The sequence below is a fragment of the Lissotriton helveticus genome, chromosome 10 (genome assembly GCF_964261635.1).
Source record: "Lissotriton helveticus chromosome 10, aLisHel1.1, whole genome shotgun sequence".
Lineage (NCBI taxonomy): Eukaryota > Metazoa > Chordata > Amphibia > Caudata > Salamandridae > Lissotriton > Lissotriton helveticus.
The window spans coordinates 1,072,185,844-1,072,330,022 of record NC_136071.1 but is presented as its reverse complement, the minus strand read 5'-3'; the positions used below and the strand labels follow the sequence as shown (position 1 = coordinate 1,072,330,022).

At 43.7% G+C, this 144,179-nt stretch overlaps 1 protein-coding gene across 1 annotated transcript; it reads left to right on the top strand.

Annotated features, from left to right (window-relative positions):
- Positions 1-30,411: 30,411 nt before the first annotated feature.
- LOC144785611 (uncharacterized) lies at positions 30,412-141,872 on the top strand. The gene is made up of 5 exons (XM_078664423.1): positions 30,412-30,733; positions 83,208-83,303; positions 101,622-101,726; positions 116,734-116,829; positions 141,603-141,872. The coding sequence occupies exons 1-5, from the start codon at positions 30,505-30,507 to the stop codon at positions 141,710-141,712; spliced, it is 636 nt and encodes a 211-aa protein (XP_078520549.1). The 5' UTR covers positions 30,412-30,504; the 3' UTR covers positions 141,713-141,872.
- The last annotated feature ends 2,307 nt before the right edge of the window (positions 141,873-144,179 follow it).

Genomic DNA, 144,179 nt, shown 5'->3' with positions numbered 1-144,179 from the left:
TTTTATGATAAGGGGAAGAAGTGGAGAGAACTGGACATTGGGGATTGGGTGCTAATTCTTCTTCCCACGTCCACCCATAAACTGCGCAAAGAGTGGCAAGGACCATACCCCATTGTACGAAAGATAGGGAGAACCACCTATGCGCTTCAGATAACCCCTTCACGGACTCAAATCTATCATATAAACATATTGAAGAAATGGTTAGGCCCCCCCCCCCGACCACCTGCAGCTGTGTCCATAGCCGTGTCTGCTCCTCATACCATAGATCAAGCCGTGGTAAACCCAGACCTATCAGAGACACAAAAGAAGGAGATCGTGGATGGGATGTCCAAACATTCTTCCATATTCTCCGACCAACCTGGTAGAACGACAATGGCTGTACATCACATACCCACTCAGGCTGGGGTCGTGGTCAAACAGAGACCATATAGGGTACCGGAGGCCAGAAGGCTCCTGTTACAATCAGAAGTGAAGAAAATGCTCGAAGCCGGGATAATAGTGCCTTCCAAAAGCAATTGGTCGTCCCCAGTGGTGTTGGTGCCAAAACCCGATGGAAGCACTCGTTTCTGTATTGACTTCCGGGGGGTCAACAGGGTGTCAAAACAAGATGGTTACCCGCTGCCAAGGGTTGATGAAATGATCGAGCGCCTTGGTGAGGCCCAGTATATAACAACTATCGACCTCACCAAGGGCTACTGGCAAGTGCCTTTGTCCCCTCAAGACCAGGAAAAAACAGCCTTCATAACACCAGACGGGTTGTTCCACTTCACGGTGTTACCCTTCGGGTTACACGGAGCACCTGCTACTTTTCAGAGACTTATGGACACTGTTTTGGCTCCCTATACCCAATTTGCAGCTGCATATCTGGACGACATAGTCATACACAGCCCAGATTGGAATACCCATTTGCAACACCTCGAACTTATACTAGCTGCCCTGGAGAAAGCAGGGTTGCACATCAATTCAAGAAAATCAAGGATTGCATTCACACGTGTCAAGTATTTGGGGTATGTCCTGGGTAGTGGGCAACTATACCCCCAGGAGGAAAAGGTCCGAGCAATACAGACACAAACATTTCCGACGACCCGGAGGGATCTACGGGCATTTCTGGGATTGGTCGGGTACTACCGCCGCTTCATTCCTGGTTTTGCCTCCCTATCAGCCCCCCTAACGGATATGCTGAAGAAAACAGCGACTTCGGTACACTTCAAACACCCTTCTCCTCAAGCCACTACTGCTTTTCAACTCTTAAAGGATGTCCTTTCTTCGGCCCCTGTATTGGCAACCCCGGACTTTACCAAGCCTTTCTGTTTACAGACGGATGCCTCGGGGGTGGGTTTAGGCGCTGTCTTATCTCAGCCTGATGAGGAGGGCCGGGAGAAACCCATCCTGTATCTTAGCAGGAAATTGTTCCCCCGTGAAACTGTGTATCCCACGATTGAGAAGGAGTGCCTGGCCGTTAAGTGGAGCATCGAGAAACTCCGTTATTATCTGGAGGGCCGTCGCTTCACATTAATCACTGACCATGCCCCCTTGACATGGCTGTCCCTGAACAAAGGACGGAACGATCGTATTATGCGATGGTTCCTCGCCCTGCAACCCTACGATTTCGTAGTGTGCCATAGAAAGGGCGCTGAGCACTCCAATGCTGATTACTTGTCGCGCTACCCTCTTTTCCCCGATCAGGAAAAGCTTGGGGGGGAGGTTTGTCAGAGGGTCGGTGACTGCCGTCCAATAACGGACTTTTCATCTCCAATGCAGGACTGGGCTGGCCCCTTTAATTCTTGTCTCGCCTACGAGGCTGCCTGCCCCGCCCCTGTGACGGGGGCCACGGTGCTCCAATCGGTGACGACTTCTCGTCATAGAAGGGCGGACCAGGAAGACGCGGAGGAGCTGCTGTGGAGGACGACTACAGCCACGGACGTGAGAGAGGACGACGCAGGTGTTGCCAAGGGAGAGGACGACGAAAGCCCTGAGGCGGCGCCGAGAAGAAGGTCGGAGAACCTGCACAACCACGAGGAACCGGAGTACAACCCTGAGGAGGGACCAACGCGAGGAAGGGAGCCGGAGAAGCCAGGAGGCCACCGACACCGCCTACCGCCCAGCCACGCGCAGGAGGACGCGTGGCTATCACAGGTGCGTGACCGCTTGCGTAACCTGCTCAGCTTCAAGCGGGGAGGGACCGGGTAGGAAGGAGTCGGGTAGACCGTAGGTGTCCTGTGAAACACTGCACGCTCGGGTCGCTCAGAGCCTGGGTGGTGGTCTCTTTATACGCACAAAAAGTACTCCCTCACTACCCATCCCTGATTCCTATGTTTGTAAGAGCTGTGCACTAACAGCCACGTTTCTTTCTTTTGAGCTTTTGGGTGAGCTGGACAACGGACGTCGATCCCGGGGAGGAGAGAAAGAGATACCGAAGAACGGAGTAGTCGGGAGGAACTGCTATCTCCCCTGTTCTCATGTGTTTGCCTGTAGAGACCTGTTGAACGCTTGTATAGCAATTAAACCCCTTGCCCAGAAACCAGCCTTGGCTCTGTCGGTTCTTGTACCAAAAGGTTACAGTACGTTTTATAACAAACGAGGTATGAATTAATGGGTCTCTTAGAAGACCAACAACTTGGTCGTAATCAGAGAACATCACGGGTAAAATGTGTGCATTACTGTTTTTTTGCAGAGAGCACCAGCAAAATTAACCTAAAGGTAGGATTATTTGCAATGCAACCGGCAGTAACAACACTGACCAGAAGACCTGAACATTAATGCAATATCGAATTGCTTTTTATCTTACCATATTATAGGTCTTCGTATAAGCAACCGCCTAATAAAGGTAGGCTGAGCTATTTTCATTCTCATTTTTATTTCTCATACGGTAACCAGTTAATATGAAGCACTAAATACTCTGCATTCATGATTTTTATTGCAGAATCGGTCTGTACTTACAGCTTCCTTAGGTAAGAGATAAATAACGACAGCATTTATAACTCACCTAGGAACCATAAAATACACATATAACATTTAGAAATTCTTCCACTTCAGAGGGATTCTTCGTAGACATCACTCACAATAAGGTATGCATAATTATTACGAGGAAAATCATAAACAAGGAGCTACTGTGGGCACACGTATTAATGTACATATTATTATTTTTCTTGTCTTGTAGTTTTGCCCCTGAGGAAGGTACTCAGTACCGAAATGCATCGGGCGTGTGAAATATTAATGCTGATTGATTTTGAAATGTAACATTGAATATAATGCAACTACAATTGTAAATGAAAATGCAATTTACAATGTTGATATAACTTTGAAGAAGTAATGGTTCATAGATTATAGAATGAACTGTGATCAAAATTAAGAAAAATAAACAGAATGAACTTTGATGCCATTGAGAATTTATTAATATTCATAAACAGAGCAGGTGTAGGAAAGCACCGAGTGAAAAGTGCATGATTGGACTAACCTTTTGGCTAGTCAAAACCCCACTCATCTAGTGGGACACACCCTAGACCTTATTCTTTCTAATTCGCAACATATTGAATATATAGACACATGACCACTTACCTGGTCAGACCATTCAGTAGTTAATTTCCATTTGAGGACTCCTTTCATCTCACCCTCTCCCACACCCTATATTGATAGATGGTATAGACCCTGGCATAAATTGGAAGCACAACATCTTGCCTCTTCGTTTTTGGCATGGGACGCTGATACTGAGAATCTCAATGTTAATCAACAACTACAACATTTTAACAACATTATTTCATGCGTTTTGGATAAAGTGGTACCATTAAAACCAACTACTCATCCACCAAAAAGTTCTAATGACACTACTGAATGGTATTCTCCGGACTTACGCACGGAAAAGAGTGGATGTAAAAAACTGGAGCGGACCTGGCGTCTTACTCATTTAGAGCAAGATAGAAGTAGATATAAATGTGCCCTAGCAGTGTATCACAATAATATCAAAATAGCACGAAAAACACATATTACCTTAAAATTGGAGAAGGCCGGTTTTAATTCTAGGGAACTATTTAAAATCGTAAAGGCCTACTCTAGCCCAATGGCATGTGATACAGCGGAATCCCCTACACAGTCCCTATTTAATGAGGTGGCAGAACATTTTACTCTCAAAATTGACTCCATCTATAAGAAAATTATTGCAGCTAGTAACTCTGCTCTATCTTCCACGGTCTGTCCTTTGGACACTTATGTCACATCTGCTCAACTCCACACTTTCCCTCAGCTCCAGATGAAGGAAGTTAGTCTTCTCATAGAATCTATGAAATCTGGCTCACCCATGGACATCATTCCTGCCAGGATTTCTGCTAAATTTGCAGAACAATTAGCTCCTTCAATCTGCTCTATTCTAAACTGCTCCCTTACAGAAGGTCGTCTTCCTGCGGCATGGAAGGATGCGCAAATTAGACCAATACGAAAGGACACCAAGATCCCGACCTCAGATATTAATAACTATCGACCTATCTCTCTGTTGCCTCTACAGTCAAAACTCATCGAGAAACATATTAATACACATCTGTCTAACTACTTGGAAACGCAGCAATTGCTAGACATTTCTCAATCAGGATTTTGGGCCAAACATATCACAGAGGCCGCTCTCATAGAAGTTACTGACAATATACGTATGGCTGCTGACAAGGGACAAGCGGCACTTCTGGTGCTGCTTGACCTGTCAGCAGCGTTTGATACCATTTCACATCACATTCTTTTAGAAAGACTTCAAGATATAGGTCTCCAGGGGCAAGCTTTGAGTTGGATTACCAACTTCCTCACTGATAGAACTCAAATAGTTACTATGGCATCTTTTAAATCAGATACGACCATAGTAAGTAAGGGAGTTCCGCAGGGATCTTGCTTAAGTCCCACCCTTTTCAATGTATATGTCACCCCCTTGGCCAGGCTTATGAGATCTTTGGGATTTATTCCAATCTCATATGCTGATGATACCCAGCTCCTGCTAACATTTGATAAAAATACACCTAATGTTGATCGACTTTTCGCGGAGGGCATGAAAACTAATGCTGCCTGGATGCATAATAACTATTTACAACTTAATGGAGACAAATCAGAGATCATGTTGTTTGGAGGAGCTACCACTCTTTGGTCACCTACCTGGTGGCCAGAAGAGTTGGGGAGTGCCCCCACTCCTAAAGAGGTGGTTAAAAACCTGGGGGTCAGGATCGACCGTAGACTTACACATAACACACATGCTAACGTCATTGCAGGTTCCTGCTACTTTATCCTGGGCCTCCTGAGGAGGATTTTTCCTCTCTTGCCCTCTTCTACCAAAAAACCCCTAATACAGGCCCTGATATTGAGCAGACTTGATTAGTGCAATGCTCTGTTGTTTTCGGCCAATGAGAGTGCCATTAACAAACTTCAAGTGGTGCAGAATACCGCTGCTCGACTTACAAGCAACGTCCCATTTAGAACATCCTCCGGACCTCTTCTCAAACAGCTTCATTGGCTTCCCATAAAGAAAAGGCTAAAATTCAAAATAGGCTGCATTATTTATAAGGCCTGTAATGGCAAGGGCCCCAAGTATCTCTCTAACAAACTCTCTCTATACAGTAACACGCAATCTCAGGTCCAGCAGTGAGCTGTTCCTAGAATTAAAAAAGCTCGTAGTGGTGGCAAATCTTTTTCCTATCTTGCCCCCAGATTTTGGAATGGTTTGCCTTCTTCGCTACGCTTGGGACAGAATTTGGCTCAATTTAGAAAAATGTTAAAAACCCACCTTTTCTAAAAAAAAGTCCCTGAATTATGATGCTTTTCCATCCGAAGCGCAGAGATACCCTCATGGGTCATTCAGCGCTATATAAATAAATAAATAGAAATAGAAATATCCATCCTCAACAGTGTTAAAGGAGTATTTTTGGGTAGATTCAGGAGTTGTCGTAGGAAGGTATTCCCTGTTATGGATAAGGCATTAGAGGGAGAAAACCCCCAAAGTTCCGCCCCATAAAGTGAAGCTCCCCTAGCCTGTATTTTATAGATTTCTGCCGGTGGGCCTACCACTTTTTGGGTACAATTTTTTAATACTTTTAGGATGCCCACAATTGACTGTGTAAGTTGTAGGTTAGATTTGCTTACTTGGGTCCTCCAATCCATCTTGTCATTAAGGGTAAGACCCAAATAATCAAAGGTGGATACCCTTTCTAGGGGCCTTCCTTCAATTTGTGGCTGTGGACAGTTAATGGTATTTACATTGAATACCATATATTTCGTTTTTTTGGAAATTTATCTCCAGATTCCTATTCCTCTAGAATTTACTGAGCTTCACCAATACCCGCTGCATACCCATTGGTGTCTGGAATAGTAGAAGCGCATCATCTGCGAACATTAACGCTGGCATTTTTTTGTTCGCCAACCTTGGTGAGTCTATATCTTTTGTCGCCAGGAGAGTCTCAATTAGTCCGTTTAAAAAGAGGGAGAATAGGGTTGGCGCGAGTACGCAGCCCTGTCTCACCCCTTTCTCTACTGTAAAGGAAGCTGTTAGTTCCCCTTTCTTTCCAAATCTAATTCTCACATACATATCCAGGTGCAAGCGTTTCAGCGTGTGGCATAGATACAGAGGTGCACCCATATCCTGGAGGATATCCCATAGCTGATCGCGCTGCACCATATCGTATGCAGATTTAAGATCCACAAAAGTTAGGTATAGGCTGCCACCCTCCAAGGTCATGGTTTTCCATTGGATCAGTTGCAGTCTGAAGATCTGCTCAATTGTTGCGGTCTTACTTCTGAAACCAGCTTGTAAAGGTGTTAAAATATTATTTTTGTCAATTCAAGACTGCAAGCGACCCAAGAGAACATTAGCAAATAGCTTTTGGGTCACATCGATTAAGCTTATTGGGCGATAATTAGCCGGGTTTAACAGGGAGCCCTTCTTGTAAATCGGGATAATCTCTGCACCTGCCCAAGTTGAAGGTAAATCCATCCCTTGAAGGATGGCATTAAATAACACCGAAAGATAGGGTGCCCACACAGAGCCTTCGTTTTTAAATAAATCACCTGGGATTTTATCCAGCCCTGGTGCTTTTACGGGGAGCATCTTACCCAATGCTGTGGTGGCCTCCTTTACAATACAAGGGGTCGCTCTAATATCCAAGGAGATGGCATTAGGTATTGCACCCTTAACTAGTACGACTTGATCCTCAGGTCTGGAGTATAATGTTTTAAAATGCAATCTCCAGACTTCCTCCCCCGGGTTTGGTTCGAATGCCGAGTTGCCTTTGGACTTCCCAGTTCTCACTAGATGCCAAAATCTTCTCATATCTCTGTTATCGAGAGCCAATTTTATAGCTTCCCATTTTTTGTACTCCCATGATGCTTTAGCTTCTCCTATAATTTTTTTGTATACAGCCCATGATTCTTTAATACATTGAGTGTCCTTATCTTTCACTGCTGACACCAATGCACACTTGACATCCCTACACACTTTATTATACCAGGAGTGCCTATTCTTAGAGTTTGAACACATTTTTATCTCTCCATTATAGAAATGCCTGGCCAGTTTAGAGAAGATTTCTTGATGATTCTTTCCTAGTTCCTGTAGATAATCTGAGCCTTGGTCATTTGTTGACATTTGGAAGGCAAGTTCCAAATAGGGGATAATTTGTTGATATAAGGTGGCCACTTTTTCGGGTGGTTGTACAAATGTTCCCCACCAAATTCTTCTACCACTTTCAGATACTACCAGGTCTGGGACAGATTGAATGGGAAGATACTGGTGTTGCTCAAGTTTTGGCAAACTTATTTCTAACACCAGTGGATTGTGGTCGCTTTCACAGCAAGAATTAACCACAAAATCAACAGTTCTATGCCATAATTTCACATCTAATAGTATATGATCAATAAAGATGTATGGCCAAACTTATTAAAGGTAGTATTGCCCGGGCTGTTGGAGGGAAACCTACCATTGCATGCCCTTAGCAGATTTGTAAGAATAAGTGAATTCATCTGCAGGACTAAAGGAGTCCAGCCTCTTGCCTGGTAAACGTTACATTCAGGAATTGACCAGATCGAATCCTCCTCGCTGGTAATATTATCGCTCAGACCGTTTAACGGTTCGAAGTGACAATTAAAATCACCCCCCGATAATTATATGCGATGACTCGGGCAGTGTGTGTAAGAATATTGCAAGGCAAGGTGAGCCCCTGCTTCACTGGTAGTGAATATACATTAATAATGAAAATTCTCAGTTTGTTAAAACAAGTAAAAAGGATACACATAATATCTGGGGATAGTGTATGTATGACTTTAATATTGCAGCCTAAATGTAGACCAACCCAAATACTGAGGTCCCCAGAGGGTCTCCCCCTGGGCCCCTGAAGAGCTGGTATAGAGTATGTAACATACCCCACTCTGTAAAGGTCCACCCTAGACCAAGTTTCCTGTAAAAGGCATAGCTTGTGGGTGTCTATGTAGGCTCCCCAACCTGGGAGATCCATTTTTGAATAGAGCCCTGCTATATTTCAGGACAAGATCTTAGTATTCTGTACTAGAAACCCGCCTTGGTAGGATGCCTGGTGAGGGATTTGCTCGTATCCCCATGCCTCATCCTGTGTGATACAATCTGGGTTACCTAAAAAATTAGCGAATAGTCCGGGGGTGGCTTCCAAGGTGGTAATCTCTGGACTATTTCCATAACATTGATCAGTGATATCAAAACTTACTGGGGGGCAAGGATTTCTGGCCAAATTCTGTGCCAGACTCGGATTTTCATTCTTAGGTACTAGTCAGTCTACCAGATCCAGGGGACTAAATCGGTTACTTACTGGAATATTAAATTGTTCCCTATTGCCCCAATCTTGCCCCATGGGTGGCAAAACCCTACTCTTGGCACGCAATTCCCATTTTTTATAGACACTACCCACTCTGTCAAGAAGAGGGCTCTGGGGATAAAAGTAACCCAATGGGACTGTCTGGATGCCACTGGTCGATATTGTTGGACCCCATTTGAGAATGTTTTCGACCACCCTTCTGTCTCTGAAGTTGATCAGGACACAATCCCCTGGGATATCTTTTTGACCCTGCCCAAGCCAACTAACCCTTCGAGTAAATAGAATTTCAGTATGTACTGTATGGGGAAGTGGTCTATTTTTGCTCAGCCAGTGAATAATTTTGTTTTTTAACTCAGGATATCTTTCCTCACGGCCTGCTTCCAGTGGTGGAACTTCGGCAAGAATCACCACATAGGGTGTTGAGGCAGGGGGCAGATTGATGCGTGGATGAATGGATGCTGTCGATCTTGGTTTCGAGAGGATTTGGTTCCTGTCAGTGTTTACGTTTGCTACTGATGACTGCGGGTCTTCTGTTATGGCTGTAATAGACCCCACAGCCCCAGATTTATGTGCAATAGTAAGGGAATGGAGATGGGGCGCCTTGCAATGAGAGCTAGTTGATGGCTGACTCGGGTGGAAGGGTCCGCTATTCCAGGTGGACTGATTTGCCCTTGATGCATTATTCAGGTCTTTAGGTGGGGATTCTGTACAGAAGGTGGCAAAGTAACCTGCGATTTAGTGGTGTCAATAATATTCAAAGGGGCATTTATTTTTGTTCCCCATGCATCTATAGAGGTCTTTAGTTTGGCTATGCTTTTCATTGCATCTCTAATTTCAGTTTTAATAAGCTGTTCAAAGTATAATTTGAGTTCCAATATTATTGGCGGAACCCAACCCGGGGGCTCATGGGATTTATCGGGACTATCATCCAAGTCTCTGACTCTTGAAGTGTTATTTGTCGCGGGGAACATCGTTTACAACAAAACTTTTACCACGCACTACCATTACAATGCAGGAATTACCACGAAAGTCGTTACGACTTTCGCTGGAGGGCGCTGTTGGATAGGGAATATTTTTATTTTAATTTTCTATCCAACACCTTCCCTACTATCCACGGGGACTGGAGTTGGAATAGAAAATTAAACTATTCCACTATCCAGCGCCCCCAACGCAAGTCGTTGTAATGACTTGCGTTGTAATACCTGCGTTGTAAAGGCATGCGTGGTAAAAGCATGCGTTGAAACATCATACATCCTTTGTCGCTGGCCCTAAATGTTGCTCTACGCGTTTGCGCCCTTGGAGGCACCTGTTTTCCGCTGGGCCACTTTCCTTTTCACCTTCCCACCCATACCCAGCCTACCTATTCTTATTGGGGCTTTGTTGACTTGGGCAGGAGGTAATTCTAGTGAAGTGGAGAGAACTGGTGAGTTGGACATAGACGGAGCGCCAGTCTCCATAAGTTGTGGAGTACTTGAAATCCTCGGTGTTAAAGAGAGACGCCTCTCTGTACGTTCTATTTCATTAGTGACCTGTTGAAGCATTCTATCAATCGCAGTTAACTGGGTAGTGGGGGGTTTGAATAGAAAATGTCTGTCTGGTGTTGGGCCTTGTATGAAGGGGGAAAGTTTTCCCCATGATTCTTTCCTAACTTAACCAAACAGAGCCAGCAACTAACAATTAAAGATTGTAGCTTTCAGTTTAACTTGTATGCAATAAAATAGTTGCTCACTGTTACCCACCAAAGTCTCGACCCAGATTGGTAAAGCTCAGCAGGAACGAATAGACATACACTAGTACTCACGAAAGTACAGGTGAAAGGGAGGTGGCCCAGCCCAGTCTCGATCTGTCTCAGATGGGCTCAGTCGGGCCTGCCCTTGGCCCGGGCGTCCCGCGCCGCCGGCGTTGAGGCAGCGCTTTATAGGGCGATCACCACGCCTCCCCTTGCAGCAGCTGGAGCCAATGCACTAAATTAGGGGCCGGTGCACCCTGGGACAGCGAGTCCCACCAGGGCATGCTGGTCAGGGGCTGGAGACCGCGACGATCTGAAATACAGCCCAGTGCACCGCTGTTGAGGGAAACAAAGTCGCCAGCAGAGTGTCCAGGTAAAGCTCCCCTAGAAGATTTCATGCAATGCAGCGCACAACTTTCTGAACTGCGTGAAAGGGAGAGGACAGGAATACGCTATATCTCTCGAGATATGTTTTTTTTTCTGTCTTCTGCTTGTGCTGCCGCACAATCTGCTGCCTAGCGCCAATCCAGGCATCCTTGTGCCATAGTGAAATGGTGCCTGCATTACATGCAGGATTGTTTTTGTGCAGGAATGGACATTTTCCGGGACAAATGCACTCCTTAAAGGCATGTTCCACTTTAAGTGTTCAGCAGAATGGAGCACACTTGGAAAGAGGAAACATCGAGGAGAAATAAAGATATTTCTCCTCTTTGCACCTCTGGTGGGAAGGCTTACAATGCTGATGCATTCTCAGGTCTACAAGTGTTGGCAAATCTGGGAATGCTTCAAAATACATGGGTAGATGCATCAAAACACCCATGTCCCACCCATGTAACGCCCACACCACGCAGAGTAAAACAATGCAGAGAATTGCACTGCCTCGTGTTATTCACAGTTTACCAAACCATGCTGGGTGAGACAAGGTGGCATTGCGTGGCTTGATAAATCACATTACAGGTTTTGGGTCACCTTGCGTGGCTCAAGGGCCACACAAAACCTTAATAAAAATGGGCCCAAGTATATTTTCCCTGGTTGTCCTTCCTTTTCATTCTCTTAGCCTCTCAGCAGCAAGTATTGCAGCCCATGAACATACCCATCAAATGCTGTCAGTATAAAACCTGTTACTTTTTTCTCCCCACAAAGGTAGCCAAATAGATGTAAAGAACAAGACAAAAGCAGTACAATTATATAGAATGTATGTAATCGTGGGAGTAGGAACGAACGCTACACCAAGTAGTGGGGTCAAAGATGGTTTTATTTTTATAGGTCTCAGGGGTTTTGACATAAACTTCCTCCGGTTCCGTAGGGTCAATCTCTCCCGGGCAAAAGCACTTTGGTCCGTGGCGGTGGTCTTCTCCCTTCTCTTGAGGTGGTTGGTGGGGGTGGGGGGGTCGTCACTCTCAATACCGCCGACTCCGTACCATGCAAGAGACCAACAAAGAGGGAAGCCGTTAGAACAATGTCCTCAATGGGAGGTGCACCAAAAGGGGTCCGGGTGATGTGAGGGCAAACCCAGTGCAACGTGCTCTATCAGTGTACAGTGCTCAGTGAACAAAAACAACAGGGAAGGTTTGAGGTGAGGTACTGGGGAGGTAAAAGGAAAAGGTAGGGAAGGAAAATACAGGGCAAAGACAAACCGGGATTTATACACTATTTACACTATTTACACTCGAGCATTCCGGCTCCCCACCCAGGCTGCCCAACGCCGCCGTACCTGTGACAGCCACACTCCTCCCTCGGAAGTTTGGCACGGCGGTTCACGGGGTCGTTGGCCTCCTGGCTTTCCTCTGTTCTCAGACCCTCCGTCTTCTCCTCGATATTCCTTCGGGTTGCCTCGGTCCTCGTCTCCTCCGCTTCCTCCGCTCTCCTCCGTACAGCTTGCTTCCGCCTTTCTCTCCTCCGGGGTGATCACACACCCCGTGTACATCACTTCCCGTCTTTTGTCCAATCCAGTCTCTCTGACGTTTTCCGGGGGCGGTTCTTCCTCCTCTGAAACGAACGCCCACTTAAAGGAGATGTTACTGTTTTCCTCGTCGTCCGGACCGTCCTTCCACGATTCAGTCTGTAAAGAAGGAGGCGGTGTATGGTCAGCAGGGCAAGGACTCCACCATTCACGAGGGGTATGCATCCCTACCGTGTTACACTAATAATTGTGCAAATATAGTATTTTCTGAATCTCAGTGTCATCGTCTGACATATTAAATCTTTAGCACTAGTGCCCCTAGGTCATAACAATCTAAATGGACATATTGCAGTTCATACCCTGTACAGTTTGCATGTACTTAGGCCCATATTGAACAAATTTAGCACTTCTTAGCGGTCTAAATCTCTATGTTGGGCCACTGAGCAATACAAAATTGCCTTTTGGTATGTTCGAAAGGCATATGCAGCATTGCAAAATGTGATTTCTAAGCAGTAGAAATTGCATTTTGCGTTTTGCAAAATAGGAAATTGCTAATAGGGATTTACTATTTGCGATTTGGTAACCGCATGTACTTAGCATTACCTAAATGCAACTCATCGCAAAATAGCAATTTAGGAAATCTACTTACAATCGATTCGGATCTGATGGTAACCAGGTGCAAACATCAAAAAGGCACCCAAAATGCATCAGGATCATTCACAATTGCAGCTTTGTGCAGGAGTTGTTTGCCACCTTTAAATGTAATGTATTTAGTGGATTCATTAAACTGCTTGTTCACGAGAAAAAAAACAAGACTTGAAAGTTCCATGTGCCAGTGTGCTGGAGAGATCAGTATTAATATGTTGTCATATAGCAGGCCAACTTGCCTTTTGTAGGCTCATTTTTGATTGACTGCTTGTAAATGGATGTTGGGTTCTGCGTCCCGCTTGCCCCAACGACATAGAGGAAGAGTGGACAGTGCCTTATATGCCCGAACCTCTGCTTTGTTTCCAGCCCACATGTCTGAGTGAAGAGGTGTTCTATACGGCAGAGGATGACCCTGCTTCCACCTGCTATGGGCCCTTTAAGTCGCTGCTTCCTGACGGTGATGTGTGGATGAATCATGCACCCCTGGGCGGTTCAAGGTCGGATCAGGAAGAGGGAAGCCTGCGTCACGTTGGGGAGACGAGGAGCATTACGACAGAGCGGAAAGCTGAATGCTGTAATTCGAGTGGAGGAAGCGGTGTGGAGCCCTTCAGAACAGGAGGAAACACAGACCGAGGTCTGGGAAGTCCGGAGTCCAGCATTGAGACACCGACACAAATGCCAGGAGGCCAACGATCCCATAAGCCTCCCAGCCACGTTCCAGGAGGAGCATGGCTAGCGCAGATGCGTGCCCAGTCCTGAGGAGCAGGAGGAGGGTAGAGGAACGGAACTGTTCCTTCAAAGGGGGAACACATTGATGAATACACCCGTGCACCCATAGCGGCTCTCGGCTGTTCAATCTTCTTTTTGTGTACTTAAACATGGGTGGAGGTTCCACCTATACAGGTGACCTGCCTGTCTGCATGTCGGGTGTGCTTTACCCACTCCCTCTCTACATAGTCAAACTTGACGCTGATATACCTTATATCTTTTCTTTTTTTATGGTTCTACGCTTTGGTTGCCTGGATTGGAGAAGAATGCCAGGAGGAGCGGATGTTCACTGAAGGATAAAAGGAGAACTTTTACGCTTTGTTTTGTGACTTACAATAAAAATTACAAATAAGGAAAGCAAAAAGACAATACTCAGTCTCATACTTCCTATACCTCGTGACATATGGTGGAGAATGCAGGCAACCCTCCATTGGTAAGCCAAAGAAGGAGACACTAATACATCATCTAGTGGTTGGACAGAAGAAGCTGGAGTGGGCCATAGACCAGCAGATGACTTCAGCCCAGGCAGATTGAGACATATTTAAAGACCTCCTTAAGTCCCAGGTAGATGCGATACAGACGTCACTGAAGACCAGGTGCAGATCACTTCTCATCTTCAGGGAACCCAGCCTGCAGCTCCAGTACACCCGAACATAGCCGAATATGAGTCTTTGACCAGAAATTGGTTACTAATCAAATCACTAAAACACTAACCCTCCTCGCCCCTACCCTGTGTCCTGTGCTAAACACAATTTGAGTATTAAATACAGGTGGCACCGAATTCAATTTATACAACTATTTACCAGCCCTAATTTTGTCAGGTAAATTATGGCGGAATTTACGCAGTGAATATGCTTCACAGCCCAGGAGGGGAGAATTTGATATTGCTGAATTATTCCCTATTGTGACTTTCAGAATTCTGCACCATTCAGTATTCTATAGGCAAACACCACTGTGAATACTATACCTCCAACCAGCTGGCCAAATACAGCTCCAATACCGGTTAACATTTCATCAGCAACTCTAGAGGTTTTTCTTTCAGGAACATGAAAATTTAAAGAAGGTGCATCTACCACAAGATTTTTAGTCTCATCAAAAGCATAATACATGTATAAAGTCCAATTAAATTTGAGTCCTTTTTTAAGAACAGATTTTAAAGGTTGCACAGCCAAATCATACCCAGGGACAAAAACAAGCATAGTACTCTCAAAGCCTTCAAAACAGACAGAAAATTCTAATTGTGAGTCGTGGTGCTATTGAATAGCTTCAATAGGCTTCAATATTGCAAACATTTTTGTATACAGCTCTTAGCAGAAATAGAGTGACCCAGATAGTCTACTTGTTGAAGAAGGAGTTTACATTTTTTAGAGTGAACAGTCGTCCTTTTTTCATTTAAACTTTGTAAATCCCTATCAAGAACCAATAAATGTTCCTCCCTCTGTTAAGTGAAAATCTTTGCATCATCTTAGAATACCTGAACATTGTCTAACTAAGCAAACATAGGGGTCGATTCTGATTCGGGAAACTAATCCATACGACGATTCAAATTCGTAGCCGTTTCCGTACAAATCATACAAATTCGTCCGAATTCCGTAGTACGATCCGTAGGAAACAAATACGTCTGAATCTTTGCGAACTGTACGAAAACCAAGGTAAAATCTGTACGACACAGGACCCTCACGGTGAACCATACGAATCGTAAACATGCTGTACGACCCAACAAGTACGATCCGGACCAGGGACCGAGAACGCGATTCGTACGGAAAACATCGTATGAGCAATTTGTACAGAGAGCCACACATTCACATACGCACCGTACCCCTGCAATCATGGGGGTACGCACCGTACCCCTATGTACTGTACACCTACGCACGTACCCCTATGCACCGTACCCCGATGCACCGTACCCAGATGCACTGTACCCCTACGCACCGTACCCCTGCAATCATGGGGTGTACTCGCATACCCGGAGGGGTCTATTTCGCACGCGTTTTGAGTCGAAATCTGCTTTTACGGATGTTTTATACTCCTGTAGAAAATGAGTCGTACGGAGTGTTGTTGTAAGGAATCGTACTTGCTGGGTCGGAAAAAGCTGCTTCGATCTGTACGGACGTCACGTACTGCGTGTTCCGAATGTGATTTGTATGTATTTTTGAGTCATATGGTCTTTCGTATGATTGGTACGGAGATCTGCTTTGGGTTCGGACGTTGAAGGTGTACGATTCGTACGGGAAAAATGCTCCGTACGGCTATTCGTAGGGGATTTTACCGAATCGGAATCGACCCCATAATGTTCATTATTTTATTAAGCACTATGATTGTTGATGCCATGGCACACAGCAGCCTCAAATGCTGTTTGGCACTTGTAGGAAAGTGGGTTTCTGTTGCAGTAATCCCCCCACTTTTTGTCTGATAACTGATGCACTTTTCCTTGGTGTTCCCTGGGTCCCTGCCAGTCAGGTTCCCAGGGCCTGTGTTACTTCCCCAAAAACAAACCCAATTGGCATCCCTGGCCACATGTCAGCCCCTGGTAAATGGTACCCTAGGTACCCAGGGCACTGTGACCAGAGAAGACCCCGAAGGGCTGCAGCACTTATTGTGTCACCCTTAGGGGCCCTGTACTCTGACACACACACACACACACTGTCTTTGCAGGCTGAGTGTCTTGGTGCAGAACTAAACAGAGAGTCAACATGGCACACATCCCTGTATGCCATGCCAACAACACACTGCCCTGGCATACATCAGTCACCCATCTAGCTGGTTGCCCTATGCCAGTGCTGTGGGTACAAGGGCATGAGCCCTGTACCCCTACAGTACCCAGGTCCATTGCTGGGCACTGCAAGTGCAGTGCTGCCATTAAGAGTATATGGTGCAGGGAAGTCGTCAACACGAACTCCACAGTACCATAATGACTACACTGAAGACTGAGAAGTTTGGTATCAAACTTCTCAGCACATTAAACCCACACTGATGCCAGTGTGGGATTTAATGTAAAATGCACGCCAGAGGGCAACTAAGAGTTGCCCCTGAAGCTAACATACAACCTGTGTCCTGACTGAGAGGTTGCCTAGGCTGCCACCCAGCAGACATATTGGTGGACCCCTGGGTAGAGAGCCCTCTGCTTTCTTGGACCTGCAACAACGCCCATCCTGGGACGAGGTGCTAGGTCTCCTCCCCCAGGATGGGCAGGGGGAGCTTCAAAGGCATGCTGCCTTTGTGAGCTTCCCCAGGTCACTTGCTGTACTCAGCAACTGGCCCCCACCGTTTCTGACCCCCACTCTGGTGGGGAGACAGGCAGGAAAAACGCAGGAAGGAAAGGGGGTGTGCCAGCCTCTGCCAACCTCACCCCTCATGTGGGGGAGGCGAGGTAAAGCACTACTCCAGGCTCTCGCCATTTTGAGAATGGGGAGCCCTACCCAATCAGAGCTAGGCTTCTGCTTCCCTGCCACTGGAGAATGGCAGGATAGGGGGTGTACTCACCCCAGGACAGAGACCCATTGGTCCCTGCCCTTGCCCTACCTGTAACGCCCCTAAATTTAGTATTTAGGGGCACCCTGCACCTTCCTTCCTCCGATCCCACCGCTGCCACAAATGTAAGAAAGTGGCTCTGTATATACTGGACCAAAGTAAGGTACAGTGTGCACAGAGTCCACAGGCCCCAGAGGTATGACAGAGGCTAAAGTTAGATATAACTTTACTCTCTAAAGTGGTAGCTTGGTCGAGCAGTAAGGCAGTTTCAGAGGACAGTGTAAAGCATTTGTTGTACACACTCAGTCAGCAAATGGTCTCACAACCAGGGACCCATCCAACCGTGACCAACTGAGGGTAAGATTTCCCAACACCAAAAGACACCCCTGCACCCGGCGCCCCGCGGCCCCCTGTGCCCAACTCCTGGGTGTCTACCTATCCTCCAAGATCCCAACTTACCTTTCTAAGTGGTGGTTGCACCTGTAGAAGGTCCCTGAGCCTGCAGCCTTTGTTCAACTTCCAGTTATCCCATTGAAATACATTGCGTGCCCGAAGGTCCAAAAGCACCCTGCACCCAGCCGCCTGAGTGCCACTGGGATTGCAGCACCTATCCTACTCTACTTCCACACTTGCCCTGAGTAAGTGACCAAGAGCTCAGCTCCCACAGCCGCGTGGTCTGCCACCAACCAAAGGCCCCCTATCCTCCGTAGGATAACATTGGGCCTACTCACTCTGCACCCGGCTGCCCCTGTGCTGCTGAGGGTGTAACAACTGTAATTACCTGATCCTGGGAGACCCCTGAGTCTACTCCCAGAACTTTAACTCTGCCAGCCAAGTACTTACCCAAAGACTGATAACTTGATTTTCTACATAGGGTAACATTGATTGAGTTTCACTCAGAATTTCTTCTAAGTGTCGAGTTTTGCAACTTTAAAATATTCACTAAAAATCAGGCGATCAATAAAAACAAAAGTACTCACCTGTTATCAGGAGAGATCCCAGTGATGTATCTTTGAGCCCAGCACTGAACCTGAAAAGTAATTATAACCGTGATTTGCTGTTAACTCATTTTTCCTCCATAGGAATACATTGCCTGGTTTTTGCCAGAATTTCTTCTAATTGTCAATTTTCAAAACTTACAAATATTCCTTAAAAATCGCCTGTATAAGAAAAACAATTTCTTTATACAGTTTACAGGAAATGCACCAGGGCTGAATCCAGGATCCAGAACTGAGTAAGAAAAACATTTGTAAAGTGATTGTTTTGCATTTACTTAAAACTTCCCATTGAGCTCAATGTTATTTTGTGTTTAACTCGTGTTGCATATTGCAACAACTGTAACTATTGCATTCCAAACTCTATTGCTATTTGAAAGAATTCATTTGCAACATCCAATTCTGAGAAAGTATTTATGATACCTACTGTGGTTCTAAAATAAAGTAACTATGTATTTTTATATACAAAACAATTGGCCTAGAGTTCAGTTCTTGAGTGTGTGAGACCATTTGCTGACTGAGTGTGTACAACCAATGCTTTACACCGTCCTCTGATACTGCCTTACTGCTCAACCAAGTCCAAGTTACCACTGTAGAAAGTAAGGTTATATTTAACTTTAGCCTCTGGGGACTGTGGACCCTGTGCACACTCTACCTTACTTTGGTCCAGTATATACAGAGCCACTTTCTTACAGCACTATGAGGTGTGACAGGGTAAAGAGGTCTGGAGAACATTTGCTCAAAGCAATCTGGTGATAAGCAGAATATAAATCACAGTAAACAAATATCTAGCTTCACTAATGGTTGTAATAATTTCTTTTATGCAAGGTAATGGATGACAAAACACAAAGATATTTTGGTTCAATGAATATAGGTCCACACACAACCATAAGTCAACTGACCATTTGCATATCAAAACAAGAGGAAAATACCCACACACATAAATTAGTCAGTTGTATAAACCCCTCTGAGCAAAGTTTGCCAAGCAACATTGTCAGGTATTTTTGGACACTGAGTGGTATAGGTCTAACTTTGTGAATAATTGGAATAGCATTGTGGATTAATTTAATAGAGTTTTCAAAGCCCTTTTTAGGACCATAAACTCAAATACATCTTCATTGGTATCTAATGTAAAGATTGGCATTTCATCAAGGACAATGGGATTTTCATGACCTGGTTGCAGAAAAATGTTTATCTTTGCTAAGTCCTTCCACGCTACAATATCCCATATCTTGTTGGGAACATAAACCTTTGTTCATATTTTTTTTCCCCAAACATTAGAAGTGAGCATTAAAATACCAAAGCACATCAATGTTTTGATCACCAAAGACTGTAGAATTGATATAAACTTTCTTTAACATAACATAACTTGCCCAATATTAATACGTGGATGAGTTTGCTTAGTTGGTATTAGGTGCTCCTGAGTCTGCCTTAACCATCTAAGGTTTGCCATCAGTCTTGGTCTGACATAAAGGGCCTTTGAAACATCACTCTTAGTATCAATAGTCAACAACACATTACTAAACTTACTTGTACCTTCTTTCACATCTACATTATTGATTTTTACCTTGTACCCTGGTGATCTACAAGATGCTTGTCAATATAGTAATCTCCTATAGTTGTTGCATTGTTAACTAATGCTGGCCACAAGGCATTATTACCTAAGTTATTCACCTATACCCACCTAAAACCGCTTTCTTGACCTTACCTTATGTTACTGAATTTAGTATTCTCAGCCTAGACTGAACTTGCATCATAAATGCAAGCTACAGGTAATAATCACTCTTGACTGGACAAAACTTGGAAAGAAATAATCTATCTTTCTATACTTTTGCAACATTTATAACGTCAGGCATAGTTTGGTTTCTGCAGGTGAGTAGGCTCTTCTTCTGCATTTTCTTTGAAAAACCATTAAAAACAAATTGGCCTCATATATGTTTCAATGCTATTTTCAAATTCACATGTTGAACCGAACATGCATAATGCAGCAATTAACTCCTCCACTTATTCACCAATGCTTTGTTTACGCTTGTAGAAATTATGTTTTCCAGTAAGACATTATATTCCTCCGACTACTGCCTCCACATCCTCTACTTAGCCTCTGCATTAACATCCCAATCAGTATTTTCAGCATTAGGCGCTGTTACCAAAGGGAAATAACCAAAGTCTCTATGGCCAGCGATCCCTAGATGATTGAATAGAAGAGCCATTTCACCTCTCCATAAACATCCCTTTAATTATTTTCAGCATTAGGTGCTGTTTCAAGAGGTAGAGTATTGAAATGTCTCTGGATAGTGATGCCTAGATGAGTGAACAGAATTTTCTTTGGTACATCATATCCAGTTGCATAAACGTCTGTCAAATAATTTTCAAAACAATGTAGTCATTGTTTCCACTTAATTTCTGGTTTCTCAGTGTTAGAAATGGGGGTCTCTAGTTGGCAATGTTTTTCACCGTTGTCCGAGTAGGGTCCCTTCTTCCTAGTCAGGGTAAGGGGGATACACTTCTAAAATAACCCCTGCTCACCCCCGTGGCAGCTTGGCATAAGCAGAGACTCTTATCTCAGAGGCAGTGTGTGAAGCATTTGTGTACACATACCGTAGTATAGTGAAAACACTACAATTGGACACCACACTAGTTAAGAAAAATAAGTAATCTTTATCTAAACCAAACAAGACCAAAACAACACAAATCCACAATACAGTAATCAAAATATAACTTAGAAAAGGTAGAAACAGTTCTGTCCATAGCAAACTATAGATGCAACACTTTCAACACAAAGTACCTTTATGCATCAAAAGCATAAACAAAAACAGCCACAGGGAAGGTGATGCATCAGTTCCTTATGTGTAGGAAAGTGATGTGTCACTTATAGCCCCGGGCGGGTAACTCCGCTCCACCAGCGGACTTTATGCTTACACCACACTCCGTTGCGAATGCGGAGTTTAGGCAAAACTCAGACTCCGTGGCAGAGTGGAGTTAGCCGTCCCCTCCACTCTCGCTAAATAATTAGAATTTTAAAAGAAGGCACTTACCTACTGCGGCTACCTCCTCCATGTCATAGCTGCTCTCCTTCCTCAACCTCGTCATCTGTTACTATTGGAAACCCCTACGTTGTACGCCTTGCGCGTGCGCAAGATGTACAACATAGGGGTTTCCAATAGACAAGAAAGGTGAGGACTAGGAAGGAGATCTGCTATGGCGAGGAGGGGGCAGCCACAGCATGTAAGTGCCTTTAAAAAAATATATAATTAATTAGAGAGGGGGAGGGGCGGAGTTCAGCTGAGTTTTTTTCCAACTCTGTGGAATTCTGCATAGAGGCACTACGCCAGCTCCGCCCGGGCATTGTCAGTTATTTACTCCAGGGGAGGTGATGCGTCAGTTCCTTACAGCCTCGCAGAGGAGGTGATGCATCGGTTCCTTACTGAAGAGGAGGCGATGTGTTGGTTTCTTACTGTGCACGGAGGTGATGCATTGGTTTCTTACTACGTCCCCAGCTTTGATGTCGACTTGGCGCCCCGGTGCAATGCGTGAGGATCAGGGATGCGTCTGTTCTTGATGCGGCAATGGCGCTGCATTAGTTTCTCCAGCCGCGGTCTCATGATGCCTTGGTTGTTGCAAATGCACAGCAGGGCCTGCATCGCAATCGGTGCAGTGATCTCGGACTTCGTAGATCGATGCATTCGATGCGGCGTGCAGCGATATCTCCTGCCGCGGGCAGAAGCTGTGTTGGTTTCTTCCACAATGCATTGGAAAGAGGTGCAGAAGCGCGTTGTGACTCTCGTCGTTGCGTTACTTTTCCCGCTCTCAACAGCAGGAACAACCTCCAGAGGCCCAGAACATTAACAGCCACCTCTTGGTAAGTCAGAACTCCCAGCAAGGAAGATCAGGGAAGTTGGGGGTGAAGTCTTTGCATCCCAGAGACTTCAAAGCAGGAAGCAAGTTCTACTTCAAGCCCTTGGAGATCTTCCTCAAGCAGGGGACACAACACACAGCAAAGCCCTTATCCTTTTCTGGGCAGACATAGCCACTGCAGGCCAATCCCAGACAGCACACAGCAGAGAGGCAGTACTTCACCTTCAGTTTCTCCAGCTCTTCACCATGGCAAATGTTCCTGTTGAATTCCAGAAGTAATCTAAAATTCTGGGGTTTGTGCCCCACTTTTTATAGCACAAATGCATTTGTTCTCTGGTGGCAGGTAAGCTCTTTACCCAACCAAAAGCAGTTCTGTCCTCTCTAGGGCAGCTTCCTGGCAGGAGGTGGAGACAGCATTGTCCAAGACAGACCATGCTTTTTCAGATGTGAAAGAAATCTCCTCCACCTACTCCTCATGCAGTCCTAGTCTATTTAGCCCAGCTCTCACTCACCCTGGAAAGGCAGGACACACCTCACCACCCCCCACAAGTGGCTGTCTGAACAGAATGCACATCCCCAACCCCTGTAACTCCAAAGCCAGACAGTCAATACACAAACCTAGCAGAGGCACACAGGATGGCTAAGCAAGAAAATAGCTACTTTCTAAAAGTGGTATTTTCCAATACAGAATGTAAAAATCATTCTCACTAAAAGATGCATCTTTATGTTATGAGTTCGGGCATACCAAACTTTACCTTCCTATCTTGTCCCAATGGAAAATTATATTCATAAAGTGTTATAAATGAACTCCCATTCTATCCTATTGAACAGATAGCCTTTCAATAGTGTAAAATAAAATACACTGTATTTCACTATCAGGACATGTCACACACATCAGTACGTCCTACCGTTCACATACTCTGCACTCTGCCCACAGGGGTACTTTGGGCCTACTTTAGGGGTGACTCACATGTAAGAAAAGGGAAGGTTAGCGCCTGGCAAGTGGGTGCACTTGCCAGGTCGACAGCTTTAGAAACTGCACGCAGACACTGCAGTGGCAGGTCTGAGACTCCTTTTGAGGGCAGCTTGTGTGGATGGCACAACCAGTGCTGCAGGCCCACTAGCAGCAATTGATTAACAGGCCCTGGGCACACACAATGCACTGTACTAGGGACTTAGTAGTAAGTCAAATAAGCCAATGATGGACACACCAATCCATATTCACAATTTTCAGAGGTGGCATATGCACTTTAGCACTGATCAGCAGTTGAAAAGTGTCTAGAGTCATAAAACCAACAAAAACTGGTCAGAAACAGGAGGCTAAAAAGCAAAAAGTCGGGGGATAAACCCGCTGGAAAAGCCAGATCCAACACCTGTCATAAGGGGTTAATTTGACATGTTAAATTGAAGTGTAAACTGCCACATCCAGCCCACAATGAAAGGCCTTCAGTCATGATTTTAAAGTCAATGAAGTGGATGGCACAAAATGGTGCTGCAGTGCCCACCAGTGACATTTACCTGACAAACCCTGGGCACATGTTGTACTATATACTAGGGAATAATAGGTAAGTTAAATATCCCAATTTAGGGTATGGGGATATAAACAAAAACAGAGGCGAGGTAGTGGTGGATACAGGGTCGTACCTCAAAACAGCTGGATAAATGGGCTTGCAGAGTTGATGTTGCAAAATAACCTACACACAGATAAGTAAGATTGGTGCCACTCAGGGTAAGATACTCCACTACCTATGGTATCAATGACACAAAAAACACAAGTGACTTGTGAAGCGTTTGCAAAGAGACTCTGGCACTCACAATATTTCACATTAAATTGAATAAAATAAGTTGTCCATCCAAAGAAAAGCACAAGTATGAGGAGAGATTCCTCCTATTGCAGGAAACAAAGAAGATACAGTCAACTAATCATTTATTAACTTATTTAATAATACAAAAAATGTGCAAGTACTAGCAAATGACAATTTGTAAATACACTCATGAAGATTTTATTACTATGTGAGTAGTAGTCCAGTCCTTGTTGTGAAGAACACAGGAAACAGCCAACATGCATTTCATCACCACCGTGACTTTCTTAAGGCTCCACATTGTCAAAATTTATGCAGGGAATTTGGACGGCTCAATGGACACAGTTGAAGAGATCCCATTAAATCAAAATTCAAAGTTTAGTCCTGAGAATGTCTAATTTTCTTCGATCTCTGTTTCTGCAGATTATTTCAAAGGACCTATCCTCATAGAGGATTGTATGTATGGACTATGTTAGAATGGGTATGGGGGTATATTCACCACGCGGACAGGGGGAACACAAGCACTTTATCAGTCTTGGGCAGGGGTAAGGTGCACAAGGTTTTACAGTCAGCAAAAGCAGTTAAAAAAACTAGGTGGTACACCACACAAAAGATGGCCATTTCCTACAACACCCTTCTGGCAACATACACCCAGTCTAAGCTGTTTTTTGGCGAGAAAATCAGTGTTCTTTTCCTTGCAAACATGTTTACCCTTGTGTTGAGCTGGGTCTTTCTGGCTTGATATTCTTGGATGTCACATTTGCTGCAGTTCCTCTGAATGTCAGTCCTGATGGGCACCTCCTATTATTCCATGATAAGTACTCACTTATAAAGACTGCAACAAGGACGAATCAGGAGGAACTAAGTCCCAGATTACTGACCAGCAATCTCCATTACTCTGCTATGTCACAGTCTTGCAGCCCTTGTGCCTCATCATTGAGAACGCATTCCATTCGGCTATAGGTGAAATATCATAACTTGTTATGGTATAGGAGGATCTACGGGTCAAATTATGTTTTATTGGTTATTTTAAAAGTCTCCTAAGGAGTGATTTTTCTGTTGCTTGCTGGAGGTCTGTCAGATGGCAGTCTTAATATAATATGTAAGACTAGGGATGCAATGGTGTAAAATAAAGTGATGCAGCCCCCACTGCCGAGTGTGAAGTGGGGCTCATAGTCTACTGGATATCATATTCATTGATCTTAGGAAATATGGGCTCCCTGTAGGGTGGTCCCCCTGCTCCATAGGGCTGCAAGGGGCTGCAAAGGCCTGCGTTGCGCCTCTGTGCAGATGAGTTTGTAATGAGATCATTCTTCAGTACTATAGTCACAGAAATGGAGTGGTAGCTTGACATTGTTGTAATTTCACCAAAATACCTAGTGTAGCCGCAGTAACTTCATGCACCAATTGACCGTCACTCACAACACAGGACTGAGCACATGCCCCACATTTAGACCCTCAATAGATTCATTTTTGCTGCTGAGGGCCAGGGAAAGGAATACATTATATCTGGTGCAGGTATAATGTGGCGCAGAGGTTTACAAAGTGAAGCATCTACCTAGATGCGTCACTTTGTAAATATGACGCAACATGGCACATTTTTTACACTGCTGGTGCGTCACAGAAAGTGATGCACCGGCGGTGTAAAAGTGACGCAAGGTCTCATAAATAAGGCCCCAGGTGTAGCCCCAGTGACTTCATGCACCAATTGACCATCACTCCAAACACAGGACTGAGCACATGTGCCACATTTAGACCCTCAATAGCCTCCTTTTTGCTGCTGAGGGCCAGGGAAAGGGGGAGGAATGGAAACTAGCATCTAAAGAGTTTTTTTAGAAGGCTGATGTCCCAAGTTTTCAAAGGCAAAAAGAAACATGTGCTGTGAAGAAAACATAGCATAAATTCCTCTGCTACAAACAGAAAATTATTTCTCAGATGGATATGGCACCAAAACGCATACATGTATTATCTTAGTGCTCGCTTAAGAGTTTGGCGGAGAGGGAACTCTGTTAATATGGCAAAGAAGAGCACTCTCCACCAAACTGAAGATCCACCTGCCTCATTCAGTATGTGGGCGGTAGAGGCCACTCTCTTTGTTGCTATCATACTCCTCCAATGGCCCAACAGGGTAATTGCCATCGAAGGTTTCACCATTTGTCCAGCCACCCAATTTTGAATGGGAGGACAAATGGCAAGATTCCCTGTCCTTCATCACCAGGCAAAACCTTGAGTTAAGGGGCAGTAAAACTGCAAAATCACCCCTGCGCCATGGGAGAAATCTCCGATGTTGTGAGGGTCATTGTTTTTTTCAAAAACAAAACCCTACTTAGGGATTTTGCTTTTGAAAATAAAATAAAAAAGTTGATCCCTAGACAAACTTCTTCCCCTTGTTGATGGAGCCATCCATCAACCTACTGTGACAGCAGTTCGTTTAAATGCAAGAGATGTTTACTGGACCGGCAGGCATCTCTAAATGGTGCTCCCTCGGGGCAATAGAGTACTTTACTCCCTCGCCCTGATTAAGTTAATTGCTAAATCAGGCCCTTAGTTACAAGACTTTTAAAAGGCACTGGAGTGTACATAACTTACACCTCCATTTAAAAAACACTACAGGTGAATAATGCGTGGTGTGAAAAGGTGAACATTTTTTTTATTGTTTCAGTTAATTAAAACCACAACAATACATTTTAAAAGAATCGACTGTGTTTAAAATTTCTTAATATATAAGTGCAATCTCTGTTGATATGTTCTAAAACATTCTCAGTCTAATACCGAGTTTGTTATTTAAAATAGAATAAAATGTAATTAAAATACAGTCTGTCTAACTTAGTTCAGAAGTTCTTGTTTTTTTTCTCTTTTAAGTTCCGGAGAGCTCTCTCCCCGAGCTACCACAGTTGTGTTATCCTTTTGTGGACAGGGTGCCAGGGTGTGCTTTAGCGATTGGGAGTGGGCTGCAAGGAACTTTAGTAGTAGGCAGTTCAATCGCGTGTCTACTGGGTTCAAGGTTGCCATAATTGCAGATCTGCACGTTCTTATGCCCCGCTCGTTCATAGACTTTTTTAAAAGAGAGCTTCGAGCTTGAGCTAGATTCGGGCAGATACAGACAAGATGAATGAAGTCCTCGTTACTCCTCCAGCATAGTCTACAGATTTTGGGTCCGTCGTGCACCCAGATTGGTTGGTCCATAGTCGATGGAAATTTCCCCAAACGAAGTCCCATCAATTTCTGTTTTCTGTGAGCTGGGAATGTGATTGTTAGATATGGGGCTGCCACAAGTTTTTTGTAGTTTGATATGACCATCCATGCGTGTTTTCTGGTACTAAACGTGGCTTTATCGAGTAAGAGGGAGTGGAATTTTGTCGACTTGTTTATAGCATGTTTGAACGCCGGGTAAGGCAGGTTGAGTTCCCAAAGTTTTCTTGTTCCAGTCTCAGTTATGGCCTTTTCAAGATACTGATTGTATTGGGACTTAAAATCAGATCTTATTTCTTCCCATAGTGCATGGTGCAATTCCGAGGCTGACGTGTTCTGTTTCAGTGTATACCAGTACTTAATTCTTACGTACTTTCTTCCCAGTGTCTCGTTTATTATTCCAAATTCTAACCTCGTCTGAGCTGGTGAGGCTCCCTGGTGTATTTGGAAGGTGGATTTGAAGATGGCTGTCTGCATTTTGTTAAGCAGATCCGCGTCTTTCCCATGCAATCCTACACTGCCATATGACAGGGTTGGAAGAACTTTTGCTTTTATTGTTGCCAGTAGAGGTTTATATGATGGCCCTGTGAGCTTTTTAGCCAAAGATCTGAAAGCAAATGAGAGTGAGTTTGATCTCTGAGTGATGTACAACATTTGCTGCTGGTGGCTTTGTCGATTATCAAAGTAGAAGCCCAAGTACTTGAAGTTGGACACGGCCTCTAGCTTTGTTCCCTCCAAGTAACTGGCTGTCCGCCGCCTGGTGATGAGCATTGTTTTTGTTTTTGTTGTGTTTATCTCCGGGTTGTTGTTTGTTATGAATTCTGCCAGCCCTGCTAATTACCTTTGGATGCCAATCTTCGTTAGGTTCAACAGTACCACGTCGTCCGCATAGGATAGATGAGTTAGCGGAAAGGAGCCAAGTTTAGGTGGATGGGATGGGATCTTATTCAGACTTGATGTTAGGTCTGCCATAAAAAGGTTAAAAAGATGGGGGGCTAGGACACAGCCCTGCTTTAGACCTTTGCTGGTATTAATTTTCCTTGAGAGCCGTGTTGCATTCCCCAATTTAACTTCCATCCAAGTGTTGGATTAAAGGAGTAAGATCCCTCTCAGGATTTTATCCGGGATGTTCCAACTGCGCAATTTCCTCCATAAGATGTTCCGATCTACACTATCGAATGCTGTCTTTAGGTCAATGAAACATAGGTGAAGGGGCTGTTTTCTTCGAAGATATTTATCCGCTTGCACTGAGAGAGACATAATATTTGTCAGTGTCCCAGTTCCTTTCCTGAAGCCTGTTTGGTTCAACGGTATTCTCTTTGTGTCGTCGGACCAATTTATTAGATCTTCCAGGACGAGGGATGCAAAGTAATTCGCCTCCACATCTAGGAGGGCGATCAGTCTGTAATTAGCTGGGGATGTTCTGTCTCCTCCTTTAAAGATTGGTGAGATTATAGAGCCCTGCCAACTTGACGGTATTTCGTTTTCAGTTGTTATCTCTTCAAATAATTTATTGGAGGGATCCCATTCGGCCCTGGAGCTCCGTTGCCACGTGACTTCCTTATGATTCTTCTTATGTCCTCTTCGCTATACCGTGCTTGTTTGACCTTATTTGTTGCGTCCTTCTTCTCCCGTGGGCTAACCACGTAACGTGAAGCCTGGTTACAAAGAGATCCCCGTCTGGTGATGGATTTTCTCTGCGTTCATAATAAATATGCTGATATGAATGATCACTTTTTGAGGTGTATTCTCTTGAAAATTGCTGGACGAATGGCAATAGAGGAAGAGAGACTGCTGTGTAATCGAGCCTTGAGGCCGTCAAGGTTCCTAGATGGGTGTACTGCGGCGGATTGTCACCTTTGATTCTTCCGTTAAGGAACCGCAGCCCTAGGAATTCCAGGCTAGTTACCAGTTTTTGACCAATTGGATCGAATCGCTCTGTTTGCAGCTGAGTTTGAGGCTTGACATTCCAAAATTAATTGTCAGCTGCTATAATCTCATCATCCTCAGGCGTATAGATTTGATTTGAATTAAAATCACCTGTTACGATGATTTCCCAGGGTGGATTATTGTTTCGAGTATCCCTGATTATGGATACTAGCTGATCCAATGCGGCTTGTTTCTCTTTCACCTTTGGAGGTGCATAGAAGTAAACCAGTGTCGGAGTTGGCCTGCCTAGCATAGATAGTTTTATTAATTGCATGTTTGGCCCATAAGGGGCTATTTGTTCTGAGTTAATCTTGATGTCCGACGCGATATAAACTGATAAACCCCCTTTTGGTCGACCATAGAGGAAATTTTTCCTTTCTGGTATATTGAAGTGAGTGTATCCAACAAGAGGTAGCTCCTCCAATGCCCATGTTTCTTGGAGGGCAATGATGTCGCATGCTGTCCAATTGTGGGGGGGGGGGGGCAAGCCTTCTTCCATCCATTTCCTGGCTCCGGCTATATTCCAGGACAATAGGTCGAGGATTTCCTGGGTACTATTCTTTTGGGGTTTTTTGGAAGGTCAATTATTTTTCTGTTTGTTTAATGTGTCTGTTAGCCTGCGCCAGTAGGCAGCGTCATCCTTGGAGTTTATTTGGTTACCTGTTGTAGTTAGGGGATAGATTGTCGGTGAAGGGCTGTTCCCTCTAGCGTTCCGTAGTACTGAAATTGCCTGCTCCTTTTTTTCTATCCGATTTTCTTTTTTCCCTTTTGTCGCCGGACGAGCTTCAAGAGGGCCTGGGTAGAGTGGTTTTACCGGCCTGGAAAGTCTTATGCCCCATGAATCGAACCATGCCCCATGAATCGAATCATGCGTGGTGTGTTTAAACAATTGCCTGACTTGGAACGCATTGTATTGAGAAATCTGCGTCTGTCGAAAGCTCTGCGAAACCATGCTTATGGCTTAGTGGGTGCTATATAAGTGGTGGATAACAGTAACAATAAAGACATCCACCCCAGCGATGTGATTTCCTCTCACATCATTACAATTATTTTGCTCACATGGCTGGCAATAGGACGCCCATATCTTATTACGATTTTTTGCTTTAGATGCTGTTTTTGCCACAGTGGCTCAGTTAATACACTTCTGCGGTAGTATTTTCTAATCCACAGTGCTGTTTTCTTTGTTTCGAGGAAGGGAAGGAAAGAATGCATTTTCCCTATGCAAACTACAGCGCACAATGGGCAATCCCTGCTGCTGCCGATTGGTGCTTGAGAGAGAAGGGAAGCCCGTGCTGCGAGCCACTTGGAGGCAGGGGAGGAAGCGGGGCAGAGCGAGAGACCGCAGCACTTCCCGTCCTCAAGCGAAGAGGTGACAGGACAGGCGGACGGAACAGCCGGACCGAAGGACAGCATGTCACCCCGGGGACAGTCCGCGTGGTGGGCGAGCCTGGCGCTGCTGATCGGGGCGCTGTGCAGCGGGGCCTGCGCGGCCCGGTCCAAGGCATCCCGAGGGGTCGCGGTCCCCTTCGTCTTTGACCCCGAGGCCGTGTGTAACCCCCCCTGCCAGCACGTGGGGCTGTGCATCAGGAACAACACCTGCTTCTGCTCCAAGGGATACGAGGGCGAGCTCTGCCAGTATGGTAATTAGAATTATATCTGCTCAGACTATCATCCGCGAATAGTCATAGCAGCGCAAACCTGTTGCCGCTACTGCAGCGCGTTAATATGCCGGATGCTAAGAACGATTCTTCCAGGCGCTGCGCAATGCTGAATTAACTGCCAGTGCTATTAACTTTATAAATTCAGCACGTCCCATTCTCTACATAATTTTTGTGCAGATAAACACGCACGTTTTGTGTATTATTTCTTAGAATTTTGCTATTCTGCTTGTTTGGAGGATATTTTCACCAAGTATTTCAGAAACTGATTTTTTTTCCACCAAGTATTTCAGAAATGGAATTAAGATAGTTTAAAGACACAACAACAAGGACGAATTTAGACAGGTTGTGCCGGGCTAATTTTGGACCTGGAGATACCCTATTTATAATATTTGCAACCCAGAGTAAAAGATACGAGTGCACGTTTACGCTCAAGCTGTGGTAAATAGAATTATTGTGTAAATGTTGTAAGTGAAATTAGTAAACTGTGTAGAATTGAATTCAATTTACACGGGAGAGTGAGTATGAGGGAAAAGGACCTTTTAACTGTAAAGTGTGTGGGTGGCGAGGGGGATTGGTGGAAGGTGGGGGCGAGCGCTAAAAGGAGCTGGAATGCACGATATTCTTGCAGCTGTCGAATAGGGATGCCCTGTTAAAGGAGGGATCCAAAAGTGTTGGATTTGTTGACCAGGGGCTGCTTCGAAATACAAAGACACTTTCACGGGCGAGTGCGCGTCGGAGACAAAGAACAAACCCGTTTGAAAGTGAGTCACTGAGCAGTGTTGGATTTGGGGGGAAGGCGCATTAGCACCAAACTTTTTTTGTGTGCACATTTTAACATTTTTGCAATTCATGAGGCGGATAAAAGCATGTCTTTAAAAAAAATGAAAAAAACTTTAATCCTTATCATGGAAGGGGTTAGTTGTTCTAAGAAACTCGATCGTTCCTTTCCACATGGCTCCATATCACTGGGGATAGCAACTTTCGATTCCTATACTTTCCTACTACATTCCTTTGTTACCTTGCCCTTTGAAGTTCAATTGGAGTTAAAAACGACAATTCCCAGAATGCATTGTCTGTTGAATAAATACACAGGACTGGAAATATTCAGTTCACAGTAATAGCGATCTTTTAACGCCTGCCACAACTTTACTTAACAATTGTTTGATTTACATTTTAAGAGTAAATCGAAACAGCTCTGAAAGTTTAACAGCTGAACATTTTATGATAGCCCCAACCAATGTATGAAGAGCAATTCCATCTCTTCGATGGAGTCTAACAAAAGTAATTTTGTATTTTTTTTCAAGGCAACGGACCTTTGGGAGAATAGCATGGGTTACAATCTACTGAAAATGGGCACTACTATTTATAACACTACTGACGTTGCTGCGCTATGTACAGAATACTATCACTGCTAGTACTACTACTAATAATGCTAATAATATTACATATTATTTTTTTAGCCCTCCAAAAACATACCTGTTAACGTTTATGACCTGTGAAGAAGGAGGGAAGCGTCTGTGACCAACATCATATAAAAAAACATGGCACTTTTTTTTTAAGCAATTTTATTAACTTAGGTTTCTATTTAAAAACACTGATCTATCCACAAAATGAAAAGATTTCATCTATCATAAACATCAAATTAATCTGACCGGTTTGTCTACAGCACACCCTCGAAATCCTCAATATTTAGTGCCTTACCATGAGTACGGCGGGTCCGCCCGCAGTATTGTGAGTGTGGTGATCGGACCACCACAAGACCACTGGTTCCGCCGGGATCAAGGATGGGCTGGCCGTCTGCCGGCACTGCTGAGCATATTACAAGTTGCCTTTTCACAGCCCTTTTCATTGCAGTGAGCCCGCCATGAAAAGGGTGGCAGAGAGGCAACTAAGGGGGCTCTCTGACGGATCTGGTCCTGGAGTTGCATGCGCAGTAGCACATGTATTATCCCCCTGTAATTGCACCGCAATTCCTGCATGGTATGCCATGCATTTCACACCTGGCAGGAATGTGCAGTTGGTGCTGTCATGGCTGTGGGCTGCATGTTAGGCCCTCCTATGTGCCTAGTAGCCGACCCTGTGAGACCGCTGCAGCACGGCCCGCCTAACCTGGATTCAAATCTGAATCTGGCGGGAGGGTGCACTATGGCCTTGGTGGTCCTCCTGTGGACGGAGCAGTGGTGGTGCTGCTGGAGGACCACCACAGTCATAATAAAGAGGTTATTACATAATCATTTTTTATAAACAATTTATATCCAGTCCACTCAATTGTAAATTAACTTTTTACCAAGAAGTGTTCTCATTATTACTTCCACATCTGATTATACGTTATGGTAGAACCTGTATTGTTGCATATACCCTTTCCCTTTTTTATAAACTTTCCTTATTGTATTTACCCATATAGTGAAAGAATATGGCTCTTTGTTTTCCCAAAAAGTGGTGATGACTGTCCTTGCTATTAAACATATGATGTACCACCTTTTTTTAGCTTGGGTTTTAATCCCAGATGTGAAGTACATCCCAACAAAATAACAATTGCATCTGGAAATATTTGATATTTGATATTTGATATTTGTGTGTATTTGTAAAGCGCGAGCGTTCGCTCCCAAGGGAGCATCTTGGCGCTGAGCAAGCTGCAGGGAATAAGATGAAGGCTGATATAATGAGCAGAGAGGGATTCAATGGGAGGATATTAAATTTCAATATTTAAACATTTCAGTGGCATATCTTATCACAGAAACCATCTAGATTTGGACATAACCAAAACACATGCATCCAATCACCAGTTCCTGAACATCTTAGACAATCTTTACATATGTTGGGATTTAGCTTATGCAATGACTTTGGGGAATAGTATGCCAACCACTAAGTGCATGTTTGCATTCTTTTTGTAGTCTGCCCCTCTTAAGGCTGTTATATTATGCTCTAGTGCCTCCCTTGAAATAGCTGGGCCGACAATGAGTGATGTTTTTTGAAGCCACCTTTTAAAGATTTGTTCTTGTAGGTTAATTGAGATATTCTTATAAGTTTGAATTTACTTAGCCCATTATACTATTCCTGATGGGTATATATGTTTCTTAAAGATATGTACCAGTAGTTATTTGGGGCTTTCTATGTTAGCAATGATGGATTACGCAGACATTTGGCCATGTATTTGTCTATGTCCACCACATGATACATGAAACCTTTTCCCATGTATTTATTGTACCCGCTATTACCCAGTTCCCAATTTTCTCCATACCAACCCCCACCCCACAGCGTTTAAGCTCCAGTGGTGTCATTTCCAAGTGTATATATGTCAAGTGTGATTCAGCATGTATACTGGGTATCTTTAGGTACTGGAGCAATTGTTTATGCAATGCATGATACATGACCTGGAGGCTAAATTGCAGACCTGCCTATTAAAACAAAAATGTCACCATGTGATGAGAGGGTGGGGCCTTGGACGGGGGCGGGGCTTCGTGATGAGAAGTACCTAAGAGGTACTTTAGCCCCTGTTCCACTAACAAACCCCATCCTCCCCCAAAAATGCTTGTAGAGGCTGGTGCTGGTGTCCTGGGGTATCTTTTAAAACCTTAATGGATATTGGCAGTTCAAAGTATCTAGCAATGAGTTTGAAATCCAATGTTTACAACAGCTTTGAGCTCGTTTCCCCTGCCACTGTGTGGTACAGTCACCTCACCAGATGGCCGTGTAAAGGGAGCTGCTATTGTGTGCCACACAGTTACACCCGATGAGTTGGCAGGTCTGAAATTTTACCAATTTAGGGTTCTGAATCTATCAACCTTTGGAGCATTATACGCCAGGGTTCTATTTGTTTGAAGAAGAAATTATTGAATATGTTATCTCCCAGGGAGCTGTAAAAGTAAGGTAGAATTATTAGGTATGCTGCCTGATAATAATTATCAGGTCTGACCAGGAGAGATTCCCTTCTTCTTTATGTAGTTGCCGTATCTTTAGACTAACTTGGGAAATATGGTGTTGCCATAGGAAACTCAGTATTATTGAATCTATTGCTTTAAAAAACTATTGCATGTTACACACGGTATAGAAGAGAATAAAAATACTGATTTCATTAAGATATTCATCTTATTGATTGTGATTTTACCAATTATCGACACTGGGAGGTTATTCCATATTACCAGTAGCCTTTGTATCTTTGCTTTGGCAGGCTTAATGTTTATTTGAAATAGCTAGTCCAGATTTTCAATGACATGAATTCCAAGATATTTTTTAAGTGATTTGTTATAGTGTATTGATAAAACTTTTGGCACCATCTGGAGGAGGTATTAAACAGTAGAATGACAGTTTTGGCCTCATTCATTTTATACCAGCTCACTGCTGAGTATTCTGCCATTAATTGGAATACTGCCTCAACTGAGCATTGTATAGGGGGTTGGTATATAAAACCCTATAATTTGCATATAATTTCAGTTTAGGGGCACCCGGGAATATGTATCTTATTGCTGGAGCCAATCTTATTGCTATTGCTAGGAGTTCAATATAGATTGGAAAACGTAGGAGGGCATAAGGCAACTGTGTCGTGTCCCTCAGGTGAGGTTAATTGATTGTGTTACCTTCCATTTACTCAGAAACACAAAATAGGTACGTTGGGAATTTCAGAAAATGATAAATTTGGTCATTATATTTACATCCTAGGGCAAGCCTATAAACAAGCTTATCTGGATGAGGAAGCCTCACACGCAATTTTCGGAAAGCTTAATTATCGGCAATCTCATCTCACCCTGGTAAAATGGTACTACCAGGGCGGACTCAACTCCAGTTGTAAGGGAGTTGTTAATAAAGTGAAAGACTGGATAAACTGTAATCCAGATGTTTCTAAAATACCTTGGTGTAAACCTAATTAAATTCCTTTATTAATAGGTACATCAGGTATGGGTAAAATGAATAGATGTGGGATGTTTTTGGGTACAATGCCCTAAACATACCTTAATTAGCTGGCATGCTTCTGCCCTCACTGGTAGTTTAGGAAAATGCGGGCACCGTTACAGAACAAATATACTTGCCATGCGTAGGGAACTAAGATTTTTATATAAAAAGAACTATAGCAAGTTTCTGAACTTTAAAGCAAACGATAATCAATTGATCAAATAAATAAAGAGAGTGGAACATTGACCCTTGGATATCAAGTATCTCTTTACATCTTCATTGACCTTGATCCATCGCCATAAGCTTCAATATCTTCATTAAGTACACATTACTGTATATACATAGACGGTGTTCCTGATGAAGGCAGCAATGCCGAAACGCGCGTAGTTTTCAACCCTGCCGCTTGCCATCATCATATCATCAACTCTCAGATATATCAATACTGACATCATTGTATAATTGTATTTGAAAGGAGCTGTAACTGTGTATATATAATGAACCTAATACTTATGAAAAAGAATATAACTCAACGCCAAAAAAATGTGTGATATGGATGATCAATTAATTTATGAATTTGTTTTCTTTTTCTACATAAAAATATAAAATTAGTAAACTGAAAATATTTTCTACATCTGTAGTGATTAATTTGTATGAGTTTTAAGTAGTTAACCTAAATTTCACACCTATAAAATTGATTATCGTTTGCTTTAAAATTCAGAAACTTGCTATAGTTCTTTTTATATAAAAATCTGCCCTCACTGGTTCCTGAAGTCAGGTCAGGCCAGGATTTAGGCCCAGATCTCTGTAATAGGGGTGATTGTTTGACATTGTTCAGCATTCCATCCGTCGTTTGTTCTTTTTGGGACGGGTATGCACAGACGTGGGCCCCGTGCTCACCATGCCACCGGAGTCAAGCTACCCTGGCTGATGAGGGGTGATACTCCAAAACCGGTCCTAGGATACTTGTTTCCAGTCTGGGGAGGACCTATCCTGGCAGTTTGGGCTGGACTGTTTCGATGGGGAGCAGGGTTAAGACTGATTTGCATAGGGCTGTGCCCAAACTGGAATGATATAATGAGCACAAAAACTATGGATTTATGCCCAGATCTCTGCACTGGGGTGAGTGTATAACATTGTTCAGCATTCCGTCCATCATTTGTTCTTTTTACATTTGTCGCCATAAGTGGGAAGGGTATGTCTAGATGTGAGTCCCATGCTCACCATGCCACCAAAGTCAAACTATCCTGGCTGATGAGGGGTGATACACCGAACTGGTCGTAGGATGCTTGTTTCCAGTCCAGGGAGGGCTTGGCCTGGAAGTTTGGTCTGGACTATTCCCATGGGGAGTAGGGCCACGACTGATTTGCATATGGTTTAGTCCAAACTGGAATGGCATGGCGAGCAAAAAAACAATGGATTTAGGCATAGATATCTGTAATGACGGCAAGTGTTTGACATTTTTCAGGATTGTGTCCATAGTTTTTAGGTCTCGCCTACACTGCACGCATGCGCTGCAGAGGCAAAAAGACCATTTGCAATCGCTTTGGCTTTTCAGTCAAAAACGTGCACTTATTCCATTGCCTTCAATGGCAACGCGTGTACGTGTGGAGATTCCCTTGCGGGAGCTCAAGGCACCATATGGAAGCAATTATCGGTCCTGGTGCTGCTCGCTCTCCCAAGTGAAACGCTTTTGCTTGCCACCTCATCTCGCCCCTCCCCCTGCTGCCTCCTTTTAGCGCGAGGAACGCGATTGATTTCATATCTGCCAAGGTGGTGCCCCACTGCCACTTTCCGTGTCCTGTATCTCTGACCCCTGTGATCTTTGTCTCTCTATCGTTAGCCGAATCGCGTCACCAAATTGATGATCACCCCCAGTTGCGGTCACTTCTCAATTATACCTTTCATGATTCTCACGGGTGTGGAGTGGAAGTCACAGTCCCCTAATCTCGCACTCAGTCAGAGCAGTTCCTCGTCGCAACCTTGTGCTCCCTGGCCCCAGTCGCCAGACTGACTGCCCGCCACACGTGCGTGGATCAAAAGTTGCGTTGCTGCTGTCTACTGGTGCGACAGGGTGGTCGCTCCCTCGCAGAAGCCCACTTCTAGCGGGGTCGCGCCACCGACATGTCCACCCTATGACCTGTAGTGTGATGGTCCTCAGCTGTGCCACTCCACTTCCTCTTTGCAGAGTTACTCTCTCCTCTACTGAGTCCTTTCAGGCGAGTTTCATAGCACCACGGTTGGGACAGGACCGAGTCTCGGTACTTAATCTCTTCCTCCTCACTGTCCTGTTCTTGAGTTCCCTCCTGACTCCTGCTCGTTAGTGGGGCCAGTATGCAGTTGGTAGCGGGCCTGGTAAGTCTACTGCAGGCTTCATTCACTGCAGCAGAATGGTGGGATCGACCTTCCAATGTTCTGGGAGGCACGATGGCGGCCTCAAACCCTGTGAAAGAATGACGCTGGTTGGACATCTGGCGGTGCCTTAAATGGCCCGAACTGTGTATGCCATAAGTTCTTTTGATTGCCGCTGCTTGACACTACAGTGCACTTTTATATTTATATATTGATTCTTGCAGGTATAAAGGCTATTAGAGAACAGTTTCCAACATATTCCCGGCCATCTGGAAGGACGCAGCTATTCTCCCTTTGATAAAGAAGACTAATCTGAATATAAATATAACAAACAATTATCGTTCAATTGCTAAGCTACCTTTTCCGGGGAAAATATCTGAAAAAATAATGAACAATCAACTTACACAGTTCATTCAAGAAAAGGAACTACTTGACCCCTCTCAATTTGGATTCCGTTCAGGGCATTGTATGGAAACGGCACTAATCATGGCTACCGAGGAGATCAGAGCAGCAATGGACCAGGGAGGTGTGGCTGTTCTGATTCTCCTCAATTTGTCGGCTGCCATCGATACTGTGCACCATAACACACTGCTCCAGCGTCTGGGAAAAATAGGAGTAGAGAACTCAGTTCTCTCTTTAATAGCATAATTAAAAAAATAGGAACCAGACTGTGACCCTTGGTTCAGTTTCAAGCTGCCCCATACGTACTACCGTGCGGGGTTCCTCATGGGTCATCGTTAAGCCCATCTTTGTTTAACATATATGTGTCCGAATTGGCCCCTTTGGTCCAAAAATTCGGCTTTCTTCTGACATCATACGCCAATGACATTCACATTGTAGTAGAGGTGCATAAAGATCAAGCTCCACCTGCTTCACAATTACAGAATTGTATGAGGAAAGTTAGTCATCGGATGGGTGGGCATTGCCTTAAATTGAACTCGGATAAAACCGAGGTAGTTATCTTCCGCAACCTCCGAGCCACATGGGATGACTTATGGTGGGCGGTGGATATCGGAGAACTCCCGAAGCCGGTAGAAAAGGCAAAGAACCTCGGGGTGTTAATCAATAACAAATTTACCTTTTCTAAGCAAACTAATGCAGCAGTGTCAGCTGCTTTCTATCTGATAAGAAAACTGAGGAAAATTATACCCTTCATCCCTTCAGACCTTAGGAGGACGGTTGTAACAATGTTAGTGCTATTGAAATTAGATTACTGCAATGGCCTTTATCCTGGGTTACAGAAGCAACATTTGAATAAACTGCAAATGGTACAGAATGCCGCTGTTAAGCTCTTGCTGGATGTACTAAAATATCAATCTGTTTCAGATGACATGCGGAAACTCCACTGGTTACCAGTAACTCAGCGCATCAAGTTTAAAGTACTTTGCCGTGCTTACAAGGCACTCAACAATATTGGGCCAGAGCCACATAAAGGTTTGTTAGCATGGTACCACCCAGGTAGATGTTTAAGGTCTACTAACGCCAGGTTGATGCTGGTACCTAAAATTTGTACGCCAAATTGGGGAGGCCGAAGTATAAGCTATTGTACAGCTAAACTCTGGAACACTCTCCGACTTGATATACGAGCGGCCAACTCCCTCATTACCTTTAGAAAAAGTCTGAAAACCTGGTTGTTTAACTAAGTGCATTGAATCTATGCTCTTTCTTCTCCTTCTGTCATGGCTACTTGGGTCCAGCGCAAAAGACACCTTCGGGTATTCGTTAAAAATCATATTAACATAACATAACATAACATAACATAACATATGCAAGTAATTTATGGGACAGTTATTAGTGTATAAAAACTGAATTGTTTATTTATACTTAACAATTAAGTGTTTATTACTCTAATTCAGCGAAAACCATTTGATCAACCAAATAAGGAAAGTTTGCATTAAAGCCTGCTATAATTAGAATGTATGCCCCACAGTTTATACATGCCGGGTGCATATACAAATGAAGTATTTTACTAGAATTGAAACTTGTGATCTGCATATTGTCCAAGAATCTCTGCAACACACACATGAACCCATCAAGCTATCGGACATGTAATGCATGTCTTACACATGCACAGATGTTAACCCATGGGGAGCGAAATTGGCCTAACGGCTAGGGCTGTCTACCTCGACTCTGGGGAACCGGGTTCGAGTCTCAGCAATGACACTAAACATCCTGTGATTCTTGGCAAATCACTTAATCTCCCCGTGTCCATGAAAAACAAGCATTTGCAATGCAATAGTTCTCTTAGTTGTGAGAGTTTGAGCTATTGGCATTGTAAATGGCAATGCCTTTTATTTACGTGTTGGTTTTTAAAACATAAATAAAAGGCGTTGTCATTTACAAAGCCAATAGCTTATCATCTGGCAACGGTGAGACCTATTGCATTGCAAATGTGTGTTTCTTTTTGTATTTGAAGCCAGGTCAGGAGCATTTGTCAGGGCTGCAAAAAGGAGGAAAGCTATTCTATGTTCACTCATTCAGGATAAGGAGAGGAATTTCCCTACCTTTTCACTGTCACTGAGTTAACAAAGTATTTGGGCAACTACTAACTCCATGGTCTGGCTAGTAGGTGATGACCCCTGTAATCAGACATTTGTCTAGGTGTTCTCGAGGTAAATTACATATGCAGCCCAATAATTTACCTGGCGAACCCATTGGTGGCTGGCAGGGAACAGGGGTGAGGGGAATATATGTTAAAAAAATGTACCTTACCTTTGAAACGGCCGTCGTCTCGCTGCTTCTCTTCTAGGCGACGTCCAAACTAGGAAGCAGCCAGGCTCTCCATAGTTAATCACAACGCAGAAATGCAGTGTTGTGATTGGTTCCCCATAGCCAATCACAATGCTACAATGCAGCGTTATGATTGGTCTGAGCGTTGTGGTTTAGCTGGGGGCCGTTGCATGTTCCTCACCAGGCTGTGCATTACAGCCTGGTGGGGAAAATGCAAAGCGTGCATGACTGTTTGGCCAGGCCAAGAAGGCCAGCCAAGCAGTCATGCACACTTTGAGTGTGCAAACCACTCCTCCCACTGTGACCCCAGCCCCGCCCTGCCCCCAATCAAGCCTTGTAGCCAAGAAAAAGAAAATTATTTTTTTCTGCTCTGTGAACAGCGAAGCAACGCACCTCCGCCTTAGCGGGGGAACCACCCCTGGGTGAACCATTTGACAAATGTGCTGCATCCATTTGTTTCTGTTTGCCTCCGACATGGCGTACTTGTTAGTAAACACAGAGTAACTCTTGATACCTATACCTGAAGGATCTATTATATTATCAGTCATGAGGGTTTGTAAAGCTTCTCTGCCCGTTCCCTGGCCCTTTAGTATTTTCTCTGCCATTGATTTCCCCTCCATTTGCATTTCAACTATGCCTATACTACTTCCAGCTCTTGTCCAGTTTGATTGACCAGACATCAGTTATAAGCTCCTTAAGCTAGTATTTATGCTCAATGGCCAGTATACTAGTGTGTCTAAATCGCCCTTTGCCGTATCTGTTTGGCAGGCCACGGTCTCTGGTTCACAGAGCAGGACACTGCTTCCTTTTGCGTCTGATTTATGTTGTAGACTGCTCCCTGCTGTCTGCATTTGCGTTCTATTATCAGCCCCTGTAGGCCTGAGAGGGTTGTGCGCATTAAGGGGCTGATTTACAAGCCCCTTGCGCCACTTTTGTGCCACTTTTAACATGCGAAAAGTGACGCAAAAATGGTGCAAGGGGCTTGTAAATCGTCGCTCCTTACTGTATTGTCAAACCCAATATCTATTTCAGAGAATGCTACCTTCTTGAGTGATGGTGATAATTTAGTCATTTTCCTATTTTTTTGGGATAGTCAGGGCTTCTGGCTATAGTCAGACTGACTTTTGTTTTCCGCGCTAGAGGATGGCAGAGCCAGAGCCGTCACTGCTAAACTAATTGTTCATGAGCTCAGACAACCTTCTGTTGTGGGTCTCATGTTAAGTACTAAAATACAGGAATTGCCTACCCCCATCCTCGTCCTCAACTGAGGTCGCCAACACGACTTCCCATCTTCCTTAGCTGCTCATGGCTTCAAGGTGGAGTTGGTGAGGGATGGCAGCAGTTCCTCGAGCCTCTGAGTCTCTGATCGGGTTCAGGTCCTTTTCCAACAAGCAGACACTTCATTCAGCAAGGGTGTCTTTCGCGTCACTGTTTTTGATCCTTTATACTGATCCTTCCTCATAGCTCGATTCTAGCACCCTCCACCGATGTGTGGCTCTTGTGCAGTTCCCAAACGTCCTCTAGGGCCCACCTTCTGTTCTGAGGGGGTGTGGGACCTCCCTGGAAACGCATCAGGTGGGCGCATCCCTCATCACACAATCCAAGCGAGATTTCCGAAAAATCCTCATGTCCTTTTCAATGCGTTTTCTGATCCCAACTAGCTCAGCCTGAGTTATTGGAAATGTCTACTCCCTGACCCTCTAAGTTATATTATGTTATTTTATTTATAGAACACACATTGCTAAACATAAATAGCAACCTAAAAACGACACAACTGAACCCTATCAAAGTGAGAAATAAGTAACAAGAAGACCATTCTAACCTATTGGTCAAAAATCTAGATTTTTCTAAAACAAAAAAGCAAATTAGATTTTGCATGCACATCAATAGGTCTGAAAGCTCCACGAATAAATGTCTATGTGCATATCTACCAAGCCTCTCCATATTGAGTGTCATATCTTCCACCGGTCTTGCTTTTTTGGTTAGCATCTTTTTGCACATTGGAATATATAGGGTCAAACTGGCAGAAGGATGGGGTGAAAACGAAAATACATTACCCGGTGATGTCAGTTAAAAATTCAGGAATGATTGACATTGTCCTATGTGAAATGCAGCATCTTGACAGCTTTGTACTTGACAATAACTGTGTTTTTTTCCCTTTATCATAAGGGCAAATTCCAAATCATGGTTGCTATCTTGTATATCCTTCTGTGATTTTATTCCAAAAAGAAACATCTTCAGAAAGACCTAGTGCCTATACGCGGGCATAAAAAGTGTACAGAGCACTATGCAGGAATGAATAATATCGGATTGCTTGAAGTGGGTGTCCAGTGCATATGTTAGCGGAGAAGAAGGCCATAAGGGTGACTTTCAAATTATGGTATGCTATCTTGTATACCTTTTTGTGATATTATTCCAAAAATAAACATCTTCAGAAAGACCTAGTGCCTATATGCGAGCATAACCTGTACAGAATACTATGCGGTAAGGAATAGTATGGGGTTGCTAGAAGCGGGTGTCCGGTGCATACGTTAGCGGCGTAGAAGGCAAGGACATGAAAATTAAGATAATACCAGCAAAAGCTCTATGTTAATTGTTCACAAACATCTTGTAACACACTTTCCACTCTCAGTTCAGTACCCATTTCAACCTCAAAGCGTATTGTCTTATGTGATCAAGATATTGTAAGGGGAATTTTACTCAGTTTCCCAGTTTTTAGACCTGGATGATGTAGATTAAGATGTATTAATGTGGATAAAAGGAGAGTAAGAAATGGTAACAGCCTATCCTAACTCCACTCACACTGAAGGATGTCAACAGTGTATGAGCATTTTGTTAATTTACACACAAGTATTACAAAGTCCCTCCATCACACCTGAGTGGCAAAGGGTTGTTTGTGCTTGTACAACAAACTATGATGATACTCATGTCGGCATGGCTATTCTATGCAATGTGAACCACACATCTGTAAGTCACCTTTGGAGTCCTGGCTCAGCATATTATGCTTAGGTGAGGGGGGAATAAGTGATGGGGAATAATATTTATGACCCTATATTATTGATGAATCAATAACTTTTGACAGCAGAACAACACTACCAACCTTTGGAAAAGCGAAATTAGTCGGTGGGAGACGCAGATCTAAGCATTGTCTCACTCCTGAACCTTTATGTGTGATGTGCGGCCTCTGGTGTTTTGTCTAGTCTATGTCACTGCTTCCTGGTTCCCTGGCAGTTTCCCATTATGCTACCCTCACAGTAAGGGTCGCGGCAGATCGAGGTGTACAGTACCACACCAGAAAACTTGCCATACTCAGTGAGCCACACCTTTGCTGAAGCCTAATGGATAGTACCCAAGCATCACTATTTCATCTGATTCGCTCTCCTGTGCATGGATGAGGGTTAAAAGAAGTCATGTACAGCAGTGTTTCGTAAACTGTGGGTTGGCCATGACCCGAGTTTTGATGTGTCACAAAAGTCCAACTGATACAGAAAGATGCCTTTAAATTCTGTATTTATCTTGCCACATTTGCTAAGCTTGGAAGACAGAGGTCAATAGTCAGGTTATGTCTTCTGACAAATTACTGCTTGTTTTTTAAAAAAAAAAACTCCTCTCACCTTACAGTCAGAGAAAGAAAAGTAGAGTAAATGATGTGGCAATCTTGCTGGGGTACATGGAGTGTGAAAGGAAAGGCTATAGGATGTCATTTTTGTAACACACATCAAAATGTAAATACATGTAAATAAACTGCGCACATTCAGCAGTTATTAAGGCACAAATGACACACTTTTTTGTAATTCTGAAGTGTGATGGAAACTAAGATTTGAATAGGATCTAAACAAATCAAGACTCTTCCCTTGATCATGCAAAATTGATAACTATTCACTGAAACTCAGGACCTTATTTATGAGGCCTTGCAACACTTTTGCGCAGCTGTTGCATCACTTTTTGTGACGCACCGGCAGCGGAAAAAATGCATCATGTTGCACCCTATTTACAAAGTGACACATCTAACCAGATGCGTCACTTTGTAAAGCCCGGTGCTAAATTATACCTGCGTCAGGTATAATGTATGCATGGTGGGCATTCCCCCGCAAAAAGTGTCTCACTACGACGCCACTGCGTCAGAATCTTATGCCTGGCTCACAGACACAGGCAAATTTAACATGGGACTTGCCCATGTGTAATGACCCATTGCTGGAGCTGCGTCACTTTGTGACACACTCCAGCAATGCATCATGGCTGCGCCTACAGATATGTCAAAAATACTGATATATTGGTAACTCCTTGCGACATGGAGCACCGTACATGGAATATGGCACATGCATTGTGTCACAAGGAGGGCGCAATTAAAACTGTTGTATCGCTGTTTTCACGTAGCGATGCAACAATTTTCATAAACAGGCCCCTTAATGTACAAAGGCTGAAGAACAGACCAGTCTGACAGCTGCCAAGGAAAAAATCGGGGCTTGGCTTGGAGAAATCGGCAACATCAGCATACGAGAGCACCTTTCATTTATATAATGCAATAAAACCACTACACAAACAGCAGAAGGAGGGAAGGGACTGGATAACTGTGAAAACGTTCAAGGGAGGACATAGAAACTCGAGAAGAACCACTACCCCATAACTCAATCTACTGTACACAAAAGAGATCGATTCATGAAGGAGTATGCAACCTAATTCATCAAGCCGAAATCGGCTCGCAAAGGGCCAGATTCTGAGAATCTGGCCCTTTGCGAGCGCTATTTTTGCATTTGGGATTCATCATCCCAAATGCAAAAATCGGTAATAGCTATTTCGCTATTTTGCGAAGAATTACATTTAAGGAATCTCTATTTGAGATTCCTTAAATGCAATTCATCATCCATTTAAAAATTGCGAATTCGCAATTTCGGCCCACTATTTACCGCGAGGTCAAACCTCGTGGTAAATAGCGAAAACTTAGAAAAATGCTTTTAAAAGCATTTTTCTAAGTTGCATGTTGCACACACACATGTCCTTTGGACATGTGTGTGCGCAACACCTGTTTCAATTTGCATTTAAGGGGTGCTACAGGGTGTCCTTTGGACACCCCTGGCACCCTTTAAATCGCTATCTTATTTGCGATTAGCTAATTGCTAATCGCAAATAAGGAATATTCCCCATTCATTCCTATGGGCCTTTTGGCCCATAGGAATGAATGGGGAGTTATTCCCTATTTGCGATTAGCAATTTGCTAATCGCAAATAAGGAATGTGTAGGAATCGCATTTCTTTATGCAATTCCTACATGAATCCCGTTTTGCAAGTCCTTAATAGCGATTCGTTATGAATCGCTATTAGGGGCTCGCAAAACGGGTGATTGATGAATCAGGCTGCAAATCTTTCTCGCTCAATATAAAGAAATTGGCAATGAAGGAAAACAAATATGTGCAAAGGAAAAACACCCCTGCATGGATACATTCCACAATTGTTAGAGTTAAGCAAAATATAGATCTCACATTTCTAGGTGGCGCACTGAGAGCAGCACAGTTTTGATCACAATGCACTGGGGGGAGTAATCTCTCCAATTCCCTGGAATGCTACGGAAAAACAAGCAATTGATTTTGGTACAATGAACTGTTTCAAAACACACAGTTAAATACGGAAGTATGTCTAAGTAGCAAACTAAATGAATATTTCATTTATTTTCCATCATTCAAAGCTTTTGGGGACTTGGCTGTTTTCTTCACATCACCTGAAAAAGATTTATGGGATGATCCAAACAAAAAGGAGAGCATAGATCAGGAAAACAATGTGTATTAATTTCTCTATGTATATTTTTATATTTGTACTATTTTTCCTCTACTTTAGTAAAGGCCAATCCATTTTTCTGGCAATGGTGTGAAAATAGAAACAATATATACATAGGCCTTTCTGATTGAGTCCTCGATCCCAACATGCAAAACCGAGTTCAGACTTGTATACATTTTTTTTTACATTTTTTACAATATTAAATGCAAAATAACTATCCTATTACAATACATTGTTGTTCCTCCAGCTATCGGCTAATATGCTTCTTGGCATCAAGAAACTTTCAAAACATGTCAACTAGTACACATAAACACAACATCAATCATTACAATTCTCATTCACATTAGGTCACTATTAATCATCATTTATATATGAGGTTGCTATATTTGACATAGTCTCTTCAGTGTTGTTTTGACCCTTTTGTCTATTAATCGCAGCCTTCTTTAGGACAAAAACATTTTTTCAGACTAAAACCCAGATTTTATCTGGGAATTCTTTGGAGATCAAGATTCTATATTCAAATCGACTATCTCTGGAGAGAACTTTCTTACAGTGAGCTCGACTACCAGAAATGTCTCTACCTGTGCCTAATTATATACTTCTTTTCTTTCCTTTTCTTCTGCGGAATTGCTCTAGTGAGTTTTCCAACTGTTTAGCCGTCTTTCATTATAATGGCAGGGTCTTTTGCCACTAGCATAGAGTTTAGTATATTTTATCAGATAAAAACAGTCACTCTTAATTGTTTCTTGATTATAGTTTATATTCTCAACTGTAGTTCAAAAATCATATATATCAACCTTTCTTGTTTAATCCAAGTGAAGTAGATCTAAATGACCATTTAATTAGCACATATTTCCATTAGCTTGACCTTCACTGATATTGTATTTAAGGACTAAGAGGATGATGTATAGTTTGGTGGGGAGGGTACTCCATCTCAACTACAACAGAGTACCCTGTCCACCAAAATGACGGTCTATCCACCTGATTTATAGATAGGCGGACCGTAACAATATCCGTGATGGACATTTCTCCAATATTGTGGGAACCATTCGTTTTTGTATTTAAAAAAAAAAAAAAGTCCTGCTTTGGGTTTTTATTTTTCAAAATACGAAAACATTTTAAAAGTTTGCCGGATGGTACTGTCATATTGACATTACTATACCTCAAACTTTTAATACATTGATAGGAACCACTGTGACGGTGGTTGTTCCTGCCAATGTTAAGAGAAGTTCTCTGAGCCGGCAGACACCACTAAATGTGGAGTACAGTTACTTTGTCAGGGTGACTGAATATTTTGCTCTGTTAACTGGCGGATTAAATAATGCACTCCGAAGTATAACTCAAGTCTTAAGATGCTGATTTATAGAGGGTACTCAGTTGCAAATGCTAAGGAGTTCTCTCTCTCTGCTAAATTGAAGGTCCGCCCGCCTAATTTAGAGACAACGGACCTTCAGTATGTCAGCGACAGAGACTGTTCCATCATTTGACTGATACTTCAGGTGCAATAAGGGAGAGAGTTTTTCAATTTGAAAAATACATTCCAAGTGGAGTGAAAAAGGATAGCCCTGGGTGGCATGCAGAAGTTCGTCCTTTTCCACCAAGGGTGAGGTTCCCTAAATTCTTCCAAGTTCAACAGCATAGCTTTACATATTATTATTCTATCTCGGTGAACATGTCCATTGTATACCTAGCATGAAATGCTGAAAAGGTTACATTGTCAGTTATGAGACACATTTTCTTTACCTTCCTTGAGGCTAATGAACAATGGATGGCTTGTAAAATGTGTACCGCCCTGCCCCGTATGCTTTTGTATCCAGCCCTATGTTTTGCCTCCAGCAACCTATTTTTTTTAATTATTTTCATTTTGGTTGTTCACAAAACAGTAAACATGACATTCAGTGCATATCATCTTCGTCATCAGCGAATTCCCCAAACAGCCTCTCTCTACCATATATTCAGTACGTTGAACATCATTGTGTACACCAAGTCTCCAAGCCAAATTAATTTATGCATTGAATACTTTCACACTAGGTGACCTAATCAGAGGGCATTAATGTACCCAATGTACAAAAAATTACTAATCTTTTGACCCTGGTCAGAGTCAGAGTCTGAGTTATCATATGTATCGAACTCATCTAATAGCTGCCTCCAGGCCTCTATTGCTTCTGGAGCACTCTCATCCGTGTGGGATATATATATATGGTGCTCTTCCATAGTCCCCCACTCCAACACATCCTAGACCCAGAGAACTTCACTCGGAACACCATCCAGCTCATGGCGACTCTGCGTTTTGCCTAGAGCAATGTGAATTGCAAAGTTGTGTAGGACATTTTACATTTACTGGGTCACTTTACCATCTCCAGTAAGCGCACTGCAAGGAATCTCAATGTTAGTGAATTCCCCCACCCTGGGGATGACATCCTCAATGGTACAATGCCATGCCAAATAGAAAAAGGTGGTATTTTCCTCCCGCAGAGAGCACATTTTGCTGCCCTGGTAGATTCTATGAAACCCTGCAGGCATCAAATATGTACGTTGTGAACCACTGAAGAGCAGTAGTTTGAATCTGTGATTACATGGCACCAGGTCTGCCCCCCCTCAACACCCTGTCCCCATTTTTGTCCACTGCATGTGCAACCATCAGCCCAAAGTAGCAAAAACTCGTCCCATCCCAGCAAATTCCGAGCTTGGGTAAATGTTCTGGTGCTATTGTGGTCAACCTCCTCCTTGGGAAGAGTAAAGTCTTGGTGTCCTTGTACAATAATTGAATCCAATCCAGAAACTCTGGGTCAAAACCGATGCCCTGGAGCACTGCCATGAGATTTATTTTTGTTTTATTTAAGGTTTTGTAGAGCGCGTAGTAACCCGTGAGCATCCCAGCGCTAGAACCTAGAAAGTCGGGCGGGTATGATAGTCAGGGAAGACGGAAAGATCAGGGAAAGAGCAGAGTTTTCAATGATTTTCTGAAATGGAGGAGGTTAGATTCCATTCTCAGTGTCCTGGGGAGGGAATTCCATTGATTTGCCGTGTTCACAGAAAATCGACGTCCCCCAGAGCGGGCTTTTTTCACTCTGTGGACTGTGATAAAATTCTCGTGGTCCGACCGAAGAGATCTGGGGGCTTTGTAAGGAGTAATGAAGTTTTTGAGGATAGGGGGGCCTTTGTTATGAAGGAGTTTATGTGCCAGGCAGATAGCTCCAGTTGACAGTGTTACAAGCCTTCTCACGGTCAATCGACACTAGCGCCATATCTTGGTCCCTCCCAGTGGTCTCGTGTAGCACATATGTTAACCGCCAGAGATTATGTACCATGCTTCGAGCCACTATTCTCTGCAAGCGTTTGACCAACAACTTACAGAGAACCTTAATGTTAAGTTAATTCTAGTCAGTGGGCAGTATGAGGAGGGATCCTCCAGAGCTCCCCCTGGCTTCAGTATTAGACAAATGATACCCTCATGCATAGTAGGAGTGAGGGTCTCAACCCTCTGAGTCTCCAAAGGGACGTGGAGTAAACCTGTAGGAACTCTGCTGTGAAGCCATCGCCCCAGGGGCCTTCTACGTATTCAACTCCCGCAAGGCGAGCCTGTGCTCCTCTAGGTAAGCCTCCTCTAAGTTGTTCACTTCATCCTGTGGGAGATGAGGTAGATCCAGTCCTGCAAGGAATGCCTCTGCCAGCTCCGGCTGATCCTCGGCCCAGCCTGATATTCACCCTGAAAATGGTCTACTAAGAAGTTGAGAACCTCACAACGCTTTGTCAGGCATTGTCCGTTTGATGCCTGTACATACAATATTGGTGGGATCTAACATTCTCACTTCAGTATCCAGGCCAATAACCTCCCGGATTTGTCATTCTCCCAGGGAAGATGCCTCTGGTAGGCAGTAAGTATGTGACGGTCAAAAGTCTCCCATTTCTTTTCTAAGGAGCGTTGGACATCTAAATTTGACCTTGCGTCTCTGCCGAGTCTGCCTCACCCCCTGAAGCTCAGCTAATTGTGGCTCATCGGTGCCAATGTCTGCCATCAGCTGCCGGTGCATGCTGCATGTGGTTCCTATAGAAACCCCCAGGACCACCGCTTTAAGAGAATCCCATTCATTAGTCCTGGAAGTAGTAGTGCCCCAGTTGCCTTCCAGATACTCCTGAATGGCAGTTGCTAATTTCTCTCCACTAGCTAGGTCGGTCAGGAACTCCGAGGGCATGCACCATTTCCTTGTCGTCCTTGTCCTTCCCCCCAATGGAAACATTGCAGCACTGGTGTATGGTCTGTTAGAAATCTCCTCAAGTGCTATACCGACTGATTCATCTCCGATTCAATCCCCACCACCAACAGTTAGTCTAAGCGGCTGTATGTGTTGTGTGGCAGTGAATGGCATGTAAATTCTGCCGATCGTGGGTGAAGTGTATGCCAGCTATCTACTAGGGGTAACATATTTGCGGCAGTCTATGGAAAGTGCTTCGGCACACCGTCTATGACTGTCCTGCCCTCCGTGATCAAGCATGTTTAGGACCAACACGGTCCGGAGGCGGCTGTGGAATTGGGAATGAGACTTGTTGGAGTGTTTGACTTAGATTCCGATCTCATCCTTGCTAATATCAAGGGAGATGCAGTAAAATTTCAGGTGTCTAATGCTTTGCGCAATGTCCCCAAAGCCGATAAACCCCGGCAGTTACTGAAAATCATTGCAGAGGCTTGTAAGACCATTGGCCACAATAGTTTGGGTGTTAAGCCTTTTGCTAAAACAGCAGCTCAACTGCAAACTCAGACGGCTAAGTCTAATAAAGACGACTGTCCAATTTTTCCTAAACAGAATTGGAAAAATAAAAAACAGGGGAAGCAGCAACAGAAACAAGGGTTGTGTCCTTTATCACCAATAACAGTGTCTACTGAGCGCATGTATGATTTGCGCGACCGCAAGAGTATTAAGTCACCTGATCGATTTCAGGTTCCTGATCAAATTTCTCCTCATTCTTTGGACGAGAACGCGGCAGAGGCCGGGGTGCCCCACAAGGACGTGAACAGCCCCGCCAGACAGATGGTAAAGGCAAGCAGGACAGCGTTTAACATCAACACCCTCAGTTTTAGAAAAGAAGGTTGCAACTTTAACCTCAAGACATGCCATGGATAGTGAGAACACAGCTTCGGAACCGGACATGGGTGCTAATGCTGCTCGACAGCACAGCGGAGGTTACAGTAGTACGGCAAGCACTGCATCCACATCTGAAGGGGACAGCAACTGACACGTACATCACTGTAGAAACAGCTGACACTAGAGTGGCTCCCCCTAACAGACTATATGAGATAGTCCTTTTAATTGAAGGTGACATACAGCGTAAAATAAAAGGGATTTTTGGGGAAACTCTGACCTCTACTTATGACATTTTGTTAGCGGAGGCAGACAGGCCCCCACCTTTTGTTTGGCCACTCTGAGAGGGGAGGAGGTAATAGTTTTGCACACTCAGTGCCGAAGGAGCAGGCGCAGAATTTTGCGGAAGAGTGGGCTAAGGTGCTTGCACCGCCTTTGCTCCGTACTCAATGTGGATGGGACAAACTTTCACCCAGACATGAGATTCCATTGCGGTCTATGCAACAGCCTCAACCCCAATATCCCATGCGGCGTGAAGCAAAAGCTTCCGTTGCAGAAATCCTTGAATAATTGGAATATCATGGTGGGATTGATTGTCACCCTTGAATAATCCTCCTTTTACTGTGATCAAGCCTGATGTGTCATACCGCCTAGTATTGGATTACCGGCATTTGTTTTGTTATATGTTATGTAATAGAAGAATTTATATCGCACACTTATACTCTGGAGTGTCCTGGCGTGCAAATAGGCATTGGCAGGAAGGTGCAAAGATGTTAAGGCAGCTGATTAAACAGAAAAGTTTTAAGTTGTTTTTTAAAAATACGAAACTACTGGATACGCTGGAGATCTGCCGGAAGAGAATTCTACGCCATAGCTGCTTTGACATATAGAGACTGGCCACCAATCCGCGACCTGCGAAACCTCGGGACCACCAGCCGACATTGGAAGGCTGAGCGCAGAGGTCGTCTGGGAGTATAGAACGTGAAACGTGTAGAATGGACCTGACCTATGAAGGGCCTAGTACGACATGGTCAATGCTTTAAAATGCACTGACTGGGGCACAGGGAGCCAGTTTAGGTCGCGCAAATGCGGGAGAACGCTAGAACTCCTCGATATATTAAACAGGAGTCTGGCCACAGCATTCTGTATGGTTTGGAGTTTTTAAAAAGATAACCCGGTATGCCAATGTAGAGAGCATTGGCATAGTCAAGGCGGGAGAGGATAAGCGCCCGGCAACCATTTCCTTGGCAGAACGTGGGAGCAGGGGGAGGAATCTTCTCAAAGCTTTAAGGGTACCAAAACAAACTCCCGTAAGTTTTTTGATTTGGTCAGGAAACCGGAGATCTTCCCCAAACCATATCCCTAGGTTCTTCGCTAGCCCACCCTCTGAGTTTGGGCGCGGAAAGTTAGGGGGCCAAAGAGTCTCTCTGAAGGCAGGGGGAAACTGGCCATACAGGAGCACCTCTGACTTATCTTCATTGTACTTAAGTGGAGCATGTGCAAGCCGGGAGAATACCGACGAAAGACACTTTTGAGCAATGTCAGTTCGCAGGTCGGAGTCCTTCCAAGTGAATAGAAGCTGAGTGTCATCAGCATAGGCCATTATTTTTGTGCCCAGCTCCTTGGCTAAGAAAATCAAGGGTGCCAAATAAATATTGAAGAGCAGGGGCTAAGTGTAGAGCCCTGCGGGACCCCAGTGGAAAGTTTCCTGGTTGATGATGAAAAAGGTGGCATCAAGACCTGCTGGGTGCGGTCTTCAAGAAAATACTTTATCCAGTCCCAGGCTAGATCCGCAATACCAACGGCAGACAGTCGGGTGAGAAGTTGCTGGTGGGGCACCTTATCGAAGGCGGCAGTGACGTCCAATGAAATCAGAGCTGCCCTGCCACCCACATCCGAGCACTCCCTAATTTCCTCAGTCATCTCAACCAGCACTGTCTCCGTACTATAGGAAGCCCTAAACCCTGACTGCACAGGATGGAGAGCACCTGAGGACTCGACAAAAGCCTCTAGTTGCCGAAAAGCCACCTTTTCGCAGACCTTAGCCAAAGCCGGTAAGAGGGAAATATGACGCTAGTTTGAGGATATGGAGGGGTCAGCAGAAGGTGTCTTAAGGAGAGGTAGGAGTTTGGCTTGTTTCCATTGTCGGGGGATGGTGCCAGACTGAAGCAAACAGTTGATAATAGATGCTGCCTCTAAATGAACTGCCTCGGCCACCCCCCCAGGACTCTGACCGGACAAGGGTCAGAAGGGGATGCTGATTTCAGGGATTTAAGGATGGCTAATATATCCCGCCCATCAGCGGGCTGAAACTGTGTAAAAGACGGGGTAGGTGCTCTAGAGCAGGAGAGTGACAGCAAAGGTGAATTCCCCTGCTCCAGAGACTCCATCCCTAGGCTGTCCTGAATCCTTTGAATCTTATCAATGAAAAAGGTGGAAAGGTCCTCACACCATTGGGATGAGACTAGAAGGCTTGTTTGTTCGGCACAGGGGGACAGAAAACTGCGAACAATTGAAAAAATGTCTTTACTGTTGTTGTTGGTCTTGGCAATCCGCTCTGCATAGAAGTTGCCCTTAGCTTTCTTAATAGCTGCATAATAATCCCTCTGGGATGCACGGAGAGCCGCCTTGGCCAAAGGACAGTACTCATAGCGCCAACGCCGCTCCAGCTTCTCACACCCTAGTTTAAGCTCTTTAAGGGAATCCGTGAACCACGGTTTGGAAGGAGTAAAACACAATTGTCTTCTGTAGATAGGTTTAGAGATAGAATCAACCCCCTGGCTAATCCAGGGGGAGAAGCTCTCCACAGCCCCTTCACGATCTGGAGCGGATGCCGGACTGGCCAGTAACAAAGCTTCGGACAGAGCCAGAATGTTGATCTTCTGGGGCAGCGGGCCATGTGGCAAGGGTGGGGAGAAGAGTGGTTTTCCAATGTCCCATGCAAACCTGATCAGAAAATGATCTGACAAAGTAACAGGAGTGGGATCCGTATCAGAAAGACCGAAGTTCGAACAAACTATATCGATCAAATGGCTGCCTTTGTGCGTGGCCCCCTTGATCCACTGGGTAAGTTGAGCTAGATTACACAAGTTCATAAGATCACTGGACCCAGGGGCCTCAGGGCTATCCAGGTGGATGTTAAAGTCACCCAGAAGCAAGAACTTGGAAAAGAGGAGAACCCGCGAGGCAATGGCGTCATCAAGAGTTTTAAAAAAAGCTCCAGGAGGGCCAGGTGGGCGGTAGACCAAAGTGCCACCCAACGTAAAATGGGGGGACAGGACAAAAGTAAGGTCTAAGGCTTATCCGTCCTCTAACTCCTCGGATGCCTCGCTGGTGAATGACCCGCCATCCCTAAGCACCACTGCAACGCCTCCCCCTTTCCTAGTCAGCTCTAACAATTTTATAAACGTGAGGGATTGCCAGTTCCACCACCGGCGCACAGGACTAATTTAGCCAGATCTCAGTAATAAATAATAAATCAAGCCGTTCATCTAGAAGCAGCTCGTGAAAGTCAGGGGCAGGTTTGACCATTGAGCGAGAGTTGATAGGGCTGCCAGACTCTTGGTCCCTCTATCTGCATGAAGGGTGGGAACAGGCTGCCTGGTTTGGAAACAGAAATGACAGGAAGGACAGGTCCTGGAAAGGCTATGCAGGACTGCCCAGTGGTTACCTTCATTGCAGTTAGTAGTATCCAGTGGCAGAAGTTCCTCCCGATTAAAGGACCTCCTACCAAACATGTCGCTGATCAAAAATCGGCCAGCATGGCTGGCGCTGTGTGCTCCCAGGGTGCGGACGGGTGCAGACAGGCTTGCACATGTGTGTTTTATGGCACGATCCCCCGACCAGCTAGATTGCTAACTTCGGTCCCACCGGGACCTGGGACACCCCAAAGATGGCGCCCTGCCCTCCACACAATCGGCACAAACAGCCACAGTGGACACACAGGCAGGTGAGTGCGAGCACAAATTATGAAATAATCTTTAGTAAAATTCAAAAGCGCTATTGTGGAATTAAAAAACGGCCACCTACATCGTAGTCATGCAGCAGCTGCCAGCCTAGACCCAGACACAGTATTAAAAGCTTAAGCACACACGCTGCCACAGAACCCAATGCAAATCAAACGGGTCCCGCCTGTTCTTACTGCCATTTGAACTCTCAATTTCCAACCTGCGCGGTATAGAATACTCACAGTTCTGCCCTGGTTGATAGTCTTGTGAGAAAAAGGTTTAAAACCTCACTTGACATATCCAATGGCTTTTTTAGCCATAACCTGTCCTCTCTTAGTTGACAATGGACAGCTTTCACTTCTGGCGGCAAACAAAAACAGTACAAAAGATTAACCATGGGCTACAAAAAACAGACCAGGCATCTTTGCCGCTCGTATAGTCTCTCTGTTAGAGAGACTCGAACCTGATGCATGCTCGTATGTGGATGATATTTATCTCACAGACAAATTATGGCCGCATCTGTGTCGTGTTGACCACATCATTGTTATGTTTGCGAATTTCGATTACAAATTTAACTGTGCAATATCACACATTGCAGAGTACACAGTGTTGTTCCCTGGCTATGAGCTCAATAATGAGGTAGAGATTTGGCTCCTCACTTCCTGGAGAAATGTGTACAGTTGCGCGCGCCTACAACTCTGAGAAAACTACAATCTTTGCTGTTTTTTAAAAATTTCGGGCGTACTTACATTCTCGATTATGCCCAGCATATCAAGCCGCTATATGCCTTGATACAACCAACTATTACGAAATCCTGCTGGCTTCCTGAATATTCAGCTATACTGCAATCTTTGCAGTCTGATCTTCTTGAATCTAAATACTTACTGACTCGTGACAATCACACAAACATGGTAATAACAATTGTGCCAGGCACAGTGGGTTTCACATTTAATGAAGTAGACACAGTCCCTATTGCTTACAAGTCACACTTATACAGTTCGGCTGCAATGCGATTTTCCTCTGTCCAAAAGGTTTTGACTGCAGTGCAGATGGCGATTCTTAAGGAGAGAGCGCTGTCGCAGGGGAATGCATGTTGGTTGTTACAGCTTATACGGCCCTTGAGGCAGTAACAAATTCAAAAGCTTTGCATCCTCGTTGGATACAATGGGCCACATCCGTGACATCTCCGGAATTCACGTTTATTTTTGATTCCTCTTTGCAGACTCAGGAGTACTTGCAGTATGAATTGGTTCATCCTGCTCCTTTGTCCTTGCATCCACTGGTGGATTACCATTGTATCATTTATACTGATGGCTCGGAGCAACCGGTGACGGAATCAAAGCATGCTTATTCAGCAGCATCGGCAATAGTGGTGAGTACCATGGTGAATGGAGAGTTCAAGTCCTGAAGAAATGTAGTCTTCATTCTCAGGGAATACTTACTAATAAAAAAAGAACTTGGCACAGAAGCTGAAAATATGAAAAGACATCTTTATTAAATTTAATAAGTGAGGCCACGTCACACGGAAGCCGTAGCAACTGAATGAGGTAGTCTGATGAATACAGAAAACAGAGGCCTTTTATATGCTTAGGGTTACAAACTTCAGCATACAAGTAAGGGGCAGGCCTAGCTTTTGCAAGCATGCAAAATGCCTAACATTCCTTCTTACACAAGCCGGACAAACCCATAATAAAAGGACCACAACCCATATCATAAACAGACCATAAAAGAAGGAACAGAAAACAGATAAGGAGCAGGATAAGGGGTGTGTGTGTGCATACCAAACTCTACAATGTCCTGTGCTTTGATCCTCAATCTTGATCAGCTAAAGGGCAGGAACTGGTTTAACAAAGTCAGCTTCAGGCAACAGGGTCAGTTCACTCAGGTCAAACAGGAGTCAGCATGAACTCGAGCTAAGGTGTACATGTCCTCAAAAGACTAGTTCAGCCACAATCATGGCCTATGTGAGGGCAACCACAAAATGGCTGCCATACACAAAATTCAACCCACGGGTTCAGAATTCACAGAACCTCAGTCCTATGTCGTGCACACACAGGCATTAGGGGACTGTACCGCCCAGTTGGCAGAGCTACGTGCTCTGGTGCTTGCACTGGAGTTTGCTGACCCTCGTGTGACTACTCTTATTGACAGTGAATCTTACTACTGTGTTCAGTCTTTCAATGACAATTTATTCTTTTGGTCTCAGAATGAATATCGTGATTCCAAAGGTAGCACAATCAAACACAAAATGCTTTGAGTTCAAGTCGCGGAACTTAAAGAATGTCTGCCTCTCGTGAAAGTAATTCATACTCTTGGTCACCAGCGCGTAGGAGTACACGCCGTTGGCAACAGTCTTGCTGACGAAGCAGCAAAGACAGCAGTAGCAACATATGTAGTAGCAGCAGTTACACGTTTCAAAAGTAAGATTGATGATGACATCTTGGCAGCCATTACTGCAACAGAGAAGGGAGGTAATTACCCTAGAGGTTTCCCTTCTAAATACTCTTATCATTTAAGTCCTGATAAAGTTCCCTATGTGAGAATTAACGACGTTGGTGACAGATTGATTCCCAATGCAGGCTCTCCTTGATAATAGCCGCTCATGAGGGCATGGCCTCGGCTCATGCCTGGGTTTCAGCAAGTGTCTCTATCTTACGGCAGTGTTACCGGTGGCACGGATTGTACAAACAAACGCGTGATTATGTCCTTACTTGTAACATTTGCCAGCAGATCAAACCTTCAACTGCTGCGCGTCCACCACAAACACAGCTGTACTTATCTAAGAAACCACTTGGGTGTGTTTATTTAGATCACTGCTGTCCTTTCTCCTCAGATACTGCGTATAAGTACATCTTAGTTGCAGTGGATTCATGCACATGCTTTATATGGCTCTGGCCACAACGTAGTACTGATGCTCGAACTGTCATCAGGGATTTGCATGTCTTTGTGGGGATTTTTGCATGTGGCACCCTCCATTCGGACCAGGGTCCAGCGTTTACCTCTAAGGCGTACAAGCATTCCATGAGGTCTTCGGGGGTGCAGGTCAAATTTGCGACTCCATACAGGCCTTAGGGCAATTCCGTTGTGGAGCGGATGAACCGTGACTTAAAGCAATCCTTGAAAGCTCGGGTTTTAGGTACTTGCACGAACTGGCTGGCTTATCTGTATGGCATTCAATGTGCACTTAAAAATCTCTCTAAAAGTTTTCTGGGTGGGCGGACCCCATACAAAATGCTCTTTGGCATAAAAATGTTTGTTCCCGACCTTGAGGGTCTAGACTTGGTGGCGTCTGCCGCTCCCTTTGATGTAGATGATCATTCTGCTGTATTGCAGAACCTACAAGAGACTCATGACAGTCTTGCAAAGGAACACTTGCCCTCCGCATCTGATACTACACTTCAGATTACGGTAGTTGGCTGGCTACCCCGAGTCAGTGACCTGGTTAGTGAGAAGGTGGAGAACAAGAAGGAGTTTGGCCCCTCATATCGTGCACCAGTTCCTGTGCTTGGCGTGCAGGGTCCAAGAACAGTTGTTTTACCTCCACTTCCTGGTCGCAAGGATAACAGGTACATCTTCATTCACAATGTCAAATTACAATGAGTGGCTGATTCTTCTTAGTATGACACCAGCGGTCTCTTGTCCTGCAATGCTGAGAAATTCTGTTTTGGCTCCGGCGAACGAATACCAATAGGCCTGACGTTGCCATCGAGATGCATACAGTTACTAATCCATTATTGAATCTACTGGCTGGTGATTTCCATGATGATATTGAGTATACTTATCCCACAGATGTGTTGTTGTCTGGAGTGCAAACAAGCACAGTTAACCAGTCACGCTTTTGATTTGACACTAACTCTACAACATAGAGGTCCCCATCAAAATGGTTCTATTTTTGCTGTTTGGTTTAAAAAACATTTTATGATACCCCTTTGGACTTACATTTGGCTGGTGCTATTTCAATTTGTTTTTATTCATGTCAATTGGGTTTGTGGTTGTATTTTTCTGTATAGTGAATGGACATTATGTTAAAGAAAAATCTACAATTAGGTTAGTTGATGGAACTTTGGCACCCCACTCCTCGTCCCACATCATGAAGAGGGACCAGACTTTTGTCAACATACAGCTCGGCCTGTATAAGATGGGATTGTATGGGACGCTGTAAAATTTCAGATACACGGACCTACCGAGGTTATAAATGTCCCCAATGTACTTTGTGTTGTAAAACAAAACATACACTCTGACGATTGGGATGTCCAAGCAGTAGAGGCTCTTTTGTCTGATTTGAAATATTATGCTGCTTTTCATGCTGAAGATTTGTACTTAGACTCACATTTAGAAATGTGGTTAATTATACACAATGGGAACATTGTCCAGCTCCCATTGAAGGCAGCTCAAACACTCTTTTGAAAAAGTTTACCTACTTTACTGATTTTAATCGATCCAATCCTGACGTCTTTTATTTTAAGATGACTGCCAAGTCCTCTTCCAAAGTTAGACTCACCCACACTAAATGACTGTATTTGAAGTCCTTTATCGATCAATTAGTTATAGAGGGCTATGAGCTGTGGAAAGATACTATTGATCTTAAATCTTTTTGTGGTTCTAAAAGCTGGCAAGTGCCAGGCACTGAAGATTTGCATTGTGCATGTCTCATCCCGAACCATATATTGTTGTTGTACTCGACTATTTCACAAACTACTTGCTTTGGATTGGCTACGTCTAAAAAATTAAATGCCCCTTCCATCTTGATTTGGGGGACTACCCTACATGATACAATCACACCTGTAGGTCCATTGATGAAATGCATTCCCTATTAACAAATTCCTCCTTTAATATTTCCAACTTGGATCCCCAAGGTTGGTTATTATGGCAAAAAAGTTCAGATTCATGCCAACATTGTTTTCTGGGTCTGGCCCCTGGCTATACACAGGTTAGGGTGGATCCCCGTTTTGAAAACTCGCATTCTGTTACTACCTATTCAGTAGGCAAATTATGTCAAAACTGGCTTAAACATCCCACTTTAGCGTCAGTTAAACTTCATTTATCCAAATTGACTGATAATGTTCATTCAAATGACTTTGTTAAAGGCCCTGTAGGAGGCAGGTCAAAAAGATGGATATATGCTATTTACAACGAAGTTTGGAAACTGTCTCAAACTGAAGTTGCTTCTAGATTGAGAGCAATAGATCAACTAATTTAGAAAAAGTGCTTGCAGTTGTGGATAATAGCAATAATACACTTTCTTACCGAATTCACAGATTAGATAATATTGTTTCATCTGTTGTTGATATTGTACAGGATGAAGTGTCTGTTTTGTACCATGGTCAAAATCAATTACGTTCCATAATGCAGTTTGCTTGGACTTTACAAACTTTAAAATCTGGGAAAGTGCCTTGGGACTACATGAATACCTCTTCTCTATTTTTACTGCTTAATTTGGCTGAAAAACAACCGTTTATGTCTATGAAGGATGCTGCATTTTCACTTTTGCATATTGAAAAATTGGAACCTATACCTTTTTCTGTTGCAGAATCTAATTCAGCTGTATGGCTCATTCATGGGTTAATAACACTGCCCTTTCCCATGTTTAAATTCAGTTCATGTATGAAACACTATGCCATAAGCAGATATGAACCATTGGGAAGCGCCTACCTCCATGAAGTTTGGGCTCTGCCATTTACCTATAGATGCCTGAGGGAGGGTAAAGAAGTTTATTTAAAGGGCGCGGAATGCACTTCCACACATGATCACTCACTGGTTTGCAAGAACATACAATTGCACGGCTTGTGTAACACGCAAGCTCCAAATTTAGCCTGCATTTAAAAAAGTTATCCCGTCCCAGCAATACAAAACAACGTTCAAGTTGCTAGCTAATGGTAGCTATTTACTTTTAAATAATGAAGATTGCTGAGGTATGCTGGCAGGGATTCTGTACATTTTGACTGTCTCCTAACGTGTAGTTTGCTGTAAAAATATGCTTTTTCCGCCCCTGCATGGGAAACTCGATGTGTCCATCTGGCCTTCCATTCCGACCTTGAAAGCAGAGTTCAACAAGATGAGTTGAATAAGGGCTCTATTGTTCAAGAAAGAAATTGCCCTTACTTCTTCCTGTGAAACGTTTGTCCTTCACGTGGTAAACACCCGCACTGAGGTACACGCACTTTTAAATACTGATCTCCCACTTCATTTCGGCGCTTTGATTCACACTATATTCAATGCCTCATCAACAACTGGCTTGCAGATCTTTTTAGAGTTGTAAGCTTTGGCCTTGTGACTTCATTCCAAACTATATTTGGTGTGATACCGGCCTTTTTTCATTCTATTTTTTCCTGCATCTTCGGCGGATTACCATTAATTTTCGCCTTGGCTGCCGGTGTACTGTTGTTGCTTTGCTTGCTAGAAAATGGCTGCACAGACTGTGTCACGAGACAACATGCCCCGGCTGCTCCAGCTTCGCAACTGGATGCTTGAATACTATAGAACGGTACCTCTGGCCACCTCGAGTGTAGCATATGGATTATCCTTCCGGTTCTCCTACTTTACATGTGTGTAACCTGTCTTCCATTGCCTGGATTGCTGTTTTGAATAGGCTCTGGATTTGTGTCTCTGCAATACGGTGTTTCCTAAACCGGATTATGTTCAACTAATGAGTCCCTTAGTAGCTCATGAGTTGGACCGTTCTGGTATCAGGATTAAAGCCTGTGTGGCGGCGCATGGAGTCCTATGGAATTGGAATATATGTGCGGCTGCACACGACTTCTTGGCACGCAGTTATATCGAAGAACACCCAAGTATTCCTCTGATGGTGCTAGAGGCTCCAGCTATCGAAGGCCATGTATGTTCCTTCACGTTATTAAATTGGATTGCTGAATTATTTTCTGATGATAACAGTGACTTCCTCTTGGAGGCAGTTACTGTGTATATACACTGATGGATTGAATTGGCATGTGTCCATCTTCAAAGCGTACTCTACTCGAAAAAAATGTTTACTCTTTTGATAAATTTCCATGATGGACAGTATACTGCTCCTTCTTGGTTCTTTGATTTGTTCCTTACTACTTCAAACGTATTACTTCCAATTATCCAGTTTGGCAAATTTTGAACTTGGTTCTGTCTCACTCAAATTTGAAATCTGCGTTGCTAAATTGCCTCGCTTCTTGTACGTGTTCCGATCAGGGGAGGGTGTAGTGAAGACAGTGCTATTGCTAAGTTAGCATAAGCTTATTAGAAGTCTAAACGCCATGTTGCCTCTTTTGCACACAATACTACATGTAATTGTTATTGTAAGTTAAACTGCTTGATTTTCCTCGCATGAGAATGGTTTGTTTTTCACATCTCTAGACTTACATCGTGACCGTAGTCTGTACACTGCGTGCAGCAGCCTTCAAGGTCACCATAACAATGTATGCTGTTATTCAGGTTGATTGGCCAACACTCTAGACACAACACGAACACAGCTACAGCTAACTGAAATTCTAGTGCCTTTAATATTGCACTGCATGCATGATGTGGGCACTTGGAGAAAAACCTTTTCCAGTGACAGAGATCTGTGCTGATGCTGTGAAGTGATTCACTTCTGCTGATCTTGGAGGTATGGGGTTCCTCATTCTAAGCCTAAGAGAGCTTCTATTATTATAAAACCTAGTTTATATCTCTTGCCTTCCGCGGGAGCACTTAGATTTACTTTGTTTTTAACTCCACCACCCTCACTAGCTAGCGCTATTTCGCGCTTTTTAAATTCTTTTGTCCTCACCTTGCCTCAGGGGCCCTGCCCTCTACCCTCTGTTCCGCGCAGCCGAGCTTGACGCTGCCGCGGCCTTGCATCCAATCGCCTGCCGCCTCCAGCGGACGCTCCCCCGGCAACGCCCACTCCTTGGCCACGCCCACTTTTGCCGGTATTTAGGAGCTGAATACAAGCTCAGTCTTCATTGGATCTCTCCCTTGCCTTCCGTGGGAGCACTTAGATTTACTTTGTTTTTAACTCCACCACCCTCACTAGCTAGAGCTATTTCGCGCTTTTTAAATTCTTTTGTCCTCACCTTGCCTCAGGGGCCCTGCCCTCTACCCTCTGTTCCGCGCAGCCGAGCTTGACGCTGCCGCGGCCTTGCATCCAATCGCCTGCCGCCTCCAGCGGACGCTCCCCCGGCAACGCCCACTCCTTGGCCACGCCCACTTTTGCTGGTATTTAGGAGCTGAATACAAGCTCAGTCTTCATTGGATCTCTCCCTTGCCTTCCGTGGGAGCACTTAGATTTACTTTGTTTTTAACTCCACCACCCTCACTAGCTAGAGCTATTTCGCGCTTTTTAAATTCTTTTGTCCTCACCTTGCCTCAGGGGCCCTGCCCTCTACCCTCTGTTCCGCGCAGCCGAGCTTGACGCTGCCGCGGCCTTGCATCCAATCGCCTGCCGCCTCCAGCGGACGCTCCCCCGGCCACGCCCACTCCTTGGCCACGCCCACTTTTGCCGGTATTTAGGAGCTGAATACAAGCTCAGTCTTCATTGGATCTCTCCCTTGCCTTCCGCGGGAGCACTTAGATTTACTTTGTTTTTAACTCCACCACCCTCACTAGCTAGCGCTATTTCGCGCTTTTTAAATTCTTTTGTCCTCACCTTGCCTCAGGGGCCCTGCCCTCTACCCTCTGTTCCGCGCAGCCGAGCTTGACGCTGCCACGGCCTTGCATCCAATCGCCTGCCGCCTCCAGCGGACGCTCCCCCGGCCACGCCCACTCCTTGGCCACGCCCACTTTTGCCGGTATTTAGGAGCTGAATACAAGCTCAGTCTTCATTGGATCTCTCCCTTGCCTTCCGCGGGAGCACTTAGATTTACTTTGTTTTTAACTCCACCACCCTCACTAGCTAGCGCTATTTCGCGCTTTTTAAATTCTTTTGTCCTCACCTTGCCTCAGGGGCCCTGCCCTCTACCCTCTGTTCCGCGCAGCCGAGCTTGACGCTGCCGCGGCCTTGCATCCAATCGCCTGCCGCCTCCAGCGGACGCTCCCCCGGCCACGCCCACCCCTTGGCCACGCCCACTTTTGCCGGTATTTAGGAGCTGAATACAAGCTCAGTCTTCATTGGATCTCTCCCTTGCCTTCCGCGGGAGCACTTAGATTTACTTTGTTTTTAACTCCACCACCCTCACTAGCTAGCGCTATTTCGCGCTTTTTAAATTCTTTTGTCCTCACCTTGCCTCAGGGGCCCTGCCCTCTACCCTCTGTTCCGCGCAGCCGAGCTTGACGCTGCCGCGGCCTTGCATCCAATCGCCTGCCGCCTCCAGCGGACGCTCCCCCGGCCACGCCCACTCCTTGGCCACGCCCTTTAGCTGCACTATTTATCATGTGCTTTCACCGTTCGCGCAGCGGACGGGCGCAGCGGGCGCGCCGTTTGCGCGCCGAAGGCGCGCCTAAGGCAAGCCCGTCTGCGCCCGTCCGCGACGGGCCGGGACCCGGGGCCCTAGACTCTGCCCGTCCTCTGGTGTATTCTTCGGCACAACTCTCCTCTATTCCTGCCTCTATCTCTCTCTCCCCCTCTGTAGCTCTACACCTATCTTCCCACGGTATCTATGCCCCCCCCTTCTCTGGTTCTGCCCTGTCCCCATCTCCTCCTTTAATCTCTTCTGTGTCTTCTCTTACGCCCTCCCCGCCCGTGTTTCCCCCGGTTCCCCTGCTGCCTCTGCTATTCTTCTTAACACGCGCTCTGCTGTTAAAAACCAAATCGCCCTTTTCAATCTGTTGGACACCGACCCTCCGGACCTTCTTTTCCTCACCGAAACCTGGTTTTCCTCCCACTCTCTTCCGGACCTCCTCGCCATTCTTCCTGCCACTCACTACGCCCTCCGCGCTGACCGCCCTGATGGAAGAACTGGGGGTGGCGTGGCAATGATAGCTCGCCGCTCCCTGCAATTCCAACTCCTTTCGTATCCTTGTATCACCAGTGTTGACTTCCTGGTGGCCCGCTCCCTTAACCTCCCGGTTCCCCTTACAGTGATCCTCCTCTATCGCCCTCCTCAAAACATGCCATCCTTCGTGTCTTCTCTGCAGGATCTCTTGGCCACCCTCGCTGTAAACAATTCCTCGCTACTTCTGCTTGGGGACTTTAATTTTTGGCCGGGTGATCCGCGGGAGGACTCTTCCTCCAAAGATTTCTCTGCCACTCTTCGCTGCCTTAATTTTTTATCTCACGTTTCGACCCCCACTCACACCCACGGTCACATCCTTGACCAGATCTGGTCTTTACGTTGCAACCCCTTGGTCTCTTCGATTTCCCCCTGTGTTTGGTCAGATCATTTTTTGATCTACTTTTCCATCCCCCTGGCTCAACCCGAGAAAGCCCTTTTGCCCAAAAACATCTGGGCTCGGAGCTGGAATAAGGTTGATCTCAATGATCTTTCCTCCTCTTTGTCTTTATCGGCTCCCATCCTGACCGATCTCCCCGTAGAAAATCAGGCGGATGCTATTCGTACCTGGCTTTCCTCGTCTTGCGATCAAGCCGCTCCTCTTAAAAAGATCAGATCGGCCCGCCTTCACGACGCCCATAAGTGGTTCTCCAACGACCTCAGATCCCTGAAACTAGAGCTCAGGCGGTCTGAACGTCGCTGGCGTCGTGACTACTGCCCCACTCTCCGTCTGAATTATAAGGCTCTCCTCCATAAATACAAATCAGCCATCCTAGCGGCCAAATCTAAATACTTCACGGACCGCGTAGCCCTTTCGGCTAATAAATCTCGTGAGATCTTTTCACTGGTCCGTAGCCTTGCCACCTCTGACCGTGCTGGTCTCTCCCCTGCTCCTTCACAATCTCTCTGTCATTCTCTGAATGACTATTTCATCAATAAAATAATCACCATTAAGGCCAACATCCCGATCGTGCCCCATCTTGACGTGCCGGATCATTCCTCCCTCTCCCCCTCTGTTTTGGACCACTTCAACCCATTACACCAGAGCTCTTTCTTGACCTTTTGGCTAAGGTCAAGTCTGGCTCCCCGGCAGACTGTGCTCCTGCCCGTATTCTTAGAACCCTTTACACTAGTTGCCCTACCCCCCCCTAACCTTTCTCAATTCTTGCTTGGCTTCGGGTTCTGTCCCTTCTTCTTTTAAGTCTGCCATCGTGCTTCCTATCCTGAAGAAAGCTGGCCTGGATCCCTCCCTTCCATCGAATTTTAGGCCGATCTCCCTTCTTCCCTATCTAGGGAAAATTCTTGAGAGCTACGTGACATCTTGCCTCTCATCCTACATAGAGGAGAATAACATCCTGGCCTCTCATCAGGCTGGCTTTCGTCCCGGCCACTCAACTGAGGGTGTGGTCCTTGCGGTCCTGGACGAACTGAAGGGCAAGGCCGATAGTAATCTTCCCCAGGCCTTAGTCCTTTTGGATTTGTCCGCTGCGTTTGACACGGTCGATCATGCCATCCTTCTTGACCGTGTCAGCGCAGAGGGCATCCAGGGCTCTGCCCTTTCCTGGATCGCGTCCTTCCTTCAGGGACGATCGCAGGCTGTTCACCTCTCTGATTTCTCTGCACCCCCCCTCCCTGTCACATGTGGGGTACCCCAAGGCTCTTCTCTTTCCCCTCTTCTTTTTAATCTCTATATCCGCCCTCTTATCTCCTCGCTTCTTGAGCTGGGGGTCTCGGTGTATAACTACGCAGATGACCTCCAGCTCGTCTTTGATCTATCTTCCCCCACTTACTCCCTTCCTAAGCTCAGCTCTACTCTTGTCTTTATTTCCCAGTGGATGAGCTTCAATCACTTGAAGCTCAACCCGGACAAGACAGAGCTCGTTCTCACTGGTGGCCCCTCTAATCCTTGGTCTTCAGCCCATTGGCCCCTTTCTTTTGGTTCCCCTCCTGCCCCTGTCCCCTCTGTCCGGACCTTGGGCATCAAGATCAGCAATGATCTTTCTATGCATGCGCACATCAGTTCTGTTGTATCCTCTTGTTTCCTTTCCCTCCGCCTCATCCGCAAAATTTCCCGGTTTTTTTCTGTTGATGCCCTCAAAGTCATCATCACTGCCCTCATCACATCCCGCCTGGATTATGGTAATGGCCTGTATGTAGGCATTCCTGCCTACGAGACTCGTCGTCTCCAGGCCATCCAGAACCAGGTGGCCCGTCTTGTTCTTCGTCTTCCTAAGTTTTCCCATATCACCCCTGCCCTCAAAACCCTTCACTGGCTCCCCGTTCATTTCAGGTCCCAGTTCAAACTTGCTTGTTTGGCCTTTCGGGCGCACGCCCGCTCCGCTCCTCTTTTCATTAATTCGCTGATCTCCTCTCACGCCCCTAGTCGCTCTCTCCGGTCTTCTTCCCTCTCTCTTCTTCACGTCCCCCGCTTCCGCAAATCCCGCACTGGTGGCACCCGCTTCTCTGTGCGGGCTCCTCAGATTTGGAACACTCTCCCTCTTTCTATTCGCTCCATCCCCATTTTTTCTCACTTTCGCAAAGCTCTTAAAACTTTCTTCTTTCTTCAGGCTTTTCCTGGCTAAATTCCCTTCCGTGCCCTCTTGGTAGATATGGATGTGATCCTCAGCGCCAGGAAGCCGCTTGGCCGCAGTGCGCTCTATAAGTTATTTTTTCATTTCATTTCATAGTTCATAGCAGGGGAGGGTGGTTCACAAAGCTCTATAGGACCTGTTTCCACTATCATTATAACATGATTTCTCCCTTTGTGTTTTATGGAATTGTAACAATGCTGATCGTATTACTTTTAATCATATGCCTGCTTATGTTAGCAAAAATACTGCATCTTAGAGCACGTTGTTAAAATTAGCATTTTAAACTGTTCTGTGTCTCTAATTACTCACGTTGTGCACTGGTATGAGAATAAAAATGAAAGAGTGTTCTTGATTCCCACCATTCCTTACAGTACCCTAAATCGCATATTCTGGGTTGTCTAATCATTGGTAGCTTCGCTGTAGGATGGAGAGCTAATGAGACACTGTTGCTAGTTTGATAGGGGTTCTGGGTACTGAGATGAGTTTTTTGGTACAGCACAATTCACTGAGGTCCTGATTTCCTGCGCACAGTTTTGTGCATGAGCAGAATCCCCGCAACAGTCTCCCATGGGTGACCTAATACATGCTTCAGCCCATGGGGAACCCCTGGGGGACCTATACCCTGGCTACCTTAGTACCATATTCTAGGGACTCAAAAGGGTACACCAGTAGCCAATTTTGGGGGTACCTAAGCACTCACCATGGTGCAATTTAGGGAAGAAGAACAGAGACTGGGGCTCTAATTAGCAGGATCCCAGTCAGAAAAACATAATGACACCAGCAATAAGTGGGGGTAACCATGATAGCAGATTCTACTTTCCTACACTGGTATTGAAAGTCATTATGCATTCATCTGCGTGTTTGATGTGGGCCAGATTATACTCCTCTGTCACATCAAGTTTTGTTTATATCTTTGCATTTTTCAGTTCTAAAAGAAAACACATTAATGATAATGGGTACCCATTCCTTGTGGTAATTTGACTCCCTACCCTATCATTGATAGATGGCTAGTACATTCCTCTTTTTGAGTTTACTATGAAAAAGATGGGGCCCCTGGAAGCGATGTAACTATGTGTACATGTTTTTGATCATTTATTCGCTATAGGTTTGGTCTTTATAACTTTTTCAAAGGATGATAAAGCCATTTGGAATCTTGGCTGCGGACAGACAATCAATAACAGTTGTAAGGACATTAAGGTAGGGAGTTGGCCCCTTTAGTGTTAAATATGTCCCAATATCCTTGATATACATCTGTTATTGAAGAGTTCTGTTTGGAAGAAGCCATCCCCAAAATGATCAAAGACTGCTGCCTTGACAGGTCTTTTTGTTGACCTACAACACCAGAATAATCCTGTAAAGAGGCCTTCTGGTTCTAAATAAGTGGGGTAGCCAAGGCAAAGGCAAGACATTCAAACACGTGGGACCTGGATTAAAAAAAATGTACGCTACGTTGAGATAAAAATGATGAGTGTCTGAGGATCTGCTGCATTTTTGTGTAAAGTTAACCTATGATCCTCCTTGTGTTGGAGGACAACTTTCCCCTGATGACATCAGGGATGCAGATTGAAACCTGGTGCCTCCCTGCTTTGGACTAACTGAGTTTCGTTAGTAAAATTGATTAATCGAATCAAAAATATAAGTCCATTCTTTTAAAAATGTTTTTCCACACATGACGGTCACATAAGAATACAGTGACTTCCATACCAAAACTCCCTAACCACCCCACCTCGCCTTCCCAGTGTATGACGGAACATAAAATAGTCTTGGTTGACTCCTCAAGTGCAGTCCTCAGTCTCTCCCACTTAGAGGGGGAGAACATTAGGCGGTAGTATCCAAATCTGGGAAACAGTATATAGTATCCATTTGTCCATAGCAGTTGCCCCAGACATAATTGAATGTCTTGGGGCAACTTCTGCTCTTAAATACCACCCTCTCGGCCTCCACGTTTTTGCCAACTGCATTTTGTTAAAGTTTGTTTTTGCCCCTACAGTCTGCCATGTCTTTTTTCGTCATGACAAAGCCCAACATGCAAAAATAAATGTTTCCTGGGTATATCCCCATCCATGGGAATGCCCAAAATGACCAGATGGGGGTGTCCTATCTTAGGACAGACCCACAGGGTATGCAGGAATGTTCTCGCTTCTGTGTCACACTGAAAACAACAGGGGGATTCCACGCTCCCCATTTTGAATAGTTAAAAGCTATTGTAGTATGTCCTCTGTAGCATGGTAAATTGAATCAATATCAGCCTGGCCTTACTAGCAACATCAAAGCTGCATCCACTGGATATCCTCCCGGTCTCCAAGATTGGCCTTCCTCCTATGTTTGAGGTTCCTGATATTGTTGGGTTTGTTATTGAATATGGTGTGACTTGTGGGTTATAGGGTCCCTGAGCACATGGCTCTCCAGCAGGCTGTGTTCTGGGAAGTCTGTCTACAGAATCCCCACCACCCTAAAGGCATGTGTCACTTATAGTTGTTTAAACCTCTGGGTAGGTGCCAACATATGTTTCTGCTGTAGTGCCTCAAATGATTCAATCTCCCCCATCTACCACAGAACCCAGTGCTTAGATCGCAATCTGCTCCCAGTGGTGAAAGCCGGTGAGTTTTCCAACTTCTTTCAATATTGTTCCCTTCCATAAATGTGTGGCCTGAGTGAGTTTCCCTTACCAACCCATGGATTTTGTTGTGTCATCCCATGCTTTCAAGGTAGCCTGGTTCAGCATGGGCAAATGCCTCCTATCTCTCTTCCTCTATATATAGAGTATGTGAGTTGCCAGCATCATTGCGGCCCTCTCAATCCTGATTGCCTGCTCTTTTGTGACATGTGGCCCCATTCATTGATGACATGTAGTTGTTTGGCTCTGTAGTATGCTTTTATGTCTGGAGTGCCAGGCTCCCACGATAGCTAGACCTGTGTAATGTACATAAGGCTATTCTCAGAGTACCACTATCCCAGAATAGCGTTCATAGTGTTTTGTCTAGTCTATCAAAGTATGTATTAGTAATGGGGGGTTCTGCGGCACATAGAGTAGCTTGTATAGGCTAATCATTTTAAAGAAGGTGACTATGCCCAGGAGCGATAGTGGGAGTTTGCACCATTTCTCTGCATCTTGACGGAAGCTGCCCAGGACCATACCAAGGTTCTGTTCTTGGAACCGTTTCCTGTCAGTCAGTATCTGGATTCGGGAGATGCTAAAAGCAAACTCTTGCTACTTTGAAGTCACCCATCAACCTGTCCAGGCCCTCCCAGTCTCCCAACTGGTAGACAACAGATTTCTTCCAATTGATACTTTAGCCCGAGAAGGTTTCAAAGCTATGGACCACCAACAGTACCTCCGGGATTGACATCTCTGGGTTCGTAGGATATATAAGTGCATTATCTGCATACAGCAATATCTTTCCCAGTCATTTATTTATTTATTGAAGTTTTGTATAGCGCTAGCTGGACACGAAGGTATCAGAGCGCTTAACAGCATGTATACATTGTGAGCAAACAAGTTCTGAACGGAAACGAGAGCAGAGAAGAAAAAAAAAAAAACATCCTTAGTATAACAACTCAGAGGTAGAATGATAACAGTTGCGGAACATGACTCCCGTTGGTGGGGTTTCGGTAGTAAACCTTCCTCCGGTCCTTACAGTCGAGAGCGCTCTAGGAAGAGGGCTTTGAGAAGTATCTTGAATTTCGGGAAGGAGGTGGTCAGTCTGATGTGGGGTGGGATAGAATTCCAAATTTTGGGCGCATTACCCGTGAAGGATTTAGTTCCGGTTTTGAGTTTCCGCGCTTTTAGTGGGATGAGTAGAAGCGTGTTGGAGCTTCTGAGGTTCCTGGACTGACCGTCCCTTTTGAGTTTGGCTGCCAGATATTCAGGTTTGCCTGTGTGCAAGGCTTTATGCGTGAGACAAGCTGTGCGAAAGCTGGCTCATTGGTCAATAGGAAGCCACTTGAGTTCCCTAAGTGCCGGCGAGATGTGCTAAAAATTTTTCGTTCCTGTGACCATTCTTGCTGCGGCATTGAGGGTCGTGGTCAGGGGACCTAGTTGTGATTTTGCTGAACCGGTCAAAGTTGCGATTCCATAATCAATTCTGGAAAGCACCAACGCCTGTGTGCCTGTTTTAGATGTTTTGGAGGAAGGAAGGGTTTTATTCTGTACAGTAGCTTCACGTTTAGGAACGCGGATTTTGCGGCTTTTGAGATGTGTTTTTTCATGTCCAGCTTGGGGTCAAGGGTAATCCCCAGGGATTTCACAGAGTCCGTTGGCGTGAGAGCCCCATTAAGGGCGTCTAAGGCTTTGAGCCATTCCTCGATTTGTTTTTTTTTGTCTCTGTTTGAGATGAGGAGAACTGTTTTCTCTTGGTTGAGTTTGAGGTGGTTCATTGAGAGCCACTGTTGGACCTCTTTGAGTGTGACGTTCAGTCTGTGGATGTATTTGATCGAGGTGGTTTCCAGGTAGAGTTGTGTATCATCCGCGTAGAGATGGAAGGGAATATAAGACTTCCTTAGCAGGGTGGTGAAGGGTTCCATGTATACGTTGAAGAGTTGAGGAGAGAGAACTGACCCTTGTGTGACTCCCCTGCTGACGGGTCGGGAGTCGGACTCAAAGTTGTTGATTTTTATTCTTTGTCAGCGGTTGTGAAAGAATGAGGTGAACCATTTTAGTACCGTCATTTCAATGCCTGCTCGCTCTTGGAGGGCTTTGAGGAGTAAGGTGTGATCAACTGTATCGAACGCGGCCAATAGGTCAAGTAGGATGAGAAGGCTGCATTGGTCGGAGTCGAGAGACATGTGAAGATCGTCCAGGACATTTAACATTGCGGTTTCGGTGCTGCATCCCTTTCTGAATCCTGATTGGTGCGGGTCTAGTAGCTTAATGTTCTCTAGGTGTAGGGTTAACTGAGGGAGAACACATCTTTCGAGAATTTTGGATAGGAGTGGCAGGTTCGACACCGGTCTGAAGTTGTTTATGTCCTCAATGTCCAGACCTGGTTTTTTTAGTAACTGAGTGGCTTGGCCTACTTTGAGGCAGTCAGGAATGAGTCCCCTGCTCAGTGAACTGTTGATTATCTTGCACCAGATTGGGGCTATGTCACTATGTCAGCTCAGCAGCACATCCTTCATGCTAATGGTTCCAGGTACAGTTCAAATAAGATAAGAGGGGTGACAGTTGGCATCCCTGTCTCGTGCCTCTCCTCAAAGCAAATGTCTCAGTGGTTTCTCCATTAACCCTCACCACTGCTATGTGTGCCTTATATAGAAGGGTTATCCATGCGCACAATTTTGGCCCAATGTGGAACCATATCGGGGTCCCAAGTAGACATCACCAGCATATGGAGTTGAAATCTCATTTTGGCATCCTGTGGTATTTTGCCTCTAGGGTCTTGCTCATTCGTGAGGTCGGCCAGCCATTGGTGCAGTCTTCTAAGGATCTATCACATCACTGTAGCTGGCACGAATCCTGTTTGGTCATCGTGGATAAATGAGGTTATTACCTTGGCCACCCTCTTCACTAGGACCTAGACTAGGATCTTGCTCTTAGTATTTAGCAATGAGATAGGCCTATAGGAGGAACAGTGGTGGTACCTCTCTCTCTGACTGCACAGAACAGGCTCAACAGGTGTGGTTTAAGGGGGGGGCGCAGCATTTTGCTGGAACTCCTATTGGAGACCATTGGCAACCAGTGTCTTTCCCAATGACATGTTAGTCACTGCCTCTCCTATCTTGTCTAGTGACAAGTCTGCTTCTATAGTGGCCCTGTCCAATTTATCCAAGACAGGGACTGGCACCTACCCAAGGAATGCCCCTATTTTGTGCTGCGTGCGGTCTCTCCAGGCATTGATGTAAACTCATTCTTGACTCTTAGTTTATATTTCTTCCTAGATTCTATTAATACCCTGGGCTATGGCCTATAGTAGTTTAACATCCAAATACTGGATAAGGAATAAGCAGCTTGGCATCTGTTGAAAGTGCACTGGAAGATTCTGTGAGATAGCTCAGAATGTTATATTCATCTGCACTCTCTTTTCTCCAAGTGTAACCAAGGAAAGTAGTAAATTGGGTCTATAAGGAACCGAGGAAGGAAACAAACAATAACTCTGCAGGGATGCAATTCAATTTAAACTAAGATGAAGTATGAAGTACTAAGAACAGCTGTTGCCTAGCATGGTCTTTCTGTCTACCCTGGAAGCACCACACTTAATACTGCCCACTCAAATTCCTGTCCTGGAAGTATCTCAACTCAGCAATGGATGAATGCAAAGGGCCTTCCCACTTTTCACCTTCCTTTAAGCCAGAGTTTCCATGAATGTTCATATTTCTAATAAACACATGAATGAAGAGGCAACAATATTTGAACAGAATATACAAAGAACGGTTCTTGGGCCTTCAATCTTGAAGTCGAATCTTGCTTTATTATTTCAATTTATGCAAGTGCAACCAACGCGTTTCGCCTTTCATAAGGCTTCACCAGGCTGCAATTAAGGATCTCAAGTTTGATTTCTATTTTTCTACCAATATATACAAAATTCCATTTCATATTATTTAGTGATGTTGAAAAGTTTCATAGTGATAGTGACAAATTTCAATCGAATATTATTATATACAAATATGAAGAACACTTTTCCAAACTCCTTCTCAACATGTCAAGAAAGAAGATCGAGGAACCTTGAAAGAAAAGACCCAAATACCAAAGCAAAAAGAAGCACACAAACGTAGTGCAGCTCATGGTCTTGACATCATTTCCTCAAAGTGTGTAAACCCACAGAGTGGTCAAGAGTTTTAAGCTGAGAGACACCCAAGGCAGAACAAGCATAACAAAATGCACAAAAGGAAGATCAAACCAAAGTTGGCAGCAAAACCTGGAAAAAACAGGTGCCGCCCAAACTACTGGATCCTTTAAAGGGGACATTATCAAAAACAGTTAATGTGTGTGGAATACCATTCATGCAGTGCTCTGCAAACCGAGCAAAATACATGGAACTCTCACCTAAAAGGTATCAGAAGAATTTCGCAGCTGAGAGTTTATTGAGCTGTACCTCTATGTATCACGAGATCATCCATACAAAGTACTAGAGGCAACATTGTAACATTACTACCCAAACAAATCAATCTTAAATTGTACACCATACGTTTTTTATGACAGCTTAAGAAGTCTATACCTTTGAATTCAAAAAGCCACATCTCATGTCCAGTACTAAAATAGGTATGTGTGTTGCAAGTTTTCGTGGATCAATATAAATCACATAATCGTAAACATCGAAATCACGTCGCTTCCATGAAACCTCTATAATAAGAGCGTTTGACGCAAGTAACACGCTAAAGTATAAAACAAAAGTGTCAGTCACTTGGCGATAGTCAAACAGTTACAAACCCTTAAAAACAATAAACAATATAGTCAATGTCATGTACCAGGGCTTCCCCAAGATATACAGGCTCTTCCAGACAGGAGTCAAGAGCACAAAACAGATACAAATGCAGGCTACCGTACTCATAGCTCAAATGTAACGTTATATTAGGACTGACCTTTGATCTCATAAACCCGCCCCTAAATAACATGATTCCACACCCAGAGTCAGGTGTGTCCATCCTTATGGTCTTCTCACACAGCATGCTAATGCCATTATTGCAGTTATAGTCATAATACAGGAGGCTGTGCTTATGTGTTCATGAGTTTCAAGCCTCAATGACAGATTCTTCGTACATTCTATGGATACAACTACTTACACTTCCCTGACAAATTTTACCAAAACCCACTATTATCCCAGGGTCGAGGATTTCAAAAGTCCCTGTGCTGCAAAACTGCTTCACCATAATTATATAGAATGTTTTCAGAACACTAGTAACTAAGAAGTTTTCTCCATTATGTGCACGGCTCAGATATTGCCCCATTTGGATATGTAAATATACATTAGGCCAGAGATACCACAAACCGTTAGTCGAAAATCCTCTCCGTTGTATCAAAGAGTCACACATCACAGTATGTGTTGTTGTTCCAAAAAATTTAAATTAGAACAAAGGGAAAGCCCCCCTTAGCATTATTTAGGTTGGTCTCATCAATAATGAGCAAGCGGTACATTGCCTTACCTGTCTATCGGCCCAGAGACCTCTTTACTTCTATGCCTCATTCGTCCTGCCACCCTCGTTCATGTTTGACTAGTCATCAAGTCTGTGTTTGCGCTTCATTTAAATACTTCCATTAAGCTGCATCTTTGAAGGTGGTATGTCACAACTGCCTGTAGTTGACCACGCCCCACGTATTCATTGTATCGGTCAAGGCTACTCCGGGTGAATTTCCTAGGGTTTTCAAGGTGGCAAAACTTTGTTAGTTCTGGTTCAAGTGTTACAAAGCACAAGGAAGTTTTATTAACTACAAACAAGACAGATCCAAAGAAGCATGGTCTTCCTTTCTACTCTGGAAGCACTACACTTAATCCTGCCCACTCAAGATCTTGACCTGGTAGTATCTGAACTCAGCAATGGATGACTGCAAAGGGCCTTCCCACTCTCCACCTTCCTCTACTCTAGAGTTTCCATGAATGTTCATATTTCTGTCAGTGCTTTCCCATTGCTGTACTCTTTGTAAGTAGTGCTTAGCTCTGGTGTGAGAGGGTTACCCGAAGGGATTCCATAACCTGTGTGACAATTAATACTCACACAGTAACCACAGGCTATGTTGAGACTGGCAATGGTAGCAGAATTATTTTATTCTAGGAAAACTGGCCTTTTTTACTGTATCCCTGTGTGGAGGCTGTCTACAGGATCTCTCAATGTTCAACTTTTCATCTGTCGTATGGGTCCATCACCTATCTGTGTGTGCGAAACATGTGTTAATACTATATACATATATGTTTAGCGTGTGTGTTTCACTGTACCATAAGTAAATATATGTGCTCATTGGTCTCTGTATGCAGGAATACAGAATAAAAATTGATCACCTTCCAGGCTGTACTTTGTCTGTGATGGATAAGACGACCTGCAGGATCCTGTGCACAGGTTATCTCCTAATAAATACTCATATCTGCTGCTCGGGAAGACTGCCAATCTTCTTACTTTACCAAGAATAGGTTTCCCTTGCTATAGTTAATTCCCCTTCTACAATTTTACCTTTTTTTGCTGCTGGCTGTCACCTAGCAATGGAGGATATCTGTTGAACTCTGCAGCTAATTCACATCTCAATCTGTCTAGTCCAAACCGAACTGACCTTTGGCACTCTGATTCAGAAACTCAAAGAAACAAGATGAGAAGAAAATAAGATTAATTTCTCTGGGACTGGCCAAAGTGCCCAAACTTCACAAGAATATTGCAGCCCATGACCCCAAAATGGAATACCTACTGAACCCCTAGACTTTTTGCTGGCCTCATTTGGAACACCATGATACCCTGCGCTTCAATTCTCCTGTCACCATCACAGAGTTTTATTTTGACTGAGGACAAGTATAGACTTCTGGAAGAAGTCATGCTGTTGTGATCTATGGAGAAACAGGAATTGACCAGACTTGCCCTTGTCCCTGTAGGAGACCAGCTGTCTCGATAGTATGGAGATGTGCAGAAGGCCCAGCCTTCTGGAGAATTTCCATGTAGGATACATTAAGGAAATTATACCACCACAAAGCCAGGAGATCCAAACAGCCTGACTGATCAATTGAAGTAAACACAAAGGCAAACTATTTTTTGAAAATTGGAAATTGAACAATATCGTTTCTTCAGATGAAAATTCTGCCTTCCCCTGGACTGCTCATAACAACCCCTGCTCCAGTCCTGAGGGACCATGAGGTTAAGCCTTCACACCACTCTCAAAAAGTCTGGTTTTATTAAATGGAGAGGTCGACCGTTTTGCAGGACCAGTTGAACCATTTCACCAGACCTCACATATGTGGAGATAATAGCATGTATGGCTACAGTTGATCCCTAGCCCATTGGCCCAGTTTCCAATGTTTACTAATAACGCCTTGGGGTTTTCTCCACTATTGGAACATTTCAACTGTTGCCAGTAGTTTCTAACATACAGTGTTCTACTGTAGGTATGCCTGCGAGGTTTCTTAGTAGGTGTTCATTCACTAATCCACCAAATGCCAGATTCAGCCCTAATTAGTCTATAAAGACATGCAAATGTACCCTACCCAGACACTGACACTGGATCTCCTGATAACTATTACCTTGCTCAGTGAAACTCTGAAGGAACCTTGAACATTACCATTGCATTCATTGGTTGAATCATGTGGATAAGGTGGGTGCCTTTTGGGTTCAGGGACTTTCAAATGTGATTTTGTTGTTGGAAACTTCGCAACGTATGGTTCCATGTGTTCAGTTATCCAGCCTTTCAGTCACAAGCAGCCAGGAAACAGAGGGGGCCATGCATATCATAGCAAGGTGGTCACGTTATAACATTTTGTCTCTCTGTCCCATTGACTACAGTATCAAAACACGATTCTTTCCTCTTCCTTTTCATTTTGGCTTTCTTGCTACTGAGGAGAGGAGAAAGCTTGCACAACAACGTATAAAAAAAGCCTAACCATAAGATTGAAAGAGATAAGGGCACAATCAGCCCAAGGAGTAAAGAGATTGCTGAAATCATCAGTTGAGTTTTACCAGGGAAAATGTGATCTAAATACGTCCACTAATGTTCCTTGGAGCAGATTCCAGCTGATGCAGTTTTAAAAAGGTGCAAGCTTCAATTAAATAAGCAGTAACACAGTATAAAGTTTGTAACAAGACACACTTCTTACTGGTTGTGTAAACTGGGCCTCATTTTGATTGGGCAGTTATTGAGGGGCCCATAGCATGGCGGGCCGATCGCCACTGCCCTACCGGCGGTGGCGATCCACCTGTCAAAACACCCCGCTGGACGGCCTATTACTCACTGCCACATTAGCATGGCAGGGGTACCGCAGCGAACAGAAAGACAGAGTGCCGCTTTTCCGCCGTTAGGCAATCGTCACGATTGCCCACCGGGCGGAAAATGCCTGCAATATGGTACCGCCATCCATATTATAATGTTGGCGATTCAATGCCTTTCCATGGCGGAGACTCCGCCATGGAAAGGCATGCTGTGTTTACTGTAGGGGTCCATTGCGGGCCCCCGGGGAGGGTGGGGGAGTGGGGGGTTGCACTTGGGGGGTACGCATGGTACCCCCAACATTGGCATAAACAAGGTGGCAGGCACTGCGCGGTGCCTGTCACATTGTGCATTCTTATGCACAACATACATATATTACATTGTGGCGGGTGCTGCTTCCAGCACCGCCACCACAATGCAATATATGGGGCATGCCACCACTACCGTGACGGTGGCATCCTGATTGCCATGCGGGACCACCGCACCTCTGGGGGTCGGTCCCGAGTACCGTTACGGTGGCGGGCGGACTTAATGGACCCCATAGTGTGGTAATGATACACCCAGAAAATACTTATACCCACGAGTGCAGTATTTATTGGCTGTGGTTTTCCTTCCTATTCCGAGTTTTTTTGCATGAAATGCGGAATGTGATTTGGTACTGGAGATTGTGTTTGGGATTACATAAATATTTTAGCTATCCAACCAGGTATCAAGTGGTGCATTTCACAAATATTTTCCTGGCAGTGTGAACAGGAAACATTTCCAATTTCTCACAACTTGTAATTTAAAATTGGACACAATCATCTATTTGCACACCTGACTCAAATTTACCAGGCCACTCTGAATAAAGGCATAAGCAGTCTGAAGAGGGCCTTCGAGTACTATACATGTTCAGTAGCATTGCCTATCTATCATTGCTTGTGAGACAAGTGGACCATGCATATTGCATTGGTTTGTTGTAACAAAAGACAAAATACCAGCATGTTCTGAACAAGACATACAGCTTTCTCTTGGTCTGACAAGTGGGTGCAGCTGTAGTCAGTCAAACCACTTTATTCGATTAATTAAAATCATAAAAGTATGCTATACATATACAAAACGTTAAAAATATTTGTTAAAAGTATGTTATACAAAATAAAAACACAGTACATAAGGCATTTAAAAGTCGTAAACAATCAATTCCATGATTAAAACCATTGATCTGTATACCTAAACATTATATTAAGAGGATTGAATTTCTTGTGCAGCTTCCTGTCTAACCCTCCTGCTTCTAACAGACGCAGCAAGGAAGCTGGCAACACAAAACATGATTTCAGGGGATTCCAATAGTTGTAAAAACAGTAAAGCAGGTTTACACTGGATAAAATTCATCTTTTTCAGTAATGGAAGAATAAACCTTTTCCTGGCCTCATGGTACAAAGGACAAAAAATCATAAAGTGCAAGGTGTCTTGGGGGGAAAAGTCATCACATTTGCATGGAGCAGCGTCCTCAAGCCTACTCCAGCCCTGCAAATCCCATAGTACCATATGTATTTGGTTGAACCGTAATTTTGTCAATAGCCATCTATGAAAAGAATTAGTCACAATGGACAGATAAGGAGACATCGCCAATGACAAAGTAACCAGAACATGGCCCCTGACCGATGGTTTACATAATTCTACTGCTTCCCGCTCTGCCTCACTTAGCTTAGTAAAATTAGTTTTTACCCACGCTAGGTCAGCCTTACATAGTGATTCTGGATTGGAAAAAATCTCCGGGCGCCCCATATACACAGCTAACATTTTTATATAGGACAACCACTGGATTTCCTTCATGTTATCTAAATTGATACAGTCCTTTAGAATCTTGTGGTTTAGGGAAAGGTTCGAATTCAACCAAATTTTAATCCATAGCAGGATAGGGGCTATTTTAATTATGTCTGTTATATATCCTATCCCCAGCTCAAGATGGACAGAGTGGGTAGCTGTGGATTGTGGAAGGCCTAAAAGGGACCGTAAAAATTTATTTTCTTCTGTTTGAATGAGGTCGGGTTTGGCGAACCCCCATATTGCTGCCCCATACCTTGCGATTGATATGGACTTGGCTTTATAAATTGCCAGGATCGCCTCATAAGGTTTCCCACCCAATCTTTTAGCGAATCCTAACACTGCAGCAGAAGAACTTCTCACTGCGTTTACCTTAATTGAGAGCTGTGGGGACCATGTTCCCCTATCATCAAAAACTACTCCCAAATAGGTAAATACTTTTACTCTGGTGATTTCTTCACTGCCACAATAAAAGGTCTTAACTTTATTTTTTGAAGCACCCAACGACATGACATGAGATTTGCCGTTATTTACCACCAGATCCAGGCTTTTCATGAAATCCCCAAAAGAATCCAGCAATCTTTGTAGGCCCAGCGGAGTACTTGCTAATAAGACAGCATCGTCGGCATAGAGGAGCACCGGAATCGGTGTTCCTCCCATGCGCGGGATGTCAGGAGTGGCTGTTTAACAAGTTTACCTCCAACAAGTTTACATACAGCGTAAACAACATGGGGGCCAAGATACATCCCTGACGCACCCCTGTACCAGACTTAAAACTTGATGTGCATTTCCCCTCATTCGTCATCCTAATTGAGGCATTTAGGTCTTTATGCAACTCGGCCAAAAAATACACAAGGGACTGATCAAGGCCCATCTCCAGGAGCGTTGTCCACAGCCTTGATCTATTAACTAGATCAAAGGCTGTGGACAAGTCCATAAAGCCTAAGAAAATAGAGCCCCTTGCCGCCTTCGTGTATTTAGGTATAATTAGGTGTAGGTTCAGACATTGGTCCTCCGTGCTCCTCCCTGCTCTAAAGCCATACTGGGCGTCGGTCAGTATGTTGTTGTCCGAAGCCCACCCTGTTATCCTTGCTTGAATAACCTTCCCTAAGATTTTGATGGAGGAATCTAGCAAAGATATAGGCCTGTAGCATCTAGAGTCTCCCCTTTGACCCTTTTTAAACACTGGAATTATTATCGAACGGGACCATGACTTAGGGAATCCTACACAGGCCGAGGTATTGAAGACATTAGTTAGGATATTTGCCCAGTACATAGGATTTGCCTTGTACATATCTGAGGGTACCCCATCCGGGCCTGGTGCCTTTCGTCCTGCTGTGCCCTCGATTGCTTTAACAGCTGTAGATTATTAATATCACAGAGTTATATTCAGCATTTCACATCCATGCAGATCCAGACATCAGGAAAAAATCATCTGATCTGCATAGATGAGATGTTGTACGCAGGACAGTGTTTGAAGATGCCAGCTGCGGGAAATAAATGGAACAAGTACTACTCATACCCTGGGAGGGTCTACGTTCTTGAAACAAGCTGTGAATGAGGCCTGAAAATGTATCTCTACTTTAGAAGATTGAAGATGGAAATCACGGTTTCTTGATTTTGGAAAGACACCTTTTTCTGCTTCTTTGAGAGACACTAGTCAAGATGGTACTGGGTAAATTTAGATGTCTGTAGTCAATTGCGGTGGTCACATTTTAGATTTGTCCCAGTTGGGTTGCAATAAAATTGTTCTAAGTTACCAAAATGCTTGTCCTTCTCTCAGCATTTTAGCATAGCAGATATTCTTTAACGATGAAGAATCAGCACATAAAATGAGAACTAGTCAAAATACAGGTGAAATAACTGATGAAATCCCCATTTTAATATAAATTGAAAAGATGCATTGAGATAAATTGGGTATCTGGAAATGCGAAGGAGAGGCAGAATCTATAATTGGAAACCAGGCAAACCTGTAATGGTTTAATTGTTCACAACGGTCAAACTCTTATGGGGAACCATCTCACTGCCCTCAGTTCTGTGGTTTAATGGTTGAGCTCCTAAGTAGTAACGTATGTTCAAAAGCCAAGCAATCAGGACTTCCTACAGAGCATCAGCCGATAATGACTTAGTAGATATTTCCCAGTGTTGATACTTTGTGGAAACCTTGCGTGTTTTGATCTTGATCGTGAATTGTTTATCAACATGGTGTGAAATTCTTGTCTCTTGATAACTCAAGCTCCTAGAGGACAACTGGAGCAAATTTACAAGAAACATTTGGCAACGCAGCACTCCGACATTTTTTTAAATGCAAGGATGCGCTGTATTCACAAGAATACAGCACACCCCTGTGTTTCCTCTAGCGCTGGTGCAAAAGAAGCTGCCTAGCACCAGTGCAGGCTCTCTGCCCCCATGTTGCAAGGGTGCCTGCACTACAGGGCAGGAAAGGACACCTGCCTCCACATAAACAATCATGAGTTTAAAAAGAAGTGGTATTGAGACAAAATCTGTGCCTACTGGATCATGAATCTTTTTAAACGTATTCTTTTTTCACATTTGCTTCACAGCAACCTGTTATCCAAAATGCAAAAACGGCGGGGAGTGCCTACGACCAGGCAAATGCAGATGCCCCCCTGGCTATGGAGGAAGATACTGCCACAAAGGTAAATTAATGTAAATCAGGTGTTGGCCTGTAGGAGAGATAGTGGTGCTGTGCCCCCTTGAGTGTTGTGGTCACATGGGTAGCAGCCAGAGATTTTGGAAGACAGTACAGAATTGCAAAAGGCCAGGATTGGAAAATAAAGTTCTCTTGTGTTTTTTAAAATGTTTATCTTAAGTTTTTATTTCAACAGATAAGACTTAAGGTGTGTTGGTTTGGCAATGACGCATATACACTCCCAGGTCATATTCGGCCCAGGGGACCACTACCTCCCCGGGCCAGCCCATGCAGATCAAAGGAGGGGGCCACACGGCCAGCCTCTTGGAGCCACATATGGCCCTGGGTACCACAACCGCCCCAGGGCCTGCTCGTGGTGTGTCCTGGGGTGCCCACTCCCAGGGTGGTGATGGACGGGGCATTTGAATCAATCAAACACTCACACCCAGTCAAAAGATCTGGGTTTAATCCATCACCGTTCTTTAGCCCACTCTGCCACCCCAGTTCAGACATGGCTATATGCAAATCAGTCTGACCCTGTGCCTCATGGGAACAGTCCAGCCCGAACTGCCAAGCCATGTCTTCCCTGGACCGGAAACAAGCTTCCGAGGACCGGTTTCTGGCATTCCAGCCGTCTTCAGCCCGGCTTGCTTGAATCCAGTGGCAAAGTGAGCAAGGGACTCACGTCTGAGCATACCCTACCACACTTATGGCGGCCAAAAGCGGTACAAAAGGGGGTGGTGATGGACGGGGCATTTGAATCAATCAAACACTCACACCCAGTCAAAAGATCTGGGTTTAATCCATCACCGTTCTTTAGCCCACTCTGCCACCCCAGTTCAGACATGGCTATATGCAAATCAGTCTGACCCTGTGCCTCATGGGAACAGTCCAGCCCGAACTGCCAAGCCATGTCTTCCCTGGACCGGAAACAAGCTTCCGAGGACCGGTTTCTGGCATTCCAGCCGTCTTCAGCCCGGCTTGCTTGAATCCAGTGGCAAAGTGAGCAAGGGACTCACGTCTGAGCATACCCTACCACACTTATGGCTGCCAAAAGCGGTACAAAAGGGGGTGGTGATGGACGGGGCATTTGAATCAATCAAACACTCACACCCAGTCAAAAGATCTGGGTTTAATCCATCACCGTTCTTTAGCCCACTCTGCCACCCCAGTTCAGACATGGCTATATGCAAATCAGTCTGACCCTGTGCCTCATGGGAACAGTCCCGCCCGAACTGCCAAGCCATATCTTCCCTGGACCGGAAACAAGCTTCCGAGGACCGGTTTCTGGCATTCCAGCCGCCTTCAGCCCGGCTTGCTTGAATCCAGTGGCAAAGTGAGCAAGGGACTCACGTCTGGGCATACCCTACCACACTTATGGCGGCCAAAAGCGGTACAAAGGACATGGCAGTTTGCTCTGAATTTGTGGGAGCTGTGACAGCTCTTGCCTAGTGGAGCAAACACAAACTCCACTCTCAGCAAGCGAGAGCTGTGAAACCACTCTTGCTTGCTGAGAGCTGAGTTTTAATGTGTCAGTGGGCAGGGAAACAGACAAAAGGATTGCTCTCATAGACAGGGAGCTGCATGCTTAGCAGCTTCCTGCCTATGAGAGCAATGCTTGCTCCCACAGAAGGTGGGGAGCCAGCTGGAACCATTGGGGCCTTGATGCTCCCCCCACGGTTTTGGGGGAAAAGAGAAAGAGGCAAAATAAAGGTAAAAAATTAGCAGAAAGAGGCAGAATAAAGGTCAGAAATGAGTAGAATGAGGCCGGTTTAAGGTCAGCAACGAGCACAATGAGTCAAGAAAAGGTCAGAAACAAGCAGAAAGAGGCTGAATAAAGGTCTGAAATGGGCATAAAGAGGCACAATTAACGTCAGCAATGAGCAGAAAGAGGCAACATAAAGGTGAAAAAAGAGCAGAAAGAGGCAGAATACAAGTCAGAAACGAGCGATAAGAGGCAGAATAAAGGTCAGCAACGATAAAAAGAGGCAAAATAAAGATGAGCTGTGAGCAGGAAAAGCAGAGTAAAGTTCAGAAATGAGCAGAATGGCAAAATTAAGGTGATCAGCGAGCAGATAGAGGCAAAGCAAAGGTGCTAAACAAGCAGAAAGAGGCTGAATAAAGGTAAAAAATAAGCAAAAAGTGGCAAAATAAAGGTGAGAAATGAGCACAAAGAAGCAGAATAAAGGTGAGAAATTACCAGAAAGGCAAAATTAAGGTGATCAGTGGGCAGATAGAGGTACAATAAAGGTGAGAAACGAGCAGAAAGAGGCAGAATAAAGGTCAGAAATAAGCAGAAGGATGCATAATAAAGGTGAGAAATGAGCAAAAAGAGGCAAAATAAAGATCAGAAATGAGTAGAAAGAGGCAAAATAAATATCAGAAACAAGCACAAAGAGCAACATAAAGGTCAGAAACTAAAAGAAAGAGGCAGAGTTAAGGTCAGAAATAGGCTGAAAAAGACAAAATAGAGATTAGAAACGAGAAGAAAGAGGCAACATAAAGGTCAGAAACTAGCATAAAGAGGCAACATAGAGGACAGAAAGAGGCACTATAAAGGGCAGAAAGAGGAAAAATAAAGGTCAGCATTTAGCAGAAAGAGACAAAAAAGGTCAGAAGTGAGCAGAGAAAAGCAGAAAACTAGCAGAACCCAATCAGGCACTCATGCACCCACTCACAGAACAACTCAGATATTCTCACAGCCACTCAAAGAACCATTCACTCATGCATCCACTCACAGATGAACTAAGACATTTACATTTACTCACAAACAGTCAGACATTCCTGCACCCACTTACAAAATCACTCATACTCTCTCACCCACTCATAGAGCTACTCAGAGACTCATGCATTGACTCACAGACCTTCTCAGTGACTCACACACCCACTCAGAGACCCACTCAGACACCCACTTACCCCCTTGCAGACCCACTCAAACTCACTCAGACTCACTTAGAAACCTACTTAGATAGTCAAACAACCTCTGAGACACTCATGCACTCACTCACACAATAAATGTCAAAGGTTAGTGGGTAAAGATAGGAAATAAAATAAACAACTTCACAAATTTACTTAAAAAAACAAAGGTTACAGGAGGTTATAATTAGGAAATAGGATTTAGAAAATGTAGAAATTCACAGAAAAAAACAAAGTTTACAGGACGTTATAATTAGGAAATAGGATTTAGAAAAATGTAGAAATTCACAGAAAACAAACAATGCTTACAATGATGTTATAGTTAGTAAATAGAATTTAAAAAACCTTAGAAACTAATGGGAAAAAACAAAGGTTAGTAGGACATTATAGTTAGGAAATAGAATTAATAAAAACTTAGAAATTTATTGAAAAATACAAATGTTACTGGGATTTTATAATTAGACTCAGATTTCACTCATGCAAAATCAGTGAACTTCAGCAGTTATAGTTACCCGAGCTAACTATAACTTGTGCAGCCGCAATGCAATGCTTATGATCTGACGTATTACATCACTTATGACATGGTCAGTGACATCATTGATGACATCTCAAATGACATCACTGTATATGCCATCCATGACCAACTGACATACCTATTAACACCCCCATACAGCCTCTCATATGCCCACTCACACACCCACACAACCACACACATACCCATTCACACACCCATACAAGTACTTACACACACTCACTTATTCGTAGAGCCACTCACACATTTATAGAGCTTAATCGTGTAACCATTTTCCATTTCAACCGCTTTATTCAACATTTGCAGTCATAAAAGTGATGTACAATAAAACAAATGGAATTGATTAACAAAATCATGGGTGATAAAAAAGATATACATAGATCATATAATAAAACTGGTTCGCCTCCCTTTAGGTAGAAGTACATGTAGTAAAATCATTTAAAAACTCGTTAAATTACAAGATAAAAACAAGTAAAATATATACAAATCACAGCATTAAGTAGAAATCATTTTGTTTTTTTGTTTTCACACATTCTAAGAAATTAAGCAAGCCCTAAAAATCCATACCCAGCCTAAAAATTCTGCCGTGGCTAATACAATAGGTAGTGACGTGTCAGTCCGCACGATGTGTTCAGCTTCCACTACCCTCCTTGTGCCCAAGAGCCTATAAATTGGTAACAACCAGGCCCGTCGCGGGGCTGCATAGGCATCACAAACAACGAGGATATGGGCCGTGGACTCGTTGCAGGATCTACACCCCGGGCACCTAGTTGAAGATTGGGCTGACCATTCTGTGGTAAACGATCTCACCGGGAGCATTCCCACCCTGAACTGGAAGTACAACTTACGGTCCAGGGATTTACTAATAGCATCCCAGTAAGGTTCCAGCTTCAGGGCGACTTTATGGTCCAAAAAACAGCCAGTGAGGGAAGTTGACCCTTGTCTTGCGTTTTGTTCCTGAAACCAATCCCAATACTTGGTCTTTAGCACCTCTTTTGATGAGAAGTGGGAGTTTACAGGATCTACCCACAGCGAAATCAGGCCTAGATCTACTAGAAGATTTCAAACTACCCATAGCCATTTAATACGATGTAATGTGTCAGCCCTGATTATTTCTAGGAAACCTTGTGCATAGCCTGCAAGTTCTGGTGTACTCCATAGTCTCCTCCAATACAGAAGGGGACGTAATTTAGCTGCTGCTGCAATAGGTTTCTTGCCTAGATCAATTAACAACGGGCTCATAGGGGTAGTCTGGTAATATTTCTTAGGAACCTGTTTTCAGAGATGGTAAGAGCTAGAAGGTTCTCACATCCCCAGACTTCCGAGCCATATAATGCTGAGCTAACAGCTTTCAGGTTATACATTTCTAGGGGTGGGCTGATAGGCTTAAAATGAGAGAGATTGTGCTCCTGACAGAGAACCCCTGAAATCTGCCCGAGTTTAAGAGAAGCTAAATCAATTTGGCGATCCCATTTCATACTTCCTTGAAAGTTCACCCCTAGATAGGTGAACTCTTTAACTGATTCTAGCGGTCCATCCTTCATACAAAAGCCCCTCAGGTTTGCCTTGCTAGCGTTGAATGCCATTAGCTTTGTTTTGGACACATTGACCTCCAAGTCCCTCTGCCAACAAAAATCCTAATCGTATGACCAATCACTCAACAATACAGCCACTCACATAGCCACAGACACTTCCATACATCTACTGAAACACCCAGTTATTCAACTATACTGCCACTCACACACCCACTCACAAATAAAGCCTCTGAAAAGAGCCACACACTCACCCATACAACCACTCACACAGCCACTCACTCACCATTACAGCCAATCCCAGAGACACTCACTCTTCCATGCAGCCACTTACACACCAACTCAGTTAATGAAACACTCACTCAGTCACTCAATTGTCCATACAGTCAATTACACACACAGTCACTCCATCATACAGCTAACAAGACACCCACTCACTTACCCAAACATTAATTCAGACACCCATTCACTCACCCATATAGTCACTGACACACCCACCCACTCCACCACTCACACAACCACTCACTCAACCACCCATACAGCCATTGGCACACCCACTGACTCACCAATAAGGCCACTCATACTGCCACTAAGTCACCTGCACAGCAGCTCAGACACCCACTTATACACCCATACAGCCACTCACACACCCACACACCTGTACAGTCACTCAGACACCCACTCACACACATATATACACACAGTCGCATAACGACTCACATAACCTATGTTAAAAAAGAAATCACTCATCAGCAGTACACAAGTATACTAATTACCTTAGTATATACGTTTAACACACAAAAACATTCAGAAAAGACACACCCTCACTGGATGGTGTCATCAGTGATGTAATTTGAGATGTCATCAGTGATGTCATCAATGATGCCAATGACCATGTCATCAATGATGTAATATGTGAGGTCCGAAGTTCCAGCCAGCTACCGGCCAATTTCCTTGCTGCCAGTGTTGGCCAAAGTTGGGAAAAAGAACACCTTCCGCCAATTGAACACCTTTATAGAAACATCTAATGCCCTCCATCCGGCACAGTCCGGTTTTCGTGCTGCTAGCATCACTGAATCGGCTTTGGTGGAAATTTCAGAGGCCATCAGGGACTGTTTGGACGCAGGCGGTAGAGCGGCTCTAATATTATTGGACATCTCTGCCGCGTTCGACACGGTTCCCCATCAGCTTCTTCTTTCAAGTTTATCAGCTATTAGGGTCTCTGGTTTGGCTCTTGAGTGGCAGACTTCTTTTCTTTCTTTTCGGACTCAGCAGGTTTGGATGCCTCCATTTGAGTCATCGGCCAAGCTTCTTGCCACCGGGATGCCCCAGGGATCAACTTTGAGCCCATTATTGTTTGCCGTATATGTGACACCTCTGATCGTTTTGGCTGAACAGCTGGGCGCCAAAATAATAGCCTATGCCGATAACACACAGCTGTTGTTCACCTGGCCGGCTACGGACTTGGATGTCGCCCCTGCCCAGACTTATCTCTCCTCAGTTTTCACATGGTTAGCTGCCGCCCGGTTAAAATGCAATGAAGATAAAACCTAAATTCTTCTGTATGGGCAGTTTCCTTCAGATTTTAAAGAATCCCTGTGGCCCATGGACTCTCCATTTCCTAGTTCCATGGGTAACCCTGCAAAAAATCTCGGGGTGTGGTTTGGGGAGGACCTAAAATTTGAGGCCCATATTAAAAAACGAACCCGCAGGTGCTTCGCCACCCTTGTGGCTCTTCGGAAATGTTTGCCTCTTCTACCTAGAACGGCGAGAGAAACAGTGGCGAGAGCACTTATTCTCTCTCGCCTGGACTACGCCAACACCCTGTTCTGTGGCTCCACGGCATATCTGACTAATCGTCTTCAAATAATCCAAAATGCGATGGCCAGACTCCTTTTTAACATCTCAAGGAGGACTAGTGTCCGTCGCCACTTGCGGAGTCTACATTGGCTTCCGGTGCTCAACGGATTATCTTTAAGACCCTTACTCTCACCCACACAGCCATCTATGATCAAGGTCCCCTGTATTTGAGGAAACGCTTTTCTTTCTACCTTCCCAATCAGTCCTTGCGCTCTGCCACCCAATTTCGGTTGGCGGTTCCAAGATTCAAGCGTCCGGTGTGGGTGAACTATCCATTGCGGTTAAAGCAGCTGTGGCCTGGAATTCTCTACCTTTGAACCTTTGGGCTAATCAGAACTATTCGCTCTTTAAAAAAAGCACTTAAAACTCATCTGTTTAAAATGTCAGCTTAATTCTTTGTTTTCTTTTTTCTTAAGTAGCCTCTGCATCACACCCCAGCGGCAGGATACTCCAGTAGTAATTGAGCGCGCTATAAAATTTTATATAACATAACATAACATAAGCAGTGTATTTCAGGGGTGTAAGTTATTCTTAGCCCAGGTAACTATAACTGCTGAATTTTACTGGTTTTCTATGAGTGAAATCTAAGCCTAACATTAACGTTCCAGTAACTTTTGTTTTTTCAGTGACTATATGTATATACACATATATTTTTATTTGAGTTTATCCTTCGCAGATTTGCTAATAAACTGCCACATTGTTCCTCTAATCATCTGCTCCATCTGGATGGGGAATGTGAAATTCGGCTCCTGCACCATGCTCAAGGACAACCTATTTAAAACCGAATAAAATATAGTCTGTAAAGTTTGCAAACTTGGGAAGCCCGCAAACGACCCAGCCCAGACTTTAGCAATGCCGGACACTGAAAAAGTAATTATATCTCAAAATGCCCGATCAAATTTAGCAACAACTGCACTTTGCTAAAAAAATATTGGTCAACAGTGGAGCAAGACCTGAATGGAGCACACAGCAATGAAGAGGAGAAAAAGGGCCCTTTCAACCCCCTGCAGTCAGCTGCTCTAAAGCGATCCACACAGTGTCTGTGAGACACTGCTGTCTTGGGCCAGGACAGTCTGTGTCTACTGTACCAGGAGAAAGGTGCAAGAAGCTGCTCGGATCGGCCACGGTCAATAATACCTGCCAGAACAGGAATCTGGTGGGTTCCCATTCCATTCCAGCACTGGCCTAAACGCAATGTCGCAGTGTTACCTTTGATCATGAGTATCTCTTCATTATTATGCCCTAGAGATAAAGCAGAGGCGAGCAGGGACCGCTAGTTTGTGCTGAGTTACATTGCACAGAGTTAATTCTTGTATTAATTGCTGTTTGCGTATCAAAGCTCAGGAATTATTGTTTTAGCAAGTACATAAAGTATTAATCAATCAAACCAATCAATCAGGTACTTGTATAGCGCAAATACTCACCCGCAAAGGTCTCAAGGCGCTGTGGGTGGCGGGTCTGCGGTTCAATTGAAGAGTAATATCTTGAGGCTCTTCCTAAATTGAGGCAGTGACGGTGATTCCCTAAGGTGTAGAGGCAGGCTGTGCCAGGTCTTTGCAGTGAGGTAGGAGAAGGTTCTTCCTCCAGCCGAGGTCTTGCAGATCCATTTGATGGTGGCCAGGGCCAGTTGGGCAGAGAGGAGTGGTCATGTCTGGTGGGAGTGTAGAAGGAGAGGTGGTGGTTGAGTTATGCAGGCCCAGTGTCATGGAGGGCTTTGTAGGAGTGTGTGAGGAGCTTGAAGGTGATTCTTTTGTTGACTGGGATCCAATGGAGGTCTTTCAGGTGACAGGTGACATGGCTGTGGTGGGGGATCTTCATGATGAGTCTAGAAGAGAGGTTCTAAATGTTCTCTAGTTTCTTCAGGGGTTTTTGGGTGATGCCAGCATAGAGTGTGTTGCGGTAGTCAAAACAGCTGCTGACGAGCGCATGTGTGACCGTTTTTCTGGACTCAAAGGGGATCCACTTGAAGATCTCTTGAAGCAAGCGGAGCGTGTTGAAGCAAGAAGGACGATACGTCACAGATTTGGCGGTTCATGGAGAGTGAGGAGTCCAGGATAATGCTGAAGTTTTGCGCTTGTACCATGGGTGTTCCAAGCGCTGCGGGCCACCAGGAGTTGACCCTTTGAATGTCACTATTTCATTAGTGCTGAGATTTTAGAGCATAGCCAGAAGCACTCTAAATATGTGAAAATATCTAAACATGTCTGCAAGAAAAAGGTAAACTATGGAAACAATTATAAGAAATCATATTTTAAAGTTCCTTACATCTGTGCCAAAATATGTCTAAATACGGTAGTCAACACACGCTGTGATACATGATGTTGCACTCCATCTACAACATATTTCAAATGTTCAAATGTTGCAGCTGATGCTGTACTAAAGGGCAAATGTAGCACATCCATACTGACGTTGATAAAGGCAAGACTACAGAATCAAGTAATACCAATGACCCTGCATCTAACCTTTTGTAAAGTAATGGTAAGGTACTTTCCGACACATGCATGTTAACTACTCCTGTGATGGTAATCAGTTACCATTGTCTTTCACAGTATAATTTTATAAGTTCTCCAGATCAGCCCAAAGTGATTACAAGTGCCAAGCCTGGGATTAGAATACACATGTCCAACTTCTAAAATTAGACTTTTTCCCAGAATACCACATCTCTTCTCCATGTGGCATTGCCTTGGGGGATGAAAATATGTATAACCAAGAAAGATCACAGTGCAGCACCACCAGGCTTTGGATAAAATACATCACTAATTCCACTCTAGTCATAAGTTACAAATATATTTTTCCAGACAAATTTTATGGCTGAGGTGGGAGAGAATGCTTTCAAAATTAAGATTTATAATCACTGAGAGATGAGATGCCTGCACCAGGACCACAAACGGCGAGGCCCACTTTTTTCTCCTTCATGTTCCTGCCTTTGACTAATGTGGTCTACGGTCATCAAACATCAGCACATCTGATATTAGCATATGTTAGTTCAGGTGGTTTGAACAGAAATGAGAGGAAAACTAGTTTAATAAAGTGCACAACATGTGTGTGGGGGAATTGATAGGTATAGTGGAGGTTATTCTTCCAAGGAAGAGATGAGGGCCATCATGCATCTGACCATGCTTCTGAGCTTACTCCCACTTGTTGTAATAATACCAATTCTATCAAACAGAAGAGAGAATTCCAAACAATGCAAACTCGTAAAAAAAAAATTCCAGTTCACCCTGCATCCAAAAAGGACATTGCCAATGGACAAAGTGAAACCTCGCTCTTAGTAGAGAGTTAATTTATAAGGAATCCTAGCAACAGAACAAGCTTTGTGAAATTAGGCTAACACCTAAACCAAATGTATGGGTTAAAAATCATAGTTCTTCTTGACCATACCAAATGCATGTTAAATTTGGAAGGATAATAATACAACAATGTCACTGACCGATAGAGCATCAGAGCCCATTTTAAAGCCCATTAGAGCATGTGAATGACAGATTGCAAAACTTCAAATAGAAAGGTAGATATACTTTTTAGTTAACCCTCTGTATGCAAAGCCAGTTAAATGTCCATTTATCTACGTTTAGGGAAAATAGATATTTGTGCATTATTTATACAGCATAAGGTGTAAAGAGCTTTAATATAAGAGTTACCATCTGAAATATTTGACATTTATAACGGTAGCTCTCTTCCTCAACAGTGTAGCAAGCTTCCAAGTCATATACTTTAAGGCAAATACAATTTATTGTAGGGCCACAGAGCTTGTGGTTGCCCTTTTATTGAACACCAAATGAGCCATCATAATTGTTCTCTTCAGGAGACTTAATTGACCAAGTTCTATTTTCTGTCTGCCACTTTTGGCTTATTCAGCAAAGAGAAATTTAGATAACACCTGTATGTTTCACATCAATAGATTGAGCGTTCTTTGACAGTGGAATAGGAGGCATAATCAAAGACAAATGCTTGTAATCCATTTATATTACTCTGCTACATGTAGAATTATGCAGTAAAGTGGGTGACCAGGAACTGCCGTAACAGAGATTGTTCATTAAAGTTCTATTCAAAATTAACAGTGGATGGTACAGTAAAAAATTGCTCTTCCTCTTAATGGGTTGCCTCCTGTAGGGCAGGTTGCTTACATCCTGGATGTGCAGGTTATCATAATACTAATCCAGGATTGTAATGCCAGGTGGTGGGATGATGCTGTACCAAATGGGCAAAGATTTTCCATACTGCACTTAACTAAACATTATAATAGGATTGTTACAACTACAGTGTGCCTTCTTTAACAACTAATCATCCATTTCTTACTGTATAGACTATACATTTCCATGGTCTAAAATGGATGGGCAACAATATAAGGCCATTAGTGTTTCTGATGAAACTTCCTTCGAATACATGGACCAGGTTGTCTGTGGAATAGGACACTCATAGTCAATAGAAGAAAGCAAAATGGGTTCACCCATCACTATAGCTCTCTATGTCTGCCCCCGATGGCTCCCTCCTATTTGCCTCGCTCTAATGTGCTAATGCGGTATGTATTAGGACATTAATACCAGGCCTATTCACTTCAGTTATTCTTTTTATTGTTTGGCTTGACAGTGTAGCTATAGCCAGACAATTCTGCAAGCATCGGTAGAGAGGGGCTTTGACTCAGCTCACATGTTGGAAGCCAGGAGTACATGTTTTGATTGGGCAGACGTTCTGTCTTCCACAAAAAAGTGCTTGCCCTCCACACAGCTGTGTGATGATTTTGTTAATTTATCTAGCTGCCCAAGCTTGAACTTTCACGGGTAAACACATGGCATTGTAATGTTGTTAACGTTTCTTAGATGACTAAATCATTTACGGTGTTTGCCTTTCTCTAGAAGCAGCACTGATGGGAGGAGGGTAGACATGCGGAATGTATAGGATTTCATAGGTTAGTGAGTTTGTGTGAGTTTTATTGCAATTGGGTAGGGAGAAGGCAAAAATGTGCTTGGGGATAGATGATTTGATGTATGAGTGCAAAGATGAGTGACAGTGTACATGTATGATGGAGGCCCTGTTAAATGCCTAAACAGATTAATAAGCCAAGACCCATTGGCTTTGCCAATGAATGTTGGTTAAGAACAGGTGTTGCACCCCATTGGGGCTGACATGAAGTTCAGCCATAGCAAAACTTCTTCTATGACCCCCCACCTGCAATAAATGAAGTGCTTAGTTTTTAATAGCTAGTATCCTGACAATAAATGTGCACGTTTCATGATACAATAGCAGTGCAGCTTCTAAGAACTCTATTGTTTGCGGAACACTTGAACAAAAGATAAGTGGCCCAATATTACAGTATGGTTCATGAGACTGAGGAATGACTTAACTCAACCCCACTGAATGAAAAGTCAGTTCTTTGTTTAGTATAACAGGAGCCTCACTCCTTTTGGTTCCCCCTTTTTAGCTGATGTTAGTACCACATCTTTCTATAAATTATTACAAGGCACTAATTTGACTGTAAATTAGAATTTTAAGCTTTATTGATTGGTTAACAAATCATTTACATTTTAAAATATAGCTAAATCGAACAATAAAATGACAGTAATAAATGTTAAAAACGGTGGATTTAAAATTACTTAAAATTCGGTGGACCATTATGGGCTAATAATATTCTACTGGAAGTCTGTGCTCTGGCTTTCTGATGTTCTGGACTCCGATTTGATTATTGAGTCTTTTAACTCCACCGCCATACTACGATGGGGAGGGTTTAGATGTGGATATGGCTTCCAGTTGTTTTGACGCTTTATGGATGAATTTCGTAAGCCCAATATTTAGCTTGGTGTTGTCAGGGTTAAGAGCGGCCATTATTGCTTGGCGGCAAGATCAAACTCCCAACATGATACAATGTCCTCGAAGCAATGACTGTCTGGCAATGAGCAATGCAGGGCATACACAGACGATGTGTTCCATTGTTTCAGAATGGTAACCACACAACCTGCAGTCGGTCTGCTACCTGGCCGGCGCCTTTCGGGAAGGTTCTTCAGAAAGGGTCGGTCACCCATCTTATTTCCCCAATAAAGTGCGTATGTGCTTGATGGGTAGAGTGGCTGAGCACCTACTTTGAAATTGGAGATTACTGCCCAAGCGTGTTTCCTCTTTGACAGTGCTGCCCTGTCTGAGTGAAAGGACCACAATCTGACAGTTTTTTTCATGGCAGTCTTTAACACTGTGTGGGGGAGGTTTGTTTCCCAGAGGTCTTTTACTCCTAGTAACTGTAAACTGCAGTCCAGAGGTTGCCGATGCTTGTGGCTGGTCTGGTTTTTCTGTGTTTCCTGCCATAGTCGGGCCTCCAAGGAACCCTCCTGGCACGGCGCAGTCTATGACATAGTTTAATAAATGTGCCTGCCTCCACTCTATGGTGGTCTTGTAGTCCCAGTTCAAGTCTCACTTGGGCTGGCGAGGCAGATCTTGACAACCGAAATGCTCTTTTAAAAATGTTGGTTGTTAGTTTGTTAATTAGTACATTGGTTGTGCCCTTAGTGATCTCGTGCCCATACGTCAAGGAGTTAATTTGAATGTGTTTGTAGCTACTACAGCTCTACTGTTGCATCACCCATTCAGCACTACACCTCAGTCCTCGCATCTACGTGAAAAACAATGATTCATCTTACGAGGTGAGAGAAACAGAGGCAAATCCAACCTCCTTCTCAAGGTCACAATAACAAAAATATAAGTCATTAACCCGACATTTTCCCGTAAAGCTCCACGAATATGAAATCAAATATTAGGAACATCGGAGACTCAACCTTAATCTGTGGGGACGGTGAAAGGACCTAAAAATGCACTTCTTTGGAACGGACTTAGCAGTTTATGACACTTTTACTGTTTGTGGACTTTTAGGATATACTATTACGATGCACTGGGGCACATTTACAAGGGGACTGTGCCACAGGAATGTCACTTTTACCGACTTTCCTGTGGTGCAATGCCCTGCCTCACATTTACAATGCACCGCTTTCTAAATATGGTACCCTTTCACACAGTTTTCTGCATGAAGGGGGCATGCAATGGGTGTTGCTGTGGGCGTTCCACTATAACATGCATTGCTTTTTGACACTGCCCCAGATTTACATGGATGTGTAAATCTGAGACAGTGTCAAAAACGAATGCCGGCACATAAAAAAATCATGCCCTGCAACGTGGACACCCTTGCATTAGGGTGGCGCTGCACAATTTGCTGTAGGTCCAATTTGCTCCACCATTTCCTTGTAAATATGCCCCACTGTTCCATGTACATGTGAGGAGCTTCATTGTCCATGTGTTTAATCTGCTCTACACAAATATCTTTGTTAAATAAATAATTAGATCAATTTTAAGAGTCAAGTCAACTCATAAAGCATTGCTTATCTACATTTCAGTCTATCCACATTTGCCTGAAAAGTAGAATGAGTGAAGGGAGAAAAAATAGAGTGTGTTGTTCACCTAAACTGCAACTTTCAAACCTGTGCAAAAAATCTGTGAGGAATCGTGCTCTGGTGGGTATGTAGCTTGCCTTAGAACACTGGAGCTTGGGCCCAGATTTACCAACACTTTGCTCAAGGTTTGCATCCCAAGCCTTCATAGAGTGATGAATCGGTTACAGCCTCACTGCCATTAACCGTGAAAACTTTAAGACCGGTGGGGGGATTGCGATTATTGCTAAAGCACATCTCAAAACTAGTCTTACGAAAATTTCCAATCTGGGCCCTATTGAAGCCGCCCATTTCACTATTATGGATCCTGCTGGTACCATCTGCGCAGGCATATTAGTCTATAACCCCCCGAATGTGACCGCTTCCTCCCTTACTACCTTGCTGCATACTATCGCTGACTTCTCTCTCAAACATCCCCACTTTACAGTTCTAGGCGATTTTAATATCCATATTGATAAGCCCTCCTGTACACTGGCCTCCTCTCTGCTTGAAACCCTTCAAGGACTCACCCTGCCCCAATTAGTGATAGGCCCAACCCATTTAGCAGGCCATACACTTGACCTTATTTTCTCAAATCTCCCCTCCCTCTCCACTTTCCCCCCTACCCCTCTGACGTGGACCGATCATTTTCTTATCCCTTTTTCTTTTTCTGTTCCCTCTCACCCCTCCCCTAGCCCTCTCATGCCAGCTAAAGGACGTAAATGGACCAAAATTACCTGCGACTCTATGGTAGATCTTTTTCATTTTCACCTCAATCCGCAATATGACCTTAATTCTGAAACGGTGAGACTTAACACATCGCTCTCTGAGGCGCTTGACTTGGTCTCCCCCATGGCTCCTGTCACTTCCCACAGATCCCGTCCCTCTGCTCCCTGGTTCTCTCCACTGTTGCGAGAGGAGAAGAGTAGGTGTAAGCAGCTAGAACGCAAATGGAGACTGAACTACAACCCCTCAGCCAAATTAGCCTACAAATCGGCCCTGAATAAATTCCACAAACTCAAACGCGCCTCAATGAAAGCCCACTTTTCCAATCTTATTCAGCAGGCACAGAACTCCTCAAAAACTCTTTTTTCTATTGTAAAAGATTTTGTACATCCCCCTGCTTCTAAAACCCTTTTCACTCCCACTCAAGATCTCTGCAACGGATTATCTGACTTCTTTCAAGAGAAGATAATCAAACTGTCTTCCTCCTTTGCAGTGTCTACATCTGATCATGCTGATGATCACCTTGGCCCCCCCCACTGTTCTTTTGACTCTTTTAGTGAGCTGACTTCAGACCTTGCGTTAGCCTTACTACGCAATGTCAAGTCCGGCTCCCCCCTGGACCCAGTCCCGGCCAAAGTTATGGGCACGCTTGCCCCAATCCTACTGAATCCTTACCTTTCCATCTGGAATGCCTCCCTGTCAGGCGGCCAATTCCCCTCAGTTTGGAAGCAGGCTAGGCTTGTCCCTTTATTGAAGAAACCTGGTGCCGACCCTTCACTTTTTTGTAATTACCGACCTATTTCACTTTTGCCAAAACCTGCCAAGATTTTGGAGAAAGTGGTACAAAAACAAATGGCACTTTACTTAGAGTCGAACCAGTTGCTACACGATTCTCAGTCCGGCTTTAGGACCGGATATAGCACTGAGACTGCGCTGATTGAGGTCTCTGAAATCATCAGGGAATCAGTGGATAGGGGCGAGGAGGCCATGTTGGTCCTCCTCGACCTATCCGCTGCTTTTGATACTGTCTCCCACAAAATACTTATCACCCGCCTACAACAGCTGGGGATTGGTGGGACAGTGCTTGCCTGGATCACTTCTTTTCTTACCAGTCGCCTCCAAAGGGTCACCATGCACCCTTTTGAATCTGAAGACAAACCCCTCTTGTGCGGAGTTCCCCAGGGCTCCGCCCTAAGCCCTCTATTGTTTAACGCTTATGTGGCCCCCCTAGCCAAGGTAATTGAGTCTTGGGGTGTCAGGGTGGTCTCGTATGCTGATGATACTCAGCTTATCTTTTCCTTTCGAGACCATTCTGACTCCCTTTTCGCTAACTTTAGGAAGTGCCTTGGCAACATCTGCTCCTGGATGTCTACCAATCATCTTGCCCTGAACACCGATAAAACGGAGGTCCTTTTCTTCAGCAAAAAATCCCCCCCCCCATCTATCTTATGGTGGCCTACTATCTTGAACCCTCCCCCTACGCCAGTACAGGCAGCCCGTAATTTGGGCTACATTTTTGATAATGCCCTGTCTGGTAAAGCTCAAGTTAATAAAGTGGTCGGAGCTTGTTTTTCCAAACTACGCATGATAAAGAAAATCCTCCCTTTTCTCCCTCAATCAGCACGTAAAACTGTGGTCCATGCTCTCATTACCTCCCACTTGGACTACGCCAACAGTCTTTACTCAGGTGCCCCACTGTTCCTGGTTGACCGCCTGCAAATTGTGCAAAATGCAGCCGCTCGGCTCATTGGCAATATTCCTGCCCGCACCTCAGTCAGAGCCTTTCGAGAAAAACTTCATTGGCTTCCAATATTACGACGCATTGAATTCAAGATTTTGACTTTGACATTCCGGGCTATCCATGGTACTGGCCCGTCATATCTGAAAAAGCGTCTTAAAATCTCGGTATCAGCCAAACATCTTAGATCTAACAACCTGCGCCTGTTGATAGTGCCCAGATTTAAGCTCTCTCGGACTGGCGGCAGATCTTTTACCATCACTGCCGCCAAGCTCTGGAACAGCCTCCCTCTTGACCTCAGGTTCTGCGAAGCTGAGCCTGTTTTTCGCCGTAAACTCAAGACTTGGCTGTTCACTAAGCAGTAGGACCTGGCTGGGTGGGTCAGAACCCTATATGAGATCTGTCTCTGTTTTCTGCCCTGGGGACAATTCAGTAATCTTAGCGCCGGGACACTTCCTTCGGAGGTAGCTGTGCGCTCTACAAGCTTCAAAATAAATAAATAAATAAATAAATATGTCGAGCACAAAGCCTGTTTTGCACTGAAAGGTAGCCTTAAAGTAATCAAACCCCATAAGTAAGGCAAAGTAGCACTATGCACTAATTAGAACTACTTTGCATGAAGGGGAGTACCAAAAGTGGTACTTGGGCATTCCCTTGCAACCACTCATATTTCTTTATGCAAAACCCAAGCCTATCTACTAAAAAAGTAGACTGGTTTTTGCACCACAAATGTATCCCCTCTTGAGGCAAACGTAAACCTGGAGCAAGATTTTTTCTCCAAACCTTTCCAACTTTGCATGTGTGCTGCAAACTTGGAAGAGTTTTAAAGTATGTCTAAGCATAGTATTTTGTACTGAAAGGGTATCCTTCGAGTACAAAACTAACCTAGACATCACACATACACCCATGCACAATGGTGCAACTATGCTGGTATGGTGCCAGTAAGCTAAAGCGTGCCGCCTCAGAGGAGAGCGAATCAGTGTTGTGTCTTACTGAATAGTGTGCTGTTCTGATCTCTTCCTTTCACGCAATGCAGTGCTTCAATGTTGGTTGCCACACTGTGTTGCAGGAAAAAGAGTAAATTTGGCCAAGGGTTCTAATCCCCCACTAGAACAAGGTAATGAGCAATTTTGTGCAAACTACTGCTTTTCCTCTGCCTCAAAGTGTAATTCCGTAAGGCAAGGTTAACATTCATAAAGTAATGTATTAATTAAATGTACATGATACTGTGTAGTCGAGTTCCAAGAGAGTCGGCCTCACTGCCACCACATCCTAGATTTTATGACCATTTTACCATGTACAGTACTTTGTTTGAGATGCTTGTTTTATTAAAATTGTTATCTGCAAAGAGCTTGTCTACATTAAATATGATTGAACATGTCTGCCACTTAACTAGGTTGCTTTTTTTGCCCATGTGGTTGCAAAAAATAATAATTCATCAGTCAGCTGTTTCAGCTATCAATAAATAAATGTGCTGCACTCATTTCCACCTAAGTATTTGCTCTGACTGCTAAAACAATAATGCCTACATCTGTAACAGTTCACGCTAACTACCTGATGACAAATACATGACAAGTTCGTCCGGCAATGCTAAGCACGTGCCTCCCTTTTACAGTGAGCTGTGAAGGCGGCTGTCAGAACGGCGGGGAATGCATCTCTGTCAACGGCGTGGTGAAGTGCATCTGTGCCTCCGGGTGGACTGGATCAAGATGCCAAGAAGGTGAGGAAAACTGCTTACATTTCATTCGCACCTGCAGAAAGTCAAATGTTGGCCATTTCTGAGTGTAAATACAACCAGATGGTCCTCGTTTACATCTTTAGTTCACTGGACCTGCACTATTTTAACAAAAGGAGAGGCAAACGCTCATTAAATGGACACGTTAACTTACTTTCTTTTAGGTCCCCATTAAAAGTTGGTCAGACTTTGGTTCGGAGACACCGGGTGGGTTGAAACTTAAATTCCGGCCGGTATTTCTACACCAAAGTCCAGCCATTATGACTTTTTCCACCAGAAGTTACCTCGTGTTTTGCCGGGCAATTTTTCCGAATTTTGGTGACAAGCTGCTGGCACTTTCTGCCTGTTGTGAGCGGACGGAAATTGCTAGCACGAATGCCGGTGAGATGAAGCAGTAGCGGTCCAGTGGAGCCTATGCCTGTCTGGGGTAGCATTCTCTGTTCCCTTGGACTGCTGAACGGGGTGGCCGGTGGCCAGGCAGTGCTATTATCTATGCCTGGGCGGAGTTCGCGGAGTTCCGCTAGTTCCACTTTGCGGAACTCTGCGAAGTGACCAAAATGCCTGGGCGGAGTTCGCGGAGTTCCGCTAGTTCCACTTTGCGGAACTCTGCGAAGTGACCAAAAAAGCTCTGCCATTCTATGAGGAGTTCTGCAAGCGGCGGAGTCCGCTTGGTCACGCCTGTTCGCATTGATTTTCAGCGCTTGATATGTGTTCTGTGCAGGGGTATAACACAAGCCTCTGTATCCCTGCGGTGTGGGGGGGCCCCCGAGCTGCAGGGGGCCCCCTCAGCACAGTGTTCAGGCCTGAGCGCTCTGGATTAAATCCGAAGCAGGGGCCCCTTTGTGTACATTGCAGGGGGGCCCTTAAACTTTAGTTACGCCACTGGTTCGGAGCTGGAAAATCAACACGAACTTCACCATGCGCAGTGCAAGTGGGCGCTACTTCTTTTCTGATGCTCGAGTAAATCTTTTACTCGAGCAGCAACTTTATCAATGCAAATAGAAAGTTTCTCAACATGAGCGGTAGCCGGTACCTGCGGCAGCCCGCAATGAAAAATCCGACCATTCGCGTTGAGAAATCTCACTGGGAGGTGAATTTTTCTCACTCACCAACTTGACTTTGCTGAGCGCGAGCAAGGAAAAATCTCGCTGGAAGGTGGATTTTCCACGCTTGCCCTCGCCAACTTGACATTGGGGAGCATGAGCGAGGGAAAAAACTTTGCTTCGCTACACGAAGCAGAGCTGTTCAGAACTCCACATGCTCTGGGGTGTGTGGAGTGCAAAAACTCAGCAAACTCAGCGAGCGGAGCGGAGTTCACTGCCGGGGCTTACTATTATCCAGAGATCCTGCCACGCAGCATTAATGACAGGCCTTATGTCTCCATGCCAGGAATTACCTGGTGTGGTTTTCACTTTCAGATCGAATAATTCCGGGCCCCAAAACATTCAGAATGAGCATTATGGATCCAGGTGAAATACCTCAATTCTTAAGGAGAGCCTATGAACCATCATCTTGGTTTGTTAAAGAACTTTTACAAACAGGAATCACAGTTTGCATAGACCACCTATGCGTAAATCCTAAACCCCTTCCCCCAAAAAGTTTAAGAACATAAGTGAGTTTTTATTCACAAAGTATGCGGTGTGCAAAGTCGCAGGCCTTCTAAACGTGAAAGCTTAATTTGCAATGAACAAATAGTACTTGGGGAATCCTAATCATTTTTCATCTAACACACAGCATTTTGTGGCTCATTACAAATTGCAGAGAGGAAGAAGCCTGGTCCCTCGATGTAATTTTCTGCATGCCAGCATTTATTTTTAAAAATATTCCGCCCCTTGGGCCACCGGCTGCCTTCAAAATGATGCCACTCTGGAAATGCACATAAAGAGATGGAGGTACCCACGTCCAACCCTAGATTTACTGCTATTCACACAGTCTCAAAATTCCATCCCCCTCATAAATAAAAATGAGTCACAAAGTTTTGCAAGGAGTTTAAAATGTTTATTTGCTAATGCAAGTTGCAAACTGGTCTGTGTGCAAAAAAAAACAAAAAACTGAGGGGGAGCTTTACTAAGATTTAAGCCTTGTTTGCATCACAAAAATGATGCAAATCGGTGCAAAATCTGTTTTTCCTATTTATTTTCATCTACTTAGTGCCAAGGCAGCCTACCATGGGTGTTGCAAGGGCGTTCCCATGCAACCACCCAAAATTTCCGACGGCAAAACCTATTTACTAAATAAAATAGGCAGGGTTTAGCTAAAAAAAACTGCACTCTTTCGAAGTAGGTGCAGGGAAGGAGAAATGCTTTCATTTCTCTTTCCTTTTCTGACTTTGTATTAGTGCTGCACTTTACAGCACACATACAAAGAGGGAAACGGGTTAACGTTAGTTTAAGCCTGATATTTTGTACTAGAGGGCTATCCTTCCAGTAAAAAAACGATTTTAGACTCACGCAAAGGTGTTTCCATGGGGCACGGCAGATGATTTTAGCACCGGCGGTAGGAAAGTGGAGGAGAATGCAATATTTCTGTAAATATGGTGCTCTCGTCCTCTCTCCTTTTCACGCAGCTCAGAATTTGTGGCTGTTGCACTGCGCTGCCTGAATAAGTGTTAAATCTGGCCATGATTCATTTTCGCACTGCCCTTTGTACATTGAGCTCCTCAAACAGGAATATCTATTTGCAGGCCGCAGTCTACTAATATTCAATTTATGGGGTAAATATTGGTTGTAGATATAAATGGATGTTTATTCCTTTGCTTTATGAGCTCTTAGGGAATGTTGTAATGCAAGTGTCTGCCGTAAGATGCACCGCAGCATTACAAAGGAAGTACAGCCATAATCCCAAATACAGAAAAGCCTCAAGCAATTCTTCATTACGGGTTTAGACAGAGAATTTCAGGAAGCAGCTGCTCACACCACTAAACCCCACAGAACCCCTTCTTTGTCAATGTGGATCTGGAGCTCAGAATAAACGATGTCAGTGTAATTCATAAGATTTAAAACAAAATCCTTTCCTGGCCCCCATCCAAATGTCCTGGAGCGTTCCCATAGCAGCCACAATGTTTTCTCCAGGATCCGGAAGCTCAGAGCATTTATCACTCTAGGGGTATCAAACTCCATATTTAATGTCCCTGTCTTTGGAGTTTAGAGATCTTCCTGTGGAAGCACTTTACTTTTAGTAAACACCTTCCAGTTGAGAACTAGAAAGGAAACATTATATCACAAAATACAGTATATAGTGGTACATTTTACGTGGAGCAGATTTCTATTTCACTTCAACACTGTCACAATTTAGCTTTACGAATGAGAAAGCGGAATACGCCAATTTTAACAGTTTAATGCTAACTGACAATTTTGGTTTTACTTTTAGGACTTTTTATTATTGTTATGCACTTCATCTAGTAGTAAGATAGTTTTTTTTATGTTTTTTTTTTTTTTTTATGTTTTTTTTATTTTTTAATGCTGATGTAGGGGCAATGCCCACCAGGGAAGAAATTCAATTGAAGAGAGTTGAATTGATATCTCTGATTATCTCATAAAACATCTTCAAGCTATAAACTACCTGCAAGATCATCTTTCATTCAAATAGTTAGTAATTGGCCTTCTGCCAACATCAACCAAGCTCTAGGCCCTCACTGAAGTAGTATTCACTCGGTTGACTACTTTAAACTCCTTTACATTTCCCTAACTTTTTAGTAGTGTGGGCCGGTAAGATTTATCTTTCAGTAGTGTATGGAATTCGGTCAATTACTAATTTTGGTTTGTTTTATGCAGTGGTGGATTTTGGTATTATTTTATTAGCATGCTTCTGGATTCGGCTTTTACTATCGAATAATCTGACTTCAATTACATGAATCTTTGAGCATGCCAATTGAAGCGCTTATGTAAAAACTCTGGAGGTTTTCAACAAAATAATTCTTCTTTACTAACTGCAGCAGTGGTGGAATGATGGCATCCACTCCTGGGTAGTTCCTGAAATTCCCATCTATCTTTTACTAACATTGGCAATCAGTAAATACTCTAGAGAGAATTGAGGCTTAATTAGTCTTCTTGTGGGCAGTGAAGAGAGGAAGTCCCCACTGATTCTTACAACTGCATGTATTCTTCCTGTTATGAGCCTGAAGCTGTCGTGGATATTCTGGGATATCAATCACCTGTACTCCACAAAAAAGCAATATAACAGAATTTAAAGACATACTCCCTAACAATAAATGGCAAATTTGAAACCCAAAGTACTAGAAAAATATATATGAATTTAATCTGATAAAAATAATATCGTTATTTTTCGAAAATATATGCATTCATATAAATATCACATACATACACATCATAAAAAAGAAAAAGGAAGATTTTCCTAAAACCCTAAAACAAATCAATCTGGCTTTAAGCATATACACATCTACTGCTTAGATCACTGAGCATCCATGCATTTTAATGATCATTTATTTATTTATTATTACAATTTGTAAAGCGCATACGTATGCCCTTAGGCGTCTTGGCGCTAAAATTACAGTTGGGATCTCTAAGGGTGGGCGCATGTTGCTAAAAGGACTCATTACTGGTTAAACAACCACGTCTTCAGCAGTTTCCTAAACTGGAGAAGAGATTGACTCGATCTAATTATTAGCGGAAGCGAGTTCCAGAGTCTGGCTGCCGTCACCGTAAAGCGTTTGTCTCCCCAGGTAACCGTCCTGGTGCGGGGTACTGCAAGTTGGTGCAGTGACATTGATCTGAGTTGTCTTGACGGACAATAAGTGACAAGTTGTTCTCGGAGAAACTTTGGCCCTTGGTTATGGATAGCCTTGAAGGTCAGACAGAGTGATTTGAATTTAATCCGGTTGTTAATTGTTAGCCAGTGGTAATTTCTAATAGTGTAACTGATTGATTTAAATTTGGGGGTCCTGGATAATACTCTTGCTGCCGCATTTTGAATCATTTGTAGTTTGGAGAATACCCGGCTTTGTGCATTGGCAAATAAGCCGTTACAATAATCTAAAGAAGAGAGCACAAGAGTGCTCACCACTGTTTTACCAGCGCTTTCCGAGAGAAATGGGATGATTTTTCGTATAAGCCTGAGTTTGTGATGAGCATTTGCAGCAGTTTGGTTAGCGTGTGCCACAAAATTGAGTTTCTCATCAAAGACTATTCCCAGATTTCTGACCCTTGCTGCTGGCACTGGTAAGGCTCCCAAGGATGAAGGCCACCACATTGCTGACCATTGTGGGGAGATCTTCCCGAAGATAACTACCAGTGAATGTCCAGTGTTTGGTAGATTATGTCTCAATACTTTAACGACATGTTTAGGTGGGATTGAATCCTGTGAGATTGAGTGTCTGTTGGGGACAGGTGATTGAACTGTTTCAATATACACTAAGGCAAGCATTTATACATTTAATTCCTCCACTACCTCACTATTCCCATAGAGCAGACACCAGCAATAATTACCCTTCATTACAGCAGCGAGCAGGTTCTGGGAAGAACATTTGTTGAGCTTATTAGATATCAATTTATTCATGGATGCACTATCATGCAAGTACGACCATGCTGATGTTTCTCTTCTGTTTTAAGCCTTGGGCATAGGACTACCAAGGCACCAAACAAATTGCTTGGATTACCATCCCTGTGCTGTACAAGCAAACCCCAAAAAAGGAGTTCCTTCACTGTTACAGCACATGTCTATGGGAAAGCTATGTCCTATTCCATGGCAGGGCCTGAAACCTGGGGAGTTGGAGCACAGGATTTGCTAGCAGTACTTAGTTAATAGATGCTATTAGTGTCCACTGCTGTTCTTCCTCCTTAAAGAGTTATGTGAAATATGGTGGTGAATAGCATCTACCAAACCCCAGCTGGAAGGGCTGACCATTGGTGGGGACAGCGGTCAGGAGATTACTTCTGATTTCAAATACATTTGTTTCAGACTCCTCTTGCAATTGAGGGCTGAGAGTTGAGGCAATACTTTGGCAAAGGCTGGGTTTAGCCTCTATTTGCCCTGATCTAAATTCGCCCCACGCCCTTAAGAATGAACACATGTGTGAGCTTCATGATGTTGGGCTGATACTAACCCTAGGCGAAGCACTACGCTATGCTCGCGGAGTTTGCGAAGTTTTTGCAACTTCGCACTACGCGAGCGGCACGTAGCACAGTGCGAACATGCGTAGTGCAGCATAGCGTAGTGCAGCGCTCATTTTTTGCTTGTTCGCGGTCCTGAACGTCATGTTCGCGACCGCGAGCAAGCAAAATGACATCTCGGCAAGATTCTCAACGCGACGAGGTCAGGTTTCTCATTGTGAGTGGTTGCGCATGCTCGCGACCGCTCTCAATGAGAAAATACCTGTTCGCGTTGAGAAAGCTCCGCTCGAGTAATAATCTACTCGAGCAGCAGAAAACTACAGCTCGTACTGTGCAAGATGCCGTTTTCAATGCTTGCACAGTGCCGGATGCTTGTCCGCACTGTGCAATCATTGAAAACGCATCTTGCACAGTGCGAACATGCTACTACGCAGCTCGCGTAGTGCTACGTGAAGTTCGCGTAGTGCGAAGTGCACTTCGCGTTGCTTCGCGTAGCGCTACTTCGCGAACTACGCCCACCCCTAGCTGATACGAGGAGAACATCTCTAATGAATAATTTTTTGTACTCATCCTTGGCATTTTATAATGATAATGATGACTGTATGGAAATGGAGCAAACAAGGGCCGAGATTGGCGAGGTGCCTATACAACAGCTAAAAAGACGTTCATTGTTTTAGCAAAGAAAGATCACAGTAGGTCCACGTAGTGCAGTTGAGTTTCTAGATTAGTAAATTTCATGCATGTCTGAATGTTATCTGTCACTGGTTTATTTTTGGGAAATTATTAAATAAATTAACCTTTTTGCCCTTTGAACGTCTTTATATTATACTCTTATGATGTATATATTCCTCAACACCTTTACATGGACTCAATGTGAGGTATGCACAATGCTGTTTCAGATTACAGCTTGGTTAACGTTGAGTTTTACAATTTGTTAACGGTTTTGTTTAAAGGTTTAATTTTACTCCCTTTAAGGATGGCCAAATTATAGGACTTTGCACAATTTGTCAATTTGTGCTTTCGCATAATTGAGACAATTATTAGAAATGACATGTAATTACACAAATGTAACTCCAACATTTAGTGCTATATCTTGGAGTGAGATACGTTCTTTCATCAATAGTTAATGCAAAGAGACATTTTGGACAACAACAAAAATGCTCAAACAACCACAGGTGCTGTGGAAAACAGCCATTCGCGTTCTGGTTGTACACCTTACTATTGTGATCTTGCGATATCATTTTGCCACGAACAGTAGCATAATTGTGCGATATGGTGAAATGGTGAAATTACTTGAATTTTGCCAAGCAAGTTTAATGGGAAATTCCCAAAATAATGCAATAAAGCCTGTATAATTTAAATTTCACCTGGACCTATTGACATTTCCATTAACAGTATTGAGTATGTAACATGAATGACATAGCTATGATGAGTGTGGGACGGATGTTAAAGCGGCTGACTGTAGTACTTGACATAGGTTCAGGGTATTCTTGTTCTCTGCTAGCTACGCTTGTGGTTTATGGTCTCGTTTCTACAATCATAAGTTGAAGTCTTCCTTTTAATGAATTTTCTTGGACACAGGTTGCAGCTGGATTCTCTATTTTATGATTACTTTTGTAGTTATATTGGGGCATCTCACTGAGAACAAAGTCTAAATGATCATTAAATCATGTTTCCAGGGGATCCATTTCTATTGTCTACTTCACTGTCAGCTATGGCCAGACAATTATGTGAGTGCCGCCAGAAGTGGGGCTTTGGTTCTGCCCACAAGTTTGGGAGTCAGGAGTACATGTTTTGATTGGGAAGAAGTTGTGGGCTTCCACAAAAAAGTGCTTGCCCTGCGCACAGCTGTGGTCATTTTGTTTATTTATTCAGTTGCCCAAGCTTTAACTTTTAAGGGCACACACATGCTGGTGTAATGCTATTAGTATGTCTTAGATAACTAGATAATGTATCTTGTTTCTCTCATTCAGTAGCACAGATTGGAGGAGGACAGCCATTAGCGTAAAATGATTTTTAGGTCTGGCTTGACAGTGCATTCATAAGCCAGATCTATTGGCATTGCCAATGCTTATTAGCAATTAGATTGTGGGTATCAAGTGAGTGCTTATGGTCCTAAATGAAACGTACTGAACAACCATTTATTAATTGTTATCAGGCAGTGCCCTTGATAGGGTTGTTTTCAAGGTCAGTTTTCTTGTGGGATCATCCTGATTAGTCTCTTGTGGATGGGTAGGTTCATATAGTCTCAACAATTGGTGGGAAATGGTGGTACAATGTGCAGCAAAGCTCCCTTGAACTGGAATATATTCGTTGCACAATGGAAGTCAGTCTTCAGTTGTGTCACGTCGAACATATTCAAACGTCAGCAGAGTATTGTGAATGCTATATTGACATTTTTTGTATTTATCACAATATACTTTCAAAACGAATTCCAAGTATGCATTATGCATTCATTGCATTTCATGAATGATTGTATTGATGTTTTCAAATCAATACAAATGTGGTAACGCAATTTGGTAAGTGTATTTCATTGTTTCAGGAGAAGCAACTGTCATGTTCTGATTATAAAACATTTTGCATTTTCAACTTGGTCAAGGCTGTAGAATAAGGGAAGTAAAAGTACAAAATAATGAACAGTGAATTGGTTACTTTAAAGGATCTGCAAGTTTAGCTAGCCATCGTCAGATTCCTAGTACAATTAGATATTTGTGTTTTAGCCTTGACGAAGGCTAGTTGTGTCAATTAGTATTCCTGAGTGTTACAAATTGGCTTACATGTTGATTTGGGTTTGAGCCCTGGTCAAGCAACAATCCCAAACCATAGTCAGGGTACGATACAAGCAAACCACAAATTAACCTATGCTTAACCTCCTGGTAGTGTGGCACAGAGCTCCCAAGCTTAACCTAGATGCAATGTGTAAATTATTTTTGCAAACAGTAAAAAAGTGAAAACACCACATAAAAAGACTCTGCAAGAGGTTAGAAGAAATATAGCTGTAAGAATAAACTGCGATATAGGACCTCAAAGCATAAAGCCCCAACCAGGGATAGTTGATCATTCTGGACCAGGTCAAAATCATAAGATCAGGCCGACTGCAATGACGTGCTGGTCAGATACAATTCCAGATTAGTCCCATTGAATTTTTACTTTCTCAGGTTTTGGGCCAAGAGTCTCACTCGTGTTCGAGAGGGTCATGGAAAGGAAGGAGAGCGTTGTTGGTGGGACACGAGGAGCAGGTCGGGCATCGTGGATGGGCGGGCTGGAGTCTTGCGTTGGAGGTTCTCAGTGATAATCGATGCTTGCTGTGCAACGTGGCGGGCTGGAGCAGCTTGCGCTGATTTTCGGTGCAAGCGGCGCAGTAACGCTGCAAATGGGCCTATTCACAAATAGCCCAACAGCTTCAATTGAGGGCCCACTGAGCCACAACAAGGGTCCAGGACCTGAAAGGATCCATTTGTGGGCCAGGAACTAACTGAAGACAGGCCCATGAGCTTTTTGGGAGTCATGTATGTCCAGGAGACACAGATCACAAAGCCAACAGAGTAGTCCTTTGAGTCACTCTGGGGTCCTAGGTTCAAGATAGAGTTGCAGGTTCAGTTCTTCTTCCCCAGGCAAGAGGGCAGCAGGCACCAGATCATCATAGCAGGGCAGGGTTCCTTCACAGTAGCAGTCCAGCAGAGTGTCAATCCTTGTAGCAGCACAGCAGTCCTTCTTCCTGGAAGAGTATCAACAGATCCAGAAGTGTACTGAAGAGTTGATCTCTGATGTTCTTCTTTTATATACAGTTATGCCTTTGAAGTGAGGAGAAGCTTCTAGAGGCATGCCTTTGAAATGCATAGATGCCCTGCATTCTGGGCCCTGGCTCCAGACAGACTAAAGGGGTATGCAGCGCTTTGTGTGCGACAGGACAAAGCCTATTCAGGTGCAAGAGAGGTTGGGCCCAGCTCCTCCCTCCCTTTCTGCCAGTGATGTTCCATCCAGTCACACCTACACTGCCATACTGTGTGGTTTTCTAGGATGAATACAGAAAGCCCTAACGTGAAGTACACCCAGTCATGTGACCAGAGACAGACTGCAGGCACCAAATGGCTTAGATAAGAAAATGCAAACTTTCTAAAAGTGGCATTTTCAAAATTGTAATTTAAAATCCCACTTCACCATAAGTTAGGAATGTAAATGAGGATTCCAGAGACACCAAACAACAACCAGTTATTGCTTCCCATTTGAAATTGTAATAAGGTGACTTCAATTTTATCCTAGGATAGATAAACCTTGCAGAAGTGTAAAACTAATGTAAGGGTATTTCATTACCAGGACATGTCAAACTTAAAAGTACATGTCTAACTTGTTAAATATACTGCACCCTGCATTTTTCCTGATCTCTGCGCACATGAGACTTGTAATTGGAAATGTTTACAATGTTGTCAAACACTACATGGCTATAAACTGTACTCCCTGTGGAAAACTTAATAAACAGTTGTTTAAAAAATATACATATACTGCACCCTGACCTTGGGGAAGGTTTGGGCCTGGCAAAAGGTTTACTTTGCCAGGTCAAAGTGGCAGTCTCAACTGCACACACAGGCTCGGCAATGGCAGGCCTGAGACATGATTAAAGGGCTACCTAAGTGGGTGGCTCAATCAGTGCTGCAGGACCACGAGTGGCATTAAATTTACAGGCCCTGGGCACACGTAGTGCTACTTTACTAGGAACTTACAAGTAAATTAAATATGCCAATATGATATACGGTAATTCCACCATGTTTAGAGTAGAGAGCACAAGCACTTTGGCACTGGACTTGTTAACAGGGGTAAATTGGACAGAGTCCTGTGGCCAACAAAAACAAATTTGGCAAAAAGTAGGAGGAGGAAGGCACCCGCAGCAAGGGCCAGGTCCAACACTGGGTAAGTATCATATGGATGATGGCTCCTCTGTCTTGATCATTTTCTAGGCCATCAGATCTTTGATTTTTGAGTGATTCATTACATCTCTCTCTTCCCAATCAGTGATGGCTAATAAACATTTGGACAGGATGGTGAAAGGTGTGTGTCCTTGTTCTCTTATTATTCCTTGAGTCCTGTCCAGATTATCAGGGTTGCTTATGACATTCCTATTGGTGAATGGACACGTATGGTTGATGTTGGGAGGAAGGCTTGTCTCCTTTAAGGAGTTTCTTTTGGAATGAACCACACTTTTAGTTATTAGGTGTCATTCTATGTCTCAACATGCCAGTGTATGCGTCTGCCTGTCTTCTATTCTTGGAGGGAGTTTACCAATGCCACTTGAGGATTTGTTTGGTTTATATTCTGGGAGCCACTACTTGCAGATGTTTGGAGGTTTGCTTGAGGTGGGTATTGATTAGCCCTAATATATTCTGAGTACCCTTCATACTTTATTATTATGATATGTTTTCCTCTAATAGAAACTTGATGGCTGAAGTTTTATCATAGTAAACTGTATTAGTTTTAGGGTCATGGAAAAGGTCTTAATATCTGCATGCAAAACTGATTTGCGTACACAACAATGCTCCCCATTTATGAATGCGATGTGGATAAAGCAAAGCCATTTCATGGTAAATCACTTTCCATGAAATACAATATGAAGGACTTAAGCTAAAAGCAAAAACCTTTGAGCTGGGAATTCTGTGAGCCAAGGGAACAGCTGTAAATCTGTTTAGTTTGCAGACTTCCACTTATGAATCCGGAGATTCATGACTTTGTGACCTGGGCCGAAATGCTTTCAAATTTCCATCATTTTCAAACCTTCTGCATGCAAACATTGTACAATGGGGAGAATATTCCCATGTGGGCTTTGGAAACTTGACAGGCGTGTACGCGTACAGCATCTATCAGTGTTAAATTTTAAAACTCAAAAAGAGTTTACAGGTATCTTGGATAGTACTGTGAATCTGCATATTGATGCACTGCACAGGCATATGTGTGCACAACAGAAGATTACACATTCTTTATTTTCTAGCATGCAAATATATTGGTTTATGTTATTTGTGGTAGTAATCAGAGCATAAGGCTTCTTTAAAATGTACGTCCATCAGTTCAAATCATTTTGTACTGAAATCAGGTTGATGTCAAATATATTCATGATTGTTAAGGTTATAGGGGTTATATGTCTGTTAAATCAGTCTGTGTATGCTCTGATCTCTTTGCTTATGTGCCCTGGTTGTTTAGCTTGCCCTTCATTACGTGTTTCCTTTCTTATTATCTTTGTGTATTATTTCATCATGGATTGAAGTTCCAGACTTTTCTTAGCTGAAGACACAGTCATTTGAAAATGATTCATTAAATGTTACTCCGCTTTGCCTAATCCCTGTGAATACATTCAAAACTTTTTTATGAAGCCTCTCATTTGGAGTGCAGTGAAATGGCCATTGATGTTTCTTTCCCCTCGGATATTGGATAGTCAAGCGAAGCCAGGTATCACCACATAAAGATAGGATTAAAGTTGTGCATATCAGATTCCATACTGCGAAATTCCTAAAGCCATTGTCGAATAAAAAGCACAATATACAATACTACATCCTACAGTAAAGTGGGCAAAAGTACCTTAACATTTGATGAGATGTATTCAACCTGCCCATTACTAGCATTAGGCCTATTTCTACAGAGGAAGTACCAAGGTACCTCAATGACATGGTGACCTTCCCTCAGAATATAAAATTCAACAAAAGGAGGGAGGGAGAGGAAGAAGTGGATTCAATCTCCCCATACAATTCGTTTAAACAAAATAGAATCCACTCAGAGGGTGGTAGTGATCCCTAAAGTGATGGGGAGCACACAGTGTTGTTTGAATACCCCTCACACACCAACAGGCCCCTTGGTGTCATGCTTCATCATCGGGGCCTTCGCATCCCTCTACGGGATGCGGCGTGCTGCGACTCACGGATACGTAGGAGCACTGATAGTGAACTATGTGTTTCTGTGTGTGAGAGGGAGAGTGAGTAGTGAGGTGAGAAAGGTGGAGGTTAAAAAATACCTGGCTCGTAGGAAAAAATATTTATTATGTCCTCGGCTGGTATTGTTAAAAGGGGTGCAAGACGAGGTTGTCAGTTATACGTATTAGGGTATATCAACCTCAAAAAGTGCGTTGACATGTTTCGGAGTACAGCGACTCCTTCTTCAGGACGAGGATATGCACGACTATCCTCACCTTACTCACATGGGATTTGTATGTCAAAGTGTATTCTACAAAAAAACACTAGGTGAAATGTACCTATAAGTCTTATGGTATGGACAGGCTCTGTTGCGCCCAATTGGCGTTGAAGATATAGAACTTATGGACCAAGGTTATCTGACCTCTTGAGCCTTAGGGTGGTATTGGGGGTTCCTTCCTCACTGCTCAATATAGCAACGGTTACTGCACGACCTAGAAGGCTGCCATCCCCTCAACGCGGCTCCGACGATATTCCCTCAGAATAGACTTAATCTGACATCAGACACTCTGCTCACAAAACACCATGTCTCAACACAGTTAGCTCCAGAAGGTACCACCTTCTTCAAAGACCATCTCAGGCTTTAACCAACTTCTTCATTTTAAGTGCAAGTCACTACTCTCAGATTATTAGCCCCATCTGACTACCTGACACTCACCAGCCATCACTCACACACTTTCTCAGCTATCATTATTAGACTGACACTGTACCCAACTCAATGTATCTTTCTTCAGAGAAAGCCACCACCACCAACACACAGAGACCGGTCACTCCAAGTCAGAGCTTCAATGGCCATGAAAGACAAAGGTGGTTCAAAATGCTACCATGACCGGCATATTACCAGCTTGAAACAAAGCCTAATGCTGCCGCTTATAGCCTTGTGATCAGCATTTTGGATACTTCCGCCCTCAATTATGCACATAAATGCGCACTCACATGCACTAACGCAAACACACACCCTCTAGCTAAAATTTTGCTCTCACTATCTCTGTTGCTTTGTAGCTAAGTACAGGCTGTTAGTCCCCATATTTTCACACAATGGTTATTAGGATGAGACTCTTTGTACCCTGCAATTGCTAACTCAGTTGAATAAGAGTCCAATAAAATGGGTAGCTTGGTACGACAAAGTTGAGGTTGGTGTTTTTTTTTTGGGAGTACCTAGTACGCGAATATAGCCTCCCCTACAGTGTTGCGGAGTCATAACCAAATAGTCCATCAGGATCTCAAATTTAATTAAACAACACTTTGGGATCTGTGTTGGATTTCTCCTTTGTCTCAGTGCAATCATTTATTTTTTTCCCATAATCAATTTGTGTGTTCAGCGAAATGGCTAATAATTGTTTAGATCGCTAAAAGCCGCTTTGTCAAGGCTATTACATTAAAAAGTTCCTAGTTCTGGAAAAAGGGAAAACACAAGAATATGGGTAAAACGAAAATATGGAGAAGAGAAAAAAAACATAAGACCAACTAAGTAAATATACAACAACATCTGTGCTATAGCACATAAAAGAAACAATGACACAAGGGGCAGCTCATGCTAAGATGAGCAGCGAAGACTGATATCAGGAGACTGCTCACATACACATAATGACTAACATGACCGCAAAGAGTAGAGCAACTTTCAGATTTCAATGACTCAAGTAGGTATTAATTAAATATAATATGATTTGTGGGCAAAGGTTCTCTCAGAGTCAGAATGAGAGCTTAACTGAGATGGATGGATGCAGAATCATTTATCTAGGACATAAGACTCAAAGCAAACCTGCGAAGAGGTGTTGATGGCTGGCTCAGTGAAGCTTAAATGTAGTTGCTCCTCTCGGAATGAGTAACCAATGCAAAATAGTCAAAACATGAAGAAAGGTGTAAAGATACTCTTATATGAGGAACAAACAACAAAACTGGTTTTATGTGTACTGCATATATTATATTCATTAAATCTGTGAACTGTCCCTATAATATATTATTTTCTTCTAGCAATCTGCCCTCAGGTGTGTCGAAATGAAGGGTTTTGTGTGGCTCCTGGTGTCTGCAGTTGCCCGGCAGGATGGGTCGGAGGAGCATGTCATTTAGGTAAAATGCAAATGTTTCTGCTTTGGAATTTCTTTTTTTATGTACTAGTCTGACAGTCTATTTATGTTTTTGCTGGTGAATCGAACACACTATTACAAACTTTAAAGGAATCTGACCGCGTTACCAGTGGCGGCTCCTCTGCGATGGTGGAGGAGCGTCACCCCACTGCCTGGCTAAGAGCCAGCAAGAGCCAGCAAATGAAAAAAAAACGATGTTCTACCATCATTTTATTTTTCATTTGTCGGCTCTGAGTAGTTTGTGCAGGAAGGGTCCGGGCACAGGAGGAGGAGTACGATGCGTACTCCCTAAGTTCGGATATGTGTTTGGCCAGCCGTCTCAGGCAGACCAAAATACACATGCACACTTAGGTGTCAACCTCTGCAGACTGCCTACCATGAGCAGAGCGTCTTTTTAGCATGCTCAGGCCAATCCCAGCACTGTTCTCCTACCAGGATAGCTGCGCTGGGATTAGATGGTAGTCTAAGTCTATCCCAGGGTCTGCCAGGACAAGGAAGAGAAGAAGAAGTGTGATGCGGAAGGCAGCCTGCGGCTTCAGGTAAGTTCTTTTACTTTTATATTTTCTAACAACCTACCCCCTCCCCGACCCACCCCCGTGAGCTCCGCTTCCCGGCACACCACCCTTTGTTTGTGGAGGTTGCCACTGAGTGTTACTTATGTCGTCAAGCTGTGTGTGACGCTCAAGCTCAACATGGGGCTATCTAGAAGTCAATTTTTTAATTGAGCTGTATTGCTCTCTGCTGAGGGCATTAGAAACCTTTAAGGTTGTTAAGCACTGTTAATTCCTCTCACCTTGGAAAAATTCTTGATACCAAGTTATCTTTTGAAGGATAAATAAATCACATCACTTCATCGTGTTTTTTTATTTTGAAAACTCTAACGAAAGTGTTGTCTTTTATTTCACCAAGGCTGCAGAAAATGGTAGCTACAACTCATCTCATCCAAAGTAGACTACTATAATGCACTTTTAATTAATATTCAAAAACGTTTTTTACATAAGTTACAAACACTTCAGAATGCCACAGCACAGTTACTGTTAGGTATTCCGAAATATAAATCCATATCTCAAGCAATGATTCATTTACACTGGCTCCTGATAGGTAAACACACTCAGTTAAGGCACTGGTGTTGGCCCTGAATATTTAATACAGCGCTTTCAACAATACATACCAGCACACTCCCTGCACTCATCCACTGGTGGAAATCTTGTAATCCCCAGCTTTAAGAAATCTACATCGAGGGTGTGGAACTCACTCCTGACAGAACAAAAATGTAAGACAAATCTATTGGAATTCAGAAAGAATCTAAAAACCTGGCTTTTTAGCATCTCCTAGATCTTTCTTACCTGCCCATGCCTGCTTAGTGCCTAGATACCCCCGGATGATTGTCACGCTTTATAAATTCTATTTTCATTTAATTTCACTCACCCCACAATTGTGGACTTGAGTTGAATGCAAAGGTGCTTTAATAGCGGAAGGGCATTGAACAGATGGTAAGGACAACCAGCAAGTGGGAAATCAGGATTTTAGCGTATTCCTCCTCTCGATCTGCATAGACAAATGTTTGTTTCAAATACCATGAACCTAGAAAACATGCAAACATTAGCAAGAAGCCCCAGTATTAGAACCATTCGCATTGGCTGAGGCAGTCTGAGCACGTCCTGCGATTAATGAGGAACACTGGTGTATGTTTAGTTCACTAGTTAGTCAATTGTTACTTGTTGCTTATCACCTTTTTATTTTTATGCATTTTATCGTAATTATGCATAAAAGAGCACATTATATACTGGAAACTACTGGACCACTGGTAGTAACAGCATAATACTTACGGTGGTTGACAACTATCAAAACACATGGATGTACGGAAGAGGGTGTCACATCCTGCCAAAAGTGAAATCAAAGAAAAAAATGTATTTAGCATAATGCCCAGCATAATTTAACATACTTATTATAGAAAAGTCAAAAATAGAAAAATGTTATACTTGCTTTAAAGAAAAAAGATTAATGAATCTGGGATTCCAAAGGAAGAACAAAAAAGTAAATGAAACTGATTTCGTCAAAACTTCTGTGTTTGGCACTGATGAGCTGGGTAATTGCACTGTGATTGGCTAATGAGGCAGGTATGGCTCGAAGGTAGGTTCAGTAATATTAGATTCTGCATGAATGTCAGGTCAGTGCTCTGGGGACTATGGGATTGAGGAGCAACTTGCCAATGTTTGTTGCAAGTATTGTATGTTGCCCATGGAAACAGACATTACTCTGAGATCACTAATTAGAGGAGCACCTCCTTTTCCAGGTGTTTGCCATCAAGAGGTATTGAGGTCAAGTAGTCAAGGTTTACTCTTGGTAGGTGATGTTGACAGGACACTAGGTGCAGTTAGCATTGTGATAATGTACAATAAATATAGTGCTGAGTCAGTGTTACATGTTTGGTAGAAAATCCTTTTTTAATGTTAAGTTTAATTTTACAGTAGTTTTAGACTTAAGGTGCCATCAGTTCACTTTTAAATGAGTAAGATGTGGGGAACAATCTGAAAAGATTTTTCTGCAAGTAATCGCCTACAATCACATACATGCTTAACACGTGTAAACTTTACTTGAGGCAGCCTTTTGAATAGTTTTGTGTTTGCAGAAGTTGTACTCAGTTTGATCATCTGCAGTGACATTTTGGTGTCTTTGGAAGGTGATGGTCTGGCTCTGGTAAATACGGTCAATGTGAAAAGAAGGATTCTGATTGACCTTGGATGTTTGCATTCATCAAGTTCCAGGGCAGGTGGATTCAAGCATGCCAAACTCTAAAGGCACTCCACAAATAGGTGGACTGGACGTCAGCCGTAAGAAAGGATGAAGAGGCTGCAAGACCTATTGTTAACAGAGAATGGGCTTTGGGTCTATCCAGAAGAGCATGTTTCTCTCACCTCATGCTGTTAGCTGTTTGAAGTGCTTTCAATTAATGGACAAGGAACTTAGCGCCAATATCGGCAACACTCCCACCCACACCTGGCTAATATCTACTTAGCTCACAAGAAATTAAATCAATCATACCACACATTATTTGGTGGATAACAGTTTGCTGCAGGTTTATTTCATAAGTGAAATATGCCAGCATGGTGGCTTAACTTACAAGCGACCCAAGGGCTGGCAGCGGTGAGTAACCTAAGCTGCCCACCCGCCTGATGAGCAAAACAGCGCCGCGGGCCAACCCATTCGGTGGTAACATTTTTAAATCTGTGACTGCCAGGCCCGGATTATTACTCACATGTTTTTAAGGGTGAAGTGGTCCTGGGAATGCCTCTGTTTGTTCAGGCTTTGTAATTTACCCGAAGGACTTACGGGGTGCCATAGCTTACATCCCAGTGTCCTGACGTAAAGACTCATGGAGTTTGGTATCATCACCCCCACTGTGCTCCATTAGATGGTCCCCTTTGTATTTGTAAACACATTTTTATTAGCATTTATAAGAAATGCATAACAATATTAAACAACTTACCTCCACTACCACCACCCTCCAAATAAGGCCAGTCCCCATTACAGTATGTATAAAACACATATTTATTTTCAAAATGATATTTTTTACTCATTTTCTTCCCCCAAATCATCACTATTTCCTAATCTTTAAGGGAATCTAATAAATGATCCCATGCAGTGGAAGAGGTGTGGCGCAGTGGCCAGGCTGCCTGACTCTGGAACACGGGGTTCCCGTTCAAATCCCCGGCGCTGGCTGCAGGTTAGTCCGGCACCATGTGACTCGGGGAATAGCTCGCTTAATCTTCCTGACGGCCCCCAGCGCCGGGACACCTCTCCGTAGGTAGCGGTGCGCTTTACAAATGCTGGTATTATTATTAATATTATGCACAAACTTTTTCAATTGATCCTCTTCCTTTCCTCACATCAATATACAATACTGCACTTTCATAACCCACCCAACATGCCAACTCCACTTTCCAATTTGCTACTCTAGGGGCCCTGGACACTTTCAATTCATAGTTATTTCACGTCTTGCAAGCACCAAAGCTAAATCAATAAATCCTGTAGTATTATTTCACTTTGTAGGTCTTGGAAATCCCCCTAACAGATAGACCATAGGAGTACACTCAATTGATCGCTTTGTTGCCTCATTTACACAGAATATTACTTCCCTCCAGTATTCCACTAATAATGCACATGACCTACCATGTGCACCATGTTCACATCTCCGGTATGCCACATTTGTCTAGTAAATTCAAGCTATTTTTTCAGAGTTAGATATGCTCTGTTCAAGAAGAACACATTTATCATTTTAAATCTCACTTTTTGAGATACAATGTATGAATTTCCAAGCATTTTAGATCATTCCTCCGTTGGTATTGGATGTGTCAAATCCTCCTCCCCCTTTTCTCTTAGACCAACAAGAGGCGTTCTCATATCGCTTCTTATTGCTTGATACACATCACCGCCTTCATATGACCCGTCGTGGTGCACAATATTTCACAAGCTCTATGTACTTGCTGCTCTACGAAACCCATACCCCAATGGCTGCAGAATCTAGCGATCATTGCTCGATGCATCAAAATCTCGGGATCTAAAAAGTGGCTGAGAATTCATCAAATGATAATATCGCCCGTCACTATACAAACCTAATGTATCCATCCCATGGTTTGCCCACTCCTCTAAGGCCCACAATCTTCCCACCTGAATATTTTGTTCCAATCTTATCAACTAAATGCCTGGGGCATAGGGCCTGAGTATGAGCTAATTGAAGCACACAACACCAACAGTGGCGCACAACCTTCAACGTAGTGGGCATTTCCCACACTGGTCTTGTGACAGGGGCCATGAGTAGTCCATACAAAACGTCCAAATGTGGTTTTCTCTCCAAATTCACCTCCCCTGGAAATCTTTGTGAATTAATCCATTGTGAAAACCATTGCAACTGTACACCTAGGTGATAGCTTTCCATATCTGGGGCAGCTAGTCTTCCCTTACTAGTGGGCAGTTGCTACTTTACCAACACCACTCTATCCATAGAGGAGAAACCAACAAAGAATACATTTCCCTGAATACTCAACATGGTATCACCATGGGCAATGTTTTGAAGATGTAAAATAATCAGAGAAACGCCCCCATTTTTGCTACTGCTTTTCATCCTTAAACTGAAAGAGGCAATGTTCGCCAAAATTCTACACTTTTCTGTAAACTTCTAATTGCACACCAATGTTACCCTCCAATAATTTAATGGGATCATGGTATAATCTTATCCCCAGATATTTTAGATATGTTCCCTCCTAATTAAGCCACCTCAGATCCACAGGCTTTGGCACATGCTTCTGTAATGGGAACAAATATAATTTACTCCAGTTGTTGCATAACACTGAGGCTTGCCCAAACCGATCTTAGAGGTTAATGGCATGTGGCAAACAGCATTAGCATCTTTGCGAAATAACAACATAATATCTGCATATAATACTGAATAATTTTGCACACCCCATACCTCCAGACCCCTGTAAATCTGTCCTGTGTTCACTCAACTAGCAGGTGGCTTCATAGCATTTGCAAATATTAATGGTGAGAGCGGCACCCTTATTGAGCCTCCTCTTCCCACTGCATATACCCATATTGACACAAGCTGTTGGTGCAGCACACAGAAGCCTAACCCATGCAATACATTAGTTTCCCAATCCCATCTTATTGAGCAGTTCATAATGAAATCCCAACATAAACTATCAATGCTTTTTCAATGTCAATTGCTGCAATCACCCCTTTTCCCTTCTCTGCAAAATAAGATTCCATGATCGCCAATATCCTCTTAATATTATGAGCCATAGTCCTTCCTTGAATTAACCCAGTCTGCTCTATATTGATTAACTGAGACAATAATGGAGATAGGCGCATTGCCAATACTCTACTCAATATTTTGTAATCCAGATTTAGTATAGTAATTGGGCTATAAGCCTGAACATCCTCAGAGTCCCTTTCTGGCTATAACAATGGGATCACTATTGCTTCTGCAGTTGTATGGGGCAATCACCCAACCTTACAGGCTGGCAAGTAAGGATTAACTAGACTTGGTGCCAAGTCTCCCATATATGTCATAATAAAATTCCATAGGGAACCCATCCTTTCCAGCGACTTTCCCTCTTTCCAAATGCTTATGGCAACCTTCACCTCTTGAATTGCTGCTTCTCCACCGCGGTATTTTTTTCTCGTCCACTATAATCTTAGGCAATTCAACTGACTTTAAAAAGTCATTAATAAAATGTGGTGGAAGCTCCAATGGCATAGCATATAAACCTTATCAAATTTACAAAATCTTCTATTGATGGCTTTCTGTGTTTAGATATGTGTACCCTCCTCTGAATTTATTTCCAATATCTGTGCGCCTCTACTCTTAGGGTTTGTGAGCCTTGTCACGTTCCACATGCATCCTTTTCATATACTCTCTACAATCAAAACAACACAATTTCTCTATAACTAACGCTACTTGCTCCCTGGCATTCGAAAGACGTTGTTTCAACTCTGGTTTACCTAGTCTTGCCAACGCTAGCTCTCGCAGCTCTTTCTCATGTTTATTAATTTCTTTCACAAGGTTATATAGGACCCCACTATCTCCGCCATACAGTACTCACGTATAACAACCTTAAACACATACCACTCTGTCAGAGGGGACACAGTAGTAGCCTCATTTTCCTTAAGATAGTTCACCACTGCCTTTGCAATAACATCACGGAACACTGGATCTTCCAACGCCTCCAAGCACAAACGCCAGTCTGGTATTCGTGCCTGCTTTCTATTCCAACCCACTGATAGTAAAACAGGATTATGGTCAGAGATTGTTCTGCATAATACTCCACTTTTCCGACTTCACTATGCACTATAGGATGACACAAAATGTATCCTATCGCACATGCAGATCATGCAGCCCTGAAAAGTATGAATAATCTCTACTTTCTGGGTGTGTACACCTCCACGAGTCCACTAATCCTCATCTTTGTTTTCAATTTCTAAATTGTGTAGCCACCCAATGCACTGATAAATTCATCAGGGCTGAGTGCAATCAATATCGGTCTGGGTCAGCAATAACATTAAAATCTCCTCCTATGAGGATATTCTGTGTCAAAGTCAAAAATAACTTTATTCGATTCGTATGAATCATAAAAGTGTACCATACATTCATGAAATAGTTTAAAAAATCATTAAAAAAATGTACAAGAATTGGCATAAAATGCATACATTGATTCAGTTTCAAAAATGTTTGAGTATAATTTACCTACATTAAAAAACATTTCCACCTCCATCTCTCTTACTCCCCATCACAAATTTTATTATACAAAATGTTCTCGTTCTGTCATAGATTTATGTAACGTCTTTCAAGCCTAAAATCACTGGAGACCTAATTTCCCTTTCACAGTTCATACCGTTTCCTAATTAATAGTGCAGTTCTAATGAAGTTAAGCACATCGCTGCAAATAGAAGAGGATAGATAAAGATCGTAAATGATTGAAACCGTCTTGATAAGAACATGGGCAAATTTCCTTCAAAAGAGGCTTAAAAAGCTTGCCCTCAGGTCTTTGCTAAGTGTGCAAACCAGCATAAAGTGCATTGTGGTTTGTTGTGCTGAAGTATTGCAAGGACAGGGAGTCAGTCTCTCACACCAACTTGCTTGTTTTGGGAAAACCACAAGAAAATGCAATGTGCACAGGCGAAGCCTAGTCACAAGGAAACGTGATTGTGTATGAATAGTAAAAAACAAGTAAAATTGCTGATGGCATAAAGACCCATGAGTTAGTATGTTATCCTCCTGATTTTACGTTTTTAATTCATTATAATAAGCATTTTTTATAGTCAGTTTCATATTAGATTGTATGCTGTCAGGAATATCATAGTAGTGTCCTAAGATAATCTTATTAAAAGTATCTTTGACATAGCGCAGCCAAGGAGTGTGAAAAATACCGGAGCAAGATGGCGCCCGTGTAGTTGTGGACGATCGCAGTGGAGCGGTGAGGATCAGGAATGAGCCCTAAGGAACGGTTTTGTGCATAGCCATGAGAAATCCCCTGGTACTGTAAAGATTGGGAAAAGCCTGGATAAGGATGATTTTGGCTCTTACCTGCCATGGTTCAGCAAGACGGTGGTTAAGAGCGCTGGTGCTGGCCGTGACCTCTCTCTCTCCCAGCCGCATGCGCTTTGGGAGTGCAGTAGGGGGGAGCTTCCGCCCAAGGCAGCGGAGTGCAGCGGAGTTTGGTGCGGAGTTCGGAGGAGAAGGAGGTGACGGGAGCCGCGGTTTGCAGAGCCCATGTTGTTGCAAGCAAAGGAGGAGTATGGCACCTAAGGCTATCTCAGGGGCAAAAGCGGCACAGCTAAAAAAGAAAACCGGGCTGGAAGGAGCAGCGCCCCTGATGGAAGACGCCCCGCGGAAACCCCAAACGCCACCGGTGGAACAGGTGAAAAATAGGCAGCAGGCAGCGAGGACTCACCAGGCAGCCACATCAAACATAGCAGAGATGTTTACTAAAGGTGGTCAGGAGAGGGAGAAGGGGGTTAAAGAAGTCGTATTGCCTGAACTGCTCGCTGGTGACAGTATAAATCAAGAGCTGGACACCCAGGCTAAGGGGGCCATAGACAGTGCTGTCTGCGGCGTGTGGGGGGTGCCCCCCTCAAGTCCAGCTGAAACCCTTAGTTCAGCAGCATACCCAGCAAAAAGAACTGCACAACTCCCACAGTCTGTAGAAAGTCTTCAGGGCTTAGCTACCAGGGATACATCTATAAATCCATCCATGAGTACGACTGTTGCAAGCTCCCAAGTGCTACACATAGTGGATAAAACGGCTGTCGGTGCTCAAGCCTCTGAATCTCCCGTTGTTAGTAGGGCGAAACTATCGGGGGAAGGAGCAATATTCAATACTGGCTCCCTGGGGGTAGAAGCTGGTATCGCCATTGGAGGTGTGAGTAAAGATAAGGAGAAAGCCCCAAGTGAATGCTTCCTTTCTGTATCTGAGGGGTCCGAACGGTCCGAAGAGGATGAGGATCGTAGCGCCTATTTGGGGGATAGTAATCTGGAATCAGAGAGCGACCCGAGCATGAAGTTCCAGCAACAGCAGTAAGATCTCTGGCTGTATCAAAGGTGCAAGAACATCTGCAACAAGAGCTGAGCTGGGATCACTAATCCGCTATGCCTCTGCAGGGTAGTCCTTGTGTCGAAGCATCCCAAATTTCACTCTTGGAGATAATTCACCAAGAAATTATCGTGCATAGGGAGGAAATTCGCCAGGACAACCGCAAATCTCAGGCTGCAATGAGAAAGATGCAGGGGGTTGTGAGAAAGTTGTGTAGAGCCTGCACCAACATTGGGGATCAAGTATCAAACCTCGAGGAGAGAGTGGTGTCAACGGAAGCCGAGGTCGCTGCTGCCACTAATAAGGTTGATGCTCACTGTTCTCAAGTAGCCGATATACAGTGGAAACTTGAAGATATTGAGAACAGGCTAAGGCGGAACAACCTTAGGATCCTAGTAATACCTGAGGGAGTTGAAGGATCAGACGTCAGAGCGTATATCATCAAGCTTTTCGAGCAGGCATTCCCGGAACTCTCCAGTTGGAATTGGCCCGCAGAAATACAGCGAGCACATCGTACCCCTTTTAAAATACGGAGAGGCGCGAGAGAAGGAGACAAGCCCAGGGCAATTTTAATCTTTCTGGGCAACTTTGTTTTGAGGCAGTCTATCGCAGAGAAGGCCAGACCAGATTTAAGGAGAACAGTCGAAGGGTTGTCATTCTTCGTCCGTCCGGACTATTGTCACACAACTGTGGAGAGACGTTGGTGATTGAGGGGAATGAGTAAGCCCTTCCAGGAGAAGAGGATTCAGGTTTTCTTGATAAACCCTGCCCAACTAAAAATAATAAACGAAGGGAGAACCCATCAGAAATTAAAGCAAAGGAGTATCTTGACTCTTTGGGCAAATAGAGACTCACTATAAGTTTGGATATCTTTTGAGCATCTCATAAAACGGTGGGGGTTTCGAGTGGCTACAAATTTTGATATAAGGTTCTGGGGGGGCATTGTGCTTATTTGGTTTTGGGTTGTTTCAATTGGATCCTCACTGCTTACACTGTAACTCCATCACGTGCACAGACTAGGTCTGAGCGCTTCACTAGAGAGGGAGGTTTGGGTGGGTATGGGGTGAGGAGGGGGGTGGGGGTTTGGGGGGTAAATCAAAAAATGAGAAAAAACGATGCACTATGGATTTTGTCTTTTTTTGTTGTTGTTGTTATTGCTTTTTGTTGGGTCAGGGTAGTGGGCCAGTGAACGCCGGGATTCAAGGCTCTCAGGTCAGCGCAGGGGTAAAGGTAGATCAGGGAAAGATTGAGCAAAATGATGTTGAATATTAGAATCTGTACAGTTAATGTAGGTGGGTATAAGGATTGGAAGAAGCGTCAAAGGCTGGACCATTTTGCGAAATATAATGGAATCGAAGTACTCTGTCTCCAAGAGACTCATCTCCCTTGGGTTAAATAATAATAATAATACTGGATTTTATACAGCGCGAACAGCTACCTCTCGAGGAAAATGATGTTTATTAGGGGGTTTGTGTTGGTCGCATGTTTCTCGCAAACATCATCAACCAGAAGGGTTGCAATTCTAGCAAGATCGTCCGTAGGGGGGGTCAAGCGATCTAAAGCAGATTGTCTGGGCAGATGGGCATTAGCTGAGTTTGTCATGGGCTTTACTCTGTGTGTAGTCTATGGGTCAAACCAAGATGATCCAGAGGTGTATGACTTTCTGAAAGGAGAGCTAGCTAGTTGGTCTACCCCGACAATACTCTGTGGAGATCTAAATATATCGATGGATTGGTATAATCAACCCATATATGTGGGACGAAAACCGAGAGTTTTCCGGGCCTTAAAGGCACTTATCAGCTCACACGGGCTGAAGGATGTTTGGGGGGCAAAAGAACTGCATAACCCTGGCTTCACATATTTTTCTAATACCTTTCAGAAATATACCAAATTAGATTACTTTTTAATCTCCTCTCAAGAAATAAATAAGGTCGATATAAAGAAACTACCAAACTTGATCTCAGACCATAATCCGCTGATACTTTCCTATGAATTGGATAATTTAAAAAGGGAAAAAACTAGTTGGACTTTTGAAAGGAAGTTACTAGCGGATAGTAGATTCGTAGAGCACCTCAGGAAATGGACTGGTGAATTTTTCGATGCTAATCGGTACAGTACATCGCGCAATGGCATCTGGGAGGCATTTAAACGGCCCTAAGGGGAGAATGCATAAGTTGCTCGGCCAGGTTAAGGAGAGAGGATAGGAGAGAGGTAGAGAGACTAATGGGGAAATTAGCTGAAGCTGAAGAACAACACATAAATGATATTAGACTCGCTATTGATGGGGCTTAGAGCCATAGGAATATGACAATTATCAAAGCAGAGCTGCAGAAGATGGTAACACAGAAGGCAATCGGCGAATATCAAACCTCTAGGGCAAAGCGCTATGAAACGGGAGAGCAGGCAGGTAGGGCTTTGGCGTTGCGACTTAGGCAGGAAAAAGTCAAGAATACAATCCCTAATATACAAGAAGATGGTAAAGAGTATACTGAGCCTAAGCAAATACTTGAGGTTTTTAAGAATTTTTATCAAACATTGTACGATGAGGAGGGCTGTGATTATCCCCAGAGGGAGGAGAGGGACGATGAAGGCCCAATACTGGATGAACTAGCAAAGGAAGAGCTGGATAGAGACGTGACTGGGTTTGAGATTATGGCTGCGCTACATGAGTTAGCCTCTGGTAAAGCATCAGGCCCTGATTGGATTCCCTTGGAGATGTATAAAAGCATTGAATCTGAGATTGTCCTATTGTTGTTGGATCTCTTCAACGATAATTGTGTTCAGGTGTTATTCCGCATTCCTGGAAGGAAACCAACATAATCGTTTTCCATAAAAAGGGGAAACCAAAGGAAAATCCGGGGTCTTACCACACAATTTCGCTGATCAATGCTGATACGAAGCTGTACTCCAAAATTTGGGCTAAAAGATTGGGCAGGATCATTGGAGGTCTCGTCTCCCCGTGGCAACACGGATTTGTCCCAGGGCGTGATACAACGGACCATAGGAGACGAGCGATAGCTCTGTTTGATGCTCAGGGCGCCCCGGGGAGGGAGATGGCCATGATTCTGCTCGACGTGGAGAAAGCCTTCGACCGCGTGGTCTGGGACTTTGTGTGGGGCATCCTGGTTGGGAGGGGCTTTGGTTGTAAAACTATGAGAGCTCTAAAAGCTATGTATAAAGATCCAGTAGCTAGAGTCGTGGTAATGGGAGAAAGGTCTGAGAAGTTTGTAATCAAGAGGGGGACGCGCCAAGGGTGCCCCTGCTCCCCGATTCTCTTCACCTTATACATCGACCCTCTTATCCAGAAGATATTAGGCTGCCCATGGATTAGCCCAGTGGTACTTAAGGACTATGTAAATAAACTATTAGCCTATGCCGATGATTTGGCGATCATTACTACGGATCCTCAACAGGCGATCCCAGCATTGACTCAATTGGCAAAGGACTTTGGTAGCCGATCAGGGTACTTACTAAACGAAGGGAAGACACAAATAATTTGCACAAAAAACATTGTTAAAACGGATGTAAGATTTGTGGACTCGGCGGTCTACCTAGGGGTGAGAATTAAGGCCTCGGTCGACAAAATCATTACAGATAATTATCTCCCACTTATTAAAATAATAGAAGCCGATCTGAAAAGAATAGATGTGTTACATCTTTCATTGATAGGGAGGGTAAATGTTTTAAAAATGACAATGTTTCCCAAAGTTTTGTATCTATTTCGGGCTATAGCACTATTAATCGAGGAGAAAGTAATTAAAAGTCTTCAATCGATTTTTATAAGGTTTATTTGGCAGTATGGGAAGGTCAGGCGCTCTATTAATTTTATGTCACTCCCATGGGAAAGGGAGGGCTGGCCATGCCAAATCTCAGGCTTTATCATTGGAGCTGCCTTTTGACACAAATGATTATCCTCTTTCAACCAGATGTCAACCCGGTTGTTGGAAATGGGGATATTCAGCGCCCCCCCTCTATTTTTGAGTTGCTACAGGGGAGAAAGGCTATTGGTTTATTGATGTGTGAAACTGACCGCAGGTACTATAAGAAGGCCCGATTTTGGAAGGGGCATGGGGGACATGGAAAGCGATTTTAAAGTTTCTTAATATTGCAAAGATAAACCCATATCTTCATTAGTGGAATTCTAGCCTCTTTCCTCAACTAGTTACTGATAGGAACTCATTGGTTTGGAAGGAGTATGGTGTTAAGACTCTGGGAGATATTGTGGTGGGAGATGAAATACTGGGGTTTGAAGTGATTCAGCAGAAGTTTGGTATCCCTCCTAAACATTGGTCTTTATATGGTCAAATTGTACAAACTTTGTCGGCTCTCAGGCCCAAGATCACGTTGACGCAAGGCAATCCACTGGTCCATTTCTTAGTAAAAGGGGGTAAGAAGATTGGAATAGTATATAACCATCTTCTGCTGGGAATTCAAGATGATCTGGAGAAGGTTGAATCAGCTTTGGCCTCTAAGCTGGCAAACCCTGATGTTGATTTGGATTTAGTCCTACTTCTGAATAAGAAATTATTTCGGTCCTCAAATCTAAGGGCCCAGCATTACAAAACATTGTTTAACCTGTATCATACTCCAGCGAAATTATTTGCCTGGGGAGTTAGGGAGGGCGATAAATGTCCCAGATGTAGGACCGGCCCAGCTGACTTACTACATATGTTTTATCAATGTGATTTGTTACTTCCCATTTGGAATGAAATTATTAAATTTTGGGAGGGGTTGCTAGGTCATAAAATCAACCTATCCCCTATCCTGATGTTATTAGGCACGGATGATAATTTGATGCTGGGTAAAGATGTAGAAGCCTTTGTTTTTATTTCAGTTGCTGTACTCCGGATCCTCATTTCATCAGGATGGAAGGATCCCACCGCTCCCTCATTCCAAATGCGGCTTGCTAGATTATTGGGCATGCATAATATAGAGTTGTGTCTATATGAACAGAAGGGTAAAAAAATTCGGGAAATGGGTAGAAGTATATGGGCACCTCTCAGAAAGTGGAGGGAAGCAAGACTATAATGGTATTTTAAATTATTGTATTTCAAAGCCTACATTGACTGCTGAATCTTTTTCCTTTCTTTTATTCATAAGCTGATCGTTTTAAAGAATGTATACTGCTACCATCTGACCTGTGCTTTTAAAGTTTTTAACTACTCTGAATTGGAATTTCTATAGTATAGATGTCTCTTTTGTATACTGCTTACCTTTAAGGAACAATGAAATTGTATTTGTCTTTTTTTTATCCTTTTTTTACTGCACCAAAATCTCAATAAAAATATTTTTTTTTTTAAAAGACATAGCGCAGCCAGGGAATAGACAAAGCCTTTTCCAGATTCATGTAATCTCTAAGGATAGCCCTAGAGAATAATAGGTCCTCTGAAGTCCAAATTTTTCCCCATAGAATCAGTTGGGCAATATTTAATCTATATTTTACAAAATACAGCCCCACTTTCGAGTGGCAAAATTTTGCAGGAGAACTAATAGGAATCATCAACAATGTTTTAAAAAATTCTTTTCCCAAATTTGTATCTGGCTGCTTTCATGATGACCCCATACTCCTGCCCCATGAGTTACTACTGACAGGCATTTTGATTTGTATAAAGTTAGCATTTCTGCCACCGGCTTATGTCCCAGTTTACAAGCAAAGCGGAACAATCCCTCTACGATTCCACTAGTAGGGTGAACCATGGCTAGTATCAGATGATCCCCAATTCAATTTGTTATTAAAAACATTTCCCAAATATGTAAAATTGGGTACCTTGCCGATGATCTTTACCTTTACCACAAATCTTCTTGTTTTAGTTTATTTAGGGCCACATACCATAATAAAAAATTTACTAAAATGTACTTTTAGGTCGAGTGCCGTCATTAAATCAGTAAAAGCATTCAGGGCTTTTTGGAGGCTATTGGTTGTTAGAGCCATTAAAACCGTGTCATCATGACAATAAGGGAACCGATTTACCTCCTATACTAGGGAAATCCAATTGCTGCTCTGATAAAAAAGCCTCCACGCCATTTGTGTATAAAAGAAATAAAAAGGGACTAAAATGCAGCCCTGTTGAACTTCCTCTGTAGAAGCAATGGGTCTGGTCTTCTCTCCTCCAGGGCCGTAGCGGATAGAGACAGTGGTGGACGCAAGCAACATGCGCAACAAGGTAATAAGGGCTTCCTCAAAGCCCGTTTTTCCATGAGTGTCCACAACTTCCCCCGATATTCTGTGTCACTTATGGTGACAGTATCCTCAACAATTCCTGAAGAAACCCATCCTGAACTGAGTTACAAGCATAGATCATAGATCCCCACTATAGTCAAATCTCGCCCAGCCAAGTGACCCGACACCACCACATACCTTCCTTCTGGATCAATTAATTCACCTGTTTCCTGAAAAGGCACACCATGCCGAACCCATATCAAAAACCTCCTTGTGTAAGCAGAGTAAGCAGAGTATGCTGTGGCATACAACTGGCCTGCCATCTCATACGTAATGCTTCTTGTTCTTAGGCAGAGATATGAGTCTCCTGCAGTAATGGAACATGTGCTCCACCTCTTTTTAAATGTGCATGGACTTTACAGCATTTAGTCATGTTGTTTGTTCCCCGAACATGCCAACTAATAAAATTGGACAACATAGCTGATTTCTTATCTTTTGCCCCTCTTTTGCATAATAGACCATTGGGTTTCCTAACCTACCTACCCCGAATCAACCAACTCCCCAACCCCAGGACAAGAAGGAACTCACTCCCCTCCAAATTTAAAAAACTCCCACTTTCCATACTACATATAAGGGGTTACGTCAATATACTGCCTGAGTATTTTGTGTAAGGGATTGTTTTGCAGTTCCTCTATGACCTGCCACCTCTCTAACCAGTCTTTTTTTCTCCTGGTGAGCCTGTAGTCTAGAGGGGACTGCACCTCCACCCCTCCTTACCCCAGCAGCAATATGTTTATCTGTTTGCTTTTTGTTCTTGGGGCATGCACCCTCCCCCCTGGGAGATTTGATCTATCACTCTGAAACCAGCTAGGACAATGTGATAAACAGTGCCTCAAGCCATATGCAACATGTAACTTAGCATGAAACAACATTGCATATGTAATCCCCCTATCCAGAGGGCACCTCTTGAACTCTGTAAAATAGGCCCCTTTGTTTTTGGACTTCCCTTGAAAAATCAGGGAATATCATTACTCTCTGATTCCATTCAAAGATATCACCCTTTGAATGTGCTTGCGCTAGGATATGGTCCTAGTCTTTATAATATAGTAATCTGGAAATTAGTGGCCTTGCTGGCTTTACAGGCCATGGCGGACATCCCGGCACCCGATGTGTCCTTTCCAGTGCATAATGCTTTGAGAGCCCCACCGTAGCCAAAACCTCCCTCAACCATGTTCCTGTAAAAGAAGTCATACTCCCACTGCCTCCACGGACCCCCTCTATCCGTTCTGGCAGTCCTATAATGTGAATATTATTTCTTCTGGCCCTATTTTCTGCATCCTCGGTCCATACTTCCAGTATCTTCACTTTCTTTTCTAGTACATTTTGTTGCTTTTGCTTATCGCCCATTTCCTAGGTCATTTCACTTAGAGAGCTTTTTGTACTTGCGACCTGCTCCACCAGACGACAGTGGTCTTCTCTTAAAAGCCTCAGATTTGTCTTCCTCTCAAATGTTTCTCGTGAAGCAGCTAGCCTGCAGATTAATGTCTAGCTTTGTTGTGGGGAAAATCTGCCTATCTTCTTTTGCTCTTCCTTCTTCTACAACAACAACTGGTAGCTGCCCCGTTTTAGGCCATCCCCTGTTTCTTTCATCTTTGTAGTTCTCCCCATTGTGCCTCTACCTTCCAGCACTTAAATACCTTAAATAATTCAAACTTTATTTATGGTGTTTTTTGATTTTTCCTCATGGAAGTGCACTTACAAAGTTTTAGGGAATCACAGTGCTTGAAAGCAAGGATGGTATGCCTCTTTTTAGTGCCTGAAAACGTTGTGGTGTTTGCACTAATGAGGCCATGCAGTATTTAACCAAAGACCGTCTGCTCGATGAGCTTGTGCATGGCTCTAATCGCCCTTCTGCTGGAATGTTCGATCGTCTCCCTGGACATGGCTTCATGCCATACCCTGTGCTGGATTATCTAGCCAAACAGCATTAAGGGACCACCATACCTTGCCCCATGAATTGCTGGTTTCACCCAATGAAGATCTCACTGGGTTGATTAGTAAATTAAGGTCATTGCCACCCAGGTAAATTTCTAAACTGTGGCGATGGGACTCCACCCCCGCTAGTTTCTGCTGCAGATTTGTGATCTAACTGCGCTGGTGCATGCCAGGGGAACATGGCCCTGCTATAACAGTGCGATAACCCTGGGCAATTTACAATTTGGTCCATTTCAACATCTGATAAGTGGACCCCATCCCTACTGAAGTACCCAGTGATACTTGCATTGATGGGGCCCTGCCATATGTCCAAAGCCCCTCTGCTCTGTATGCTTGTGCCTGGAGTCATTTGCACTACTGCTGAATTGTTTGATGGCATCCCCAGCCTGGCTCTATGCCATGCCACTATTTGAAAGCTTCAGCTAGTACCAGTCCCTAGCTTGAGCTGGAACAGTCCTCACCAACCAAGTGAGGGTCCCTCCCCTCATTGTGGCCTTGTAAGTGTAGCACTCGGATACTGCAGCATATCCTACTAATTGTGACAGTAGAATAAGCAAACCAGCTTTCAAAATGAGCGTTCCATTTAGGAATAAGGCACTGAAACCAGCATATTTTACATTTCTATATTCCCGCTCTGGTACGCAGAGCCCTCAGTAAGTTAGTGTGTGGTTTATCTTTTTTTTTATATTGGACTTCTAGGCACCTTATTTCTTGTTACAAAAACAGGCTCCCTTTGAAGAGCGATAGTTGAATATTAATTATATGACTACCTCAGTGGGAGGCACTTGAGCGGGAATGAAGAATACAATTGTCTGAAGCATTAACATAGTTCCAAGTGAGTTTTGTCAAACTGTATCGCTTTAAACACCAGGTGTTACCATTACTCATTTTATTGGTACTGCTCTTGGAGCAATAAAAGATGAGCTATCTCCAAGAATTGCAGCTGCGTCAAGCCCTTTAATGTGCACCAGGTGTGCCTATCACACCGAAACTAAGACATGGGTGGGTCTAACACAGACGGCATGGCCCGGGGTCCCCCATAAAGGTCCCCTGAGTATTCTGTAAACCACCCTCGTTTCCTGAGGGGCCATTTCCATTGAAATGGTCACTAAATTTTCACAGACATCCAATTTTACTGCTACCCTTAAATTGTCCAAATGATGCATCAGAAATTCAGTTTTCAGGAATGTTTGTCTTTTGTGCATCAACAAGTACAGTGCCTTGATTCCTTTATACCCCATTACATTTGCACTTCATTTTCTGCTTCCTCACTCTGAAGTCACTGGTTAAAATTGATAAATAAAATGGGCAGAAATGTTTCTGAAACTTAGCCCCCTGCTTCAGCCTCTGTCTATGAGCGCAGTGAACATGACAAGTCAAAATCATCGGTTAAAGGCATCCTTCTTTAACTGGGGCTTACACTACCCATACTTTTACTGATCATTTTACCCGAGGAGGTGGTGATCCCACATCCACTAACATGTGTGCCCAGGAACATGCATTGTATCATCTGCCCTAACTGGTTTGGTAGGCACTTCCCTCTGGTCACACCCAGCAAAATGAATCCATTGTACTCTACTCTATTTGTGTCCCTTGGAACTGGTTACGGATATCCCTGCTGCTTTCCATTAATCAGTGGTCATCTCCAGTTCTCTGAACCTCAACCTCTCTAGGGTGCCTAATCATGACTATTTGTTTGCTAGCCTTTTATTAACCTACTGTTAGACCTGGAATCCTTGGTGCGCTTTTCCCGTCTTTTTGCCTCTGCCTCCTGTATTTTTTGCTGTGGGCTGGATTTCATTTTTGATGGACTAGATACTTTGGGCACTTTGCCACTGCTGATCCATGCCAAAGTGCATGTAATCTGTAAATTACGAATACGGATTGGTGTTTCCATGATTGGCTTGTTTGACTTACTACTAAGTCCCTAGTACAGTCCACTGTTTGTTCCCGGTGCCTGTAAGTCAAATGCTGTTAGTGGGCCTGCAGCACTGATTGTGCCACCCACAAAAGCGGCCTTTTAAAAGGGATTCAGACCTGCCACTGCAGTGTCTGGGTACAGTTTCTACTGCCATGTGGACCTGGCAAGTACACCCACTTGCCAGGCCCTAACTTTCCCTTTTATTACATGTGAGTCACTCCTAAGGTAGGTCGAAGGTACTCCTGTGTGCAGGATGCAGTGTAGGACATGTTCTGATAGTTAAATACATTGAATTAGATGTTTCACTATGGTACGGCTATATGTCCTATTGGATAGAATGGGAATACTTTGTAACAACTTACAGGTATAACTTCCCATAGGGACATGATATAAAGATGGAGTTTAGTATGCTTGAACTCAGAATATAAAAATGCACCTTTTAGTAAAGATGATTTTTATATTGTGTGTTTGAAAATACCACTTTGAGAAAGTGTGTATTTTCTTGCTTAGCCATCGTGTGTGCCTCTGCTGGTTTGTGGATTGACTGTCTGGCTTTGGAGCGACAGTGGCTGGGGATGTGCATTTGCTTCAGACAGCCACTGGGGAGGTTGAAGTGTGTCCTGCCTTTCAAGGATGAGTAGGGGCTGGGCTGAATAGACCTGAGCTGCATTTAGAGTAGGAGGAAGAGATTTCCTTGCACCTGAATAGTCCTGGTCTGCCTTACACAATACTGTCTCCACCTCCTGCCAGGAAGCTGGGCCAAAGAGAACAGAACTGGTTTTGACTTAGCCCAGAGCCTCTCGGCCACAAGAGAACAAAGAGATCTTCAGTATAAATATTGGGACTCAGACCCCAGAACGTTAGAATACTCTGGACTCAGGGGAACCTCCGCCAAGGAGAAGAGCTGGGAAAGCTGAAGGAGAAGTACTGCCCCTTTGCTGTGTGGTGTCTTGGGTTGTTTCAGTCAAGGAGACGACAAAGACTTTGCTGTGTGCTGTGTATCCTGCTTGAAGAAGATCTCCAAAGACTTGTTCTGAAGTATCAGGGACACGAAGACTACACCACTAGCTCTGCTGAACTCCTTTGCTGGGAATTCTGACCTGCTAATAGGTGTCTGTTTCTGTGTTGTGCCTTTAGAGGTTGTTCATGCTATTGGGAGCTGAAAAAAGAGAAGCAACTAAAGAAGCATGATGCATATGCACCTGTTTCCGAGGAAAACTGCCGTCTGGGAAGTATTTCCATGCCTCGCCGCGGTGCCGCTGAAGAAACCGATGCAGCGGCTGCCCATGGCTGGAGAAATGGTCCCACGGCGAGTGACAGGCACCAATCCCTGAAGTCCGAAATCACCACACCAATTCCAATGCAGGCCTTGCAGTGTGACTGCAAGAACAGACACATCAGGGGGCCGCAGCTGGAGTGATCAATGCAATGCTGTTCCGGCTGCATCGAGAGCCGACGCCTCCCAAATCCCCATTCATCGCTACCGGGGCGCCAAGTCTACAGCAATGCTGGTGTCGCAGTAAGAAACAGATCCATCACCTCCCTGCATGTCAGTAAGGAACCAAGGCATCACCTCCCCTGGAGCAAGGAACCGATGCATCAACTTCCCTGGGTGTAAGGAACCAACAGATCACCTTCCCTGCGGCTGTTTTTGCTTATAATTTTCATGCATCCAATGTACTTTTTTTCAAAAGTGTTGCATCTATAGTTTGCTATAGACAGAACTGTTTTTACCTTTTGAAAGTATATCTTGATAACTGTATGTTGGTTTTATGTCATTTTGGTCTTGTTTGGTTTAGATAAAGATTACTTATTTTTCTTAACTGGTGTGGTGTCCATTTGTAGTGTTTTCACTGTATTACTGTATGTGTGCACAAATGCTTTACACACTGACTCTGAGATAAGCCTGTCTGCTCATGCCAAGCTACCAAGGCGGTGAGCAGGGGTTGTCTAAGGGCATAACTCCCTTACCCTGTCTAGAAGAAAGGGTTTCCAGCTTGGACAAAGGTGCAAACCATTGCCAACGAGAGACCCCAATTTCTAACGACGAGCTATTGACGCTGTAAATATTATTTTACATCAATCCTAATGCATGGAGAAGCAACCTGCATTTAAGTTGCCTTTAGTTAACCCCAAGCAAGTTACTGTTCCCGATGTTCAGACTTCCCACATGTCTACCACGTGTCCTTCGCTTTCTGCGAAGTGCATATAATTATAGATCACAAGACTCAAACAGTAATATGTGAGCTACTGGTAGTTCGCAAATGCCTATGGCATGGCTCTCCCAATTGAATCTCAGCTTTGCTCATCATTCGGAGTGTTTCAGTACATTAGACGTGACAGTACCGTTCATTCCAAGGACCCTTAATGCTAAGTAGACCAATGGAAGGCCCTCGTGCTAAGGCATGAACCTTGCCTGACAAGTACCATGAATCTCTGAATCCCCACAGAGATTATACATGTTTTGAGGCTTTCGGTGAGCCCAAGAGCTGGGGTCAGGGCACATTCATCTAAAGTGTGGGACAGAATGGCAGGGTGTTTGAGTGAAAATGTTAAGATCCAGATACTGACATGCTGATAAAGACACAATGGTTGCATATTGAGTATATTTAAAGTCAACAGCTGTCAGGGTGTTTAAGTGAAAATGCAAATTTTCGAAACTGATATGTTGGTAAAGACAAAATGGTTGCTTATCCAAATATATTAAAGCTCACAGATGAGTAGTAAGCGAATCTGAACTAGAGGGATGTATTGCTATGGTTCTGTCTTTAGTGCCTGAGGGTGTGTGGCGATTTGTACAGTGATAATTTTTAGTAGCCCCTGGTGTTTTACCTTTAACTAGAGTAGCTCTTATTACAGAAAATTGAAGCACCCTGCTCTGTACGAAGACGGGCTCGCGAGTCTGTACCTTCCATCTGCAGGGGTAAGATCGGGAACCCACGTGCCCATTGTGGCACTGTTTGCCTGAGCCAGCCAAAGTCACATGTCAATGAAGCACAAACTATATTAAGCTTCTTTGGCTTAAAGCCCGATGTTTTGGTTTCTAGAGTGTACATGGTACTGCAACAGGGACCGGTTCTAGAGCACTAGCTGCTGGACTTTTGCATGGTGTATCCATGGGTTGCATTAGCTCCACTGCCCCCTTCAAGGCCTGTTGCTTCGTAAACCCTATCTTAACAGTCCGCAAGCATTGTAACACAAGGGTAGGATGTGCTTGGTTGACACAGACGTGTGATCTGAACTGCTATGACTATGCGGCAATGAAGGCCCCAGCAACACTGCTGATAGGCAAATCATGTGCGCCCTCTTCCATCTTAGTCCATTCCTCAGAATCAGTATATCCAGTATCAGCGCTGCACGTGCCAATTGACCAGTTTGCCATCCACCAGGCCAAATGTATCAGACAACGGGCTCCTGTGTCCTACGCTCATAACTTCCACGCTACAGTCAGGCCTAGCAAAGCCATTCCCCTAAATTCAGCAGGAAAAAAATCTGCATTCGGAGCCGAAGTCTCGTAGTGTGAGCAGTAATGCCAAATTTAGCCCTCAAGACCTGTTATGGGAAACCAAACACCTTCCACAGTATAGTTATTCTGTGCTTGGTTAACAATAGAGCCAAGTCCAGTTACCTATTTCTATATTACACCTCACTGTGCCCACAAGAGCAATTGTAATAGACACCGTGGGGAAGGGTCTCTGGTGCCGTTATTGGCTCCATAAACCTTGTCAAATGGTTTCTCCCAGTGTGGAAGCAATGCTAGCCAACTCCATGTAAACTGTTAATTTGCCTTTACTTCATGACACATGAGTAAGGAATGTTTTATGAAAAATGCCGCCTAGGAGGCAGGACCGAACCTGCGAGGGGAGACCCCAATGGATTTCTAGACCATCGCCTTAAGCACTCGGCCACTAAACCCCACATATGGAGACGCTGTCCCCAATCATTAGGAGTTATTTCTTCCCATGTTTGCCTACCATTTATGTTTAAGATTGTGGGATCTACGGGATGCGAGGTAAGGCATGTGCAATGTTGTTGCCCCATTCCACTAGCAGTGTCGAACCCCACTGCGCTCCGATAACGGTGCCACCTCCCAGCTGCAGGTGTTCAGACTCATACACAGAAAAGTAATCACGATTACCATTGTGCAAATGTATTTAATAACCCCAAAGGAGGACAAGGCGGATAAGGTGTGTTTGCAATTAATTAAACACCACATTAACCGAAATTGTACACATGGTTCCCTTGAACTATCTGGAAATATTGTCCAGGCACAATGTTTATCCAACACTTGTTTTGCACAAACAACTAACAACCTGCAGCTCTGCAAGTGTGACACCATTTCCTCTAATGAATTAAATCTAGCCTTGGTTGGTGCTACAGCTTCTGGAGAGGAAACATGCCGAACCACCAACAAAGGGATTTGCTGTTATCCCTGAAAAACACCCTACATAGTATCTGCTCCTTCCACTACCTGCCCAAAGACAAACTACCAATGTCACTGTTCCCCCGGAGGCAGAAAACCGGCGACAGCTAGACAAATGTCCTCACCTTCTGTTGAAGAAAGTGGGCTTGATGCCACCTCCCAACAAAGAAAAGAAGAAGAACCCGGACGCTGCCTCTGCTTGCTACTGTGCCATCCTGCCCCGACAGCGCGTCCAGCGGGGCAACAGAGAAGCCTGGGTTGGACCTGTTTAAATACCAGGCCCCAGCCCCCCAGGAGCCGGAAATGCATGAAAGAGCTCTGGAAGGGGGGCTCCCATGGGACCTAAAGGGTGGAGCGCGGGTGCTAGTGTCTATTATGGGACTAAAGCGATGCCCTATCAGGAAGGCGCACTGTGTGCGCAGCGGGAAGCCGCAAATGCATTTTACACAGATATCAATACTTTTTGCTACTTTTTTCTTTGTTTCTCATGCAAAGCCAATAGGTCTGGATTTAACACACTAAACAGCATTTTTGCATGCAAACACCATCATTGAACGCCTCTGTTTGTAGGCTTTGGCACTTTAAAGCCAGATCTATTTCCAGTGCTTGTTTTATTAAGGGGTACTCACAAACAAAGTTGTAAATATTTTGAAATACATATACCATATCATGGTATTTTAGTAAATTGGCCCCTCATGCAGATAGTTGTTGTGCTTTATCAACTGCCTAACATAGTAAAACATAACAGATCAGGGAACACTGGAAAATGAATGCACTGTGCAGCATAATGCTATGCAGTCCAAAATTGGGGTCTGCCGGTTCCAATAGAAAAACAAAAATTAATTTGTGTTGGAGAATTAAAACTACAGTAATATTAAAACAGAAATGTTTATATTTTACAAATGTTTTAAATAGACAATAAATACTTGTCAAAGCACTGTGTCATTTTCAATAATGGTAATCTGTATCAAAAGATTAGTTTGCTTTTTTGCAAGGAGGAAATTAAATATACATTTTAATGTAGGGCTATCCTCTAAAAGCCATGATGCTATTTGCTATTAAGTAAACAGCAATGCATTGTATGTCGCAAAATATTAAAAATACGATTTTTAACTGTCACTCTTCCCCTGTAGACCAACTAATATACTTTTTTTTGTTATTTCAGCTATTTGCAGATTACCTTGTCAACATGGAGGGAAGTGCATTTCTCCAGATGTATGTAGATGCCGAGCACCATATTCTGGGCTGCAGTGCACAAAGAAATGGAAGCCTTGAGGGGGCTTCCACTGGCCTCCAAGCGTATTTAGGAATTCTGTACACCTGCCAGGGTTTTCTTTTTTCTGTCTTTTTTGTATTCTACAACAGTAATTTGACTACTTTCGAGTACTATATATGTAAAAATGTTTACCAATAAAAACATATTTTTAAATTTTGATTGTTCCGGTGTTGTCGTCATTGTATATTTTGGGAGATCCTGATCAAACGTGACCCCAAATAGCTACATTTACTAAGACTGTTGACCATTATTTCCCATGGAAAGATCTCAGCCATGCTCCTCGTAATAATGATGGCCTTACACTTGTGTACCCTTTGAAAAGCATCTCCGGAAGAGTCTAATTGACTATATTTGTCAATTGTTAATTTGTTTAACATTTTTGATGCTATTTAAAAGCACAGGTGAACTTTTAGATACCAAAACTCAGACGTACACAAAACATTCCATACATTGATATCGTCCATACTTAGCTTAATTGTAAAAGTCGCATTTTCACACTGGGTTATTAATTATTCATTCTGGCTTATAAGGTTCATTCCCAATTTGTATAAAACGAATTTCAGCAGAGGACTACTGAAGATTTTTAATCTGAAAAGTTCTTAGGCCACCTATATTTCCCATCACTTTTTGCAACCCATCTTGCCATTTGTGCCCGCCAACCCTCCACAGTTGTAAGCATGACCATATTAAACTCATGAATCCACTATGCCATTTTCAAAGGAAGTCTATCAGATGACTAACATGACTGAACTACTAATGATACAACATGCTGATACACTTGTTTTCCACAATATTGTGAAACATTCAACAAGGCCTCATACATCTATCCCACAGCAGTTCGAAGACAGATCAAGGACTTATACTTGCCACTTGTGTAGATAATTATCTGTCCCAGTAGGGAAATCAGATCATAATGCTCTAAAGTAATGCGTTCACATACCTCCATGGTAAATATGAAGTTTAGATGGCACAAGTAGTGGGGCAGCTCCATGTCTGGTGCCAGTATTGAATTTGGGATGTGATTGGATATGTCAATTTTCCCATTCCAGGGCTATACATCTCATTTTGTTGGTCCACCATTCTAGTGTCTTTGCTGTCTGGTGGAGAGCTCCACCTTGCACCTGGCATCCCAAGACGACCTAGAATACTACAGAAAGAGCACTAACCTCTTAGCTCTGCGAAACAAAATATACACCAGTACAAAGTATATCCGCCTCAATAAAATAAATAAATTACATTTAAAAAAATGTAATCTTTTAAGATGTTGCAGATTTGTATTATAGCGAACACATGGGAAATGGTGTGTTTGAATAAAAAACCTCACCTCTGTGCTTCAGTGTGTGATAATGCCAAAGAAGTGATGCTAATGTAAAATGTATAATGCTAAGGGATAATTATGTCAAAACTTAGTTCCATTCAATATATGGTATACATATAGAAATACTCATGGATAAAACTACTATTATTTTTAAACTCTCTTTTTGTCGTCTTGTACATTTTCTGCTCGGGGGGTATACAGTGGGGAAATCATTAAATTAAGACACTTTGAGAATCTTTCCTGGAAGGAGCTGAGGGTGATTAACTTTTTGGGGGAAATGTCTTGACGACTTGTCTAATGGCACCCAAGTTATTAAGCAAAACCAAAAGCCCTCTTCCTAACAGGGGCGGCCTTAGGCATGTGCACAGGGCCGCCAAACCCCAGGTGCCGCCACGCCAATATATATACTTAATATAATAATCCTCTGAGGATGGATACATATATCTGCGTTTCGGCCCCTGGCAGGTGTTTGGCGGCCTCCGGGTGTGTTCCACTTCAACATTTTAGTAAAACACTTTCCTGAGCTCTGGGGGGGCTCTGCCATGCCCGGCCGCCTCTTCCAGGGCCCACTACCTACGCTCCCTGCCCAGGGCCGCCATGAGCCTAGAGCCGCCCCTGTTCTTAACCCCGACCTAATGATAACTACATAGTGGCAATATCGACTTTGTAAATCAGAAATATGTATGTGTGGAGGGTAGGTTATCCCACACAATGGCTGACCGACCTGATAATTATTTTGGAGACTTTTGTTCTGTAGTGGTGGCAACTTTCTAAGGGAAATTGTTGACCTATTTATTTATTAAACCTGTTCATTCCCCTCGTGGCGTATTTCACTGTTCCTGACTGGATGATACTGTGACCAGCAGTGGAGATTACCTTGTAACATACTTTAGAGCTTAGACTGAAAAAGGCACACAAAAAAATAGGTTAATGCAAATTAATATATGATCATGCATAATAAAAAACAGAGGTTTGCCAAACTACATACCCACATAAAATAAACATGGTCTAGAAAGACCTCTTAGATCTCCCAAATTATAAGGAATTAGATTATATCACAGGCATTTACTAACCAAAACATAGAAATTAAAATGACTTGCATGACTTAATAAAAAGGAGTTTCATGAAATAGGGCCCGATTTAGAGTT

What these genes read in the sequence shown, in the direction of transcription:
- LOC144785611 (XM_078664423.1), top strand. Translation starts at nt 30,505, where the DNA reads ATGTCACCCCGGGGACAGTCCGCGTGGTGGGCGAGCCTGGCGCTGCTG. An exon ending in GGGCGAGCTCTGCCAGTATG is followed by an intron (nt 30,734 to 83,207) that starts GTAATTAGAATT and finishes TTTGCTTCACAG; the next exon opens with CAACCTGTTATCCAAAATGC. An exon ending in AGGAAGATACTGCCACAAAG is followed by an intron (nt 83,304 to 101,621) that starts GTAAATTAATGT and finishes TCCCTTTTACAG; the next exon opens with TGAGCTGTGAAGGCGGCTGT.